The sequence below is a fragment of the Molossus molossus genome, unplaced genomic scaffold, assembly GCF_014108415.1.
Source record: "Molossus molossus isolate mMolMol1 unplaced genomic scaffold, mMolMol1.p scaffold_m16_p_3, whole genome shotgun sequence".
In the NCBI taxonomy this organism is placed as follows: domain Eukaryota; kingdom Metazoa; phylum Chordata; class Mammalia; order Chiroptera; family Molossidae; genus Molossus; species Molossus molossus.
In genome coordinates, this window is record NW_023425366.1 from 1,459,363 (window position 1) to 1,601,492 (window position 142,130).

General features: G+C 55.9%; 1 protein-coding gene across 1 annotated transcript; it reads left to right on the forward strand.

Moving 5' to 3' along the window:
• Positions 1-14,621: 14,621 nt before the first annotated feature.
• ANKRD55 (ankyrin repeat domain 55) lies at positions 14,622-88,902 on the forward strand. Its single transcript, XM_036278794.1, has 12 exons — positions 14,622-14,732; positions 25,203-25,263; positions 34,178-34,300; positions 39,770-39,900; positions 43,199-43,308; positions 52,571-52,631; positions 63,153-63,281; positions 68,746-68,930; positions 74,439-74,606; positions 77,668-78,329; positions 86,398-86,490; positions 88,799-88,902. The coding sequence occupies exons 1-12, from the start codon at positions 14,622-14,624 to the stop codon at positions 88,900-88,902; spliced, it is 1,938 nt and encodes a 645-aa protein (XP_036134687.1).
• Positions 88,903-142,130: the final 53,228 nt, after the last annotated feature.

The following is a 142,130-nucleotide window of genomic DNA, read 5'->3' on the forward strand; positions in this document are numbered from 1 at the left end:
TGGAAATTGACAAGCTATTTGTAAGACTTATATGGAAATGCAAAGGCCTGGAGTAACTCAGGCAACCCTAGAAGACAAACATAAGCAGAGATCAAAGCCAGTGCACTGTGGATAGACTAGAGCTAGACGCAGATACACACCTAAATGACCGATCCCTTGATCCGTGACAAACACCGGAATCGTCCAATGGGAGGACGGTCTTTCCAATAAACGGCGTTGGCTCCAATGGGAGACGAGAACGTGGCCCTGAGCTCACACCACACACAGAAATTAATTCATGATGGACCATATGCCTGACGGTGAAAAATAAACTTCTAGAAGAAAGCACAGGAAATATCTTCAGGGCCTCAGGCTAGGCCACGGTTTCTAAAACAGGACCCAAGGAAATACTGATGAATTGAATTGAACTGAATCGAATCGAATCGAATCGAATCGAATCGAATCAAATTGAATTAAGAAATGCAATTCAACAAATGATACTACTAAGAGAATGGCAAAAACAAACTTTAGACTTGTACACACGAATGTATACACACCCACATACACTCACACACATGCATGCACACACGTACATACACTCACACACGTGCACACATTCACTTTCATGCAAATATGTGCACACATATACATTCACACACATGCACACACTCACATACGCACACTCACATATGCACACACCCACACATAGTTACACACACACACACACTCCTAACAAAGGATTTATACCTAGAATATATATTTTTAGTTCTATAAATTGATAAGAAAAAGACAATAATTGTTTATTTGCGCAGGCATTCCGAGCAGGCACTTTACAAAACAGGATGTCAGACCAGTCAATCAGCAAATAAAAAGCTCTCAGCATCGTTACTCATGAGGGAAACTCCAATTAAACAGCACATCTTGATACCATATGTTGCTTATGGTCCAGAAACACCAATGTTTCTCCTTGGAAAAAGCCATTGCAAAACCCCAGCTCTGAAGAGCAGACGGGTCAGCAATCACAAACAGCCTAGTTTAACTCGGAGAGAGAGGTTTCTGCTGAAGGTGTGCATCCTGCCGCAAAATGACTTTTAATCCCTCAGGGCGGCCGCAGAAGTCCCGGCTGCCGCCCACCACAATGAGTGAGAGGCTCTAACAGGAAACTCTCTCTCAGAATTAAACACGACGTTCACAGCTACTGAGAACTACCGGATCCTCTCTGCCTTTCCACGCAGAAACACCAGAGAAACAATGCTGCAGAAGATCTCACACCACGTCTCGAGATACAGGACATACAGGAAGCGGTCCCAAGCGATGTGGTAACATTGCAAGAATGTATCCATTTAGGGAGCAGCGGCAAACCTAGTGCACGGAAATGCACACACGGTGAAAATGCGAGGTGTGCGCTCTCTGGGGTGGGACGTGTGTCAGATGAGAAGGGCTTTGGGCTACTTCTGTTACCTCATTGAGGAAATCAGGGAGTCCCTTTCCCCACTGACTGCTTGTGGTGGGGTCTTTTCATTGGGGAGGACGAGTGGTTTTTGTTTGTGTGGAATTACATCCCTGGGTTTCCAAAGTCCCATGTCCCTGACTGCAGTCCCGGGAGAAAGTATCAGCGGGTTTCGACAGAGCGAGACGCAGGGCTAGTGTCCAGGGTTTCCGCTCCATGTTGCAGCCGGGTCCCGTCCAGCATCAGGCTAGTTCTGGTCCACTAGTGCCTTGTGTGTGGCGTCCACACGGCCCACAGCCACGCGAGGGAGCAGGAGAGTGAGAGCCCTGCAGGGCAGGAGTCACCCAAGAGGGCAAATCCCTTTGTTTAGGGGGTTAAATATCTCAAATCTTCGCCCCCTTGCAGCGTCCACGCCCATTCTTGCCAATACCATGTTCCCAGGTGTGATTGGCAGGCAAGTTCCTTCCCAACGTCACCCCAACTTTACTGGGCTTGCACCCACCCTCCGCCCTGTCCAGTCCCTTCCCCAGCAATCTGATCTTGGGGACAGACCAGTGGCTCCCTGGGGAGTGTAAAGCTGTTGTTTCCCGCGAAGCTGCTAAATGACGCGCTGCTGCCAGGCCCTCCCGGCTCCTCCCCCGTCATAAAAACCAGCTCATGACGGCGGCGTCACAGCCACTCGCTTTCCTCCAGCTCTTCTCCTCCGTGTCCCCGGCTCTCAGAATGGCCGCCTTTCTGAAGCCTTACGGCCTGATTCTCCACAAGGAGCCTTTCCCATCCCACGTGGTGGAAGGCCGCTCCCTACGCTGTGAGTGTAGATAAGGGAGCGCGTACCAGCTGAGCCCCGGAGCCGGCGGCCGGCGGACCGCTGGGCAGCCCCGCGCTCCGCATGACCACGCGGGGCTCAAGGACGCCTGCCCCCTCCTGCCACAGGCCCCCAAGGGAGCCCTCGGAGGACGCTACGCTACGTGGGATAACCAGCCACAGAGAGGCACGCACTGGCTTCGTCCACTCCCGGGAGGTGGCAGGGTCAGACTGGAACCGGAAAGGAGCTGGGGTCGCGAGGGCCGCGGGGAGGGGACGCGGGAGTGTTCAGGCGGCCAGTTCCTGTCTGTGAGACGGACGTCCACGGGTCTGCTGCACACGGCGTGGACTGTGCACTTACGTGTGGTCAGTTGCGTTTCCCTGCAACTAAAAATCAAAGAAAAATGTGACTAAAAAATAATAATAACATCGACTCTCCGGGGTCTCCAGACCACAAGTGATCGTTCCTTTAAACCACCTGAAATTCTTCACCTGCGGTCCGCAGACCCCTCGGGTGCTTACGGGTAGAATTCGGGGATCCACCAACTTCAATGGGAAAATGTCTTCTCTATTTTCCCTAACCTCTAACGGAATGTAGCATTTCCTCGGTCACAAAGCACAGTGGCATTAGATGTAATGTGACTGTCACCAAGAGAAATCACGGACATTTGCATATCATGTATTTCTCATGGTTGTCTCAAAATACTGTTTATGATCAGCTCTACTTCAAAATTCTGCAGTTACCATAGATACTCTGCTTCTCGCTCAGCAGCAAGTTCATACAGAAGCGTATATGACACTACGTTACAGCACTTTAGAACTTTGTGTTACCATATTGCTAGGTGATCCGTTTCCTTTGCAAGTCCATGCTTCTATTTTATGCATTTATCCTGATAAAGAATTCACAAGTTTTACTAGACTGTCCAAGAAGTCACTGGTGCAAAAAATTAAAAAGAGTAGCCCCCCCCACCCTAACCTATTACTGATTTTCATTTTATGATACTCATCTTGTCATGTAAAGAGTCCAACACCTCCTCCAGGCTGGCCGCCCATTCTTCCCAGAGCCTGGCCGAATGTCCTGCATGTATAGTCCATAATCAAAGAGTTTGGTTGACTGGTGACTCAGTGCCTAAGCCTGCAGTTAGACTTCCTCTGTTCAAAGTCCGGCTGGTAGACCGTGGGCTAGTGACTCATCCTCTCCCAGCTGAATTTCATCTGTAGGTGGCGCTATTGCTGCTGCCATGAATGCACATACAGCGTGTGATCAGCCTGGCATCTGCACTTGGGAGGCTGCGTACAAGTTGCCCGTCACTGCAAACGGCTGATTATCCACGTGCGCGTTCAGTGAAACCCCGACGGCAGGCTGCAGTGGGGTCACGGAAACTGAAAGGAGGTGGAAGGTGGGGAGACAAGGCGTGGGGTTGGCTCCTTCGGAGAATAGTCTTGGTGGCCGAATGGAGTGATGGAGCCTTATAGGCTGAGTCACACCAGCGGCAGACAGACAAGGGTGCTGAAGGGTGTAACACACACTCTGCCTCCTCACGGTGCCCAGCTAGCGGAGTGGCAGGGCCTTGGCTGAGGGTCGTCGCAGGAGACCCCTGTGCCAGTGACCAGCCCTGACTGCCGCTCAGAGCCGTGCCAAGCCGTGGGCAGCACGGGACAGCAGAGAAAGCGGCGGCCTGGGACGCACACCTCGTGGCCCTGGTGTCTCCTGTGTAAAATCGGAGTGTTGGACTGGACGCCCCCCCTGTGCCTTCTCCATGAGCCCTCTGGGTTATCTGCGAGGAGGCTGTGGATATGACCGCCACCACCGACCACAGCCACCACCGACCACAGCCACCACCAACCATGGCCACCACCAAACACAGCCACCACCAACCACAGCTACCACCAACCATGGCCACCTGACCACAGCCACCACCAACCATGGCCACCTGACCACAGCCACCACCAACCATGGCCACCACCAAACACAGCCACCACCAACCATGGCCACCCGACCACAGCCACCACCAACCATGGCCACCACCAAACACAGCCACCCAACCGCAGGCACCACCGACCACAGCCACCACCGACCATGGCCACCTGACCGCAGGCACCACTGACCACAGCCACCACCAACCATAGCTGCCCGACCGCAGGCACCACCGACTACAGCCACCACTGACCACAGCCACCCGACCACAGCCACCCGACCACAGCCACCTGACCGCAGGCACCACTGACCACAGCCACCACCAACCACAGCCACCCGACCGCAGGCTCCAGCCTGGAAGGGTTCAGAGCCCCCAGGACTTGTTCTGAACAGCAGTCTAGGGAGGTCGTAATGTGCTCACATGTCAGCACACAAGGAAAAGGGGACTTCACAGGCCAAAAGATGGACAGGGGGAGCCGGAGACAAACTCATGCAGAGCAAATTGTTTTTTAAAAGAAAATACCTCTCTCTCCTGATTATTGGGGGTTGTAGGTGCAGTAGGTCTGCGGCCCGGCCGCTCGTTCATGGAGCACGTCGGTCATCAGTGTCCTCTTGGGCCAGTCACGGGGCCAGGTCTCAGCGGCGTCCCACACACACTTTGTGATCCGGAGTCCGGGGTGAGCCCAGCACTGTCGGACTTCGCCGTTGGTTCCCGCCAAGAGGAAACGTAAGAATTCCCGTTTGGATCCTACCCGTGCATGGTAAGCATGGAAGTTAACGTAGGAGTCTGTCCCCCGCGGGCAGATGTTCCCACGCCGACACACTCGGGGCACGTGAGCAGGCTGACGCCCTCCCGCGGAGCCGGTGGGGCCACCTCCCGCTCCCATCAAACACCGCGAGTAACCTGACCCTGGAAGTTACTTCTCTCCTCTCAGCGTATCCAGCACATAGCTCAAACGCCTTACAAATGTTCTTTGTGTCTTGAATTACAACAAAGAGAATGTTATAACAAAACGACAACAATGTTCCAATGCAGACAGAATTTCAGTTTGTTTGTTAGTTTAACTGGACCACGGGAAGCTTTTACCCGGTTATCTGATCCAGAGATTAATTCAGAAGGAGCTCTCGGAGAACACAGTTTTGTCTCCCCAAGCCTGGTCCCGCCGCAGATTGAGAGAGATTATTTCCCCGCTTCTCAGGGTGAATTTGGGTAGAGCGTCTCTCCTGAGGGAAGGGGGAAGTGTCAAACACAGGCTGGAAGCTTACATCCCACAAATGGGAAATGTCCCATCGAGCTAAACTTGCCCCCGGGGTGGAGGTGTTGCCACCGCGTGAGTAGCTCCTACAGCAAATCTCTCATAAATGGGACAGATGAGGCCAAAGGAGGAGGGTTCAGGCACATGCGGGCCGGGTCCATATGGTCCCAGAGACAGTCCCTCTAGGACCCACAGCCTGTAGCCTGGTTGTTTGCTATGTAGACCAAATGAAATCCATGACGGTTTGGCTAAAATTTCAATTTTCTGCTTCATAAGCTTAATATAAATCTGTTTGCTCCAACATCATTTTCAGGGGGAAAGAAAATAGATTTTTTAAGATTGTGTCTTACAAAAAAAAAAAAAAATTGCGCAATCAAGAAAGGGTGCTGGTATCGCTCGGCATTTCAAAACAGTATCTGACGCACCCGCACGTGGAAGCTTCCTGTTGGAGGGTGCGTGAGGGAACCCCAGACAGATCCCAGCTGTCTCTGAACTGTATGCACGCGATGGGGGTGTCCCCGCAACCCGCCAGGCCATTACCCCAGACTCCATAGTCTCTGAGGACTGGCGGCTGGGTTATCATCTCTCTGGGTCTATGTGTAAAATGAGCACGGTTAAGAGAGCTTTTGCTCTAATGTGGGTTATGATGCTTTGAATGGTGGGATTTTTCTCGAGACATATAACAGGAGGAATGCAGAGGCTAAGATTCTCCTGAGAGAAAGAGAGATCGGAGACAGAGCGAGAGAGAGGAGAGGGGGCAGCTGAGACTGTGGGGTTACAGGCTGGCTTCCGGCCGACAGGCCCATTCCCAGCTCGCTGTTTCAGGGGTCCGAGTGGGTCCCCCTGCTGACCTCTTAACCCTTCATCTTCCTTCAGAGAGAAAGTCCGTTCAAAGCTCCCGGGTTCCTTCCCCTGGAAGCCAGGTCCAGACATGCTCGCAGCCTCGTCCAGCTCTGTGGGGGCAGAGCCAAGGCACAGCCGTCCCGGGCGCAGAGTAACCAGGCAGGAGGGGTCCTGACTGCTTTGCTGGGGAGACCGTTCATTTCCACTAAACAAGCATTGGCTGAGCATCTTCCGTGGACCCGCAGGAGACCTGAGCCCAGGGCTTGGCCAGCAAGTCCCCCTTGCTCCCCCACACCACTGCCCGGCCAAGCTGCCCAGGCCCCTCCAATACCCCGAACGGTGCTGGACGCCTACGCGGCGGAGCCCTGGGGCTGGTGGAAACGGCATCTAAGCCTGCGTGATTTTCAAAGCAGGGTTTCAGTCAGCTCCCCCAGAGCACACAGAGAGCTTTCTCTCTGAAAGGTGGCAGCACCAGCCTAATACATCTAACTGGATCACAGATGGGGAAAACCCTCCGTATTTTCCGTCTGGCCAAGGTGGGCTAGCAACCCACCTGGCAGAGAGAAAGAGCTCTCTGTGTGCCCGGGTGTGGATTCTGACAGAACTTGGTCACCCTGAGATAGCTCCCCGGGCTTCTGGTGACCATGAATGGCATCCTAGGACTCTGCGGTGCAGAAACCACAGAAGGTAGCCTCCTAAACCATCCCAAACCGCAAGCTCTATGGGTGGGAACCACCTGTCTCCAGCAGCGAGACCATCACCTGATACATAGTTAGTGCTCATTACATTGTCGTCACGTGACTGATGAAGGCGCGGCGTCATCTGTCCAGATTAAACCAAGTGCTGGGGATGTTTGACGCGTGCTCCCCAGTGCCCCTCTGTGACTGCACGAAAATAAACGTTCATGTCTCTGGAGACCAAGAAGGAACTCTCAGGGCCACGTCGGAAATGGGGTGTCCCCGCAGACGAACAGGATTATATAACAAATAAGAGAAAACACAACGTGAATGGCAGGAGGAGCGGTACCCAAGTGTGCTTCACAAATGGGTACAAAACAGGCTAATGAATGTTGAAATGGTCAAAGACATCTTTGTTAAGGAGATATAATTTCATCTCTAGAGTCCCTGGTACATAGTATGTGTCTGTCTGTTTGAATGAATGCTGAAAGGTAGGAGTTGTAGGAACAAAGCAATATAAACATTGTTTTAGGGAAAATATGTATATAAAGGTATATTTTCTCTATATATAGATAGATAGAAGACAGATGGAGAGAGAGAGAGAGAAATAGATATAGACATCTACAAACATACGTACCTCAGTTGTGGTTCAGTCCCTGGCCCTGGTCGGGGTCGTGTGGGAAGCAGTCACAAATATCCTTGGGTGGGGATAAAAAAGAAAAAGTGAGCAGAGAGAAGCAGGTGAAATGATCTTCACGATACACGATATTCAACCCACTGTGTCTAAAATACTACCGGAACATATAATTCATGAAAAGTTATTAAGGAACTATTTTATATTAATTTTTTAATACCGAGTCTTCAAAGGCATGTCTTTTAGGTTGGACAGGCCCCATTTCAAATGCTCTATGTGTCAGCTGGTGGGGACCACACCGCACGGTGCAGCTCTGGGAATCAAGTGGCCAATTAAAGTCTCCCCCAAAAACGCCTCTGTGAGAGCACGAGTCTTATTTATGGGGGTTCCACCCTCATAACCTCATCACCTCCCAAAGACCTCCCCTCCGAAGACCGCCACGTGGGAATTAGGTTGCACGTGGGAATTGGGGGGAGGGGGGCTGCTCCAACATTCTGTGCATAGCTCTGTGGAATAATCACGGAAAACCCTGAATTATTTTGTCCGCATTGATTAAAACTAACTGACATCACACGGCATGAACCTCAGCAAAAAGTTTTGAATAAAGAAGGTATTGCCTGAAACATTTGAGAGTGCTGGTTAGTTACCAGCCTTTACGTGGATTTTAAAATAAGAAGGTTCAAAAAAGCATGTCCTCAGTTCCAGGAGTTTGGCAAGAATGTGACCGTCCCTGCCATGGAGATGCCGAGCATGTCCATCCCTCCAGCCCCGCTGCAGTCCATCCCCGTCCCCAGAAGGAACCCCAGCGACACCGCTGAAACATGACCTAGTTATTAGCTAACGGGAAAGGAGCAGGGGAGGCCAGATGTCACTGCCAGGTGTGCAGCCGGCCAGGAAGCCACAGTGGACAGTCCCCGGGGAGACACTGTCTATTCCCCACAGACACGGGGGACGGGACTGGACCTGGGGAGAGCAGACGCACGCCCAGTAGAGTCTGGGTGGCACGGGAAGGTCCTCGCCTGTCAGTCACACCTGGGAACAGGCCATTGGCCAGACATGTGTGGCCACTGCAAGCACAGGAAGATTTGAGAGATTTAATCTTGCCTCTTGGCATCTTATTCTTGGCTTCTGGGCTCTCATGCTCCTGCTCCCCTGCATGCGCCCCATGGTGCACAGCCATGCGAACCCCACACAACAGACTGCTGGATGGCAGCCACCTGATGCTAAACCGCACCGGCTCCACCATGAAACGGAAACTCTGACACTGGCTCTGCTCCTAGCTCTGCTGAACCCCAGCTGCACCTCCCCCAGGACTGGTTTAGGGGAAACGGAACTTTGCAAACTCAGAGATGTAATTCCATGCACATAAAGCTTTCTCCCATATCTCATCCTCCCATGGCGGCCTCCGGAAATGCTTGTTCTAGCAGCACCCCAAGAACGCCACCCCCACGAGCATCAGAGAAAGACCCTCCACACATTTCTCCAATGACACCGTGATTTCTGTCTGTGTTTTTGCCACAACACCCTACAGATGGAGTCACACAATGTGCAGCCTTTTGTGTCTGGCTCCTTCCACTCAGCATCATACCTTTTTTTTTATCCTCACCTGAGGACATTTTTCCGTTGTTTGTTCAGATAGAGTGGGAGGGAGAGAGAGGAAGAGAGAGAGAGAGAGAGAGAGAGAGAGAGAGAGAGAAACATCAATGTGAAAGGGACACATCGAGTGGCTGCCACCCGCGACCAACCATGGCCAAGGACAAACTACTGAAGTACATGCCCTGAGCGGGAACCGAATCCGGGTCTCTCTGGACCTCAGGCTGACGCTCTAACCGCTGAGCCAAACCAGCCAGGGCAGCATCATACCTTTTCAGATTCATCCATCGGTTGCACCTGTCAGTACTTTGTTCCTTTTCATTGCCGAATAGTATTCCATCACACAGATGTGAGTTTCTTCATTTACTCACCAGTTGATGATCCTTTGGGTTATTTCCAGTTTGGGGATGATAATAAAGCTGCTAGAACCATTCACATATAGGTATTTGTGAAAACAGGTATTTTCATTTGTCTTAAGCAAGTGCCACGGAGTGGGAATGCTGGGCCATATTTATGTCGCATTTTACAAGAAACTGCAAATGGTTTCCCAAGCGGCGGTGCCGTCTTGCACGCCCAGCTCCTCACCAGCACGCAGGTGGCCGGGCTTCCGAAGCCGTCTCAGCAGGGTGCCGCCGAGCCCCCCGTGGCTTCATTCCCACGCTCCTGCGGACCGCCAACGCGGAGCCCCTTTGCACGCGCGCACCTGCTCTCTGTGGTTCTCCCCTGGCGGCATGCCTGTTCTGATCTTTGGTTAAAAAATTGGGTTGTTTACTTTTTCATTACTAAGTTTTGAAAATTCTGTTCTGTTCCGGCTGCGGTTCCTTTACCAGGTACGTTTACAGATACTTCCTCCGTCCGGGGCTTGTCTCTTCACGTTATTACCAACAGCTCAAAGAGCAAATGTTTTTAATTACGGCCGAATACAACCACCGTAGCTACTGTCGTTGAGGAAAGGAATCTTTCATTTTATTTCATTCTAGTTACGTTTAAAGGCCGTAAGTGACTAGCGGCTACCACTGGGCAGCCCAGTGAACCCGTGCTCAGACGGTCTTTCAGTGAGCAGTGTGGACATTTTCGTTCTATTTGTGTTGTGATTACATTAATTGACATTTTACGCCTGCTGAATCTAATCACAAAACTTGGGGCTTGCACTCTGTAAATCCTCTTTCTTTCTATTATCCTATTGTGAATTGCTATCAGGTTTTACTAATGCTTTGGCCCCGGAGTCTCGCAAAGCCTGGTCTCCTTCTTCCCTCCTTCGCCCCCTGCGGGAAGGCCCCTGACCTGGGCAAAGAGAGCCCCAGCGGGGTCGGAGGGCACAGGCTGGGCGGCTGGGAAGGGCGTGGCACGTTCAAGGAACGGAAAGAAGCCCCGTGAGGCCGACGTGAGGAAGGAGGGGGGCCGAGACGAGCTGGAGAGGAACGCCGGGCCAGTCGGGCCCGTCACGCAGGCCTTGCCCAGGGTCCCCACGTGACAGGTGGGCGTCCATGAGCCACGGCACCCACGCGCCAAACAGAGGCCTTGTCCAAGGTGCTCGGGGAGAAACAACCAGTGTCTCCCCCTTGGCCTTGGTTGTACAGAAAAGCGGTCCGGTTCTCAGCCAGGAAGTGGACTGACCACGGGAACTCTCCCAGGGGCCGGGAGTGGTCTGTGCCACCGATTGGGACAGAGGCCCAGAGGGTATGTCACTGCCCCCTCGCAGGGCAGCCGCTCCAGCTCACGTTCTCCTGCTCTACCCGAGGCCCTTCTGCCAAATGGGCCCAGGCCGCCCTTTTACAAACGTGAAATTGTGTTGGAAGCTGGTTTGGCTGATGATGTGAACGGGCCCAGAAATGGTGATTCGGGGGACTTCTCATCTGTTCCGAGAGTTCCTCCTCTGTCGGTTTCTGGAAGCTGCCACCACAAGTGAGCACACACTCGGCGGCTGAACACACAGACGTGTATTCTCCACGCACAGACGTGTATTCTCCACGCACAGAAGTGTACTCTCCACGCACAGAAGTGTACTCTTCACATACAGAAATATATTCTTCACGCACAGACGTGTATTCTCCACGCACAGAAGTGTATTCTCCACGCACAGAAGTGTACACTTCCACTGTCCTGGAGACCAGAAATTCCCGCTCCCGGTGTGCACAGCTCTGTGTACCCCAAAGGCTCCAGGGCACCATCTGCTCCTGCCCCTTCCAGCCTCCAGGGGCTCAAGGTGACCTGGCTGCAGTCACACACCCCTGGTCACATGTGTCTCTTGCAAGGACTCTTGTCATTGGACTTAGGGCCACTCAGATAATCAAGGATGATTTCAAGGATGTCCACCTATGCAAAGGCTCCCAGTGTGGCCAGTCAAGGTTCTGAGGATCCGATGGGGACACATCTTTTCCAGAGCCCCCTGTACGCCCCCTCCCGGCTTCTCCTGAGCCCCCCGCACGCCCCCTCCCGGCTTCTCCTGAGCCCCCCGCACGCCCCCTCCCGGCTTCTCCTGAGCCCCCCGCACGCCCCCTCCCGGCTTCTCCTGAGCCCCCCGCACGTCCCCTCCCGGCTTCTCCTGAGCCCCCCGCACGGCCCCTCCGGCTTCTCCTGAGCCCCCCGCACGCCCCCTCCCGGCTTCTCCTGAGCCCCCCGCACGGCCCCTCCGGCTTCTCCTGAGCCCCCCGCACGCCCCCTCCCGGCTTCTCCTGAGCCCCCCGCACACCCCCTCCCGGCTTCTCCTGGACCCCCGGGCGGCCTCGGCACTCGCCCTGCTGGCAGAGAGACGACAAGATCTCGGTTCCTGTCTCCTTGGAGGAAGGATTTCAGTTGAGAGACAAAGTGTAGCAAAGTAGGAAGGACGCGTTGTCCGCAGCAAACACGCTCAGGACGGTGACTCGAGGAAGGTGTGGGAGAAGCAGCAGGAGCCCTGGGCTGGCCGGGCCGGGCTGCTCCGGCTACTGGGGGTCAGATCACAGGGGACCCTGGGGGTAGGCTGCCGCTGCCCACTGCTCCCCTGGTTGGGACCTTCATGGGGACCCTTGAGGGACGAAGGGGGAGGGAATGGCACGGGCGGGGTGGGGCTCCCCCGGGGAGAGTGCGCTGGGCCCGCAGCCTGAGGGTCTCCCTCTCTCGCAGGTGGGACTCAGGGGGTCCAGGGGAGGGTCGGCTCTCCAGGTGTGCTCTGTCAGGGTCCTGGTCCCCAGGGATGGTCGGCCCAGGGCAGGGGGTCCTTAGTCATCACAGCTGGTCCTCGGGCAGCCCCAGCTCACTCGTCCGGTTTGGCTGCTTTTCTGGGCCTGGGGCTGAAGTACAACTGAGACCTGGATGTTATCTTCAGGGAGGAAAAGTCAGGAGGCCCGAACGCATGACCAGCGATATGCAGGGAGGAAATGGTCACCCTGGGCTCAGGGACCGGGCTCTCTGCCCTGGAGCCCCTGTGCCTGGCCCACCGTCGTCCTCTGCTCGCGTCTAACCGCCCAGAACCACCAGGCTCAGCCCTTCTGCTGCTCTTCTCCCGGGGTCGCGGGCCTGCACTGCCCGCTGCCGCCTCCATGGCTTCGGACACGGCGCCCAGTGTCCCAGCTGCTTCGGCGGGAGGTGGACCCAGCCCCTCCCCCCGTGAGGCGGGGGACAGCCGAGTCTGACCTGTCTCTGCCGGCGCCTGGCGCAGTGGACGGCACAGGGACCCTTCCCTGGCAACGGCGCATGAGTGCAAAGTGAACGAAAAGGAAGTTAGTCTAAATCCTTCGTTGTTCTCTGGTTCAGGACAAAGAGGCCACATCCTTGATGTCCGGCAGGTGGGCTCCTCAGCCGAGCACCTGCTCACGTGTCGGTTCTCCCCAGCCGCCCTGGCCCTCGGTCTGGCGCCCTGCTCACTGCAAACACGCAGCCCTCGGAAACTGAAGAGGTTCGCCCGGGGAGCACGAGTTGGGTAGTAATTTATGGAAGTAGGTTCTGCGAGCGCAGGGCACGGGGCGAGGGGGGCTGAGGCGGGGCGAGTGCTGATGGAAGAAGGGATGAGCGCGGAGAACACGGGAGCGGGAAGCTGGTCCAGCAGACGACACTGGATCGCTGTCAGCTCAAGCCTGGCCACGGTGGGAACCGGCCTCTGCTCTCCCTCCAAGCCCCCTCCAAGCCCCACTCCAACTACGCTGAAAGGAGAAGTTACTGCGTCACGGTCCTCAGCAGCGTTCCTGGGAACTTCTGTTTCGTGGCTTCTGACCTCCCCCAAATCTGATCGTCTTCAGAATAGGGCTTTGTTCATTTGTTCTGAATACATTTTATTGGCCTTGTAATTCTAACTGTAACATAATAGACACTTGTCATAACAAGCCTAAAAATCCAAAGGGAGATAAAGAACAATTTAGAAATCTCCTACTTTAACTGCAATGCCCTGTGGGAACCAGTAACACAGTCCAGTGTGCAGCTCTCTGTACCTTCCTCGCGGTCCTGCAACATATACACACTCACATGCATGGTGGGTGGCCACTGGCTTTGGAACCTGTACACAAGCAAAATGTATAACTTGTTTTTAACGATAGATTAGAGACATTCCACCAGATAAATATATAGAGATTCGCCTTAGATTTTTTTTATCTAGAGTATGAATTAACTGCCATTAATTCAACTGCTCCTCAAATTATGTACACCCCAGGACTTTCAGGTTCACCAGCATGTGTGTGCTGCACTCAACACCCCAGTGACCGAAGGCTGTTTTAACTTTGTCACCTGGGTACCTGAGCCTTGAAACCTGCAAAGGCCACTCCCTCCCCTGCTCCCTGTCATTGAGAGAAGGAGCAAAGGGAGGCTGAAGGTGACCAGGTGCTCGTGGCCAACAGCCTCCTGCTGTGGCCTCCACCTGCTGCCCGCTGAGCCAGTACCTGCTCACGTGGCCCTGATGCAGCTGCCCGGCCACGGAGAACACAGCGTGTGCAGCTGCCTGACCACAGAGAACACAATGTTTATATATGCTCAGCCACAGAGAACACAGTGCCTGCAGCTGCCCAGCCACAGAGAACACAGTGTGTGCAGCTGCCCAGCCATGGAAAACACAGTGCCTGCAGCTGCACCCGCTGCTCCGCACATGCTCCGTTGCCCTTACTCGCCCACTGAGATTCTGTTGCTTTAAGTCAACAGTCCGGCTGCTGCAGCTCCGTGACCTCCAGTGTTTTCCTGGCCCAGATCCAAGGCAGGTGCCCGCCCACTGTGAATACTGTTTCTTTAGGGTTTGAGCTTCTTCGCATATTTGCTCAGGAGCAAGGATGTGTGATACTTCCCCAGCATGAATGAAGCCGGGAGAGGAGTCCCCTCCTCGCAGGAGCTGCAGGGATAACATTTCCCGCTGGACATCATTTGCCATGACACCAGCTGCAGCCGATGCGCGTTTACTTCTCAGCCAGAGGTCTTGGCAGGGATGCCAGCCTGCCAGCCGCCGTGCACTCCCCTCCGGAGACCTGGGAGCTGTGTGCATGCTGATGCGGAGCCATAGCAGGCAGCCATGGACTTCAGCAGCTCGTCTGTGTTTGATCAGCAGAAAGGTAAAGTGCTGTGTCAGCGCAGCCTCCGGGCCAGCCCCTCCACTCCGACCTCCATCCGACTGCAGCCGAGGGTGTGTGCGTGTGTGCGCGTGTGCGTGTGTGTGCGTGTGTGTGTGCGCGCCGTGGAAGGAGGACTCACGTAGGAAACAGTCCGTTTTAAGGGAGCTTTGGGCCTGTTGGTCTGAGAGTGCTCCCTACCTGCAAATTTTAAAAACTGGGTTTCAGGCAGTTTTTACTATCATCTTTATTTCCTTAGTTTTTTCTTTCCAATCTTTACAAAAAAATATATTAGAGCAAGTAATATAAAAAGAACAAACCCTGCGTCTCTTTTTACTCTATTAACCCAGTAGCTCATTGCTACAGATTCATAAACATCCCTTGATTTCCTTCAGGAACGGTGCCCGGATTTACACTGGCTGGCGCTCCCTCATCCGAGGCTGCGTGACGGCTTGTCACTCTGCTGTTATCTGCAGTGGCAGGACGTAGCTTTCTCACTCACAATTCCCAGCGCAGAGGTACTTTTCCGCCTGAAAACATTGCTGTCGAATCGACTCCTATGTCCTAAACACACGTATCAGCTGTGTAGTCTGTGTGTGCACACTGCATACACAGTGTGTGTACACATATGCATGATACCTGTGTAATGATGCGTCTTTTCTACGTATGTGCAGGAAATCTCCTTTCTGTGAGTGGAATAAATATTTCTAGAATGTGTTTTAAATAGCTGATCTCTAAGCCACTTTCTATAATCTGTGGATATTCTTCAGCATCCGAAGGCCCTTCGGTCATCGACTCGTTTGGGGCAGGTGAAAGCCTCATTAAGAGAATGTCTTCTTCTCCCTTTGCCCTCTGGACCACGGCGCTTACTACGTCTGCTTCACGGGTGAAATATTGTAGCTCAGTGTTTTCTCAAACAATAGATTCACATTCAGATTTCCGCGTCATGATATGTGTGTGTATAACTTGATCTCCAGGGCTTAACTCGTGTTGCACTGTGTGTGTGTGTGTGTGTGTGTGTGTGTGTGTGTTCAGAATGTGCTGGTTCACTGCGTCTGGATGTGAGCTCCATGGAGAAAGGGATGGTTCCGGCTGTACCACCCTCCCCCGCTCCCCTTGCTACATTTTGTATCACTGTTGACAATCAGCAACAGTGAAAATATGCCTAGATCCCGGAGACCTCATTCTGGCTACAAAGTAACACCATTGAGCTGTGCAGTCCAAGGGGTCGGAAGGGTTTATCCTTAGCCGGATTAGAGGGGCTGCAGGGATCCAGCCCTTCGTGACCAATGCGTCGGTTCTGGTGTGTCTCCTGCCAAGGCTCAGCCCAACATGGTTAAAATGTTAACGTGTACCATTGATCCTTATAGCACCTTTCACGTGAGCGATTCACAGCGATCCTGGCTCCGGGCTGGATTCTCCCCGGGCCGTCTCTGCTCTGCTTCTCTCCCCTTGCTGTCCACAGGGGCTGAGAGGCGGCAGTAACACGCTGCATAGGTGGCATGGCAGATCAGCCCCTCCCTAGCTGTGTCCCCTCAGCCAGTTACCTCCCTGCCCTCTCTGGGCCCTGGTCTCCACCGCAATGAAGTGAGGAAATGACGCCTACCCGGCAGGCTTGTCGTGAGGATCCAAACCGTGTAAGAGCGCACCCGTCCCGTTGCCCGAGGAGCAGTGCTCCCGGACTGAGGCTGCTTGGTGATTACCGCGCTCATCGTTCCGACCCCTGGACCGACGCCCTCGCCTCTCCGCTTCCCGCCGGAATTCAGCCGCCTCGGTACAAGCGAGGGCCTAGCTAAGGCCGGTCGACTTGACTGCATGCATTTCTTTTTTTCAGAATTCCGGGGCAGCACTGAGAGCGAGCCCTAGAATGCGTAACGAACAGAGACGTGGCTAGCTCTCAGCCCTCTGACCTCATTAACCCTTCCGCCTTCTTGAGAGCGGAGGCCACGACAGTAGACGTCAGGTAGACGTTAGCTCCCGCGTCGCTGGCAAGCCACGGTGCACGACGTTCTCTTGGAAGGCTGAGTGGGGGCTTTCGCAGAGGGTTTTCCATGCATTTTGAAAACCTGGGGAATCAAAGCTGCCACGGCCACTGGCTTTACAGGCAGATATGGACAGAAGGCCTCGCGGCTGGGAGGGTCACAGAAGTCCCGTGAGCATGGGTCTCCAACTGGGCCATCGGAACCTCCTGGACAGTTTCCGAAAATGCTGGTGCCTGGGTCTCAGCCCTGGAGATTCCGTGTCAGTGGAGGGGTCGGGCTGGACAGGCTCCTGGGGAAGTTCTGACTATGGCAGAGATCGAGGACCACTGTGCAGTCCACCCTCACATCCCAGGTGGAGAGGGGTTGAAGGCGGTGGCATCTCGGGGGGGGGGGGATAGAGGGCAGAGAGGTTAGAGGTGGTGGCACATCAGGTGGGAATAGAGGGCAGAGAGGTTAGAGGTGGTGGCACATCAGGTGGGAATAGAGGGCAGAGAGGTTAGAGGTGGTGGCACATCAGGTGGGAATAGAGGGCAGAGAGGTTAGAGGTGGTGGCACATCAGGTGGGAATAGAGGGCAGAGAGGTTAGAGGTGGTGGCATCTCAGGTGGGAATAGAGGGCAGAGAGGTTAGAGGTGGTGGCACATCAGGTGGGAATAGAGGGCAGAGAGGTTAGAGGTGGTGGCACATCAGGTGGGAATAGAGGGCAGAGAGGTTGAAGGTGAGCCCTCTTATACTAATAACAGCTCATCGGGAAGAGGGGCTGAGGCCCAGGTTCTCCAGCGGAAGCAGAACCAGGACCCATTTCGGCAGTCTCTGGCCTGGCCGCTCCTCGGGGGTGGGGGACTTAGGAGGGGGTCTGGCTCCGGTTGCCCTGAGAATGGTTAGCACTGTGCACTTGAAGAATGTGATGGATAACGACCACCACGGCCCAGACAGGGGGACCCGGTAAGTCTGGATCCCTCTGCAAACGCAGCTGTGTTTTCCGTGCACAGCAGAGGTAACCAGCCGACTCTGTGCCGGGGGCTGGGAGTAGATGGGCATTTGCTCCAGGCCTGTCTGCCCGCTCCCAGCTGCGGGCACGTGGGCACACGGATCGATCTCCTCGTCTGTAAAATGTGGAAAATATTAGGTGTTTGCAGGATTGCCGGGAGGTTTGCAGACAGGTTTCCGGCTGCGGGATTAGGGCCTGTCGGGCTTGCTCTGGGAGGCGGGGCGGGAGGAGCCTGGGCCTGGGAGACCGCCCCTTGCCTTCACCATAGCAACCTCCCTGCTGGCCCCAGCCCTGGCTCTCCACCGCCTCACGCCCACGACAGGAAGAGCTGTAGTAACACCGTTTACTACCGAACAGAGGTTCCCGTGGAAGCCGAGGTGTGTGTGACGAGACACTTGCATGTCAGGCTTTGTGGAAAGACACGCTTTATGTGCCTGAAGGAGGACCCCAGCCTCCGAGAGAACTGGGAGCGGTGTGGTCCGCGGGCCTCCTCCACCCGGCCCTGCCCGGTTCCGTGAGAAATGCGTTTGCAGGCACCGTGGGGACAGCCCACCCTCCTGGCTCTGTCACGTGTCAGCGAGATACCCAGAGACGCACAGCCCACTGTAAAGGAGTGCTTCATTACACCGGGGGCTGGGGCTCAGCTTCCCCGGATCCTCAGCACAGATTCTTCTGGCTCATCTGCTTTTGAAGACAGACACCCCCCCCCCCCAGGACTGGTACAATAGTGGGTGTGACCGTGATTACAGAAGTCAAAATTAGCTTATTCACCGGGCTCAAAAGTAACTGCAAATACCAACCCACTCGGAACTGCAAACGCCTCCCAACACGTGGGGCAACTACAATGGTGGCAAAACTCCTTTACTTCTGGGTGTAATTAACCCATTACTGAAAAAATATCGAGGACGGTTCATTGATGCTAAACATGGAATCCAGTCGCCTCAGTCTTGGGGCCCAGGTCACTAGGTCTTTCCCTGCAGGTGTTGTTGAGAGAGGAATGGGGGACCTCCTTCCAGCCCAGGGTGGGACAGAGCATAAGCGTCCCAGCTGGCTGTCTGGCAACCCTGGCGGGGTCCCCTCGGGGTCCCGGGTGAGCGTCAGGGGGTCAGCGGGCTGGCTGCCCTGGCGGGGTCCCCTCGGGGTCCCGGGTGAGCGTCAGGGGGTCAGCGGGCTGGCTGCCCTGGCTGGGTCCCCTTAGGGTCCCGGGTGAGCGTCAGGGGTCAGCGAGCTGGCTGCCCTGGCTGGGTCCCCTCGGGGTCCCGGGTGAGCGTCAGGGGTCAGCGGGCTGGCTGCCCTGGCTGGGTCCCCTCGGGGTCCCGGGTGAGCGTCAGGGGGTCAGCGGGCTGGCTGCCCTGGCTGGGTCCCCTTAGGGTCCCGGGTGAGCGTCAGGGGTCAGCGGGCTGGCTGCCCTGGCTGGGTCCTCTCAGGTCCCGGGTGAGCGTCAGGGGTCAGCGGGCTGGCTGCCCTGGCTGGGTCCCCTTAGGGTCCCGGGTGAGCGTCAGGGGTCAGCGGGCTGGCTGCCCTGGCTGGGTCCTCTCAGGTCCCGGGTGAGCGTCAGGGGTCAGCGGGCTGGCTGCCCTGGCTGGGTCCTCTCGGGGTCCCGGGTGAGCGTCAGGGGTCAGCGGGCTGGCTGCCCTGGCTGGGTCCCCTCGGGGTCCCGGGTGAGCGTCAGGGGTCAGCGGGCTGGCTGCCCCGGCTGCTGCAGGGGAGAACCCGTGTCCACCTGTCTTCGCCTGGCCTTCTGTGTGTCTGTCTGTCCGAGGCCCTCTGCCTCTCTGACATGCGCGTGATTACATGTGGGCCCAGGAGCCAAGGCGAGCTGTGCCCCCAGATCCGGGACAGCCCTGGGAACCGCGCGGATGTGTCTCCGGGGCCTGCCGCATGGCGTGAAAACAGCGAATCGCGTGTCCCGGTTCAGCAAGCGAGGGGCCTCGGGACTTGGTTTCGGGAAAATCCGTCCCCATTGAAGTAGAAGGAACCCAGGCATCGGGGCGTTCGGAGAAAGGCAGGTGGAGGAGACAGGAGGGGGCGATGCGGCCCCTGGGGCTGGTCACAGACCTCCTGGGAAGGAAACCGCCGAGGAGAAACCTGTGACTGGTTCTCGGGCTGCTGAGCCAGACGAGAAGGTCCGCAGGCGAAGGACCAGCTGCAGGGTCAGAAGCAGATTATCTGTCGCCTCTGGGAAAGTGCGAGCAGTGGTCACTGCGGGTAGGACACTATTGTCCTTTTGCATCAGTATCGGTTTTCTAAAATCGGCTCCGCAGTGTCATTGAGAAGGGGTGAGACGTGTCCTCGAGCACTGCGGGGGGTTCCGAGCACTGCGGGGGATTCAGAGCACTGCGGGGGGGGGTTCCGAGCACAGCGGGGGGGGTTCGGAGCACTGCGGGGGGGGGGGTTCCGAACACTGCGGGGGGGTTCCGAGCACTGCGGGGGGTTCAGAGCACTGCGGGGGGGGGGTTCGGAGCACTGCGGGGGGTTCCAAGCACTGCGGGGGGCTCCGAGCACAGCGGGGGGATTTCGGAGCACTGCGGGGGGAGTTCTAAGCACTGCGGGGAGGGGGGGGAGGCGTTCTGAGCACTGCGGGGGGGGTTCCGAGCACTGCGGGGGGGGGTTCGGAGCACTGAGGGGTTTCGGAGCACTGCGGAGGGGGTTCCAAGCACTGCGGGGGGCTCCAAGCACTGCGGCGGGGTTCCGAGCACTGCGGGGGGGTTCGGAGCACTGCGGGGCGCGGGGAGGAGGCATTCCGAGCACTGCGGGGGGTTCCAAGCACTGCAGGGGGAGTTCTGAGCACTGCGGGGGGGCTTTGAGCACTGCGGGGGGCTCCGAGCACTGCGAGGGAGTTCTGAGCACTGCGGGGGTCTTCGAGCACTGGGGGGGGCTCCGAGCACTGCGGGGGGGTTCTGAGCACTGTGGGGGGCTTCGAGCACTGCGGGGGCTCCGAGCACTGCGAGGGGGTTCTGAGCACTGCGGGGGTCTTCGAGCACTGGGGGGGGCTCCGAGCACTGCGGGGGGGTTCTGAGCACTGCGGGGGGCTTCGAGCACTGCGGGGGACTCCGAGCACTGCGAGGGGGTTCACGACCTCTGGAGGCCAGTTTGACCCAGAGGCGGGTCCATGGGCTCCGAGTTCATGTCTACGAGTGTGGCCGGAGGGAATACTCAGAGGCTCAGGAAGACAGGTAGGCAGGATGTCACAGCGTCACTTAGAACAGCCGTGGAATGTGGAGTCCTCCCGAAAGAGGACAATTTGAATGTCCAGTGATATGAGAATTGATCAGACCACTCGTGCTGAGCTCAGTCAAGGGGCGTCAATGCACATTTCAGAAATAACATGTTCAAATCTCACCTTTGACGTGGGAAATACCTCGTTATGATCTGATATCAGGTGAGAAAGAGGAAAAGTCAGCGTTACGAAGGGACAGATAGTCACGCGCAAGGTCCGCACGGGGCTCAGAACTCTGGACACCGCTGTCACGATCTTAAAACCTCTCTGTACCTTCCGATCAGAATTGCCCAGGAACACACCCCACAGTCCAGTGGCGAAACCGCCAGCCCCCTTCTGAGGCTGCGCCACCCCTGTTCTGATGGGGCTCCGCCAGGCCAGTCGCTCCGTCCTGTGCTTACCCCCGATGCTGTGGAGGGGAGTTCGAGACAGGGCGGCGGGCCCTCGCGTCAGCTGGCCTCACCCTGGCCCCCGGGAGCTCTGGTCCTGGTGCTCGGGCGCGATCACTGGGTTCCAGCCCACGGAAAGACCACGGTTGGGAGATCTGGGATTGGCATCGCCAGCTTGGGTGGCGGGTCCTGCCCCCGCAGCAGCCAGGATCCTAATCCCCACGGGTGCCGCCTGCAATCCCAATCCCGCCCCGTGGGTGCAGAGGGCCTTCCAGAATGTTCTCCCTCCCATTGGCTGTCTCCTGGCCTCCCTTTGTCTGCTCCTTGGGAACGTAGCGTTTCCTTTACGTGACCACGGGTGGGGTTACCACTCGCCCTCTGCCATGTCCATTTAAACACAGGATGGGAGCAGGACAGTCAGGTTTTGAGGGGGAGGCTCACAACTGCACCTCTGGAGCCACCAGGCCCCTCGGCCTTCCCCCCACCAGCACCCCCACACCTGCACCTGTTCCGCAGGTGGGGGCGGGACGGGGGAGGTGGGGGCGGGAAGAAACCCCATCTGCCGCACAAGTCACGTCCATGCAACATGCCAGCATCTTAATGGTGATCATCTTCAATACACATCTTCTTATCTGTGCTCTGATCATCTTTATAATCCAAAGGGGTATTACCAATAAAATGACAGAGCAATTAAATAAAAGTAGCTCGGACTAGCACTTGGGCCGTCCGGTTTTTACGTTCTCGAGGTGAGTCTCATGTGTAGCCGGGGCTGGGACCCAGGCTGCCAACCTCTCACTTTACGAAAGTGAGAGCTGAGCCCGGAGCCGTTTGCTGAGCCCTCAGTGTGGTGCTGGGAAGGAGGTTCTGCTCGAGACGCAGGGTTCACGGGGAAGTCGGGTCTCTTAGCCACTGGGAACTCCTTGCTGTTGTCACTCTTTTGGACTCCACACAATGACACGCTCAGAGCTCCGAAGATATGATTCATTATTTAATTAAATGTATTGGGGTCACACTGGTTACTAAGATTATGTAAGTTTCAGCAGACGATTCTAAGACACGTCATTTGTATGTTGCGTTGTCTGCTCACCACCCAGAGTCACATCATCTTCCATCACCATGAATTTGGTCCCTTTACCCTTTACCACCTGCCCACCCCCTCCCTCTGGTAACCACCACACCGTCGTCTGCGTCTATCAGTTTTGTTTGTGTGTCTCATTTGTTCATTTGTTGCTTTCAGTTTTATATTCTACCTGTGAGTGAAAGTAGATGGTTCTGGCTTTTTCTGTCTGACTCATTTTGCTTAGCATGACATGCCCAAGGTCCATCCATGCTGGCGCAAATGGCAGTATTTCGTCTCTTCTGATGGCTGAGTCGTACTCATTGTGTCTGTACCACATCTTCTTTATCCAGCCGTGTATCGAAGGACACGTTGGTTGTTTCCATGTCTTGGCCACTGTGAATAATGCTACAATGAGCATGGGGTGCATATATTTTTACAAATAAATGTTTACACAATTTTCAGATAGACACTCAGAAGAGGGCTTGCTGGGTCATGTGGTAAGTCTATGCTTAATTTTTTGAGGACCCTCCAGACGGCTCTCCACAGAGGCTGCTCAGGTCCCGTCCCCACCAGCAGGGAATGAGGGTTTCTGTGTCTCCACAGCCTCCAGCACTTGTCTTTGCCTGTCTTGTTGATAACAGTGATTCCAACAGGTGCGAGGCGGTATCTCATGAAGTTGGCTTTGCCTTTCCCTAGTAGCTAGTGAGGCTGAGCATCTTTTCATACATCTGTTGGCCATTTATGTGTCTTCCTTGGAGAAATCTCTGTTCGGATTCTCTGCTCATTTTTTAATTGGATTGTCTGTTTGGTGCTGGGCTGTATGAGTTCTTTACATATTTTGGATATTAACCCCTTGTTGGAGCTGTTGTTTGCAAATATCTTCTCCCATTTGGTTGGTTGTCTTTTTGTTTGATAGTTGATGGTTTCCTTTGCTGTGTTGAAGCTTTTTAGTTTGATGTAGCTCCATTCATTTATTTTTACTTCCCTTGCCTTATTAATTTGGGGTCAAATTAATAAAACCCTTTCTAAGACAAGGTCCATAAGTTTAGTACTTATGTTTGTATCTATTAATTTATTGTTTCAGGTATCACATTTAGGTCTTTGATCCATTATGAGGTATCACACTTTCTGACTTCAAACTATACTACAAAGCTACAGTACTCAAAACAGCATGGTACTGGCAGAAAAACAGACATACAGACCAATGGAACAGAACTGAGAGCCCAGAAATAGAGCCACAACAAGTATATGGGCAAATAACTCTCGACAAAGACATACAATGGGGGAAAGAACGCCTCTTCAATACATGGCACTGGGAAAACTGGAAAAGGATGAAGACGTGGTGCAAATCGGCTTCCTGGAACCTACACCTGTCACATGTGGTAGCTGAGGAAAGCTGTTACTTATTCCCCGCTACCTAGAAGGCAGTGACGTGCCTCATGCAGCTGCCCAAGGAGCAGAGGACCCCTCTCCACCACGTCCCCCAGCTCCGATGCCCAGGGTTATGGCCAAAGAGCTTCGTTTCGGAGACCCTCCCTCTCCAGTGTCCCAGCTGGGCAAGAATGTGCTAACTGAACCAGCAAACACATATGTACCAAGTCTCTGCCACATGGCCAACACTACTCTAGCCTCTACTATTAATGTTAAGATTTTATTCTGTAATAAAGGCAGAACCACGCAGCCACTTCTATGACGGTCCCATGAAGGGGTTTTGTTCACCGGGGCGGGGGGGGGGGGGTGGAATCTCTGCCCTCACAAAGCAGCAGTGAAGCCGAGGCAGACAGAGTCCGGCAGCTGCCCCAGCGCATGAGAAGACCCGTTTCAACCACCTGTAAGCACCTTCAGGAACCCAGGGACAGCTCTCCGGGAGCGACCTGCCGTCACGACATGGACAGAAAGCACGTTGGGTCCTCGACAGAGTCAGTGCGATTCCAAAGAAAACTTAGAGAAGGAGGAGACCCTGTCTGGCCTGGCCGCACAGCTGACAGAGGGAGAAGGCAGCGTCGAGCCCCCGAGGACATCGGTGGAAGTCCCGCCGACAGAATGTGACTGTATCTTGGCTTCAGGAGCCGAGAGGCATGTTCAATCTGACACGTGGACCGGGCCCACAGTACACGCTTCCTTAAACTGTGTTCAGGAGGGCATGTCCCTAGGGCAGGGTTGCAAGTGGCCACAGTAGAGGGCCACCAGGAAGATGCTGTCTGACGGACCCAGAGAAGCCCCTTCCCCAAACCCTTCCAGCCCAATAGCCATGTTCATCAGCAACGGGTGATTATCACCTTGGCCCATTTGGCTCAGCAGTTAGAGCATCGACCTGAGGACCAAAGAGTTGGTTTCGATTCCCTGTCAAGAGCATGTACCTTGGTTGCAGGTTCGATCCCCGGTCCAGGTCAGGGTCGTGTGGGAGGCAACAGATGGATGTGCCTCTCTCACATCTATGATTCTCCCTCTCCCTCTCCCTCCCTCTACTCCATCTAAACGTCAGTGGGAACACATCCTCGGGTGAGGATTAATGCGAGCAACAGGTGATTGTTCCTGGAGCTCCACAGGTGTGAGGAAGGTGCAGACTGTCAAGCGTGCAGCCTCGGAGCTCACCGGCCCCTCCAGCGCGTCGCCCAGAGCATCCCGGGGCGCTCGGGTCAGAGCCGGTCTGCACGTGACCGTGACGAGGAGCACACTAGCTCATGGGGGTCCCCTCTGGTCCTGAGCAGCTCTGGTCATTCAGAAGATGGATTTGTCCCCTTTCTACCCATCCCAGCTGGTCCTGCCCTCTGTCTGTGCAGAAAACAAATGTGAACTCTTCCAACTTTTAAAATATTTGCAAACGGCTGTCCTGTTCCACGGAGTCTGCTTGTCTTCAAACTAAACAAATCCTGCCTCTTCACCCATTCCTCACCTCCCAGAGTCCCCACTTACAATGGCAAATACCTGGGCAAACACCTGTGGTTCTTGAACGTGAGAGAGGTAGGTGGAGTCACAATTTGCCCAGAGGGGAGAAAGGGAAATCACAGGCAGGTGATCAAAATAACACTTCTTTACAATTTCCAGAGGCAACCTTCTTAAAGTTTTAGGTTTATACCTGCCCGATTACTGAAGAACCTCTCAACACAATATTTTAACATCAGGGAGACCTCCACCAGACTCCAGTGGGTGCAAAAACCCACCGAGCATTGATCTATGAGCCCTGTGCATCAAAGATTGAGATCTCACTTGGTAAGAATGAGTCTCATTAGTAGGAGAGTGCATTCTATGTAAATGCAGCCTAGTGGGGCCTGTTAGGGAGATTCAACCAGACATCCTTCTTCAAACAGCTCATTCCATCTCCCAGCCCGGGGCCCCTCCTCCGCCCAGCAGAGTCCAAGCAGGAATGGCCCTCACAGGTTGCAGAATGACCCGAGCACAGCAGAGGCTGATTCAACAACTGCAGTGAGGGTTGCATCTCAAGTCTGGGTATGAAAGGAGACCTGACCACGGCCAGATGTTTGTCATGAGACAGTGTCCTTGGGAGACTCATTGCCCCAGGCTGAGATCCCAGGGCACCAAGGCTGCTCTGAGATGTGTTCTCTCAGCTGGGGCGTGCAGAACACTTGGAGCTATTTTGCTCTTTAAAATGTTAGAAACTCTTTTCCCTCCTCCTGTGTGATGCACTTTACAGACCACTCTGAAAGTGTGGGGTTGGGGGGTTGGAAAATGGATGATTTGTAACCTTGTGTTAATGCATCCTCGCTATCTGGCCAGCCCAGGTGCAACTGAGTGCTTCATTTGCATGTGAATAAGATAAGGTTTGCCTGGGTGGACTTTTGGGTCCTAGGGTTCAAGAATGTCTGTGTTTGTTGTTTTTTAGTTTCAAAATCTCTTTCCCCGTAAAAGCGAGAGACAAGCTGGGCTGTGTGGTTTGCAGAGACACCATCTCAAGGAAATAATTTACATAAAGGAAATAATAATTCACATGTAACCTGGGGGAACCAATCTGCAAATAAATGGGGCTGTGTCCAAAGATCTGGAGCATTTGCTCCCTTGCAAAGCTCCCCCTCACTCCAAGCAGCGTGTGCTTGTAGTTCATTGCGTTGCACCGATCCCAGCAGGCTGAGAGACAGCAAGTGGTGACCCCAACGTGACTTTGGTACACAGCAGCGAGACTGCACGAAAGCTTCAGCCAATACACCCTGAGGGCCTGGAGGAGGAAACAGGAGACATAGCACCTGTTTTAGCTCCAAACCCTCCGCAGCCTGCTGAGCTGTCAGAGGGTCTCATTGGGGGAAAGCCAGAGGGGCCCGTCCACGTCACGGGAGTAGTAGTGACAACAATAATTGGCCATTTGAATTGTTGTCTGTGCCAGGCATTGCTCTCAGCCAGGGACTGTCCACTGCAGGCCACGAGAATGTTTAAAACACGCAACACCTGGGCCCCGACCTCTTTCCCACATCAAAACATAAGAACAACCAACACAGCAGTAGCCATCCAGTGTGAATAAATCAAACATATGCCTTTTCTTGTCAGACTGACAAAAAATGTAGTATGCCTTTTGGGGTGCCACGGAATTTCAGTCTTTAGCCGGTGTGCTCCATGAGCTGGAAAGGGTTGAAAATCGCTGCTCTGAGCACTTGGTGTGAATTAACTCACTGAGCTCTCAGAACAGCCCCGTGAGGTACATACTGTTCTTATCCCGTTGGGCAAGTGGGAACAGAGAGGTTAAGCAACTCCCCCAAGGTCACACAGCTGTCAGGTAAGTGCAGTGCCAGGACTTGAACTCTGGAGGTTGGGTCTGCGCCGTTACCATTTCTCTTTATTTTGTTCCCGTGCCTGCCACCTGGGCCAGTGACCTTCCACTTGTTCCTGCGTGTCTTCCCGCTCCACCAGCAGAACAGGTGCCCCGGTTCAAGGGCCTGGTCAAGGACCGCAGGGACTTGTTATCACCACGAGGGGGCGGTGTTGTCACATGGAGCCATCCGCAGCCTCACCACCTCACAGGACATTCCAGACAGCCCCTAGCTGCCCTTTCTCTGGCCCCATCTGGAGGAGAGGGGTGTAAATTACAGAAACGCCCAGAAACTATTTACCTAAGCGCATCTTCGTCTGTCCTGCCCTGATCCTCCTGGTGTATCACAACCTCGCATTACACACTTGTCTTCCCAGCAGGGGGGTCTTTCTTGGGGACAGAGACACTGCCCCTTTATACCAGGAGTCTCCCTCACCTGTGGCAGGTGCTGAGCAAGTGGACAAAGGATGAACCGGTTTTTCAGAGGTCACCTGGCCCCCCAAGGAGCAGTCGAAGGAAGAGCCAGGGGCCCTCTGGAGCTGCCCTGGACGGACCCGGGCTTCGCGGTGCTTAGCCACCCCCGGGTCCCAATAGCACGAACCCAGGGGCCTCTCTGGAACATCCTGGGCTGAGCTCTCAAACTGCAAGACCCAGACTCTGCTGCCACCAACCCAGCCTCCACAGGACGGTCCGGGCTTAAGCAGAACAGAGGCCAAGCTGAGCTCTGGGCGATTTCAAGCAAGTGGGCCCCGACCTGGGCAGTCCTGGGCTCTCCTGCGGACTCCACAGCGACAAAGCCGAGCACCGGGAAGCTCTGAAGGCCGTCCAATCAGAAATGTCCAGCAGCCGGTCACCTTTCTGCGCCCCTGTTCTTAAACACCTGGGCCCCAGGGATAAGGTGGATGATCCCTGATACCCAGAAACCTGTTAAGGTTTTTAACAATGAAAAGGAGAAATAACATCTACCCTTCCAATTGTTAGGTAGAAATTAATAAAAATTTAAAATCTGTACTTGTTTGGTTTTTTTAGAAATCTACTAAGGTATCTATAAAAGTCAGAATTAGAAAAGTACATCCATATTATGTTTTCTCGTTCATAAATTTGCCAACTGGGAATGGTCTGTCTCGGTTACGACCCGCCTGTGTGTTCCCTGCAGCTCGTTAGTGTGAAGGCAGTGAGACCCTCCTTCGCGGCTGAGACACTCGGTTACTTTGACGGCTACGCAGACGTAGGTGAATAACAGAGAACTGTGGCAACGTGAGACTGTTCTGAAGGCCACCCAGGAGGTTACCACGCTGACTTCCGAGGCATCTCCGCCAGTCCTGTACACAGTTCACACACTCAGACGGTTCTTTTTCTTTTCATCCTCACCCGAGGACATTTCTGCATTTATCTTCAGATGAGCCGGAGGGAGAGAGGGAGGAAGAGAGAGAGAGAAACATCCATGTGAGAGAGACACATCGAGTGGTTGCCACCCGCACGACCCCAACCAGGGCTGGGGACAAACCGCAACTGAGTACGTGCCCTTAGCGGGCACCGAACCCGGGTCTCTCTGGTCCGTGGGCCGCCGCTCTAACCACTGAGCCGCACCAGCCAGGGCCACAGACGATTCTTTACACAACGTCACTGTGTCTGTGCACATGCTTCTCTTCCTGTCTCTTGACCTGTCTTTGCCCCTTTCTCTCCTTTCAAGTCTCGCTTCCTCGGTGTGGATCCTGAAATTCCCTTTCTGCGCCTCCATAGTCTATCTGCTTAATTTTCACACAGAGTCACACAGTCCAACGACTTCCTTCTCCCAGCTGAATGGGAAGAAAGACAGATGATAAAAATGGGTGGTAGATAATGTGATACTAGAGAGAGGAGAGATAGATTGATGACCGATGGTAGGTAGATGATAGATGATAGATCAATGATAAATAGATTGATGGTCGATGATAGACAAACAAGGGAAGAAGGAAGGAGCGAAGGAAGAATTCACGTGTTGTTTGTTGACTTAACCCTTCTGTGAATCTTAGGTGGTTCCGAGACCTCCGGCAGAAAGCGGTTCTCCTGCCTCCATCTGGGTCCATAAGGACCATCGGCCTCGCTTCTCCTCGCACCTGCTCCTCCGGCGCCAGCCTTGCTCCTTCCCACACAGACTGGACGTTCCCGGGTGTGGGCTCAAGTATTTGCACTGACTGCGGTTCGCCCTGGCTGAGCCTACACACCCTCCCCGGGCCCTTCACCTCCTTCCCCGAATCTCTCTGTGGTTCGCTGGACAGCGCAGGGCCACAGGCTCTGAAGGACCCTGTGTCCTGCCCCACACACCCCGACCCCCCCGCGCTGCGCTCCGTGTCTGAACCCCGTCCGCAGCGCACTTTGGCGGTGGTCATCTGGCCGAGATTGGCCACCTCAGTGACAGGGAGCTCACTGCCCCTGGAGGTGACCCGGTCATTTCTGCCGTGTCCTCACGGTTAAAACGCGCTTCTGACACCTTCACCTGCCGCGTTTCTAAACGCCGCGGTTTCACAGAGCCAGAAAACGGTCTGCTTGAAAGCTCTTTTAAAAGCAATTGTGTTTAGCATCAAAAAGAATAAAATACTTAGGAATACACTTAACCAAGGAGGTGAAACAGTGTGCCAATGACGGAACCAAGGTGAAAGAAATTAAAGACACGAGTAAGTGGAAATGCTCCCGGTGTTCGGGAATTAGAGGACAGTAACGATACTACCCAAAGGGGTCTAGAGACTCCACGCCATCCCTATCAAAATCCCAATGATGTTTTCAAAAATATAAAAACCCATTGTGAAATTCATATGGAATCTCAAGGGAGCCTTACACAAGAAGAACGCAGTGGGAGGCCTCACACTTCTGGTCTCCGACACACTCCACGGCTACCGTGGTCAGAACAGAACAGTCGTGACACAGATCCACGGACTAGAACCGCGAGTCTGCGGTAATCTCGTACATCTGTGGTGAGCCGACTTTCAGCAAGGGTGCTGAGACCGTGGGGGAGCGTTATCTTTCAACAAGCAGTGCCGGGCCAACTGGACGGCCACACGCACCGCAGTGAAGTCACACCCTCACCTAGAACTGTGTACAGTCGATAACCCAAAACAGATCCAAGCTCTAAGCATGAGACCTACAACCATACAAGTCCTAGGCGAGAACACGGGGACATCCTCACAGTGTTCGCTTCGGGAATGGTTTCTCGGACATGATGACAGAGCACGGAAGGAACACCGACGACCTGACGTCCATCCAAGTCGAGGCATTGCGTGGCCGTCACTGCCGTCCACCCCATCCGCAGGGCGGCGGGGCGGCCAACAGAGCGGGAGAAGATACACGCGAACCTCATACCCGAGAAGCGTCAATATTCAGAATATACAAAACACCAACAAAGACGCCAAGTAACCCAATCAGAAAATGGACACAGGACTTAAATAGACGTTTATCCAAAGAAGATAGACCAGCGGCCGAAAAGCCCATGAAGAGATGCTCAACGTCACTGGTCGCAGGGAGATGCAAACGGAAGCCTGAACCATCACTGCACGCTCGGTGTCTAGCTGTCCTGCGCCCATGGCGGGGACGGGACCTGACAAGTGTGGCCGAGGACCTGGGACGACGAGCACGCGAACGCTGTCGGGGGGAGAGGAAAACGGCAGGGCCACTGTGGGAAACACCGTGGGGACCCTCGACACATCAAGTGGAATGGCCGCGCGATCCCGCAGCTCCACCTCCAAGTGTTTCCAACAGGCCTGGGCGCACAGTCCAGAAGGGACCCTGCACCCTGTGTGCCACAATGTAACTCACGGTAGCCTCAACGTGGAAACGACCGGAAGCCCGGCTGTGGATGAACGGACACACAAATGTGACCCATGCCTACAGTGGGATATGTTCAGCCTTCAAAAGGCAGGGACCCCCCATCGGCTCCCGTGCGGTGACGTCAGGACATGATGCTGAGTGAACGGCCAGCCGCAGAAGCACAAACCCCATTGACTGGCTTGTGTGAGGCCGTAGTCGTCCAGTTCAGAGCCAGAGGGCAAGGTTGGTCTCGGGCGGGGGAGGAAGAAGAGGGAGTTTTTGTCTCATGGGTGCAGAGTCTGGTGTGGGGACTGAGCTCTGGGGGCTGATGGGGGTCCTGATTGCCCAACAGTGTGAATGTACGTTACGCCGCGAACCTGTACAGGTGATGGGAATGAAAATGGTAAACTTGACAATTACTGCAAAAATGTTCCAAAGACAGCATTTCAAATATCTGAAGGTTGCCCTGGAGTACCTCCAGTATAAGTGCGTCTATTTCCTTCCGCTGTTCGCTGTGGGACACGCAGCCCGTCATGCCCATCCTGGCCCCTCGGTTCCTCACGCCCGCGAGCCACCTGCGGCCCCTCTGACGCGCGGCCACGGTCCTCCACATGGCTCTGACCGGTTAAACGGGAAAAGGCCTGTTCCCCCCTCGGTCTGCTTACTGGACTGGTCCCAAAGCCCCCGGGTTCCCACCAGCGCGTCGTCACCTGTTCACTCCTGCAGCTAAACCCGGGCCTCCCTTCTCAGGTGTCACCGCTAAACCTCTGGGTGGTCCGAACTCTTCCGTTATGAAAAAGAAAATCGCATGTGGTCTGTGCCGACGGACTCAAGCGAAAAGGAACTGAGTGGACGCTGGATATTCCAGACGGTGCTTCCGCTGGGGCTGACGCGGGGGTTCCGGGATGTCACCGGATCCCAGTTACTTCCTGTCCCAGCCCCGCTCTGCCTTCCCCAGAGGTTGTCTTGATTTTCGGGCTCATTTCTCCCAGGTCCATGGTGGTGGGACAAAGCGAGCACATTATTCCCAGCAACCCCCAAGTCTCCTTGCCTGGTTAGTGTCCTACTGGGGCGCACCCCCGGTCGATCTCTGCGCCCAGGGTGATAGTTACGCTGCACCTTGGTTCTGGGTCACACCTCTGCCCGAGATGGCCTCCTCTCCTCCGTGCGCTGAAGGTGGGGGGAGGCAGGCCCCAGAAGGTCAGGCAAGGTCGCAGCGAGCAACGAGCACAGTGGCTCCCGCCACCCTCAGTTCACGTGGCCGGGCCTGCAGTGGGCCAGGACGCAGCCCGGCTGGTCGCTGATAAATGCAGTCCTGTCAGAACCTTTAGGGAAGTTATTTGGGACCCAATTCCAACCGGCGCGGGGTTCTTAGCTCAGCGGTGTGTGCTCGGGGTGACTTCCAGGCTTCGCCACACTCGGCAATGAGCACGTCATAAACACGTGTGTACGCGGTACATAAACACACACGATGTAAACAGGCACTAGCACAGCCCTCGGCCCCACCAGCGTCTTCCTCCCAGACGACACTACCAGCCTCCTTGCGTGGGGTCGCGCAGACACCAGCCGTCCGGTCCCAAGTCTGGGTTCTGTTTCCTGGGCCCAAGTACACTGTGAGCAACCTTAACCCGGCACCGAGGCTCCTGGGGAGCTGCCCGTGGGCAGTAACGCCCTGCGACGCGGGGGTTCTTCCGCCATCATCGAGGAGAGAGACCTTTCCTCCGCGTGCCCCAGATTTCTCACCATCTCCGACCCCGGGGGAGAAGGAATGACGGTAACAAAGTGCACGCAGGGTTCGCTGCGTGTCACGTCTGCTCTGAAAGCACATGACAACCTGAGGAGGTGGGTGGTGATCATCACGTCACCGTCTAAGGAAAGGAAGGGAACTGAGACTCGGAGAGGGTACCTGGGGGGGGGTGGCTCTCACCATGGAAGGGGCATTTGGCCTCCACACCACTCACCGCCCAGGTCCAGCCCCCAGGCAAAGGTACAGGTGAGTCAGCTGTAAAAGCACCACAATAGCAACAAACCCACTGGGGATAAATCCTTTACAAAGCAGTTTGTTGTCATACGTGAATCCAATAGCTTGCTCCTCCTGGTGGATCAGCTGGTTAAAGAATCACCAACAAGCCGGGCCGGTGTGGCTCAGTGAATTGAGCACCATCCCATGGACTGAGAGGTCCCGGTTCCATTCCCGGTTGGGGCACATGCCCTAGTTGCAGGCTTGATCCCCAGTAGGGGGCATGCATGAGGCGGCTGATCGATTTTTCTCTCTCACATCAATGCTTCTCTCTCTCTCCCTTCCCTCTAAAAAAAAAAAAAAAAAAAAATCAATGAAAACATATTTTTTTAAAAAGAATCAGTCTTATATCCCCAAAATAGCGGGACAGAGGCCAAGCCAATGCGGCAGGACCATTGCCAGCACAAGGTCAGTTAGAGCCAGGAGGTGCTGGCATCGTGTCCATGAAAGTAGGAAAACTCAATTTAAAAACTCTCCTTACACCTACTTTCCCTGAACAATGGCCATGCGTGGGAGAGGCCGAGGGAGTCCCGGGCTGGGCACAGCGTCGGCCCGGGGCCCTGGAGCGGGACTTACCGCCCAGCCCTCCCAGGGCTGCCCTGCGTCGCCCGACCAGCCTCTGCCGCCCCCCCCCCCAGGCCCGCTGTGCGGAGAGGGGTCCTCTAGTGGCCGCCAGAGTTGAAGGAGCCACACACAGCTCGGTCCTTCTACAGACACCCACCGGGGAAGGGGCGGTGGTGAAGGGACGGCATAGCGGGAGGCGGGGCACACGCTTGTCCCCGAGGGAGCCCGCAAGCTGGTCTGCGCAGGAGGAGCCCTCGGGAGAGCGGCCTGGGGCGGCCACTGCGCGGGGGTGGGGAGGGTGGCCAGGCCTCCGCTCTTCTCCCCAGCTCCTGCGTGTCTCCGCGGGCCCTCGGGGCAGGAAGGGGGCACGTCCGGAGGGCAGGGAACAGGAGGTCCAAGGGTGCTTTCGGAGATGGGTAAACTGAGTCACTGAAAGGAAAAATGGCATGTTCCAATAAAGAAAAAAGCAGCCCAGAAGGAAGACCTCCCTGATTTCCTGTGGCCTGACGCCTGCAGGGAACCAACAATCTCAGGGGACAGCTACCCCCCCAGGCTCCTTCCTTCCCAGTACGTGGGGCCGCCACCCTGTGGCCGCACTGGCCACCTTTGTTCGGAAGTGGTTCGGTGCACGTGTCCATGACTCAGCACCCACCGCAGAAGTTTGCATGAGTCACTGGTGTGGGCGAGGCTGTGGGTGCCATGATCTCAGTAGCTTCTCTGCACACACGTGTGTCTCTGTTTGATTCACGAAGGTGACGCATCGGAGGAGGTGGGCCTGAGCCTGGTGTCCCAGGCAGCATCGACCGGAGACGTGGGGGCCCTGACCGCCCTCATCCGGGAAGACCCCTCGGTGCTGGAGAGCTGTGATGGCGAAGGTGAGCCCGGTGCGGGGACCCGACGGACCTTGTGCTCTGTGCGCTTGGGGAGCCCTGGGAGGTGAGCGGGGTGTCGCATTACCCCCCGCCGGCCGCTTCCACGCTGGAGGACGGGGAGCAGCCTGTGGCTGGCGGTGCAGGCCCCTCGGCGGGTCTGAGTGAGGGACTTGGCCTCACAGTCAGGCTCCCTCACATCCCCTTGGTGAAGCAGTCAGCGGGCGTGAGTTTGTCCCCAGCCCGTCCGGATGACACGCACTGTAGGGCCGAGGCAAGGGTGTGGGAAGAAGGTCACTGTGCAGCGATGGGCATGAGACAGTGTCACTGCTACAGACAGAGGGGGGGCGTCTGCTTCTGGGGAGACAGAGTCGAGGAACCTTTCTCACTATTCTTTCTGCTAAACACAACCAAAAACCCAGGCGTCCATACAAACTAAACATAAGCATGCTCTGGAAGGTGGAGATCACATGACACGCAGGCGGGGACCTCGGCATCCAGGAACGACATGGCAGAGTCGCTGGGGATTTGCCTCCTAGGATGCAGACTTGGAGCCAAGGAAGCCAGGGACCTAGATGGCAGCAAACAAGACCCCGCAAGCCTGCCCCCCGCAGCCAAGGGGCCGGAGAGGAACGGCCTGGCCAAACGCGAACTCCACACAGTGATGAGTCGACTCCCGCCAACACCTCCTCAAACAGCCAAACGGGACCCTATGCACGGCCCCACCCCACCATTCCAGCAAGGACCAAGCGGAGCCTGGACCTCCACCTCAGCTGGTGGTGACGAGGTGTCCCCACCCCGCCGGTGGTGGTGGGGCCCAAGGGGGTGTTCTCGAGAATTAAGACTTTCACCATCGCCGGCAGTCGTGAGACCCCCTCCCTCCAATGCTGATGCAGACTCTGCAGGGAACCCGGCCCTCCGACCCCGCCCCCCACAAGAATGACGTGACACCCCTCCTTTCCCATTGAGTGTGTCAGAGGATGCCAGTAAAATAAGTACGATTAAGCGACTCATAACTCAACACCCTAAATGTCCACATTTCAATAGAAAATCACTTGTCATACCAAGGAAGACCTCAAACTGAACGAAGAGAAAGACGATCTGGCAAAGATTTCCAAGTAGCCAGGAAAAAATAAATACGTGAACTTCAACTACAAACATGCTGGAAACAAATGAAGAAAACAGCCTCAGCAAAGAAATGATACACATAGAAAAACCACATGAAAGTTTTTAGAACTCGAAAATTAATCACAGTTTAAACTCAGTGGATAAGCTCCTCAGCGGACATGAGCCATGTTGATCAAGCAACAGAACGGAGCCTCAGGGACCTCTAGGACTAAGCTCTACAGTTTCTCCTGCCCAGTATTTCTGGGATGTCACTCGTGATTTTTAACCAGCTGGTCTGTCCCGAGAGGAGCTCTGAATTCCCCGATCATGAGGGCAAAGCGTTTGAAGACTGGTGGCTCCCTCATGCTTCTTGGTAATGTTTGCGTATTTGTTTGTTTTCAAAGCAGACTTACTTGTACATCTGCCGTGGGGCTGGACTCGAGTCCAGGGGGAGCCAAAGTTTAGACACCACTAGTGAGATGAGCGCAAGAGCCAGAGGATGGAGTTCAATCCCGACTTGGGCTGACCAGCTACGAATGGGAAAGAAGATACAAGTTATCAACATGGTGGGACTCAGCTAACGCAACACTAAGAGGGAAATTTATAGCACTAAATACATCTATTAGAAAAGAGGAAAAGTATCAGTCAACAACCTAGCAACACTAAGAGGGAAATTTATAGCACTAACTACATCTATTAGAAAAGAGGAAAAGTATCAGTCAACAACCTAGCAACACTAAGAGGGAAATTTATAGCACTAACTACATCTATTAGAAAAGAGGAAAAGTATCAGTCAACAACCTAAGCTCTCACCTCAAAGACCTAAAAGATGAAGAGCAAAATAAACTCAAAGCAAACAGTTAAAAGTAGAAACCAATGAAATTGAAAACAAAAAACAATAGAAAAGTCAATGAAATAAGGAACAGATTCTTTGAAAAGATTGATAAAATTGACAAACTTCTAGCAGTAGTACTGACAGGAAATGAAAGAAGATACAAATTACCACTGTCAGAAAGGAAACCAAAAATCTCACTACGGACACCGAAAGTGAAATGAGGAACTGCAACAAACAACTCTACGTACATAAATCTTATTATTTGGATTAAACAGATTAACTCCATGAAAAAGATAAACTACCACAATTCAGCCAATAAGAAATAGGTCATTTGAATAGACCTATAACGATTAAGGAAATTAAATTCCTAATTTTAAAATTCTCAGACAAAGAAATATTTAGGCCTAGAGAGTTTCACTAAACATTTTTACAAACTTTTATTTATTTACTTAAATTTTTTTTTCTTTATTGATTTTAGAAACAGAAGGGAGAGGGAGAGAGAGATGGAAACGTCGATGAGTGAGAAAACATCAATTGGCCGCCTCCTGCATGCCCCCCACTGGGGACTGGGCTCACAACCTGGGCATGTGTTCTGACCGGGAATCGAACCAGTGACCTCAATGCTCAACCACTGAACCACACCAGCCAGGCTAGAAACTTTTAACTAATAGTTAATGTCAATTCTATATAATCTCTTCCAGAAGAGATAAGAGGGGGAAACTTTTCCATTATGTTTATGAAGCCAGACAAAGTTTGATATAAAAAATAAACCTAGCCCTGCCTATGTGGTTCAGTGGTTGAGCGTCGACCCCTGCACCAAGAAGTTCCGGTTCAATTCCCGGTCAGGGCACATGCCCAGGTTGTGGGCCAAATCCCCAGTGGAGGGCCTGCAGGAGGCTCCAATCGATGTTTTCTTTCATCGACGCTTCTATCTCTCTCTTCCTCTCCCTTCCTCTCTCTCTAAAATCAATAAAGAAAAAATAAATTTAAAAAATATATATAAACCTACAGCTCTGGCCGGTTTGGCTCAACAAATAGAGTGTCAGTCCTTAGACCAAAGGGTCTTGGGTTCGATTCCTGGTCAAGGACAGGTACCTGGGTTGCAGGTTCAATCCCAGGCCCTGGTCTGGGTTGCTCAGGAGGCAACCAATTGGCGTGTCTCTTTCACATCGATGTTTCTCTTTCTCCCTCCCTCCCTTCCACTCTTATCTAAAAAAATCAATGGAAAAATATCCTCAATTGAGGGTTAACAAAAAACCTACAGACCTATACTCCTCGTGAATATACAGATATCCTTGGCAAAATATTAACAAATGGAATTCAGTAATATGTATGTATGTATATGTGTAAAGAATTCTGCACCATAACCACGTGAGATTTGTTCTGGGGATATAAGTCTGGTTCAATATTGAAAATCAATCAGCGTAATCTATCATATTAACCAGCTAAAAAGAAAAGATCGCAGGATCCTATCAATTGATGCAGAAAAAGCATTTGACAAAATTCAACATTCATTAAAAACTCTCAGAAAATAAGACTGGAAGGGGACCTGCTCAGTCCGCACCTACAAACCCCCAGAGACACCGTGTTGCTGAATGGTGGAAGGCGGTGCTCTGCTCCTCAGGTGGGGGACGCGCACCCACACTCGGCACGGCCAGTGCTTATGGCAAGAACCAAACCGGAAGCAGACAGTGTGAAAAGGAAAACATTAAACTACTCTTTACTTTCCTGGTGTGATTGTCTACGTAGAAAATCCTAAGAAACCTACCCAAAAACTACAACTAAGCGAGGTCAGCAAGGTCACAGGCTATAAGAGCAATACACAAAGCAAACTATATTCATATGTGCTGGAAATGAGCACATGGACACCAAAATTAAAACCACAATACCGTTTCAAATCACTCAATAAAAAGTCCTTAGGTATGAATGCAACAAAATTCGCACTTGTACACCGAAAACCACAGAATGCTGACGAGATACAGCAGATCTGAGTAAATGAAGAGACCCCCCGTGTTCATGGATTACAGACTCAATATAATAAACATGCAACGCTCCCCAAATTCATGCACAGGTTTAATGCAATTTATATCAGACCCCAGCAATATCTTTGTTTGCAGATAGAGACAAGATTATCAGAGATATAGACAGAAAGGCAGAGGAGCTAGAATAGCTGAGAACAGTTTTGAAAAAAGAAGAATGAAGTGGGAGGAATCAGTCTACCCAGCTTCACGACTTACTGTGCAGCTACATCATCAATGGTACTGCTGGAGAACAGACCAATGGAGATGAACAGAGAACTCAGAAAGGGACACACACACAACTATGCTCAGAGAGGGAGAGAGGAAAAGGAAGGAGAAGGGAGGGGAGGGGAGGGGAGGGGGGAGGGAGGGAAGAAGGAAGGGAAGAAGGAAGGACAAGGGAGGGCAAGAGAGAGGGAGGAAGGGAGGAAGAAAGGGAGGGAGGAAAGGAGGGAGGGAGGGAGGAAGGAGGGAGGCAGGAAGGAGGGAGGCAGGAGGGAGGGAGGAAGGAGGGAGGCAGGAAGGAGGGAGGCAGGAAGGAGGGAGGGAGGGAGGCGGGAGGGAGGCAGGAGGGAGGGAGGCAGGAGGGAGGAGGCAGGAGGGAGAGAGGGAGGCAGGAAGGAGGCAGGAAGGAGGGAGGGAGGGAGGAGGGAGGCAGGAAGGAGGGAGGCAGGAGGGAGGCAGGAGGGAGGCAGGCGGGAGGCGGGAGGCAGGCAGGCAGGAGCCTCACCGCTGCCTCCCGCAGGACAGGGGCCTGAAGAAGGGTAGGAAGGGGAGGGAGAGGCCCGCCTGGTCTTCCCGAGAGAGGAGCTGCCCAGGAACCGTGGTTCTCAGGGATCGCTGAGGCGCATACGGAGAAGAACCGCTGATCCAAGCCCTGAGCTGGGCAGGGACCCTCTGGGTCTGGTCTCTTCACTGGGGCGGGGCTGGGCAGGGAGCACCGGGAACTGCCCCCCAGTCCGGCCTCCACAGCAGCTGGGCAGTTCATCGACAGGAGTCATTTTGTCCCTAGTCTTATCCGGAGTAAAACACGGAAAACTAAACGCTTGACCTGTACTGATCCCACATACAGAGAAGTATTTCCGTGACGGTGGCCCCTTTTAGCAAAGAATTTGCGCGACCCAAGGCTGGGCCACCATCTCTGCCCGGTGCCAGCCACTGGCTCCAGTGACCGGGCGCTGGGCCGGCCCGGCTGGCTCTCCCAGGGCTGCGCTGTTCGAGCCGCAGGAAAAGCCTGGCACATCCCAGGTGCTGCTGGTGCCCATCCGCGCTCCAGCATCTGCACGGTTCCTGCTAACCAACAGTTCCTGCAGAAGGCGGTGGGCCAGGAGAAGGGCACTGTTCTGTGTGTCGCGATGATTGCTTTTTAGTCCGTGCAGCTCAGCCACTGGGTTTGGTCGAGGGCGGTTTATTGACAGGCGAAGAGTGTAATAATTAATGAGCGGGTCAATGAAGACTGCCCACGCAGTTCACAAGTCCAGCGTTTCGGAGAGGCTGTCGAATGTCTTGCTGCAGGATGCACCCCCTTGATGCATGCGGTGTCGGGGCGCCAGGTGGACACCGTGAAGTTGCTGCTGAAGATGGGCGCCAACGTCAACACCCAGGACGCCTACGGCCGCACAAGCCTGTGCCTGGCCACCTACCTGGTACTGACCCGTCCGCCCCGGGTGCTGAGGGACAGGGCGGGCTAAGTGTGTCCCGAGGTCCCCTTGCAGAGAGTGTCCTTAGATCCATGCAGCTGGCCAGTGGGAGCTGAACTTGGAGCTCCCCTTCAAGCACCCCGACACGTGCACCAGCACTTAGAGCTGGTGTGATGGACTCAGGACATTTTGTATCTTGGAGACAGTGATGAATGGGCATTAGAGAGACAGTCTTTTCCGTTATCCCTGCATCAGAAGGTCCCTTGGGGCCCTTCTGGACACAACGGGCCCTCCTGAGGACACCGTCCCTCCAGACCCTGAGTGGGCGGCACACCTGAGGCCGCAGGTAGCCCCTGTGGGCGGGATTAGTTGAGCGGAAGGTGGAGGATGAGGACCTGGGGAGAGCAGGGGAGGGGAGGGGAGGGGAGAAACCCAGGTTCCTGAGGGGCAGCACCTGCAGAGGACTCGAGCCACAACCAGTGCTGTTTGAAACTTGTGTCCGACCATTCTCATCACGGGAGATTTCAGCTTAGCATCTCCCAACAAAGAGTGAGCTTGGTGAGCGGAGCCGAAACCCCCAGCCCTCCTCTCAGACCCTCCCCAAAGCCCTCTGGGGACCCACTGCAGGTCAGACAGCTCTCCCTCCCCTCCGAGGAAGCCCCTGGAAACTGTCCCCACAGTGACGGGCTGCCCATTGACCGCGGACTGGCCCCGGGCCCCACGCCCACTGCAGCCCCGGGACCAGGGCACCACCCTCCCCAGCCCCAGCTCGGCATGGACGCCGGGCCCGGGGCCGGTCCTCAGAGACCCTCTCTGCACACTGCCGGCTGTCCTGTTCACGCGCCGCCTTTCTCGGGACTCACGTGAATCTGGGGAGAATCTGCAGAGTGTTGGGGCGCTCGTTTCAAATGTAGCTTCTGGGAGTGCACCCTAGACCTCCGCGTCAGCTTCTGGGGCAGGCGGGGTTTGGGGCGGGGGCTGTGTGTTACGCACACTCCCTGGGCATGTGGGCGCCCACTCGAGGTAGAAAAGCAGCGGTCTGTAAGTCCTGGGTGAAGCCGACGTGGCAGACAGACACAGGCCCGCCCTCCCTGTTAGCATTTGCCCGGAGAAGGACGCCGGCTGTGCAGCCTCGGTGTCCGAGCCGGACCCAGGACATTCGGGCCGGGGCTGGAGAAGGCGGTGGAGTGTTTCGGGGGCTGACTGCTGCAGCGTCTCGAGTAGACCGCGCTATGCTTCCCTTGAATTCTAAATGCAGACGGTCCTGGGCAGGAGGCCAGTAAGGGGCTGGGGAGAAGCACACGCCCAGGTCGCAGTGACCGGTGTTCCTGGGGACCTCTGCAGGTGACTTTCTAGGAGGGCATTCTGAGGAGACTCCTGGGGCAAGCATCCGGCCTGTCCGCATGTGGCCCCTTAAGGACGCCCCCACCTGCGTGGGGCCCAAGGCAGCTCCTCCCCACACCCTCCTGAGGCTCTGCGGGGAGGGGTCTTGAGGTTTGCACTGTGCAGCCCACACTCCCTCTGACAACGTGTGAGCTCAAGCCTTGAAGAGAGCTTGGCAGAGGGGCACTTAAGTGAAGTCACAGTCACAGCCCAACGTCAGGGTGCAGACGGACTGGCCCAGGTGGCAGCCTTGGGCCAATCACTGCATCTCTGCGCCTCGGGCCCCATCTGTGAAGTGCAGGGAATGGGGAGCCCGGATGCATCACGACGGACGACAAGCACACGGAGTCGCCTGGCGCGGTCGGCACAGACGGACTTGGTTCTGAGTGCTGACCCAGGGTTTCAGAGGCGCCCCTTAGCTTCCTTAGCTCTTTTCTGAGGAAAGAAAACACACAATTCCAGGAAATGTTGCAAAATGATTAAAATGTTTCCAGCCCTCCCCATCAGATTTGTTTTCCAAAAACTGGAAAACTTTGGTGACTCTAGAATTTGGCATCTCTGGGATCTGTCCAGAATGCTTTCGCTTGGGTCTCCAGGTCACATTTTTCCCTCCTAGTGAGAGACCTTGGTGACTTGGACGTGAGCAACTAAAACCAGATTTAATACCTTAGTCAACTCTGACTCAAGGCTGAAAAATACTTACAACTTAGCTATTATTGGTCAACTCTGCAAAATCATATTTCATGTTCTAGCTAGGAATTTTGCTGTGCTTTTGTCGAAAGATTTTTTTCCCCAGACTTTTCAGAACCAAAAGATTGTTTCCCTTTTATGATCTTCCTGTCCCGCATGCATTTCATAACATTTGGATTTTGCCTCCTTCCCATGTTAAGGGGGGAAATCTCCAGTCATCTTTCTCATCGGACATGGGGGTCTTGAGGCTTAGCTGCAGACAGGAGGGAGGCTGGGAAGAGTTACCGTATTACCCTTCGCTGGAGGAGTTTCAGCCACGTATCAGGATGAGCATAGGGGGCGCTCTGCTCGGTGGCCGGGGCGAACTGGTAATCAGCAGGGATGAGTCAGTTACTGAAAGGCTGGAACAGAGGAGAAGGCACATCTGCAGTGATGTCCGCCCCAGAGTGAGAGCCAGTGTGGGGACGGGCCCCTGTCAGTGCTACGAGGCGGGGAGCGGCGGAGGCGGGGAGCGGGGGAGGCGGCAGCCCGGAGAATTGGGACACAGCCGGAGTTCACACGAAGTTTCTCAAGGAACTCATAAGTGGATAAAAATGCAGCAATGGGGAACCCTGAGAAGGTGATGGTGACACCCCCATGTTCGGCATCAGAAAAATCCATCCACAAGGTGGCAGGGCCCCAGCCACTGGAGTGGGGCTCAGGTGCACATTCTGGGCATCGGAAGGGCCGACTGGAGTGAGCACGACAGTGTCCTTGTGGTTACTCAGAAGGGAACTGGGAGACGAGGACCAGCCTGTTCATCAGACACAGACACACAGGGCCTGAGGCTCAATGATCCAGGAGCCCGGTGTGGGGACTGGACCAGGCACCAGGGTCGGACCACGGACAAGCACGGTCTGGAGCTAAGCCCATAGAACGAGAAGCTGGAGCCAGAATCACCCCATCGCGCGCCCTTGGGACCGAGTGTGGGTGTGGAGTAGCAGGGAGTGTTCCTGGAAGTGGGGAGGGGGCAGAAGAGAGTCTAGGAATCAGCCTCCATCGGACGGGGTACAGTACCCCCGGGAAGCTCGGGGTCCCCCCCAGCCCTCCGCTGAGGTGTGCGCATTGGGGTTGGGCTTTAGCCAACTTCAGCGAAGTAAACCCTGTTCTGCCGAAGCCAAGGAGGGGAGGGGCGGGGCTGGAGGGGGCCGAGCTGCGGCCGTAGGTAACAGCTGTCGCTCTCCCGCGGCAGGGCTGGCTGGAGGGCTGCGTGAGCCTGCTCCGGAACGGTGCCAAGCACAGCATCCCGGACAAGAACGGCCGCCTGCCGCTGCACGCGGCCACCGCCGAGCCCGACGTCAGGTGAGTGTCCGGGGGCGCGGAGCAGGGCGGGGAGGGGCCCACGTGGATCGGGTACCTCCACCAACCCTCTGGGCAAATAAAAAAATCCATCCTTCTTTATTTAAGTTGGAGCCAGCAAGACCACATGTGAGTAAGTCAGAATATCCCGGAATAATCTTAAGCTCGATGTGGTCAGCCCTTCTCTCCTGGTCTGATTTAAGAAGCAATGCTACGGTCCTCATCCGAACGCGTAGGCTCATGCGTTCAGTCAATCCACCGCTTTTCGTTCAGTAACTGCTGAGTTACGGGCCAACTGCTGTTCCCGGTGAGGACGACAGCGCCCCTGACCCCACGGGGCTCGCACTCCTCAGAAAGCAGGGCGTCCGTGCTCCTTGGAAAGCAGGTGCACGGCAGCTCGGGGCGCTGCCCAGGGCAGCGGAGAAGGTCAGACGAGGTGAAGCACACTGACCCAGCCGAAAGGCGACCGTCCGGGCCTAGAATCAGCCAACGCTTCCAGGCCGGGAAAGAGCCGAGGACCGAGCAGGAGACGGAGACGGAGGCGGGAGCCCGCGGGGGAGAGGACACCCCGACCCGTGTGCTGCTGAACGGGTGGGAACAAACACCCGAGAGCACGGACGGCCCCGAAGGTCAGGCCCTCGTGAGACGCTGAGCAGGGCTGGGAAAGGGACAGTCTCTCGCAGACCGGACGTGGCCTCCCGTCCTCCGTGTTCCCGAGGCCGCAGCCTCCGATCTGCTGAAAGCCCCTCGGAGCAGCTGACAGCAGCGCTTCCTGCCGGGGGACTGGGGCGTTTTGGGTGCTTCCCGACCCTGGCCCACAGGAAGGCCCCCACAGGAACTGAGCGTCCTCCGGAGCCAGGCCGCAGGCAGCGGGGGCACATGGCGCCTGGCCCCGCCCTGTCTCAGAGCCCAGCTGAGAGCTGTGGGGGGCGGCCAGGGCCCCCTCCAGGCGGGAGGGAGAGGTTTCTTCATTTCAGCCTCTTTTACCCTGAAATGAAAGGGCTTGGAAATTCCAGGACCGTTCCCAACCAAGCCTGGCTTCTGAAGATCACTGGACTGGATCCAGGAATAACAGAAAACTGGAAATTGCTCAAAGCCCAGCAAAACAAGGAAGTTTTCTGAAGAAATGGGGAGCTCAGAGCTGGTAGCCGTGCAGCCAGGACGGCCTTTCGGTGAATCAGGGGAAATGACTCTTCTGGACGACGCACGAAACATTTAGTCACAAAGTTCACACTGTCCTCCAAGGAGGAATGTCCGGAAATATGTTAAAAATGTACCTTTCAAGACTCTCTGCCTTGAGTACACAGTTACTTCCCCTGCCTGGCTCAGCGGGGCCCTCAAACTCCGCCTAACTGATGCGGGAAGATAAACGCCTGGTTCGCATCGTGATTATTGCTGTCATCATGATCAAAGCCCAGCGTTCAGGGTGAGAACACAGGATGGTTTAGTCCGATGTAGCTGTTCCTGCTGGGGGAGGGGTGGCTCCCTCCACATGGCCATCCAGGGGCCCAAGTTTCTTCCATCTCAATGGCTCTGTCATTCCCTAGGGTCACAGCCGGTGGGCAGGGAAAGGGGCCTGCAGGGGCGTCCCTAATTCTTTAACGTCTCAGCCTGCGAATGACACTATTCACGCCACTTACCTTCCACCAACAAGGTCCAGCCACTGGGCCACACCCGAGTAGGGGTGCTGGGAAGAGAGTCCCCAACCAAGACTCCACCTGCCGGCAAGGACTGCAACCCAAAAATAGAGGGGCACGGTTGCCCCTGAGGGGTGCAGGGGCCTTGTCAGTCAGTCACAGTCAAGGTCAGCCTGTGCTGTCAGTGAGGCCCACCGGCCGCAATCACAGGAGCAGCACGTGGAAATCCAGGCGTACCCCTCTGCCTTAGTCTGCTTCTCGCCGCGCCCAGCAGTGACCCCGACTCTGGGAGCCACCTCGTGGACCCCGAGACCACAGACTCATGACGTTCCCTCCTCTCGAAGTTGCCCTGATGACCCAGCCACCCCGTCCAGGGGGCGGGAGCCAGAAGATGCACACCCTTCCGTGTGCTGCCGGTGTCAGTTCACAGCCCTACCTGGGCCTCCGGCGATTCTGGGGCCAAGACGCTGCCTCCCTTACGATGCTGCGGCCACGACAGACTCGGGGGTTGGCAGTAACTGTTCCAAACCCATACCCCCATTTCTGGGGAGGGCCCCGGAGGAAGACCAGTCAGAAGTGGGTCCTCCCACGGTGTGTGGGAAAGGAGGTTCGGGGACAGTGGCAGGGTCTGGTAGCCCGCCCGACGGCTACCACACTGGCAGGGTCGCCTTCCTGGCACTTAGCCGGTAGAGGGCGTTCACCGGCCCAGGCGCACCAGCCCCGACGTCCACGCACGACCAGGTGGCTCAGCTCCGTGTGCTGGGGGAGAAGTCCAGGTTCCAGGGCAGCAGGCCCAGGAGGGTCCGCAGGGCCCGAGCGGCATCACGGCCCCGAGGCTGACCTTGGGCCCGCTACTTACCTCCCTGAGCCTCCTTCCCATCTGCACGTCCCTCGCCAGGACTCCGCGGTGCCTGGGCCGCAGTGTGCCCGTGGCTGCCACAGCGGGCCTGGCCCACTGCTAGGTGTCCCTCTGTGTCCTGGGGTTGGGCAAGGAATCAGCTTTCTTCCAAGCTATCCGATCTCTTTCCTGGTTTTTCCAAGTCCCTGCTGGGGCCTCCCCACCCCACCCCTTTCCTAGGTTTGTCTCCCCCCTTTATGGTCACACAGTGCGCATGTGCTCACAGGAGCTGCCCCCTCACCGTTCCCCCCCTTAACCTGGGGGGACGCCGGGTCTCCCCAGGAGGCTGGAAAACCAGTCCTTCCTGCCTGTCGGTGCCCAATGACCGTGAGGCTGCCCCTCCCTGGTTAATCGGCTTGCTGTCTGGTTCCCTCGGCTCCCTTTCTTCACTAATAACTAAGTAGCTGACCGAGTAACTACTGTAACAGTAGCTGTTCTCCAAAGACGAACTGGGTGGGACTTGAACAGCCCAGAGCAATCGTCTGGTTTTGTCACCGAGAGAACATTCTGGGCCAGTTTGCCTTCAAGGGTTCCCTGTGGAGCCGCACTGGCTGAAACGGGGCGTTCTAGCCTTTTCTGGCCAAGCGCCAGCCGTGGTGGAGCCGGACGGCCTCGCGCGGGCCCATCCCGGAGGGGGACGCCCTGCCCGGTCGCAGTGAGGCCGCCGCACCCGCCCGGAACCGCTTTCTGAGAACGAGGGGGTCCTGGCGGCTGAGCCCCGCCCACCCCGCACCCCGCTGCGAGGCGGTGAGCTCCCCGAGGCCACGCACCCCTCCACTCCTTCCTTCTCGGTGGACACGAGTTCAGGCCCGCGGCTGATCACCGGAGTGCGTGGCCCCCCGCGGCGGTGCTGGTGGCAGACGGTGACGGCTGTTCACCGTGTTCCGATGCTTCCACGGACGGCCGCGTCGACCCCGACCACCCTCTGTGCGACGGCAGCACCCCCTCCTCATTCCAGAGATGGGGAAACCGAGGCAGGAAGAAGAGAATGAACCGCCTCGTGCGTGTGGGGTGAGTGAGCTGCCCCCAGGACCCCCACTGTGGACGCGAGGAATCTGCTGTGTTGGCCACACTGGTCACGAGTCCTCGGCCCGCACCCGGAAGCCGAGAGAAACAGACTCACAAAAGGCCGTATCGTCCACCAGCAGGTGCTTTGTTCGTCACCACGTCCCCCATTCCTTCCTCCAGCGAGGACACTTACTGACAAGGCGCCGCTGGGCTTGTCCTGAGTCGTGTTCTCCTTCTTACTGCGTGGACGCTGATGGGCAGTCGTGTTCCTCTCCTCGTGGGGAAACTCCGAGTCCACGTGAGGCCCGACCTGAGGCCTGTGGGACCCGATTCCGCCCCCCCGCCCCCGGCCCTGTTCCGTCGCCTGGGGTCCTCGCCGTGGTCTCGTTTCACTACCCGCATCTGAGGGGCCTCGGACTGCAGACTGCGGTGCGGGCCCAGGAGGCCACTCAGGACGCAGATCTGAACCCGCTCCACTCAGGACCACGTCCTTCGGGGCAGTGACCACCCCGGGCTCAGCCCGCGGCCTGTCCTGGAAAGTAGGGATAAGGCGGAACTTACCTCAGGGGGCCGGCGAAGGAGATGGGAAATGGGTGGGAGCCACTGAGCACCCCCATGCTCGTGTGGAGTGAGTGTCAGTGGTGGTGACAGGAGACACCTGGAAATAAAGAAATACCATGAGTCAGCGCTGAGGACGCGTCTCTGCTGCTGCCACCCCAGATCTCCCCTGGCCTCCCCCTTGCACACACAGGGCACGGACTGTGTCCACACAGGTGCACACACAGGGCACGGACTGTGTCCACACACAGGTGCACAGAACCATGTCCACACACACACGCACACACAGGTGCACACACACAGGTGCACAGAACCATGTCCACAGACACAGATGCAGACACAGGTGCACACACACAGGGCATGAACTGTGTCCATACACAGGTGCACACACAGGGCAAGGACTGTGTCCACACACAGGTGTACACACACAGGTGTACACACAGGTGCACAGAACTGTGTCCACACACACACATGCACACACATGTGCACACACGCAGGTGTACAGAACCATGTCCACACACACAGATGCACACACAGGTGCACACACACAGGTGCACAAACTGTCCACACACAGGTGCACAAACTGTGTCCACACACAGGTGCACACACACAGGTGCACAGAACCGTGTCCACACACAGGTGCACACACTCACTGCAAGGCTGTCAAGGTCCAGACAGGGCTCCTGCGTGTTCTGACCCTGGGCACAGAGCTGCGAGACTCAAGAACCGGATGAACATCAAGTGCAGCCACGGGGCCCCCCGGAGCTCCCTTCCCTGCCTTTGCTCCTGTCTGTGCCCCTTTCCCCTGACTGCAAGCACGTGTATGGGCCACGCTGTGGCCATGTGCTCAGGTAGCCACACTCGTCTTCAAATCCACTCGCGTTTTCGAACCGCAGGCCCTGCACGCGCTGTTTGCGGCAGGTTACGTGCAGTGACGCCGTAAACAGAAGCTGCGTGTGAGCGAGCGAGGACTCCTCCGGCAGCCCCTTCCCCGGAGGGCCGGTTCTCTGACACCTGTCAGCTCCCCCGGGCGCCTCGGCGGAGGTCCACTGGGCGGGCTCCAGGCTCTTGGCTGGTGCAGGGATAATGACTGTTTCTAGGAGCCTGCAGGCGAGTGGGGGCTCACCGCGGGGCCAGCCTCCCCGCAGGGCTCCCCATCCTGCTTTGAGCCCTCAGCTTCTGAGCAGGTGCAGGTTTCCCCGTCAGCCCCTGGCTCCCCGGCTCCTGTGGCTGGACATTCAGAGGGAGCCCCTGTGAGAGACGGGACATGACCAGAGGACAGAGCTCCGAAGAGACGGAGTGGAGTGCACAGTGCTGGCCTGGGGAGGCTGCAGCACTGCCTCCCGGTTCTCGAAGGTCTTGTTTCATGGTCTCTACGGTTACCGGCAGATTTTCCCCTGCCCAAGAGCCGCCAGCGACTGGGCCTGTTTGCATGCTCTTGACTACAACCAGCAGGAGGAAGGAAATGAGCTCTCGGGTCCTGTTCTCAAGTGACCAGGTGAGGGTTCCCCTCTGGGGCGGGGAGAGGAGGGTGTCTCACTGCAGCGTGCTCTCATGGCTAGGCCGCTCCGGGGGGCCGGGCGCGCAGGTGGCTGGCTTAGGGACCCTTTTTCCCAGATGGCACTGGGCTGGGCAGATCCAGGGCTGTGAGTTCAAGGGTCAGCTGCTCCCAGGACATGTCTCACTGGCCCACCAATACCTAATGGCAATCAGGGGACCCCAAAATATAAACAGTAGGAGCTTTTTCTTTTGTTTTTTTTAATTGATATTTTGGAGAGAGAGGAAGGAAGAGATAAAAACATCGATGTCGCCCTGGCCGGTTTGGCTCAGCGGTTAGAGCGTCGGCCTGCGGTCCGGAGAGACCCGGGTTCGGTTCCCTCTAAGGGCATGTACCTCGGTTGCAGTTTGTCCCCGGCCCTGGTCAGTCGTGTGGGTGGCAGCCACTCGATGTGTTCCTTTCATATCGATGTTTCTCTCTCTCTCTCTGTTCCTCTCTCTCCCTCCCACTCTACCTGAACAAAAAATAGAAAAATGTCGTCAGGTGAGGATAAAAAAAAAAAAAAAAAACATCGATGTGAGAGAAAAACATCCATCGGCTGCCTCCTGCACGCCCCCACCGGGGATCGAGCCCACAACCCAGGCACGTGCCCTGACTGGGGATCAAACCAGGACCTCTCAGTCTATGGGATGACACTCAGCCAACTAAGCCATACTGGCCGGGCAAAGGTAGGATGAATCATTCTATAGAAGTAGTGACCTTTAAATGTCATTCAAAGGGCTGTAGGCTCACCGGCTCCCTTCAAGGCACAGCCAGACGTCGGGCCGCAGGTGCCACCTGGTCTCTGCCTCACCGACACGGGTCTTCGGCACTGAGGGGCCACGGGCACCGGCAGGGACCCGCACCCTGGTGGTCTGGCCCCAGCACCTATGGTCTTATCACTCTGGCCCGTGGGGGGTGCTCCGGGGCGGGGCTGCACCTGCCTCCTGCGCTGGGCGAGAGGCCTCCCCGCCTGGAGAGCTGAGACCAGGGCAGGTGGAGCTGGGGCTGGGAGCGGGCTGGGCTGAGGCGGGAGCAGCCCCCGGGGCCATCCCTGAGAGGACAGAGCAGAGAGGCCGGCAAGTCACGTGGCAACCAGGACGGTGCGGGCACGTGCCCTGCAGACTCCTCTGCGCCACCGAGCAGCCTGGGAGCGCCGGGCTGGGGGCTGGTGCAGGCGGGGGCCAGGGCGACGCCGTGGCCGAGCATCCTCACAAAAGACCAGAGAGAAGAGAGTCACCGCCACCCCTCCCACAGCAGCTGTAGGGGGAAAGCGATCCCGCAGTGCAACAGTGGCGACTGTGAAGTAGTGTCGCCGACGCAAGTGTCTGTGTGGCTCTTCCCAGCAGGGTGCAGGAAGGCAGAGGCCTGGGGCTCACCGCCCTGGCCACCGTTCCTGGGAGGACTGCGCCGTGGGCGCCTCTCCCTGATCTGTGGCTCAGCCCTCGCCGGCACTGCCGCCGTCAACCGCACCACAGAAGGGGGAAGACAGACGCCTGGGGACCCCGCTGCCAAGATTTAGCCACAGCGTGGTCGGGGCGCAGACAGACAGCAGTAAGACTGTTTCCACTGTGGGCTGCCTGGGCACTCCGCCTCCGGGGCAGTGAGCCAGAAGCACCCAGTCTGGGCCCCCGTCTGGTCTGGACCCCCCGTCTGGGCCCCCAATTGGTCTGGGCCCCACGTCCGGTCTGGGCCCCCCATCTATTCTGGGCCCCCCGTCTGGTCTGGGTCCCCCATCTGGTCTGGGCCCCCCATCTGGTCTGGGCCCCACGTCTGGTCTGGGCCCCCCGTCTGGTCTGGGCCCCACGTCTGGTCTGGGCCCCCATCTGGTCTGGGCCCCCCATCTGGTCTGGGCCCCCCATCTGATCTGGGCCCCCCATCTGGTCTGGGCCCCCCATCTAGTCTGGGCCCCCCATCAACAATTTAATTCTTACGCCCTGGCCGGTTTGGCTCAGCGGTTGGAGCATCGGCCTGCAGCCCAGAGAGACCTGGGTTCAGTTCCCGCTAAGGGCGCGTACCTCGGTTGCAGTTTGTCCCCGGCCCTGGTCGGTCATGCGGGTGGCAGCCACTCGATGTGTCCCTTTCACATCGATGTTTCTCTCTCTCTCTCTGTTCCTCTCTCTCCCTCCCACTCCACCTGAACAAAAAGATGGAAAAATGTCCTCAGGTGAGGATTAAAAAAAAAAAAACAATTTAATTCTTAGGACTTCAGAGGTTGTCTAAGCTGAGAGACACTTAACCCCCGACATTGTAACCTTGGCTCCCTCTCAGAATCCCCTGGGGAGATTTTTTTTAAACCACAGACCCCTGGGGCTCTATATTTGGGGGTCCTGACTCAGCAGGTCTAGAGAGAAGCCCCACTTCCACCTTTTAAAAACACTGTTCAGGAAGTTCTGGTAAACTGTCGGGTTTGGGAGCCACCAAGAAGGGTGCTGAATGGATTAGTCAACAGAGATTCATCGTTATGAACCGAATCAGGTGACCCTGCAATCCACCCACTGAAACTCAACCTCCCGGTGCTTCCAAACAGGACTGGAGACGGCGCCTTCCAGGAGGTCCCTGAGTGACAGCGAGGCCACTGGGCGGCCCTCCCCCGGCAGAGCAGGGGTGCCCAAGCGCGGTGGGCGCCCTCCGGGGAGAGGCCTCGGAGGAAACCAGCCCTGCCACTGAGCGGTGGGCAGGCACCTCTCGGCACCCCACTTCACAGAGGAGCAAGCTGAGGCACAGGGAGGTCGGGCTGCTTGCCGGCCGTCCCAGAGCTGGTCGGTGGCAGGGCCGGGATGTGAACCCAGGAAGTCTGGCTCCGGAGTCTGTGCCCCTGACCACTGCACTCTCCTGCCGCGCCCACAGATGAGTGTTGACCTCCGTCCACCAAGTGAGGGGCCCACGTGGGAGAGGAGTTTGAACTTCAGAATCACTGAGCGTGCCCAGCCGGTTGGCCTGGTGGGTGGAGCCTCGTCCCGTGGACTGAGAGGTCTCAGCTCTGTTCCTGGTCAGGGCACAGGCCCGGTTGCAGGCTCGACCCCCAGCAGAGGGCGTGTGAAACCCATCGATGTTTCTCTCTCTCTCCCTTCCTCTCTCTCTAAAAAATAAATAAAAACATACTTAAAAAAATAAAAACAATAAAACTGTTATAAATAAATAAATAAATAAATAATCAAAGTAGTAAGTTAAAAAAAATAGAGCCATTGGTTCACACTGGTCGTCATTTCGTGCCTTGATTCTGTGTGTTTCACGAGAACAAGCCCAGTGCCGACCACCTCCCGGTCGGTCTGCACGGAGCGAAGTCACGTGTGCCCGGAGGTGGGGCGGCTGGACCCTCTGTGAGATGGGTCTGTGGGAAGTGGGCGCAGCGTGGCCGCTGGAGGGCCTGGTCCCCGGGGCACACATGGCCACAGGCCTGGGGACAGGCAGGGGCCTGCAGATGTCCTTTCTCTTTCCCTCTGGCCCCCAGGACGCCGAGCCCAAAGGAAAGGAAGAGGGGGCGACAGAGGTGCTCTGCCCCGGGGTGACTTCTTAGCCGCCAGTCACGCTGGCCTCTCTGCCTAGACGTTTCCCTGGACACGGAGGGGCCGCTGCCTCCTCTCCGATTCTGTCCCCTTGAGCTCCTCCCGTTTCTCTCCGCAGGCTGCTGACGGTGCTGGTGCAGCAGTGCAGCCCCAGCGAGGTCAACCACCAGGACAGCGAGGTGAGCCTGGTGCGTGGGGGGGCCTCCGGAGTCGCGTGGGGGGCGCGTTCCGTGTCCGACTGAGAGGGAGCCTGTGTGCAGGGCTGACCTGCCGGCAGAAGGCTACCCTCTGGTGTGAGCAGCATCTCACGGGAGGGTGCCCGGCATCGAGTCGTAGCACTGACCTGTGCGAGTGCCCTCGGACACTGAGAGACTGCTGCTCCGTCCTGTGTCCTCGAGCCCGGGACGCGATGGCAGGCCGCAGCTGCCCATGTCCTCGGAGGGACGGGTCGGGCCTCCTTTCCAGAGGCCACACTTCTCGCCAGCGCTCACGGTCACCGTGTCCTTTCTGCCACAAAGAGAATCCTGTGGGGCGCAGGAGCCGACCCCCGCCCATCCCCCGCAGCACCAGGCCCTTGGTGTCGCCCCTCACCCTTCTCAGACGTGGGCAAGAGAATCCTGTGGGGCGCAGGAGCCCCCCCCCCCCCCCCCCCCCCCCCGCAGCGCCAGGCTCTTGGTGTCGCCCCTCACCCTTCTCAGACGGGGGCAAGAGAATCCTGTGGGGCGCAGGAGCCGCCCCCCTCCCCCCCGCAGCGCCAGGCTCTTGGTGTCGCCCCTCACCCTTCTCAGACGGGGGCCTCTCACTCCCAGCCGGGCTTCTCCAGCCAGCTCCTTAGAGCCGAGCGAGACACCTGCTTGGGGAATTGACCGGTCGGCTGGGCCTGGCAGCCGTGACTGCGAATGGATGAGGCCTGGAAGTGAATACAGTGAGAGTGAAGCGGCACCTGCTCGGACGCCCAGGACTCTCCCCAGGAAGCCAGCTGGCCATGCACCGTGGGGGATGAAGCCTCCGAGCCCCCTCCCGGCTGGCATCGGCCACCACGCTGGACAGTCCCCCTTGGAAGCCAGGACCTGAGGTGGTCACGCACCACTTTCACTACCCGCCGACACCAGGAGACCGCACTGTCTCAACTTCTGCCTTGAAAACCAGAACCAGAGAAGAGAGAGCTCGCGCCGTCCCTGGGCCGTGTGAACGCAGGGAGCCCAGCGGGCGCTCGGACCTCAGCTGGTCATGAACGTCCAGACTCCGGCCTTGCCGGCCCTCCCTCCGCCTTCGCCTCTGCCCACCAGCCCCCAAACTGCGGCTTTTTAGAAAGGGGGCAAATTCGGTCACTCATACCCTAGAAGTAAATGCCGCTTCCAGACCTCAAGCCGTCCACACTCAGCCAAACACACACTCCCCAGCAGTGCGAGCTCCCCAGCTCCTCGGGGCCCCCCCAAAGGCACCGGGACAGAAGACACAGACTATTCTAACAGTGGTCCTCGTAACACGGCAGGGAAAGTGTGTGGTAAGCACTGGGAAAGTCTCTGGTTCCTTCTCGTGCAAAGCGACCCCTCGGAGAAGCTTCCCAGGGCTGGTCAGCAGCATCTGCGCCTCGGGGACGCGCAGAAGGCAGGAGCCTCAGGAGGGACCCTCACGCCCAGGGATGCGGCTTCCTGTGCGGGCCGGGCTGTGTCCCAACGTGTCTGAGTGTCCGAAACCCAACCGAACCACCTGCTAATGCTGGCCTGTGTTCTGCATTTCACGCAAGGGTCCTTCAGTGTGAGCCTGCAGGGCTCGGAGCCCTCGGGCACAGGGGTGAGGGCCTGGCCCAGCGCACCTGCAGGGCTCGGAGCCCTTGGGCACAGGAGTGTGAGCCTGGCCCAGCACACCTGCAGGGCTCAGAGCCCTCGGGCACAGGGGTGAGGGCCTGGCCCAGCGCACCTGCAGGGCTCGGAGCCCTCGGGCACAGGGGTGAGGGCCTGGCCCAGCGCACCTGCAGGGCTCAGAGCCCTCGGGCACAGGAGTGTGAGCCCAGCTTCCTTTTCCAGTCAGTGCCGTGGAGAGCCTGCCTCCCGCTTCTCTAAGTCCTGGACCAGCCGTTCCTGCTCCCCTCCCTCGACATGGCTCCAGCGAACCCCAGCACAGCGCAGCCCTAGCTGGATACAAGGGGTGAGTCACAGGCTCGGGCCGCACACCCCACGTCCGCTGCGAACAGGAAGCACAAAGCAGAGAACTCAGGAGAGAGGCGTTCGTGCTGGGGAGCAGCGCGGTTTCCTGAGGGCAGGAGGGCGCAGGCAGGCACACCCTCCCTGGTGTCAACGAATCTGTGTTCCAGGAATAGCTGGAGGCCTCTTGAGCTGTCACCATCTATGCAAAAGAGTCAACGACCCGTTAGCAAAACTCGAACTTCCTCAAGAGATGGGCTGGGTTGTGAGCTAGAACTCAGGAGTAGAGAGGAAGAGGAAGGGAAATCTCTTTCTAAAGCCACTTCGTAGCTGCTCCATAAAATAAAACACGATGTTACTTTGTATCAGGAAGGTGGGTATCCCACTGGAGGCTTGCTGGTCTGAGCTCAGTGACTCAAAGTTCATGTTATTATTTCGTTGTGTTATGTTTCGTTTTTACTTACATGAGTAATACACAAACAATTTGCTTGTTTCGAGTTTAAATCCTACAAATAATAGCAGGGCACGCTTGATCACCTGCCCCGCACCACCTCAGCCCAGGGAAGCCACTGTCGATGTGTGTCTGTCTGTCTGTCCTCTGTGTCCATGGACACGGCGGCTGTGACGTGAATGGCATCCCACTCTGCCACTTGGTCTTTTCACTCAAGTGCGTCTCGCTCTTCTTCACATTGACGCGTGCGACCTGGCTCGTCCCCTTGGACGGCTTCTGGTTTCATTCCGTATCCACGGTTCCAGCAACGCACAGCAACCGAGGTCCGAACAGACTACACGGAAAATTCCAGAAGGAGGCCATTCATCCGCTCCCCATGGCACACTGTCCTGAGCAGCGTGACGAAATGTCACACTGTCCCTCACTGAGACATGACTCAGCCCTCCGCCTGCTACCTGCCTGTCAACACTCAGCAGCCGTCTGTGCCACCAGACTGCCCGTCTTGGGAGCACCCTGCTTGCGTTCAAGTCAGCTTTGTTTTACTGACTGACGCCCCCTTCACAAAAATGGGTTTCAGTATATTGTCACAGTGGTTCTGTTTGATGTTACCAGTGTTCATCTCTTACTGTGCCTGATTTATAAATCAGAGCCGGTCACAGGTGCGTATGGGCAGGAAAGGACAGAGTATATGCAGGGTTCGGAGTCATCGTGGTGCCTGGCATCTGCGGGGGTCAGGGAGAGGAGCCCTCCTACCTCCAAGGAGAGAGTACAACCGGCTTGTACAGACTAGGGATTTTTAAACTCAGGGCGGGGGGTGGGGGGGGTCGTTCAGCAGAGGAGACATGGTCGTCTTTGATTGGTCGGGCCTGAGGCCTCCCAAGTTCTTGATTGGTTGGGAGCTGGGGTCTCCTGAAACTTGTTTTTCTTGTCAAGTGACCTTTTGCAGTTTTGGGTGGTTCCGTCATTCCTTCCTGTTGCCTGGAGTGATGGATTTTGGTTTCCTGGAATGAGAGGTTTAGGGCAGTAATATGAAAGTTAAGAGCTAACACAACCGAGGTCTGTGCCCTTAGCAGGAACTGAACCTGGGACTCTGGTCCGCGGGCCAATGCTCTAACCGCTGAGCCAAACCGGCCAGGACGCTAAGCATTTTAGGCACCTGTTTGTTCCTCTGGAAGATTCTCAGGCAGTAGAGAGCGTGCGTTTTCACTCTCCACACACACGCCTGGCTGGCTGCTCCGTGTGGCTGCGTCGGCTCCTGCTCCAGCCACGGGGGCAGCTGCCGCTGTCCTCTGCTGGGTTTCTCCTCATTTCTGCCTCTCCTGACACACGGCGAGCCTGGGCATCATTTCACAGGCTCAGGGGACACTTCCACATCCGCTTTGTCTACTCTTCTGCTGGGTCACTTGCCATTTTCTCTGTCTTCATTGGCATAGATACATTGTTACTCCTCACCCGAGGATATTTTCCACTGGTTTTTCAGATAGAGAGGCAGGGAGGGAGGGAGGGAGGGAGGGAGGGAGGGAGGGGGGGAGGGAGGGAGGGAGGGAGGGAGGGAGGGAGGAGGGAGGGAGGAACATCAGTGTGAGAGAAACACATTGATTAGTTGCCTCCCGCATGACCCCAACCAGGGCTGGGATCGAACCTGCAACCCAGGCATGTGCCCTGAACCCGGAGTCAAGTCTAAGACCCTTTAGTCTTTGGGCCGACACTCTGACCGCTGAGCCAATCTGGCCAGGGCGGGAGTTTATAATTTGAAAATTAATCCTTTGCTGTTGGGTTGCAACTATTTTTTCAGTCTATTGCTTATTTTAGGACTTGTGTGATGTCTTTTCTTGTGCAGAAATCTTAAAATATGATACAATCGAAATGGCCACTCTCGCCCCTGACGGCTTGTGCTGCGTCTCTGAAGCCTTCCCTGCCCCCAGGGACGTGACTGCTATGCTTTGAGTTGCAAAATTTCTTTCTAAATGCGCTTACAGTCTGTCCGCTTTTTGTTTCATTCACCTCACAGTTCGTTAGGAAGTGACTTGTCCACACCCCAGGGCCGGGCAGCTGGAGTCGCCTGCCCGCCCAGCGTGCCTTTGTTCTCCTGGGCCTCAGAGGGACCGTCAGCCAAGAGAAAGGCCTTCTCATTGCAGCTTCGGGGAGTTAAGAAGTTGCTGACCTCCTGGAATCTGGGCTCTCCCGACTTCATTTTAGCTTTGGCAGGTAGAGCGCCCCACACAGAGGGGCTGTGAGCTGTGGGCGTTGGGTGAGAACTTGACATGTATCCGGAGGAGCTACTGTGCTTGGCATTGACGATCTCTCGCGGATGCTACATTAAATGCATGCTCTGATTTGGGTAGGTTTTCTGTGAGCGGCTGGACCAGCCACACTCCCAGTATAACAGCACTCAGAGAAAACAAATCCAAGTTGTAAACACCAGATGTGCACCTCTGGATGGAGTTCTTGGCGCTCGGCCCCTCAGCACAGCCCTGAGCCGTCAGCGAAGCACAGACCGCACTAGAGGGCAGAGTCAGGGGACAGAGTCCCCGACGCTGAGAACCCTCGAACTTCATAGTCCACGAAAGGTGAAATAATAGAGCAGATTTTGTCAGTGTGCCAGAAATTTTATCCTAAAAATGAACAGCTCGAAGAAATGGAGTCACTACTTCCTGGGGCCCTCGCGCCCCACTCGCCCCGTCCCCCACTCCTCGTGAGCTCACAGAGGCAGGGGTGTCTCATCTTTGCTTCCATCCCTGAGGTCTGGTTCAGTGACCCGCACGTAGCAGAGGGCTGCCCCCAAATATGTACAATTAATAGATGCATAGAAAAAGAATTCAATTATTAAACTCAGGAAAAAGTCATATTCTCTTATTTTATGACCCTTTATCAATCATCCAACTCAATTGCCCACTTTATTTACCAGACAGGACTCTGGGTGACTTTTAATTATTTCCAAAATCTACCCTAAAAAGAGAAAAAGATTTTGCCCTGGAGGGTTTGGCTCAGGGTTCGAGCGCCGGCCCGCGGGCCTGGCTTGTCTCACGCGGGCTAGACCGGCACTGACAGGACTCAGCTCAGTGCTGAGTGGACACGGTCTGTCTCCCCAAAGAGGGGGCTTAAATGTAGCTCCTGCGTGGAAGGCTGTTTCATCCGTGTGTTCCTGTTTGCTCTTGTCCTTCGTGACCTAAGTTCATTCGTATTGTTCCTCTTGCATGAATGTCTCATTTAACTTTAGAAAATCTTCATTCTAAAGGTTTTTCGTTTTTTTGTCAGATGCATTATTTTTGTCATGACTATAGGGAGAAAGGGAGAGTTTTGTTTTGTTTTTTATTTTTTTTCTTTATTGATCTTAGAGAGAGAGGAAGGGAGAGGGAGAGATAGAAACATTGATGAGAGAGAACATCGACTGGCGGCCTCGTGCATGCCCCCCACTGGGGATCGGGCCCACAACCTGGGCATGTGCCCTGACCGGGTATCAAACTGGCGACCTCTTGGTGCAGGGACGATGCTCACCCGCTGAGCCGCACCGGCCGGGCTAAGGTGACAGTGTTTAAAGTGTCCCCTTATTCGTGGCCATCCCTAGTGCCCCAGACTCCATCCTCAGGTTGCTTTCAGTCTTCAGGTCTGATCTTTGGCCACTGGGACACGCACTGTTCATCTAGATTAGAAACCTGCAGAACAAAGACAATGAATGAATCCGCTAATCTTTGTCATTGGTAATTATGAGACTTTTTCCAAATCTATAATGATAAGAAAATGGCATTCATTGCTGCTCTTCTAAATGCTTCTTTTAAAATATTTTAACGTACATCATTCACGCCCATGTTTTGTCTACAGCAAACCCTTCATAGCTTCTGCGAGGGGCAGTCAAATGCGTGGGAGGTGAAAGGTGTGTGGATTCTGCAAGGCCCGCCCACCCAGCTGGACCTGCGGGGACGCTGAACCCCCCGGGTCGCTTGGGGGCCTGCCGGCCACCTGCTCTGAGTCCGCCCCAGGGCCCGACAGCTGCTCGGTACTGGGTCAGATTTCTGGGTCGGAAACCACAAAGCTACGGTGGTTTGGGGGTGGGGCTAAGACGCGCCAGGACTCCTAAGCCGTTAGCTGAAATCCGGTGGCACCGGCCCAGGGCACAGAGGCCTCATCTCCCTGCAGCGTGGCCACGAAGTGGCCCCGCGTGACCAAGAGCACACAGTCCTGGGCACTCTCCGAGCAGGTCGTGAGTCCACTGAAACTCACACGTCCCCCACACCCTGGAGACCTCCTTCCTGACCGAGTGGGGGTGGCTCTTCGTTCCTTGAACCGATACTTTTCGTTTTTCCAAGAGCACACAGTCCTGGGCACTCTCCGAGCAGGTCGTGAGTCCACTGAAACTCACACGTCCCCCACACCCTGGAGACCTCCTTCCTGACCGAGTGGGGGTGGCTCTTCGTTCCTTGAACCGATACTTTTCGTTTTTCCAAAAGCTGGAATTCTCCACCCACCAGCGCTGGATGGGTAGGCCCTGAGCCCACGGCCCCTGAGCCCACAGTGCAAGTCCAGAGAGCCATCGGTAGGAAAGTCCCCGCGGCGTGGACACGGATCCTCCCCACGGGGCCCAGGGAGCCCTGACACCTGCAACTCACTAAGTCGCTCCTCTGGGAGCTTCCCTGGAGCACCCTGCGTGCTGGGGGCCACGCGCGACCGCAGCCTCTGTCCCTGCTCAACGCACCTGCTGTCGCCAAGCCTGGGCCCCGCCGCGGGAATGGCCAGTAGGGTGTCCACGGGCAGAGCAGGGGGAGGCCGCTGGGGGGAGAGTTCCTGAACGGCGCGTGTTGCGCAATCACGCCAAGCGCCAGGCCGGAGCTGGTGTTGCAACCTTTGGTTTTCGTATTGCCAACTCGAAGAGGATTCTTATTTTTATTTCTCGTTAGCCTGATTGAAAAAAATAGCAAGAGGAAGTGTCCCTCGGCCTGACTGAAATAAATGTTTTGCAACCTGCTTATATTGGGATATAAATAGACAGAGTGTTTATGTAGAATACGCATTGTATGTGCTATAATATATATTATCATTGAGAGAACTAATGGAGTGATTCAGCCCTTAATTTGGGGCCATTTACAGGGTCAATGGTTACTTCTAAGAGTGACTCAAATCCCTGGGGGGAGGGGCGGAATATTATATATTTCAACGCCTTACAAAAAAATCAGTATTTGCCGGCTGCCCTTTGAGGAGGGGCCAGAGGTGATGACAAATGAAACAAATAATAGTGTATGGTGATATCCGTTATACTGGTGAGAACCACCTTTCTAGAAAGGGAGAAGACCCCAAATCCAGCTGAGGTCACAAAGAGAAGAACTGTCCAGCATCTGAGCTCTTCTCCAAACGGGGGCTTGAGGGGCGCAATGTGTGGGAGGAGCGGTGGAGGGGCCCGGACGGGGGTCCCGCTGCCACAGGACCAGTGACCTCAGGCCGACCGTCGCCTGTCTGTGTCTCAGCTCCTCACCTGCAACCACCTGGTGGGGGACACCTGGGGCGGGAACACCTGGGGCGGGTTGTGGTCCTCGTAAAGATTTGGAGAAGGAACCTGAAAAGCTCTTGGCACCGAGTAGGGGTTGGGAAGGTGGTCACACTCACCGCACCCCTGTCCTGGAGCACGCGGGAGCTGGTTTGTTTGTTTGTTGTTTGTAGGTGGTGGGATGTGGTTTTAAGGGGATTCACAGATTATACTTAAACTAATCGCAGTTTAACTCACAACCAGGCTTTCGCGCGGAATTCTCCCACCCGGAGCCCGTCTCCGCACGCGGGAGCGCGCTGGCTCGCTGGGAGGGCGCAGCAAAGGCCGGCAGGGTCCTGGATAGCTGGTGACAAAGAGCCCGCCACCCAGGTCCAGTCCTGCAGAGGAGTCGTGCCCCGCCTTGCTCTCCCTCGTGTCCGAGTTTTAAAACAGCCTGATTTCACGAAAGCCAGACATCCCCCAGGACAGTGAGATGGCCGTTTCTTTGCCGGGTATTTATTTACAGGGACAGTGCGCCCAGCCCTGCGCCGGGCTCCGGGGGTGCCGGCAGGAGGCTTACACTCCACCGAAGCCACATCCCCTCGGCGTCTGTAATCCTGGGCCCTGGCGGCATTTCATCACGAGGCCAGTGGCGGAAGCCAATGGGGCCCAGTACGAGAAACAAGAAATCCACGTAGTGAAAAGAACAAGACTCCCCCGAGTCCGGATCTCTGGCTCCGGCCGGGCCAGCGTGACAGTGAAGGGGACCCGCTGAAGTGCCCGGGCTATTCTGCATCGTGGCAGATGCCCAGCGGTGGCAATGAGCACAGGAAGTGCCTCCGCGTTCACACCAGTGTCCTGTCCGTATGGAGCCAGTTTCTGGGAAAATCCTCGAGTCTCTCCGGGGGCTCAGTGTCAGACGGCTGGAACTGGGAACTGGAAGCCGACCGTAAGGAGCCGAGGTGGAATATGGAACTGGCGGAGGGGACTTCACGCTCCCCCAGCACCCCGACCTCAGCACTAGATTCAGTTCCCTGCTCACCCACGAACGCGGGGACTTCTCGGGACCTCCGCTTCCTCTTCCGTGAATCGAGAGGCAGAGGGGCACCTGCCGGCGCTGGGCAGCGGCGGAGCTCACATCCCGCTCGTCCCAGAGCCAACCGAGCTGACCAGACGGCCCCGTCCTACCTGATCGATGGGGCCGCCGGCTCTTCGGTCGCGGGGTCCAGCATGCTCTCAGCCGGTTCTCCCCAGTGTTCAGTAGTCAGATGACAGAGAGCTGCATGTGGGGCCACGTGGGCATTGTGCTCTGGGCAGGCCTGGAGGGCGTCATTGCAGTGGTCACATGGCTGTGGTCAGGTGGCAGGGTCTGGACCCATCTCATGCCACACCTGCGGGGAGGCTGGGGCGTGTGTCTGTGTCCCGGGGAAGGAGAAAATGGATCTGTGAACAGGTGGCAGGCTTCACCACAGTGCTTCATCAGAAGGTCCTCTGGAGAGTAAGATAATACCCAGGAAAACTCAGTCTCAGCTCAACAACATGAGCCTTGGGGTGTCCATCCCACCCTCCCACCGAGGCTGGGCCCCTGTCCCACTCGGCTCCTGTGGGGGAGCGAAGGCGGGGGAGCGATCCTGTCTATGCATCATCTGCAGAGGTGACTGCGGGAGAAGCTTTAGGCCGGCCGTGCCCTTTGCCCCACTTGCTGTCATCCAGTCATTGCAGAAAAATTTCACGTACTCGAGAGGCGTGGGCGAGGAGAGGGCCATCGCGAGTTCACTTTCTTATTAAATGATGCCTCAAGAATATGACCTTAAACTCTGAGAGAAACCAGGATTCACCAGGCTGACTCATCCGCATCAGTTCTCCAAGCTGCCGCGCAGTGCTGGCTCCCCAGCTGCGCCGGTCCGGTCCTGTCAACGTCCGCTTAAGACCCGGCACTGTCCCCACAACCTGGGACTGCAACCCAGACCCCTTACGCAGGGTCGGCATCCCCCAGCCCACAGTCCCAGGACCGGCCTCTGCCTCCTGCTCCAGCCGCACACCCGGCGGCCCTCCCCGCCTCATCCCTGCGTGTATCCGTGTGCTCATTCACGATCCTCTGCTCTTTCCCTGTCTCAGCTGTAGAAACCGGGTCCTACAGGAAAACAGGCAGTGCGCTGCCTACTGGTGGGCACCGCGTCCCAGCCTGCCTCCGGGAACCGCCGCTTGCTGTCCTCGTCCCCACCCGGGGCGCAGAGGCCCTCGTCACGGCCCTGCCCCGGGGTTGCTCCTGTTCGGCAATCTGTCGTTCTCTGTAGTATTCAACAATCTGAAAACGCCCTTGGCTCATGTGCGTGCCTTTGCTGTCTGTGGTCCTCCCCCCACTACCCTTCCCACGAGGGCAGGGATCTTGTTCCTCTGATCCCCTGCCGCGTCCTCCGCAGAGCGGAGCTCAGTGAAGGTGTGCCCAGCGGGTGATCCCCTGCCGCGTCCTCCGCAGAGCGGAGCTCAGTGAAGGTGTGCCCAGCGGGCGATCTGGAGAATGGAGGGACGACAGGCAGCCACCAGCACGTCAGCTGGTGCCTCTGGCCCGGGGAGGAAGGGTGGACTCGGCTTCCTCCCGGGGAGCCCGTGCTCATCTCTGCCCTCTGATTTGGTTTCGTAGGGAATGACACCCCTGCACTGGGCTGCTTTCCACAACCGGCCTCAACACACCCAGATGCTGCTGAAGAAGGGGGCAGACCCCACCCTTGTGGACAAAGACTTCAAGACGGCTCTGCACTGGGCAGTCCAGGTAGGGCTCGTGAACAGCGCCCTGGGGGTACCAGGCCTGGGGGTGGGGTGACCAAAGGTGCAGCCTGAACACTGACGTGGGTTTCCTGTGTGAGGAAGTTCGGGTCACAGTGTCCCCCTTCCACTCAGGGCTGGGGCAGAGCCAACCAGTCACTTCGGGGGATCTGGGGACATCCATTGTTGAGAGGAAACCCTGCCCAGACTCCGAGGGCAGAGCTACAGACCACCGGGCAGAACCTGCCTTGGCTGTCACACTCACACTCACTCACTCACACTCACACACTCACTCGCACACTCACACACTCACAGTTGCTCACACACTCACTCACACACACTCACACTCACTCACACACTCACACTCACCCACACTCATTCACTCACACTCACTCACACACACTCACACACACTCACCCACACTCACTCACCCACACTCACTCACACACTCACACTCACTCACACACTCAACTCACTCACACACTCACTCACTCACATTCACTCACTCACACTCACTCACACACTCACACTCACACACACACACTCACACACACAGTAACACTCACACACAGTCACACACACTCACACAGCCACACACTCACACACTCAGAGTCACGCACCCTAACCCACTCACATTCATGCAGTCACCCACTCACACACACTTACACACTCACACACTTACACTCATACACTCACTCATACATACTAACACACACTCACACTAACACACACATACACACTAACACTCACACTTACACACACTAACACACAGTCACACACTAACACTCACCGTCACACTCACACACCTTCACACACACACTCACTCCCATACACTAACACTCACACACAGTCACACACACTCACTTACACACAAACACTAACACATAATCAAACACATTAACACACACGGTCACACACACACACATATGCACTCACACACAGACACACAGTCACAGACACACACCCCTCGCTCTCTCTCTGCTCACCACGGCTCACTGCACACCAAGACAAACCTTCAAAGATTTACTAAGAATGCCCCTTCAAATCTTTGGACCACGACTCCCTTCTTCTTTTTGAACCCTCCAAAGCAGAGCCCTCCGGTGACCCTGAATTCCATACTGAATGGTCGTGTCCCCGCGTCACCCTCCCAGGGGCTCTGCATCAGAACACAGCCACGAAGTCAGAGCGGCCCCAGAGGCCGTCCCAGAGCAGAAACTGGAAACAAAGAGAAGGAAGAGCAGCGGGTGGCGAGGACTGAACGTCTCTCTTCACAAGGGGATGACCAGGCAGGAGCTACCCCTTCCGTCCCTGGCAGACAGTGGCACTGGGCGCCTTTCGGTAGGCCTGCCAGCCGCCTGTCTCCCGGCGCCGCACATGGACCCCCTGTAACTCCCGTCAGCCGGGAAGGGCACCGTGCTGAGCAGCTGCAGCTGCTTATCAGAGGAGCCTCTGCCCACCCACAGGGGTGGCACTCAGGTGTTTTCATGTACCACACACGGGCACCTGGTACTTTCAGGGCTGAAATATGTGGCTGAGGTCGGGGGAGACCAGTGATTTAGAAACTGCTCTATTTTTGGCCCTCCAACCGTGGCTGCTGTCATTCTGTGCCAACTCTGGGCACACTGTGAGCTGAACCAGGCTGGTTTTAGTCGCCTCCACCGGCCCCAAACACTTTCAGTGCTTCTAACCAACTCCATCGACGTCGGTCCTGTTTGCTCCTTGGAATCAGTGGGCGAGTGTGCAAAGTCCTGAAACCCAGGCCCCGCACCCTCAGAGTTTCGATCTGTGGTTCAGGGTGGAGCCCGGGCACGGAGATTGTTTTAACGCTTCCCCTCCCCCAGGAGAGGTGCTGTGCAGCTGGGGCACCGCTGTGACCCATGGATTCATAGCAGGAGGCACTGAGCCTTTTCTGGACCCACGCGGACCTTGCATGTGGACCGTGATTTTGTGTGGGTGTTGCACTCCGCTCGTCCGTTTACTCAATCACTGAGTGATGCTTCTTGGGCACCTTGCGAGTATTTGCGTCGGAGTAGCAGGTGGCCCGGCCAGACCCCTGTGGGGGCCCTGCGGCAGTGTGGGTCACTGTGTGTGGGCGTGGGCGTGGGCAGCACACATTTCTCTGAGCAAGGAGTCCACAGCTCTGTCTAGTTCCGCACTGCAGACCCGTGACCACCCCAAAGGTGGAGGGGCAAAGGGGCAGAATTCAGAACAGAAGGCATCGTGGAGGGAGGATAGGGGTGAGAGTGTCTGCACTAGTCCAGAGAAGTAGTGATGCGCCGCGACCTGCGCAGCTAGTTGAACCGGATCTGAGGAGGGGCGCCGGGAGACAGACACAGAGACATTGTGTCTCTGGAACGAGAGGCCTTGGGCAGAAAGCTCCTGGGTGAGCCTCGCAAACAGCACAGGAGCAAGAAGAGACCTGCCTCGGCGCCCACCCCAGGGGTGCCCCAGCTCCCGAGGGGTCCTGGGCAGCAGCCCCCCGGGCACTCTGCCTCTTGCAGGGTCAGGGGAGGAGGGAGGGCTTTCGGGGAGCAGGCTCTGTCCTTCAGTCAGGGCTGGGAGCTGCGGCCCCGCGCCTCGGCCACCGGGATTCCTGCGCCCCTCCCCGAAGCAGGGACGCAGACAGGGAAGGCAAGGAGCCGCGCCTCTTTTTGCTTCTGTTTTCCTTCCCCATGGCCAGTCCTCTTTGAAGGATTTGGGAGGGGCATCTCGGTTGTTTTCGGTGTATTTTAGACATCAGGACAATGTGTTTCAGCGACATCCGGCAGAAGAATCTCAGAGAAGTGGGTGAAGCCTCCCTGGACGCTTAGGTGTGTTCAGTGAGCCGTCACCTTGACCCAGTTATGTCAAGGTCACCGCGAGAGGAAGGACGGCTGGAGGGCGGAGGGTGTGAGAGGAGGAGACCCTGGGGCAGGGACCGCTTCGTGGGCATCGGCCAGTGCGGCCCCCACACGCCCCACGCGTACAAGGGAGCCCCGAGCCTGGGCTGTGCTGCTCTGTGGTTGCCGTCTGGACATTTTCGTCAGTATAATGACACCTCGCATGTGTGTTCTGTGAGCAAAGTCGGATCGGACCACGAAGCCTCGGCGCACAGTCCCGCCTCCCTGCCGCCCTGGCACAGACCGGGGGTCCAGATCAACCATGAGCCAAGTCACCAGACAAGATGGGGCGGGCGCCTCTGAGGGTCTGTGCTGTGGTGATGCCCCCCAGCCCGAGGAGCGCGATACCCCACAGCACATAAAAGCCGCTGTGAGACCCTGGCCGGTTTGGCTCAGCAGTGGGAGCATCGGCCTGCGGTCCAGGGAGACCCGGGTTCAGTTCCCGCTAAGGGCATGTACCTCGGTTGCAGTTTGTCCCCGGCCCTGGTTGGTCGTGCGGGTGGCAACCACTCGATGCGTCCCTTTCACATCGATGTTTTTTTCTGTCTCTCTCTCTTTCTGTTCCTCTCTCTCCCTCCCACTCGACCTGAACAAAAAAATGGAAAAATGTCCTCGGGTGAGGATAAAAATAAATAAAAGCCGCTGTGGAAGGCGGGACGAGACCGCGTGAAGTTGGAGGGCGTTTCCTGCCGTGTGAACAGGAGCTCCGCGTTTTCAGTCTGCCCCGGACCCCACAAACTGTGGGCTCAGAATGGACAGCGTCGAGTGCCCGGCCCTTGGCCAGCAAGAGGCTTCCGACTGGGCGTCAGCCACTGTCCCCGAGACCCCGGAAGCACACCGCGGGCGCAGGGTGCCAGGCCCTGTGAGTAACGGGCCTGTGGAGAGCCGGGATCACTCAGACTGCGCTGGACCAGAGGAAGGGCCAGCGGAAGGCCTGTGCTGTTCCACGGAGCTGTGCCAGTGACCAGGTTCTCACCCACGGCCCAGGCCCAGACACACCGACGGCGGGAAGAACGCAGCAGGAAGCCAAGGTTACCCTCCGGCGCCTGCGCAGTGTGACCAGAGCCGCAGCTTTCAACACCAGCTGCCGTCTCTCCCTGCGCCCGGCCCGCCCGGCTCCCCGCCCTGTGGCGGCTCCAGTTCCTGCCAGCTCGTCATGCCTCCTGGGGACCTGCGTTCTCCCACAGGACCCTGTGCACAGTGACAGGGCCTCGCCATGAACTCGTTGAGAAAATGAAAACGCTAGTGAATGATGTGAATTGTCTGTCCACAGATATCAGGAAGCATCTGCAAGCGAAGATGTCCCTGGTGAAACATGAACCTAGGACCTCTCTCACTGGCCAGGGAGGGTTTAGTAGCACCTTAAATACAGGTGCTTTGCTGTGCTTGATTTTTCAGTCTGATGCTTGATATTTGACCCGGCGCCAGGCCTGGCATCTGCTCCTTCAAGCTGCGGAGGAGCCGGTGGGCGGGCCGCTGACCTCAGGGCAGAAGAGCCTCCCTCTGGATGGACGGGAAGAGGCCCGGCCCGGCCCGTGTGGCTCAGGGGTTGGAGCGTCGTCCTGTGCACCGAAGGTGGCAGGTTTGATTCTCCGTGAGGGCACATACCCAGGTTGCAGGTTTGATCCCAGGGCTCTTACAGGAGGCAACCAATCTCTCTCTCTCTCTCTCTCTCTCTCTCTCTCTCTCTCTCTCTCTCAAACCGATTTTTAAAGAAGCAAAACATATACTCCACTGAGGGTTTAAAACAAGGTAGGAGGCCGTCATGGACCCGCACAGAACACGACCCACGGAGACGTGACCAACTCTTTCCTTCTCCCCTTGTTGGCTCTGTTTCTTCACGATTCGCTGCTTGGTTTCGTGGTCCACCTTCTTTCACAGGGGTTTTCCAGTGATTACATTTCATGCCATGTGTAGCAGTGTGACTGCTGAGGACCACTCGGGCCTCAGGAGGCCACCAGTCAGTACTCATCTCCTCGTTTCGTTAACGTTAAAATGCACTCGGCTGGGTTCTCGGCTGCGATTTTCAACCTCTTTTGTCTCACCGCACAGCAGGGAATCACTAAAATCCGCAGCACACAAAAAGATGTCTTTTTTGGCCGATCTGACCAAAAAGAAAATAAAAACAGATATAATTCTGATTCGGTCACACTAGACAGCTGTTGCTGTGTTGGCTGCCGTCATTTTTTATGTGCCCACCTGAGGGGAAAGAGGTCAGTGCCCCCGACTAAACAGTCAGGGGGTGCATGTCTGCAAACTCATGGCAGCAGCTGGAAATCGCGGCTCTGGGGCCAAGTTTGTGCACCACGGTGAGTAAATAGGTTTGATGAGCAAGTCGTCGTCTGGGTGGCCCGACCTTCCCTCCGGCCCTGCTGTCTGTCAGTTAATTAATCTAAGTCCTCCTTGGTCCCTGGTTCTGGGAGACAACTTGGCTGCACAGGACACCCGTCTGCAGAGGTGGCAGATCTGATACAATGTATCTAGTTTTCCTCCTCCGGAGCTGTCCTGCTGTGGCTTCCTCTGGACGGACCGGGAGCCACAGGCTGGGAGCCACGGGCTTGTCCGTCACGTGCTGCCCTTCCTGTTTTCCAGAGCGGAAGCAGGGTCCTGTGCGCCATCATCCTGAGCCACCACCGGGCCCCGTCCATCATCAACTGTGACGACGAGAGCGGGAGGACGTGCGTGCACATGGCCGCGGCTGCCGGCTTCAGTGACATCATCGCCGAGCTGGCCAGAGTCCCCGAGTGCAACCTGCAGGCTCTGGACATGGACGACAGGTGCCCGTGGGCCCCACGTCCAAGGAGGGTCCTCTCGGACCGTGTGCTGCAGCAAGAGCACACGGGCAGCGCAGACCCCTGCTCCGGGCAGAGGACGCAGCTGGGAGAGACCCGGAGCGCGGCTGTCCTCACACTGTCCCCACACTGTCCCCATGCTGTCCCCACACTGTCCTCCCACTGTCCCCACACTGTCCTCACACTGTCCCCACACTGTCCCCACACTGACCCCACGCTGTCCCCACACTGTCCCCACACTGTCCTCACGCTGTCCCCACGCTGTCCCCACGCTATCCCCACGCTGTCCCCATGCTGTCCCCACACTGTCCTCACACTGTCCCCACACTGTCCTCATGCTGTCCTCACACTGTCCCCACGCTGTCCCCACGCTGTCCCCACGCTGTCCTCACGCTGTCCCCATGCTGTCCCCACACTGTCCCCACACTGTCCTCATGCTGTCCCCACACTGTCCTCATGCTGTCCCCACACTGTCCCCACACTGTCCTCACGCTGTCCTCACGCTGTCTCAGAGCTTTCTGTCAGCTTCCTGCTGTGTGAGCTTTCTGTTCTGTTCTGTTCTTTTTTTTAAAATCATCACTACATGCATTTTCCATTGATTTTTAGATAGGGAGGGAGGGAGGGGGGCGGAGGGAAAGAGAAACATCGATATGAAAGGGACACATTGATTGGTTGCCTCCTGCATGCACCCCAACCAGGCCAGGAATCGAACCTGCAACCCAGGTATGTGCCCTTGACTGGAAATCAAACCTGCAACACTTCAGTGTGCAGACTCTAACCACAGAGCCAAACCGGCCGGGGCTGAGCTGTTTGTTCTTAACCATAAGTTTTACTTTCTTCTTCATTCCTGAGTTACATCATAGAGTCAATAAGGTGTGTTATCCAGACAAGAGCATAACAGAGACTCTGTATTCAGAATCAGAGGGGACCCTCCTGGGCTTTTTTTTTTTTTTTAAGTCAATGAAGAGGTATTGGCGTAGGACAGGAAGCTGGGCCCAGAAAGGGAAGAGACTTGACTCAGGAGTGATCAGCTGCTAAGCCAAGGCCTGTCCCCCTGTCCTCCGAGCAGAGGGCTCTCCCCACAGCCCCTCCGCTGAGTCAGCTCTCAGCGCGTCCACACCTGCTTGGCCCACCTTTGTTAGCTGAGCACGGGTCAGTGAAGATAGAGGAACATAACAAAGACTAAGACTGTTGGGAAAAAGTATAAGGTTTATTATATTACAAGTGGTTCCTCGCCCTCTTGAGTTGAAGTGCAAAGTCAGCCACTTACTCGTGCTGATTTCAGAGACTCTGGGACACCTGAAGTCCTTGGGACACAAGGGAACGCATTCTTGAGCTGCACGTAGTGTAGAAGCTGGAGGTGGCCCACAGCCTGGCTTCTGTGAAAACCAAAGTCTGCCGCCCTGAAAGCAGACCTCTCAGGAGAGCAGGTGGGAACAAGGACCTCAGCCCCGGAGAACGGTGCTCCAGAAGGGAGGCAGGACCCCTTCTTGAAGGAGGGCTGCCGAAAGTCGGCCTGCTTCCAAACAGCTCTAGAACCAGCTCTGGAGAGAACACTTCCCGTTTTGTGCTGTCACACACCGAGCAAAGAAAGCCCGGTCCCCGGGCATTGAGGAGGGAGTGAAACTGAGAGAAGAAACCGGTGCAGAAGGTGGGGTGGCCAGGGTCCGGGTGAAGTGAGCTCTCCAGGGAGCCTCCTGTCCGCGCCAGCATGACGCCCCGGCCGGTGCCCTGCGCACCCCGCCCTGTTTGTCCCTGTTTTCGGCATCAGGCAGCTACACCTTCACATCGAAACTGTGAGCTTGCGTTCACAGTATAATTTTTCAAACTATTGTGAGGCCTTAGTGCCATGAGCCACTGCAGGGACTGTGACTTCCCTTTCCTTCTTCTCTCTCCTGGTGGAGAGAGAGTTTTTGCGGGAAGGAAAATGAGGCAGTGATTTTTAAAAAGAGGATGAGGGAAAACGTGGGGGAAACTAGTCTTCCTGGATGTTAAAATACATCATGAACCGGTGACATTTGAAGCGTGGTGGTTTGAGCCTACAATCGATGGCATAGAACCCAGAACCCAGAGGAGCTTAAATGTCCCAAATCTCATCAGCCGGTGAGGTCACGTTTTCCTTTTATACCCAACTCATGTGTCTTCGGGGAGGATAGTCTTTTACCAGGTTCTCCCTACTCATTTCTGGGATTCTGCAGGGAAGTTTACCGGTTCCATGAGTCACTCCCTGGCTACGGGTCCCTCAACCAATACTGCTGCTTGCTCCCATCGTGGCCTGACGTCACAGCTTACTTCATCACCGCAGCTCAACCCTGTGCATCGTGCTCCCCGACCGCCACCCTCACCGTGAGCGCTGAGGCCAGTCTATGTGGCAGGAGAGTCCCTGGGCTGTAGTTCCTCTTGGGCCTGAGGCTGAGAGAGAAGAAAGGAGCTACAGCTCAGGTGACCTGAAATCGGACACAGCAGATTGCCTGCGAAGACTGTATTAGGTAGGCATGACCTCGACGCTCCCGTGTTTCTCTGCAAACCCGGTTCAGTTTCCGGTTCACTGGGCCCTCTTCTTCCAGACGATGGTCAGACGAATGAAAGCAGTCAGCCTCAGAAGTTGTCACAAAGGGGTGTTGCACCGTGCTCCAAGCCTGCTGTCATGTGTCAGCCCATCTGGCTGGACTGTGGTCCAATCCTCCGACTGCATTTATTGGCAATACATTCTCCAAACATGAGGAGGCGATCTGGCCGGGGTCCCATCTAGTTTCATAATAAATATTGTCTGGAGACTTCTCTCATGTGATCAGCAAATAAGCCAAGGCTTGTACCTTGTCTTCTGAACAGAGCGCTTTCGACACGGTACCCTTCAGGGGTAGTCAGCCCTCAGCGCTTCCTCACAGAGCCTCGCCAACCTTGTTCAGGTGAGGCCGGTACATCATACCTGCCACGCATTCAGACTGACAAAACAGATGGTCCTATTCAGGGCTCTCAAGTTGCTGCTCATAGCATCCCATGGCGGAGGGCGTTTGGTGGACGGGGTATACAACCTACACACGGGGACTCTGGACACTGGGGCATAGCTGCACCCGACACTGAGTCCCCAGCCCCTTCACGGAGAGCCCAGCTGGGCCCTGCTCCTCCTGCCCTACTGCCCCGCCCAAGAACACCGAGGGGCCAGGCGAGGCCCCCGCGGGCAGCAAGGAGAGCCTGCCCGTGCTCACCCTTCTCCAGGGTTGATCCTGCTCAGCCACTGACAGGAAGACCAGCCAGTCTCTTCATGGGAAGCCCCATTTACAGGAAGGCCCTCTTCCCCGTGCCCCCCTTCACCTTCTGGGGTCCCACTGGCGGGACAGCCGCACAGACGTCCTTGCCCTGCTTCCCGGAGCTCAGCCAGGGAAGCGAGTTCTGGTCCCTTTGCTCTGGGCCCAGTGGTCCTTGCTGCTCCTCTGCCTGCGCTGGGACAGCCGAGGGCGGTCCTTCTGCCCCTGGGGACACCGCTGCAGACCTGCTGTCAGGTCCGGCTTGGCTCTGGAAGCAGAAGGACGGTGTTCGTCTGATTCTCCTGCTCATCCTGCCCCGAGGCTGAGCGGGCAGCAGCACACACCTTCTGCAGGGGGAGAGAGGAGGCAGAGTCTCGCGTGGGTCAGGACCCAGTGCGAGCCCTCCACACTGATGAGGGGTGTTGAGAAAGCTGGCTCTGTCATCGGAAAAACAGTCAGCTTGGCTCCACACCTCACCCACATACCAACACGTACAAGCCATGTGCAATTTTTTTAAACACGAATAAATACAGAAGAAAACGTTGATTTTTAAAAATTTTACATCAGTCCAGTGTACCTTTTTTGGTATACAGTTATGAGATTTAGCACGTGTATAGACTCACGCCACCACCACAGACAGGTTCGGAGCAGCTCCATCTTCGGCGCAGGCCGTCTGCGTATAACCTTCACCCAAGGCTCTGGCACCGACGGCCCCTCGTGCGGATCGCCTCTTCCAGGACGCCGCGTGCCTGCAAGCGGCCAGCGTGTAACTCTTCGGGGACTAGTGAGGTCAGCAGGCTGCTTCGAGATCCCTCGGTGGGGTCCACGCAGGCTGGTCTCGGTGGCTGAGATTCACTCCGCTGGGCGGATGAACTAGTTTGCTGATGCATTCTCCTGGCAAAGGGTGTTACATTGTTTCCAGTCTGGGGCAATTATGAATAATGTTGCTATAAACATTCACGCCCAGGTGTTCCCGCGCACACTTCTCCTTCCTCTGGCTACCTGGTCTCCAGAGGTGAGGCCGCATGCTCACAGGTGAGCGTGTCTAACTGCCGAGGAACTGGCCGCTGTTCTCCAGAGTGGCCGTTACCGTTTGGCAGCCCGACCAGCAGTGTGTCCGAGTGGGAGCTGCTCCGTGTCCTGACTGGCACTTGGCCGTGCCAGGGGATCCTCGGTTTTCTGGTTTTAATTGTGGCCATTTGAATAGGCATGTACTGGTATTTCCTTGTGGTTTTCATTTGCATTTTCCTGATTTCAAGCGTCATTGAGCACCTGTGTGTCTGTTTACCACTCGCTCATGCATCTTCTTTGGTGATGTGTCTGTTCTGATCTTTTGCTCATTTGTAAAAAGGGCTTGTGTATTTTCTTACTTAGTTATGATAGGTTTTATACAGTCTGAATAGAAGCCCTTCGGTGGAGACGCGTTTGCAAGTATTTTCTCCAAGTCTGGCTTTTATTTTTTTCATTTTACTAAGAAAACACTGGTTTTGCATTTTAATAAAGCCTTAAATACTGATGAATGTTTATTTACCTTCTGCAGCCAGGACTTTCTAAGCATAAATCATGAAAGAAACAAAAAATGAAAAGGTAGTTAAATCTGAGTATATTTTAAAAATTTGTATGGGAAATCACTAAAAACTTAAGTCAAGTAAAAAACTAGAGAAAATATTTGCATAAGCATATCCTATAAAAGAGTGATACATTTCACAGGTACAAAGCCCATAAAAATTGGTAAGAAAAGCCAGCAATCTAAGAGAAAAGGGGCAGAGTTCATTGAGTCACGTCAAGGAAGCAACTCAAATGAAAAATAAACATGTATTTCGAAAGTTCAACCCCACCACTAAGTCAATATAAAAGAAAACAACAGTGAAGTATCATCTTGCCAGTTTGCCTACCAAACTGGCAAAGATTTTAAAGGACTCGGGACCCAGCTGGTCAGAGGGTAAGTTGAGTCAGGCTTCTTGGAAGGCTGTTTGGCATGAAGCATAAAGAGCTTCATCATTGGTCATCCTCTTTGACCCACAACTTCCTCTTCTAGGAAATTCTCCGGAAGGCCAGAGAAAAAAAGGGAGGCTGGGGAACATTTAGACTAGCAGAGAGGCCCACCCACAAGAACACGATCACCCGAGGCCCCTTTAACACACACGGTTTCCGCAGTAAACAGCAACATGTCTTCCCACGCCCGCGAAGCCGCCTGTCCCGCACATGTGCTCAGCGCCTGTGTTGTTCCTCCTCGCGGTTCCAGGACACCTCTGCACTGGGCGGCGGCTGCAGGGAAGGTGGAGTGCGTGCGGTCACTGCTGGACCTGGGTGTGGACAGCAACCTGCGCGACGTCAACGAGAGCGCCCCCCTGGCCTACGCCCTGTACTGCGGCCACGAGGCCTGTGCCCAGCTCCTCTCCCAGGAGAGCAGGTGAGCGCGGCAGGGACACCTGCTTTTCTCTTCCTTTCAAAGATTGATCGAACTGGATAAAATGTGCTAAATTTCCGAGGGGCAAAACCAGCAGTAAGTTGATGACGGTGTTTGCTGTTATTGAAGCAGAGTGACGTGTGCTTGGCTCTGGAGCAACGTGGTCGCGGTGAGGGTGAGCCCATCTAGTCGACATTCACGGGCCTTTCTGTGTGTGTTTTTTTATCCTCACCCGAGGACACTTTTGCATTTATCCTCAGATACAGCAGGTGGGGGGTGGGGAGAGAGAGAAACATCGATGTGAGAGAGACACATTGACTGGTTGCCACTCACACGACCCCAACCGAGGCCGGGGACAAACTGCAACTGAGGTACGTGCCCTTAGTGGGAACCGAACCGGGGACTCTCTGGTCCGTGGGCCAGCGCTCTAACTGCTGAGCCAAACCAGCCAGGGCCTGTCTGTATTTTTTTAAAGATTTTTTAAATTGATTTTTAGAGAGAGAGGAAGAGGGGGAGAGAGAGAGAGAGAAACATCAATGTGAGAGCAAAGCATCCATCGGCTGCCTCCCGCACACCCTTCGCCAGGAATCGAACCAGTGACCTTTAGGTGCACAGGCCAGCGTCCAACCACCTGAGCCACGCTGGCCAGAGCCGTTTACTGGCCGTCAAACTCTCCCTTTCCTCTTCCCTTGACGCCAGGTTGTCTCAACCTATTCTCCTTAAGCAGCAGCTGTCAACCCTTTTATTCTTAGGGCCCTTCACACTCTCAAAAATTATGGGGAGCCCCAGAGAGCTTTTGTTCATGTGAGTTACCGCAATCACTATTTATGGCATTAAAAATGAGAACTGAGACTTTATAGTGAAATATTTATTTAGTTGTTCCTTTAAAAGTAATAATAAACCCTTTATATTTACATGGTAACATAAATGCCATACTATTAGTTGAACTAATCTGTTATTCAAAACAGAAAGTGATGCTATTGTAATGAGAAGAGCATCATGGTTCGATCTAACAGAAGTTTCCGTGAGTCCAGCTAGATCCCTACTGCTTCTGCGTGGGCTCCGTGGGCTCCGTGAGCTCTGTGGGCTCCATGGGCTCTGTGAGCTCTGTGGGCTCCGTGCGCTCCGTGGGCTCTGTGAGCTCTGTGGGCTCCGTGCGCTCCGTGGGCTTCGTGCACTCTGTGAGCTCCGTGGGCTCCATGGGCTCTGTGAGCTCCGTGGGCTCCATGGGCTCTGTGGGCTCCGTGGGCTCCATGGGCTCCGTGGGCTCCGTGGGCTCCGTGGGCTCCGTGGGCTCCATGGGCTCCGTGGGCTCTGTGCGCTCCGTGGGCTCCATGGGCTCTGTGCACTCCATGGGCTCCATGGGCTCTGTGGGCTTCGTGGGCTCTGTGGGCTCCATGGGCTCCGTGGGCTCTGTGCGCTCCATGGGCTCCGTGGGCTCCCTGGGCTCCATGGGCTCCGTGGGCTCCGTGGGCTCCGTGGGCTCCGTGGGCTCCGTGGGCTCCATGGGCTCCGTGGGCTCCGTGGGCTCCGTGGGCTCTGTGCACTCCATGGGCTCCATGGGCTTCTTGGGCCCCGTGGGCTCCATGTGCTTCGTGGGCTCCATGTGCTCTGTGTGCTCCGTGGGCTCCGTGGGCTCCGTGTGGTGGACGAGCGTGTACACAGTCAGTCCACACAGAAGCATCTCGCTAGACGAGGAACTCCCTCAGCAGCCTTTCAGATCACGGTGAATACTTGAGTGTGACACCACTGGGTGTTCCTACAGGTTAGAGGCAGTGTGACTGTCACCAAACCAGTATGCCATCCGACTCTGTTTCAGTCAAGTCCTTTCGTCCCCACGCGTGACTTTGTAATACCTTGCCCTGGTCCTTTGGAAAGTATCTGCTCACTTAGTTTCGAGTATCTTCCAAAGGACACATTTCATCATACGATACTGAAAAACTCTCGTTGGCTCATATCAGCGCGGAAACCGCCCGAAAGGCCTTCTGCGTGGGGGGCCAGCGAGCTCACAGCGTGGCCACCTTTCCCAGAATCCAAATGTTTGCTCGAGCTAGACTTTTGTCGCTGGCAACAATTCCTATGATCGTTTAGCTTGAAACAACGGGCTCACTCTGTTCGTTTTTGAGAAACTCTGTGGCTGTCCCGCTCAGAACAACCACCCAGTGTCTGGAAGTCGTGAGAATGGCGTCCCTTGCACATGTGTCAGGTGCGCCGGCGAGGGCTGTCCCTCAGAACAGCCGTCAGAGCTGAGCATGTAGGCGGACTGCTCATGAGCACTTCCTCTTGTCAGAAAGCGTGTACTTGAGGGTCGATACCTAATAAAAGTGACAGCCTTCGCCGGACGTGATTACGGTTGGGGACAGCCTTGGTGGCACGAGTGTATTGGTGCCGTGTCCGGAGGCCCCACCAGCCCAGCTTCACCCCCTGACAAGAGCAGCCCTGTGACGAAGATCGTCGCATCTTGACATTATCGTGAATAGCGTTTTAACCCCCGGACCAGGCGCTCGGCCTGGTCACCTGGACCGAAAGCTCCCCTCGCAGCCCGTCCCGCGTAGATTTCCCTGGTGAAAACAGACCGTCCAGGGCTACATTTCGAAAGGCCGGCTCTGGGGAACGAGCGACAGTAGCTAAGACATGTCCCCCTGGGAGAGCGCAGGCGGGGTCATGGAAGCCCCTCTGCCTGGACCAGCGAGCTTCCCCCTTTGCCGTCTCACGACACGGATCGCTCAACTTCCAAGGCACACCAAAATGGATTCTATTTCTGCCTCTCTGACCAAACATAGGCCCAATTTTGATCCATTCACACCTACGGCTATTGCTGTGTTGGCCGCTGTCTCTCATGTGCTGTCTAAGGGAGGGGAGGCCAGCTCCCTGCCTTGGATGCTGTGTGTTGTAGAAATTCTGCCACAGGCGGGCTGGGAATCGCTGCTCTGGTTGTGGGTCCGGAGTTTTGACATCTCGCCTTAGACCAGGGAGGGCTCTCGGGTGTCCGGTGGGTCTGGAACGCCTGCCCGAGCAGGTGGCCGGGACTCGCTAACCTCCTGTCCATCCTGTTCTCTTACAGGACAGAGCCTGCTCGACCCCCTCCTTCCCAGAACAGCAGGCCCCGCAAGAAGGAGGGGCGATTCGGCGTGCTCAACCAGATCTTTGGCAAAAACAGGAAGGATGAGCGGCGGGCCTCTCCGAAGGACCCCGGAGGGGACGGGCTCAGGGGGGAGCCCACCTCGGAAGTCGATGACATCATCACCACCTTTGACAGCATCGCGGAGACCGACTGCCAAGAACAGCCTGAGGACCAGGTGGCTATGGTCAACTTCACAAAGAAGACCTCAGGGAATTCAAAATACCTCTTGGCGGAGAGGAGGCCTCTGGCCCGGCAGGGGCTTCCACCAATCAGAACGCACAGCCTCCCGCCCATCACCCTGGGCAACAACTTCCTGAGGGCCTCCCACGGGGCTGCCCCCCGGGCTGGCCTGGGCCCTGGTACCCAGCTCGTGACCCCGAGATCTCAGAAAACCCAGAGTGAGCAGGACTTACTGAACCACGGGACCGGCAGACAGGCCCTGCTGGACCACCCCTGGAGAGGGCATTCCGGCCAGGGCCTCCCCAAGGCGTGGACCGGGCCCTCCCCCGAGAAGCTGCTGGACAGGTTGTTCACCGGCACGTCCAGGCACTGGGCCGCCTCGGGGCCTCCACACCTTCCTCATCTGCACAGCCCACCCTCAGGTAAGGGCCTTGCTTCCGCTTCCTCGTCCGTCCGTCCGTCCGTCCTTCCGGGCAGCTCTCTGGAGGCCTGTCTCCTCGGAGGAGGAAGCAGAGTGTCAGCGCCCAGAGGGCAGGGGCCAGGACAGGCTGGGCATCCCGTCCCCTTTGTCCCTGCGTCCACCGGGGTCAGGAACTGCAGGCTGTGGAACAGGCTGCCTTTCCCCTGAGAGCAATGCTGAGTAAAACTCGTCTTCTCCCCTTCCCAGCCTTGAGGGGTGACCAGCATGTCAGGGCAGGGACATGGCGCCAGCCGCCAGCCGGATTCTCGGCGGTGGGTGGGGATGTGGGTGGGCGATTCTGAGGGCTGGGTTTGTTTGCGTGACTGTTTTCAAGCCAGAGGGGCCGTCCGCATTCCAGTGCCCGATGTTCCCACGCGGAAAGGGGGCGCAGTCCCACTTCCACACTCCAGGCTCCACACGCCCCCGGGGGGCAGTTCTCCCTCCGGCCTCGTCCTCGTCGCCTCGCACCCTTCACCCCCTTCACCCTCAGCGTCATCAGTGTTGCTAACTTCCGTTTCTTTTCCAGAGATATTTTATGCACACACATGTATTTATGTGCACTATGTCTATATCCCCCTTTAAATAAATGTGCCACGCTAAAGAATGCCCATGCATACGAGTAGATGTGTGTGTGTTCCCCCTTGCACGCTGACATTTACCATTATTTAAATCCTCATTTAAGAGGCTGGAGCACCAAGATGGGCTTTCGACCACCGCACCATGTTTATTCCCAAGTGATTGTCACTGATATTTAAAAATCATGAAGTTTTACCCCCAAATCCAAAATTCTAGCATCTCTTGAGAAATTGAAAAATCTGTCAAGACTGAACCCAAATTCTCACTTGGGGATACCTGGCTGATGTGAGGGTCCACGTGCCCGTTGGACACCACGTGGACGGACGATCCACGGTCGGGCCCAGCTGACCGGCTGTTGAGTAGTTGTTCTCATCAGTGTGCTGCTGAGTTGTCTTTCTTTCTTTAAATGTATTTATTTATATTTTTAATCCTCACCCGAAGACATTTTTCCACTTTTGTTCAGATAGAGTGGGAGGGAGAGAGAGCAAGAGAGAGAAACATTGACGTGAAAGGGACACATCGAGTGGCTGCCTCCCGCATGACCCAACCAGGGACAGGGATGAATCACAACCGAGGTACGTGTCCTTGACCGGAATTGAACCCGCGACTCATTGATCCATGGGCCGACGCTCCAGCCACTGAGCCAAACCGGCCAGGGCTGGGTTGTCTTTCTCACAGCAGCGTGAGGGGCACCATTCATTCTTGAACCCATATTTCTGTTCAAAGTAGCGGCACAAAAGACCAAGAGGACGTTGTGTTCCCCCCACAGCAGTGTGAGCCTGGCTTCCGCACTCACTTGCGTGTGCCTGGTGTGTGACGCCTGTGACGTGGCCGTGCTCCCTCACCCACGCGGACAGACGTGGCTGAGCACACGAAAGCTATCGCCTGGTGTCTGGGGAGAAGTCCGCTTACTTCCCGCACCGAGCACTGCGGCGTCTGGCCGGTGGCCTGGGCCATGTCTTTGCTGTTGTGGCAGGAAGGGAAGGGGGGGTCTGTCATCTTTGACACCGGTGGTCCCAGGGCTCGACCCAGCCTGCTTCCTGGAGTCGGTCCTGTCCTGCTAGTACTTTCTCTTTGGAAATCTTTTTAAATTTTTGAAAGTCTTGTTCTTTTTCTGTCGCCAAGACAGCCTTGGGTTGTCTTTTCTACCTTCGAAGTCAGTGGCTTCAGCTACCTGAACAGACACCCAAAGGGACAGTCGCTCAAACAACACAGAAGTTCATTGGTCTGGGGTGAAAGAAGGTGAGGCAGGTTGTTCCTGGGGTGTCAATGCCTCCGTGACCACCGGAGACCCAGGCTCCCTCCCTGCCAGTGGATTTCACAGGAGGAAGTAAGGAGAGGGAACAATGACCTCCCCCAGCTGAATCAGCTCCATCAGGAGTCATCTCCCATCAGGTCCCGCACGCCTGCTTGTGTGGCATTAGTCAGAACTCCAGGCACATGGCCACACCTAGCTGCAAGGGAGGCTGAGAACTGTGGTCTTTAGCCGGGCACATGGCTGTCCATCCAAAACAGAGAACAGAGGGCAGGCGTTGGCTAGAGAATCCGGATTCTGTTACGTGTGCCTTCTAAAACCTCCCACAATATCTGAAGTAGAAGGAACCGCAATCAATGTGGTTTGAGGATTTGCTTCACTTTTCCACGGAAGCAACTTGAAGACTCCTGGGTCGAACAGCAGAAAAGGAGAAATCGAATCCTCCAAGGGAGTCTGAAATTACTAGTGTTCCCGTATGGAAGCATTTATTTTTCTCCACCACTGTTTCTGACGCGGATAACTAGCAGCCATTGGAGGCAACTGAGTCATGATTAAGAGAACCCTCCTAACAGTCTGCAGCCTGTTCACGAGCTTTAAGGGATACAGATTTGCTACAATGTTTGCGTATCTGACTTCAACCTGATTTCCTTCTCCTGTTTCAGTGCAAGATCATAGGGTGTTTTCATGGGAAGAACCTCAGTCATTCTCTCATTCATGAAATAGCTATTAAGTGTCCTAATGTATCAAGAGGCAGCATCTCCAGCGGCTAATGGTTCAAAGCCACACTGTCTGGGTTCAGGTGCTGGCTCTCCACCTACTTCTGTTACTTATTTCTCGAGCCTTTCTTTCCTCCTCAGGAAAGACGGGAGGAACCAGAGTCCTCGAGTGGGTGTCGCTGTGACGATTAAATTCGCTGACGCATGTGAAGGACTTAGAGCAGTGACTTGAACAATACTGGACACACACTTGGTATTTTCTCCTGGGCCAGGCCCGATGCCCTGTGGACTGACTGCAGACCCGATGCCCGGGACCTGGTCGTCCCCTGCTGCTCTGTGCAGAATCTCCAGGAACTGCCCCTCCCAGCCCCCTCGCCAGCTGCTTCCCCGTACTTTGGGCCAAGAACCCAGAGACACAGGTGGGAAGGAGGAGCAGGGGGGAGAGAGGAGCCATGTGGTTCTACAGAGCATCCGTCTGCTTGCTATGGAATCTCCCACGGGGGGCCCTGCCCCCCCCCCCAGCGCCCTCTCGCAGCCCCGCCCTCTGTGGGGCTGGCTCTAACATGTTCCTGGCCTTGGTGAGACCATCTCTTCCCCTGACCCTCCAGCCTAAAGGTGCTGGTGACTTCCTGCTGTGACTCATGTCCGGGTCACCCTTCTACCCTGGGCTGTGCTGGGCTTCTCAGCATTTCTCGCACCAGTATAACCAATTTTTTGTATGAAAAATGACTCCTGTCTCAAAGACTTAGCGAGGGCTCCGTCTTCCTGGACGAGCGCTGATCCATAAAGCAGACGCATCTCCCCGGGCCGCAGTTCTTCACCCTCTGGATCAGCGCTGGGACCGTTTGGTCTCATGGGCCTTCCCAGGGATGATCACGGGGCCTAGAAAAGTGAACACAGTTTGCTCCAAGTGCTGCAACCCCGTCACTGCCCTACTCAGAACTCGAACCCAGATCTCCCAAACAGGAAGCTGTAGCCGTGGCAAGGAAGTCTCTGGAATGTCAAAGTCCGGTTTGTCGGGACGCTCAGCAAGGACCCACAGTGCGATTTTCTCAGAGATTATAGCGTCTCCCCCGAAAGGAAAAGACTTCCCTGCCTGTGGATTGTACTTTCGTGACAGGTCTCACCGTTGTGAAGTGGTGATCTGAGACCCGCCGAGGCTCCCGGACTACGCTGGGGACTTCCGAGGGTGGCTGGCAGCTCCATGGGTCTGGCGGCGGGAGCGCGGGGCGCCGCTCCGAGCTCCCGGGTGGGGGAGAGCACGTGCTAGCGCAGTTGGGCCTACGAGCCTGGCTGGAGCTTGGACAGGGCTTGGGGCCTCTGGCCCCGCGTTCAGTAGCAATAACACCGGCTCGAGTTGCTGCCTCGGGGAGCGGATCCCCGGCCCCGGCTTGCACCAGCAGCCGAGCCTGTAGCTGGAGTGGTGCGTCCTGGCCCTCGCGAGATGTCGTGTGCCAGGCAGGGAGCGCCAGGCAGCCGTGCCCTGGTGAGGGTCAGAGCCGACACCGCGAGCGCGTCCAGAGAAAATGGAACAGAAAGCTCTGTGGCGTGACAGAAGCTCTGTGGCGTTGGCCGCCGGCCTGGTTCTGCACAAGCCTGGTCACAAGGAAAGTGAGAACTTTCTCAAGAGAGAACTTCCTTCTCCAGAGTTTTCTTGGCCACCCCAGCAACAACGCTCTCTCCGCCCACATGGTCTGATCCTGTGCGCCCTCGTTCCCTCCCATCAGGGGCTCTGCACCTGCCCGGGACAGAGGGGAGCCCCCCACGTGGCTGGCCTCCCTCCCGCCCTCGCCCCTGCACCTGCCCAGCTGCCCCTCCGCAGTCCCCGGAACAGTTCCTCCAGCGTCTCTCAGTCCCTCTGTGGCCTGTGCCTTCTCCCTTCGTGACGCCTTTGTTTGAGGGAGAGAAACGTCGATGTGAAGGGGAACATGGATCGACCACCTCCCACATGCACCTCAACTGGGGACCAAACCTACCACCTGGGCATGTGCCCTTACCGGGAATCAAACTGGCGACCCTTTGGTGCACAAGACCAACTGAGCCACACCGACCAGGGCCCTATACTCTTTTAAGAACCAGCTCAAAACTCTCCTGGATGGAAAAGTCCCCGTGACCTCTGACCTCTGTAGGAGTAGTGACCTTTGCTTCCGCTCGTAATGAAAGGACAGGGCCACCTAGCTGAGCCTCCTCTGAGGCCGTGAGTAGCTCTTCCCTTAGCTCCCTGCAGCGGGGAGTTTTGGCCCATTCCAGAGATAAATGGAGGGCGGGTAGAGAGGTCAGCGCCCTGCCCAAGGTCAGAGCTGGAGGAAGTGAGGTCTCTGGACCCTCTTCCTCTGATGCTCTCACCGCACTGAGGGGCCTCAAGGTACCAGGCCCTCGTCCCTCCCGGCATGCACTGTGAGCTCCCCGGGCACCTTGCCTCAGGGACTCGGCCACACGTGACCGAGGAGAGCTGAATTTACAGGTTTTTTTTTTTTTCCTCACCCGAGGATATTTTTCCATTTTTTGTACAGATAGAGTGGGAGGGAGAGAGAGGAAGGGAGAGAGAGAGAGAAACATCGACGTGAAGGGACACATCGAGTGGCTGCCACCCGCACGACCAACCAGGGCCGGGGACAAACTGCAACCGAAGTACATGACCTTAGCGGGAACCGAACCCGGGTCTCTCCGGACCACAGGCCGACGCTCTAACCGCTGAGCCAAACCGGCCAGGGCTGAATTTACAGGTTTTAACGATGAGGAACCTCCGTTCACTTCTGGTTCTTACGCGTAAGTGGGGAAACCTCTCCTGCCTTCTCATTCTGGGACACTGTTCCTTGACCCTGTGCCCAGAGCTGAGCACCCAGCGGCCTGCGGGACAGGAAAGAGGGCCATGGGCTGTGCACAGCTCCACCCCGTCCTTCAGACAGAGCAGACGGCCAGGGTCCGGGACACTACGCTCCCCCTCACCCCGGCCACAGCCCGCCTGCCCCTCCCCCCACACCCCGGCCACAGCCCGCCTGCCCCTCCCCCTCCCCCACAGCACGGCCACAGCCCGCCTGCCCCTCCCCCTCCCCCCACACCACAGCCACAGCCCGCCTGCCCCTCCCCCTCCCCCTCACACCACGGCCACAGCCCGCCTGCCCCTCCCCCTCCCCCACAGCACGGCCACAGCCCGCCTGCCCCTCCCCCTCCCCCCACACCACAGCCACAGCCTGCCTGCCCCTCACCCTCACCCTCACACCACGGCCACAGCCTGCCTGCCCCTCCCCCCACACCACGGCCACAGCCCGCCTGCCCCCCCCCCCACACCACGGCCACAGCCCGCCTGCCCCTCCCCCTCACCCCACAGCACGGCCACAGCCCGCCTGCCCCTCCCCCTCACCCCACAGCACGGCCACAGCCCGCCTGCCCCTCCCCCTCACCCCACAGCACGGCCACAGCCCGCCTGCCCCTCCCCCTCACCCCACAGCACAGCCACAGCCCGCCTGCCCTCCCCCCCGCCTACCAACACTGCGGCAGCTCCTGGGAAGGACGGGCAGCTTGACCTTTAGGGTCAGACAGGCCTGAGTGGGAGCCCAGGCTCGAGGATGTGACCTTGACCACTCTGAGAACTCCAGTGTCGGTGGTGATGATGATGATGACGGTGATGATGATGATGACGACGGTGATGATGTTGACGACGATGACGATGACGATGATGACGATGACAGTGTCTCTCCCAGGGACGGTGACTGCCAAGGTTACATGACAGTACGCCTACAATATTTAGCCGTTTTTATAAAACAGTAAGTGCTTAACAAATACCCATAATTGTCACTCTGTCAGTTCTGGGTTTTGCGAATTTCTGCTCAAATGTTCATGGATCATTAACGGTATGAACTGATATGGGTTTGACTGTAATTCTACTCAGGAAGGATTTTGTTCTGTTTTTTAAATAATGGCTGATGAAGTTATTTGACCTTCAAGGTCTAAAGGAATAAAAATATAATGGCAAATGTCCACCAAGGAGAAGGGAAACTGTTCGATCGTCACCAAATGACGCAACTGGGAGGGCTGGCCTGCAGCTGTCCCAGGGGACTCCCTGCCACGGAGGACAGGTGGATCCGCCCCTCCCCCACTCCTGTTCTAAGGACCACTCTGCCCGGACAAATGACGTGAACCCGCGAGGGCGGCCACAGTGACCTGGCTCCCAGTAGACTTGTAGGCAAAGACCGGTATGTGCACCGCGATGAAACCACGGTCACTGCTGGTGTTCAGGGTGTTGCCCTGGCACCGAATGCTCTTTACTCGTTCCCCTGCTTCATCTCCACGGCAACTGGAAAGGACAGATGTTCGGTCTTGTCACCATTTCACATGGAGGACATCGAGGGTTGGACGGGGACTATCACTGCCCACGCTGGGCATCGGCCTGTTCCTGTCCGACCCCAGAGCCCAAGCTCCTGCTCATCACACCACCTGGCCAACTTTTTCATGGACTTCAGCCCTGGCCAGTGTGGCTCCGCGGTTAGAGCGTCGGCCTGCGGACCAAAGAGTTGCGGGTTCAATTCCGGTCAAGGGCACGGACCTTGGTTGCGCTTCAGTTCCCAGCCCTGGTCGAGGCTGTGCGAGAGGCAACCCGTTGAAGTGTCTCTTTCACATCGATGTCTCTCTCCCTCCCTCCCTCCCTCACACTTTGTCTGAAAATAAATGGAAAACTATCCTCGGGTGAGGATTTAAAACAATAAATAACTAAAATGGACTTCAACAACTTGTGTATCCCCTTCTATTTCCAGGTAACCAGTAGTTTGTCGCCAGATATTTACCAGCTTAGCCTTCAGGAGAAACGTCAGCGCTTGCCCATTTCCAGGGTGTAAATACTTCCACCGTGGCCATGGCAAGCCACCAGCACGATGCCAACCGCTCCCGGGTTCCTGAGAATTGCCCGCAGGCTCCCGAGAGCCAGCGCAGGTGGCTTCAGGCTGAGAGTCCACATTAGCCCAGGCTGTCAGCACCACCATGTGCTCGGGCGGTGGCCGTCCGACCTGGCTGCAGTCCCAGCTGTCCCGGCCCCCAGCACTCACTGAACCCACCTGGGGCTTGGGGAGGGCCCCAGTGTTCCTTGAAGGCCTCAGCCAGGCCTGGAAACACGGCTGGAGAAGAAGGTGCCCTACTCAGCACCCCCTCATCTCACAGACAGGGTAGTAGGTTGCGCCCTATTTTACTTCTCAAACTTTTAAGTTTTATGTATAGGGTGATGGCCGACTGGGCTTGTTCATAAACTTTTATTTAACCGAGCTCATGCCAGAAATGACTTTTGCTACCTTTTTCCTTTCATTTAAGGTGACTGGCATATAATAGAAATGTAATTGAGTGTGGTTATTATTATTGTGTTGTTGTTGTTCTGTTGTTAGCGCCTTAAATGTATGCTCTCTAACAGTTTTTATGATTCTTTTTTTCACTGGATGTTTTGCTTTGCATTTGGTTGAGTCTTAAATGATTGATGCAAATATGTTTCTCCCCAGGACAAAATTTTCAGCATCTCTCCCCAAACAGACCCAAAATCGGGGATCTTCCTTTCACTCGCAACAGCCTGGCTCCCCTGGCAGACCAAAAATGTAAGTATTATCAATAGTATTCCGCTTCCACAGCAAGCGTTGACACGCTGGGACACAACTGAAGGTTGCTTCCACTTACTATCATTTTTCAAGTTGGCATGAGCACCCAAAGGGTCAGTTATGGGAGACTGGAGTACACAAAGCGTCGTCGGCTGGGTAACACTTATTTAAAAAGCAGGTTACTCCTTCCCTTGAGAAATTTTTCTGCCTGGGCTACAAAAACTAAAACAGAGTTTATTTTGCTGTGTACTACTCAACATGTTTAAACGTGTTTAAAAACCCTTCTCTTAGGATGGGTCTCCTTACTGTGATGGACAGAGCAGAGCGGGGTGTCTGCCACCTTTGTGGGCACGGGCTGTGCATTGCTACGCAGGGGAGAATAATTGAGTCGATCTGTCCCTCAGTGTTGCCTTGGCATTGCTGACTTGTTACACTGTATACAAAACTGTCTCACAGTATAAAATAGCAGTAGATTCTATTCAGCCAGTGAACTTCATGTTTGAGTGTTTGAAAGTATTGCCTGGGGTGCTTATTCTAAAGTAGAGTTCGGGCCACACCCCCAGCAATCCTGCAATCTGAGGCAGGCCCTCTCATGTCCCCATCATGCAGATGAGGAAACTGAACTCAGAGAGGCTGTGTGATTCACCCAACACTACTTACAGAGAAATCACAGAGCCAAGAGCAAAGCCCTAGGATGCTGTCAGCTGCCTCATGGAAAAACCAGCACTTCCTGGATCCTGATGTTCTTCCTTTCCTCCCTCTCCCAGCCCAGCCACCCAGTTGTAACATATACCCAGGTACGCACACAGACATGCGCACATACACACGCACACAACACAGACATGCACACGTGCACACACACACACACAGAGACATGCACGCACATGCACATGCACACAGACATACACACACATGCACACACAGACATGTGCACACACAGAGAGACATGCATATACACATGTACATGTACACAGGCATGCACACAGACATGCACACACACGTACATAGACATGCACACACAGAGACATGCACACACAGACATGTGCATGCACACAGACATGTGTGTGCACACGCAGACACGCATGCACACATGTACATAGACATGCACATATGTACATGCACACACGCACACACGCATTGCATGCACACACATGCATACACAGGCACACAGACATGTGCACACACCAGCACACACCCTCCACTCCTCTTTAATCGCAGAGGGTAAGTGGTTTAGGAGCTGCCCTCACATCCGGGCACGTCCCCTAACCTCTCATTCTTGAGTCATCACATGCCCTCTTACAGTAATGCCAACCTGGTGATACTGTTGGGAGAAATAAATGAGAAAAGAATGCAAACACTTGGCAAGTGATTTCTGGAGTAAAATCCAAGATGCCTTTTCTGCCCCGGGCTATGGTGTGGAGGGAACCACTCAAATGTTCTAGAACTCTCCAGGTAAAAACCATGGACCAGGGGGTCTTAGTGCAACCCTATCATTTGGCAGGAAGGGAAGGGAGAGGTGCAGGGATGTGTCCATGTGTCACAAGAGGAGCAGACAGCGAGGTCCCTCCCTTCACAGAGCGTTTCCCCTGCCCTTCCTGATCGGTGCCAAGTGAGGGTTTCTGATGGTGTGAATTCGATCACTGAATGAAATTCAAGCCCGGCCTTGTCACTAAGCAGAAACTAGCCTGAGACGTCGAAACAAAGACTCTATTCACTCAGCCTTTGATGCTGGCAGGGCTCAGGGAAGCCGAGTGGGGGTTTCCTCGGCACGGCTCAGGAACTTGGCTGTGCACAGTCACACTCAGGGACAGGAAGATAAAGATCTCTGGTCCACTTCAGCTCCGTGAGAAAGAAATGGAAAGGCACAGGATGCTTTTCCTAAGAGAAACCCGAGCCTGGCTGAGGTTTGCATAAAAGCACACACAGTGCAAACAAATGCCGGGGCCTGTGAGCGCCCGGTGCGGACTCAGCCGTCCGGGGGGGCTCGCCCAGGGCAGAGCCGTGCCAGGCGTGCCCAGCTGCATCGTGTTCTGATCCCACTTGGCCCTGGCTCGTAGTCGTGCATATTTGACATCCATGACTCCATGACTCTGTGTGGTCAGCCTCCGCGCGCGGGCACACACACACACACACTCACACACACACACACACACACACACACACAGCTTTCTGCCTCAGCCTAGCCCTCACCAAGACAAGCTCCGTAGACATGGCCCCCCTCCTCCTTCAGACACATTTCTCCCACCACCGCTCCTCATGGGACTGAGAGAAGCAAACTGAACGTGTCTCCCTCTGTCCCCCACCCCAGTTCTAGCCGGAGAGCCTCTACGAACAAGCCGAGTGCTCCCCGCCATCCCGAGCCACCGCGGTCCCAGCACAGCCTCGGCCGAGAGGGCAGCCGACGCGGACTGACGGCGGGCACCGAGGGCGGACAGGCTGCCTACGTCCCCGGCCAGGATGAGCGCGCTCCAGTCTGTGAGAACAGAGGCTAAGCTCGTCGGCTGCGTTCTCTACGCCGTTCCGTTTTACAACTCCAGACTCTCTCCCAAATCAGACATTCCTCACGTAAGCGCCGAGAAGCTTAGCCTGTGCCCGTGTCGAAAGCCGTGAGTGTCTGTGACTCCCACCTGCCGAAATAAAATGCCAGACTATGTTGTCAGCAGGGACACTTGGCTGTGTGGCTTGGCTTTGTGATGTGTGTACCGATTTTTATTTCTTTCTGAGTGATTTTATATTTTGTTTTTTAAAGTGTGCTTTGCTGAATAAAAAAGACAAAAAAGCACATTCCGACACTGTTCTTCACATTTATGGTGCCTCTGCCACGTACTGACGAAACTGAGGTAAAAATAAAGCAGTGGATCCTTCATCAGTCAGTTTGGGGCTCAGACGCCCAGTGTCCGGCAAGGTGTTTCTGTCGCTGCCAGCTCCCGCCGCAGCCCGAGTCTCCGGAAGTGTTTCCGGACCTTGTCTGTCCTCTGATTGTTTCCATCAGCATGTCCAGACCTGGCTGATCGTCCCCACAGAGAGAAGAGCGTGAGCGTGGAGAGCGTCGAGGTTTGAGCCGGACAGAAGGAAATGGGCCTTTCTCATCCATTCCCCAAATACTCGGTGCATTGAGTCATTTGTTTTTCTCTTTTCATGGCATGATCTCAGCCTACTCAACACAGTCCCAGAACTATGACCTCACGAAGTCTGGAACTCACTGCGGATCTCCTCGTTAGGATGTTTGTGGGTTTGGATCGAGTCGAAGTTTAGGGCTTAGCCACCTGAGATCAAAGTCGCTCGTGTTATCTGTGATCCTGCAGGTTATTTTGTAAACACCTTAGGCGAACCGCTGACTGTTGTATATTAGTACTATTTGCTCATCGAGGCCAGACTGTGCCACGAACTCGGTGGGAGCCCCCCCGGCCCAGCCACAGCGCTCCGGCTGTGCACGTCTAGAAGTCTGCCCAGTGCCTGGCATGCAGTAGGCACGCGATCATTTCATATGTTTCAGAAAAGAAGGGAGGAAAGGAAGTAGGGAGGTAGAGAGCTGGCAAGGTAGAGACATGTACGAAGTGGTCGTGCAAGAGGTTGTCCGTGCATATTCTCATTTGGACAGGGATAATCATCGGAATCAGGGGTTATGAAGGTAGCACCTGTGGGGTTGTCTCTCCATCCCGACGGCCGCTGAGGGGGCAAGTCCTGGTGCAGCAGGAGACTTCTCGGGACAGACTAGCCTGTTCCGTGTTGTGGGCTGTTTCTATCTGTGCAGAATTGTTCTTTTAAGCATCAGTGAGGCTGTTCCCTGTGTCACCTGGCTGCGTCTGAACGCCTGTCCCTCCACGAGTGGATGCCTGGTCTACACTGCCTAGACTAGTCAGGATGGGCTAGCCCCTGCAGCCGTAATGAACAGCCCCCAAACCTCATCTGCGAACACCTTGTTCTTCTCTCACGATCCCAGTCCCACGCCAGGTGGCAGGGGCCTGACATCGTTTCCACTTCCACACATGCTCCCTTGGTGACCGAAGCACAGGAAGTGCGAGGTGAGTCTCATTCCTGCCTCCCCCATTTCAATGGCCAACTCAAGGCACGAGGTCCACCCAGCGCCACAGGGGTAGGGATTGCAGTCCTGCGGCTCGGAGGGGAGGACTGGAATGTTGATGGCTTAGCCAGAGGGTCACCACGCTGCCCCAAACTCAGCCCGCAGTGATCAGTAAAGGCACTGCATACCCCCACCAAGGGGACAGCTAAGAGGCCAAAGCAATTTAAAAAGAAAGAAAGAGCCTGGCCGGTGTGGTTCAGTGGTTGAGCATCGACCCATGCACGGAGCGGTCGCCGGTTCGATTTCCTGTCAGCACACAGGTCCAGGTTGTGGGCCTGATCCCCAGTGGGGGGCATGCAGGAGGCGGCCCATCGATGTTTCTCTCTCTCTCTCTCCCTCTCCCTTCCTCTCTCTAAAATCAGTAAAGAAAAAAGAAGGAAAAAGATAGAGAGAAAGGGAAGGCCTGTGCAGAACTGTGCACTCACGTGTTCACGTAGAAGGGCCTGGAGCGGGGCCTGTCCCTCCAGGCCCACCTGGAGCCCGTGTCGGCTGTGAAGAAGCGATGCCCTGCCCACCGCCCCGCGGGCACCGCAGCTGGCCTTCCGCTCGCGCTGAGCCTGCTCGTCTGGGGTCGATCGGCTCTCAGTCAACACGTCACTGACCCAGTCAGAGATTCGGTATTCACCAATATGTGCACAACTTGAAACATTCATTTTCTTATAAAATGATGTTTTTCTTGTTCTACCATTTCCTCCGTGGCAAAGGGCAGTTTATTTACACCCATAAAGATGATAACTTCGCCTATATCGTTTCATTTGGATCATTACGTCAACCTGCACCCCAAGTGCCGACGAGGAATGTAAGGCCAAGGGAGAAGCTAAGTCATTTGCTCAGAGTCACGCAGCTGACCGACGGCAGAGCAGGGCTCAGCAGGGAAGTCGGGTGGTCCCATAGTCCGCACACAATTCCCAAGTCATCATGTTCCTGTTCTAGAAGCGTCTTAGGTGCGGCAGGGCTCTGCCAAAGCCTCTCCTCTCACTGTGTTTATCCATGCCGTGCACGGTGCCGGCAAAGGCCCACCGACCCGGTGGGTTGTGCTAAACCAGGTAGTTGTTCAAAGTTAGCATCCCCCCTCCCGTTTTCTTAGTTCCCTTCAGTGAGCACCTGTTTACAGGTGTTCTGTCCCCCAGGGAGCACGCAGCTCCACGGCTCTACCCGTGTTAGAAGTAAGCCAGCGTAAGTGGGTTATTCCCCCAACTGCTAGCGCACAGCATGACGCAGGGCATGAGTTCGGGGAACCCCAGCCAGCGGCCGGTTAGAAGTACGGTTCCTTTCAGAGGGACAAGCACAGCGTTGAGTCCGTCTGTGCGATGCTCTAAGACGTGCCTGTAACTTTGTATCCTGGCATCTTCAAGGTGGGATTTTGCAGATGACCTTCCGGAATCCACCTGAGGCTTAAGAGAGGTATCAAGATGGAACACAGTTGGCCTTAGGATGAAATATAACATCAAGCCCCAAACCGAATTCATGGAGGAACGTGGTAGCAGCTGTCCCATACGGAGCTGCACCCTCCCCGCCTGGGCTGCAGGGGGTGCTGGGTTAAAACCAGGACATGGACCACAAGACCAGCCAGCAATGGTTTCAGCCAGAGGGACCTACCCAAGGAGCTGTCTCAGCGCTACAGGACAAGGCCCAGCAAGCCTTTGGATCTGAGCAAAGCTGAATACCAGCGCAATGCTCGCATGTGTCTACGCATGGGATTTGCCCTGATTTCATCAGGTGCTGAGTCACATGTTGGTGACTTCACGGATGAAGGCCTTTTCTCCCATGAGCTGCGGAGCCTGTTAACAGCTCAAAGCGCAATTTTACACTTTTTCTGTGCAAGGCAGGTGGGCTGGTGTTCACGTAGGGAGCACTCTCTGTTGTTGCTAGAGCCCCCCCCCCAGAACACTCAGGCAACACACAGGTTTCCCCATTACCTGCTCTCAGGGCTGAGAAATAACCTCCAAACAAGAGTAAGGGGTGAGCATCAGGACACGCCTCCCCCAGAATCAAGGGGACCAAGGTTCTGCTTCTGTTCACCAGCCACAGTCTGCTTGCAGTACGTAGGTCTACCAGGCCCAGGACAGCTCTTTCGTGCAGAAGTGGAATATGTGGGATTGAGTGATCCGGTCAAGTACATAACCGATCACCATTTGTGGGCAAGGAGAATGATTAATTTACATCACGGGACCCAAGAACTCGGACATGACTGGGATGAGTCGGAAGGACTCTTAGGTGTTCAGTCTCACGTCAAGGTGTGGAAATTATCTCCTTTTCTTGGATCTGGCTTCTGTCCTGTCCTTGGTTTTTCAGGAACCGCAGCAGGTGACCATTCATTCATTCATTCATTCATTCATTCTTTATTTCATTCCTTCACTGCACTGTAGGAAAGAGAATAGAGAGTATAAAGGAAATTTATATGAGGTTAAGTGGGAAGGGCCTTCTTATATCCATTAGAGGAAAAATGTCATTATTTGAGCTTTGTACTCTTATTTTGGTTCTTTATGTTTTTGGTGATTTAAAGCCAAATAATTATTTTTTAATAAAACCAAATATTAAGTCTCAAAATTGTTTCTCTATTTTTATTTCCACTCTAAGCAATAGTCTGAGTCACAGTCTCAGAGCCTAAAGACAAAACAAAAGTGTGTAAAGACTCCAGGTAAGAGCAAATCAGAATACACATCGACGTGCTGAAGCCAGAGCCCTAACCCTCCGAGACTCTGATGCTCCAAGCTGGTGTCCTGCAGCCGACTCCAGGACAGCTGGCCCGGTCCTGACAAGGCGGTCACCTTCCCCGGGCAGAAAGGATATCACATTTGACAAACCTGGCCCCTTCCACGTCACAGACTCGTTCTTTCTCAGAGTGATACCTCCTGCCAATGCCTCCCTTCCTCATCGGGAGATCTGGTCTGGAAAGGGGAGACCCCTGGGACCGGGGGGGGGGGGGATGTGGAGCGGATCCTTCCCAGCAGATCCTTCCCCAGCCCGGCTCAGGCCATCAGGGCCCTCAGCCCCCAGGATCCAGCCCTCAGAGCCCAGCAGGAAGCTGAGAGACTTTACCCCCAGGCACGGGCTTTTAATGAGTTACTCATCACCTTCTCTGTGTCCACTCAAAACTCTTAATACACCTGCTCACAGGGAGCCAAACCAGCTGAGGGCCATGTCCCATTTCTCCCCCGGCTCACCATCTTGGGGTGTGCTCATGAACTCTGGGGGAGGGAGAAGGAAGGAGGGAGGCCAGGAAGACGTGTGGACGCCGAAGCCACCCCACCACCCCTCACCCCCCCGGTGCCGGAGACTCGCCCGCGGGCGCACAGACAGCCGTGTCACACGAGAGTGAGCACCGGGGACCGGTCTCGCCGGGTCTTCGTGCGGTGCTGCTGCTTATGAGAAAGGAAGCTTCAAACGAAACATAGAGATGCTCCTTGAGCAGTTTTATCTTCATTGGAAAGTTGGTTTTACAAACCACTTTAAAAACAGGATGCATTAATAGAATGAAATGCTTTGCTCTAGTTTTCACTGATGTGAGTAATTGCCCTTTTTCTTTTGTTTTTTTGTTTTAATCTTCACCCAACGATACGTTTTTATTCATTTTAGAGAAACAGAGAGAAGCGTTGATGGGCTGTCTTCCTCACAAGCCCCGGCCAGGGACGGAATCTGCAACCCAGGTACGCTGCCCGGGACGATGTCCCAACCTACCGAGCATCCGGCCAAGGCAGTAATTGCCTTTCTTCTGTTAAAATGACTCTGGTGAATGTGTCTCTTTTGACAGTTTTAAAGAGAAAATGAACAACGTGATGAAAGAAAGAGGCCATGTAGGGCCTCAGACACATGTTTTTATAAAGCAGTCTGCCTTTCTGACTCTCGCCCAGCTGGTGGGGCTCAGTGGTTGAGCATCGACCCATGGACCAAGAGGTCACGGGTTCAATTCCCGGTCAGGGCACATGCCCGGGTTGCAGGCTCCATCCCCAGTGGGTGGCGTGCAGGAGGCGGCAGATCAATGTGTCTCTCTCATCCATGTTTCTATCTCTGTCGCCCTCTCCCTTTCTCTCTCTCTCAAATCGATGAAAATATATTTTTTAAAAATAATGACTCTAATATTTTAATGGAAACGCAATAAAAACCAGTGGAGAATATCAGAAGATGCTCAGTACTATAGTCTTTTTTTAATTTTATTTTTTGGCCCTGGCCGGTTTGGGTCAGCGGTTAGAGCGTCGGCCTGCAGTCCGGAGAGACCCGGGTTCGGTTCCCGCTAGGGGCACGTACCTCGGTTGCAGTTTGTCCCCAGCCCTGGTTGGGTCGTGCGGGTGGCAGCCACTCGATGTGTCCCTTTCACGTCGATGTTTCTCTCTCTCTCTCTCCCTCTCACTCTATCTGAACAAAATATCGAAAAATGTCCTCCGGTGAGGATTAAAAAAATATATATTTTATTTTTTGTCCTCACCCGAGGATATTTTTCCATTTTTTTTTTTTTTTTTGTACAGATAGAGTGGGAGGGAGAGAGAGGAAGGGAGAGAGAGAGAAACATCGACGTGAAGGGACACATCGAGTGGCTGCCACCCGCACGACCAACCAGGGCCGGGGACAAACTGCAACCGAAGTACTATAGTCTTGAGTAAATGTCCCAGTGTCCTCACCAGTCCCCTCTGCTGCTCGTTCCCCCTTCTCCACATAAAGATTGATTTTTTTTTTTAGTTGCAAACCCCCTAATGGGCACTGATCCAGGGGAGGGAGCTGCAGTTGTGACTAAGACCAAGGGCCCCGTCTAGGAGGACCCCCACCGAGTCTCCAGGTCGCACCCTGCACAGCGGCGGGGCGGCAACCTGCGGACTCGAGGGCCTCTCTGCCTTCCCGTCGGTCTCCCAGGGCTCCACGAGTCCGAGTCCCCACCCTGCCCCGCAGCTGCTGGGCTCCGCTGGGCTCTATTCCTGTGGGAATTGCCACGGCCAGCGGGGGAGGAGAAAGCCCGTGGGGACCACGCCACTTAATTTAGAGAGATTCTCCGAACGGGCAGGAACGACCAGGCGCCACTGGGAGGACGGTCCAGGAGCTGAGTGTGGAGGGAGCAGAGCGCAGGGCGGGGCCGGCCCCAGGGACTGCAGCCTGGGTGGCTGGGTGGGGACGGCAGGGGGACGGCAGGGGGACGGCAGGGCGACGAGATTGGTCAGGAAGCAGCCACCTGAGCGGGAGCTGTGGCCTTGGCGGACCGGAGAGAAAAGCAGAAGCAAGGGAGGTCCGCGGGGGACCCCAACATTGGAGAAGAGGCTTGTTCGTTGGGGTCATAGGTAAGAGCAAGGGGAAACCACAGCAGCTGACGTCCCCCATGTCCCCGGTCGGGTCTGGTCTGAGCGCTTCCCGTCCAGTACACAGCGCTGCTGCTCGGGTGTCTGCTCAGGACGCACAGCAGGCCCACCAGTCGGGCCTCATCGTGCCCCTTCACACAGAGGGGCACCCAGTGCCCAGCGGCAGGGCCGGACTCCAGCCAGGCTGATGGAGTCAATGGGAAGGTTAATTCTAACCGGCCTCACTGAATGATTCGTGAGGCGGCAGCACCCCACCCAGCCATGGGAAGGGACCCCAGGGGCTGTGCGACAGGGGAGTTTCCACAGGAAGAAGGTGGGCAACAGAGTCACTAACACAGAAAAGACAGGATTACGGGGGACCTGGACGTCTTTTTTTTCCTTTATTGATTTTAGAGAGAGAGGAAGGGAGAGGGAGAGAGAGAGAGAAACATCGATGAGAGAGAACATCATGGGCTGCCTCCTGCATGCCCCCCACTGGGGATCGGGCCCACAACCTGGGCACGTGCCCTGACCGGGAATGGAACCTGTGACCTCTTGGTAAAGGGTCAATGCTCAACCACTGAGCCACACCAGCCGGGTTCAACAACTTTTTGGGGGGAGCATTTAATCCAGATGGACTCTTCTTTCTTTGGGGGTGGAACTGGGGGGAGAAGGGGGTCCCTGTGACAGGTGGCCTCATGGCGTGGACAGACTGGCGGTTAAGACAGTTTCCGGGAGAGGTTCGGCATCACTGTTAGCATGGGAGGGGCGGGTGCCTAGGCCTTAGTTTCCTTTTAACAAGTCCCCGCGCACCCCGCTTCCCCCAGAGCCACCAGCCTGCTGCGCTCACCGAGGCCGCGGCCAACCACATCTCCAGCCCCTCGCGTGGGGACCGGCACGGGCGGATTTTGCAGGTGAGTGTCTGTGAGGCCCCTGACCCCCTAAAACCAGGCCCTTCACCGGAGTGAGAGGCAGAGGGCCTGAGGGGCTCCAAGGCCCCGGAACACGACGGAACGGTAGGCGGCAGTGTCTGCGTCCAACCACAACCCAGGTGCATTTCGATGCTTCAGGAAAGAACCCGTCTGGTGCGGTATCTGGGAGATTAGGAGTTGTTACAGTAGCAGCTCTGTGCTGCTAGGACCTCCTGTCTCCTCTGGAAGAGCCCCCTGGGCGGGGCGTGTAAGAGATGTGGGCAGAACAGCAGAGGGCGGTGGGCTTCGCTTGCCGGAGTCCGTGGTGACCCGCACCCGGGCTGCGGGCCGCTGTGTCCTCTGGGAGGCCTGCTTGCCCAGAGCCCCTCCCGCAGCCTCCACCCGAGCCTGCGCCAGGGGATCCCCGAGGCTGAAACGGACCTCTGTGTCCAGGCCTCTTCTCGGTCTCCCGGTCATTCAGACGCCGGACGCCCCGGGTTCTGTCCGTGAGCATCGCCCCGGGGTTCCTCTGGGAAAGATGCCCACACTCCTCACCCTTCTCAGCGTTCACCCGCACGTCCCAGGCCTGACACCCTCACGCCCCCGATGGTCGCCCCTGACTCTGATATGTGACCCCTGCTGCTGCCTCTAGACCACGGGGGCCTAAGAAGAGGAGGCGCGGGCTGGGGTCCTCGACGCCCCCCCAGCCACGCAGTGCTTGCCAGGCTGCAGCTGAAGCTGCCCGCTCGGCCCACCCCCACAGCAGGCGTGGCGTGGTGCCCGAGCGGTCAGGGAGAAGCAGTTTGGTGACGAACAGTGGATACTCGGAAGGACATGAGGTCAGTGGAGGGCGCCATTGCCTGCCCCTCTGCTTCCCCGTCTAAAGGTCTTGGGAAGGCCCTTCGGACTGGCCTGTGCCTTGGGGTGGAAGGCACACTCGGGGTGCACACCCAAGGCTCTGCCGGCCCTGCCCCTGCACAGGACACGCCCCAGGGTGCTCTGAGGGAGGCTGGGGATGATCCGTCCACACCGAGGCCGTCTCGGGACTTTCTCTGACTCCCAGGCTTGGCTCCTGGTCAAACGCTGCAGTTATTTATGCGGGCCGGTCCCCAGTCTGATTTATTTGGCAGAGCTGTCATCCTGCGTCCTGCAGCGGCGATGGGCCAGCCAGCATCCTGAGCGCTTGCCCAGCACCAGCGGCGTTTCTGTCCGCGCTCCGTCTCATGCGTGGCCCTAGAGGAAAGTGTGATTTACTTCGTGTCCTGTCAACAGCTGCCAATGCCATCAAATCAGAGGACGTGGGAGCCGAAAAAGATCTTAATGAAAGTCCCCCGTCCTGGGAAATGAGTCCGTCCGCTAGAGCATCTCCGAATCTCCCTCCAGCGGTGAATGACCGTGTATAGATGACGTGTACGTGCCCGCAAACACGAAAAAGAAACCATAAAGTATCGAGATGAACTGTTTTTAGCAAACATTCCAAAATCTGTATGTGACCCACTTTTTGGAAGAGGTACGTCCCCCCGAGCGCAGACACGGAGGCGGTTCCGGTCTGGCCCGCCACGTCACGGTCAACGTGGATGGTTTCCGGGCCCTGGAAACAAATCTCAGGCAAGTTCCCACAGCCTTTCCAGGCCCAGAAACAGTCTGTCACTTTCAAAGCTCAGGACAGTTAAATACCAACACTGCAAGCTGGTTCCGATGTAATTGTCTAGCTGTTTCAGCTTCAGGCGTGGACACGGGCAGAGAGCTGGGCATGACGGGCATCTCACCTCCTTTCCCCAGTTCTCAGCCTCCTTGATCCAGTCTCAAACTCCCTAAGGTTTTAGACCCCTTGGGTCCTGGAGAGAGGGAGGAGGGGCCGGCTGCAGTCTTGCGACGCTGTGGCCCAGCGGCCTCTTTCTCCGGTAGGACTTCTAACGTGACTCTCACCCCAGCAGCTTGCTAGGAACAGCTCCCTCCGGCCCATCAGCCCCGAGGTTTGACTGTCCGCCTTGCTACTGGGGTCCCTTGTCCGCTCCAGGAAGTTTTCTTGGGCAAGATCTAGTTGTCGAGGTCCATTCAGGCTTCTGTGACAAACACCACAGACGAGGCAGCGGGTGGACAACACATCCGTTTACCGCAGCGTGGAGGCCGAAGTCTGAGAGCGGGGGCCAGCGTGGGTGGGCGGGGCTCTCCCATGTCCTCGTGTGGTGGGAGGAGCCAGGCCTCCGCGTGGGGTCTTTTACAGACCACTAATCCCAGTCACGAGGGCTCCAGTCTCCTGACCCAGTCATCACTCACCTCCCACCTACTGGTATTGTCAGCGTTGATCAGGTCACAGGGTGGGGCCCTCGCGAGTGGGATTAGTGCCCTTCTGAAAGAAGCCCCAGAGAGCTCCCTTGCTCCATCCCCCAGCTGGGACAGAGGGAGAAGACCGCCGTCCATGATCCAGGGAGCAGGTGCCCACCAGGCACCAAAGGATCTGGAACTCCCAGCCTCAGAGCCGTGAGAAATAATCTTCTGCTGCTGTCAGCCCCCGACCCTGTGGCATTGGTTACAGCTCTAAGGGACAGAGGTGACCCCTTTCCTCCCAGTCTGAACGGTGCTAAGGACGCCTTCCCTACGAGGACGACGTGGAGTCACTTAGCCCAGGGACGCACGGCCGTTCTGTTAGGTCTCTGCAGACTGTCCCACACATGTGGGTGAAGACTGCACGTGGCCAGTCAGGCACAAGACACATCATTATTCCCAGGCTCCGCCGGATGCGCTCGAAATGTCAGGCGTGCAGACATCCGTTTGCTCCAGGAAACCATCAGAATTCTACTCACTCCTAGACTGACCTCATGGTGCCCATGGGGACTCCTTTTCCCAGTACAGATCAGCAACTGCGTTCCTGCCAGCAAACCAAAGTGTGGCTTATTGGTCTATTACTCCCTTCGTTATCAGAGACGGGAGGCACTTGACAACCAATCCGCTAACAAGTACCTCTGTGTGGCGATGGCTGGCCTATCAGGCACCCCGCAAACGGCTGAGGCTGTGGTCAAAAGGGGGCCATCCAGGAAGTCCCGTGCCCTGAGGTCAGTGTGGTGCGTGGTCAGGCTGATGCTTGGGACTTTTTATGCACTGGTCCCTGCAAGGATGATCTCAGTTTTAATCACTGCTAAAATTAAAAAAAAATGAAAGTGACTATTTCATTATCATTTCAGGGGAATAAATGAGGAAGTGGTTTGGCTTCTGTCTCTGTCCCTGGAAAACAGTGACACACAGTGAGTACTCAGTGGACATTCTTTTCTCATTAGGCTTACTGGGGTGCCATTATAAAATGATACAGGTTTTAGGGGTACAGTTCTACAAGGCATCATCTGTATATTGTGTTGTGTGTTCCCCACCCCGTTACATCCCCTTATCACCATGGACTCCCATGCCCCCCGTCCTCCAATGCTGCTGTCAGTGAAAGTCACCCGGAGACGTCAGGAGCACAAGCACGGTGACTGTGGGGTCCTCAGGACGGGCCGTGTCCGGGGCACGAGCACAGTTACTGCGGGGTCCTCAGGACGGGCCGTGTCCGGGGCACGAGCACAGTGACTGCGGGGTCCTCAGGACGGGCCGTGTCTGGGGCACGAGCACAGTGGCTGCGGGGTCCTCAGGACGGGCCGTGTCTGGGGCACGAGCACAGTGACTGCGGGGTCCTCAGGACGGGCCGTGTCTGAGCACGAGCACAGTAGCTGCGGGGTCCTCAGGATGGGCCGTGTCCGGGGCACGAGTACAGTGACTGCGTGGTCCTCAGGACGGGCCGTGTCCGGGGCACGAGCACAGTGACTGCGGGGTCCTCAGGACGGGCCGTGTCCGGGGCACGAGCACAGTGACTGCGGGGTCCTCAGGACGGGCCGTGTCTGGGGCACGAGCAGTGACTGCGGGGTCCTCAGGACGGGCCGTGTCCGTGCACGAGCAGGACTGCGGGGTCCGCAGGACGGGCCGTGTCCGGGGCACGAGCACAGTGACTGCGGGGGCCTCAGGACGGGCCGTGTCCGGGGCACGAGCACAGTGACTGCGGGGTCCTCAGGACGGGCCGTGTCCGGGGCACGAGCACAGTGGCTGCGGGGTCCTCAGGACGGGCCGTGTCCGGGGCACGAGCACAGTGGCTGCGGGGTCCTCAGGACGGGCCGTGTCCGGGGCACGAGCACAGTGACTGCGGGGTCCTCAGGACAGGCTGTGTCCGGGGCCACTCCTGCCCACAAACACCGGTTGGAGTCACGGGCATTCATTCAGCAGCTGAGTGTACCAGCACTGGGCGAGGTGCGGGGACAGCCCGGTCACCCAGACGTGGTCCCGACCTCCAGGTGCGTGTGCATCTCCGGGAGCGAGGACACGGCACTGAAAGCTGAGACTTCTGGTGAAGGTTTCAGGAAAGGCGTCCCGAGGGGATCCAACCTCTGCCTGCGAAATGAGCCTGAGCTGTCCGGAGGGAGGGAGGGAGTCCCAGGAACAGAGCAGACCGGCGAGCAGATGAGATGGGGCGTCCAGGGCACTGCGGACACTCGGTGTGGTGGGGTGGGGAGAGCGGGGGTGAGAAAGGAGACCAGGAAGACACGCAGAGCGTAGCAGGTGAGGGTCCTTGAAGGCCTGGAGACATCGGGACTTGGTCCTGAGGGTCCAGAGGCACCGTCACAGGGTGTGGTGGGAAGGGGGCCGGGTGCTTGGCTGTGCAGAGAGGGCCCTGGATGCAGAGGTGGGGTGCAGGACAAACACGGGGCCCGGGGACCGTGAGGGAACACTGCACTGACCAGGGGAGGGCTGCTGTGGCACAGCTGTGGGCACGGGGAGACGCGGAGGGAGGGGCACATGAGAGGGATAGCATGGATGGGTGCTGGTGGGTGCTGAGGGTGCTGGTGGGTGCTGGTGGGTGCTGGTGGGTGCTGAGAGTGTTGGTGGGTGCTGGTGGGTGCTGGTGGGTGCTGAGGGTGTTGGTGGGTGCTGGTGGGTGCTGAGGGTGTTGGTGGGTGCTGAGGGTGTTGGTGGGTGCTGGTGGGTGCTGAAGGTGCTGAGGGTGCTGGTGGGTGCTGAGGGTGCTGGTGGGTTCAGAGGGTGCTGGGGGTGCTGGTGGGTGCTGAGGGTGCTGGTGGGTGCTGAGGGTGCTGGTGGGTGCTGAGGGTGCTGGTGGGGCACATGGCTGAGGGACACAGGGTGACATCAGGATTCTGACCAGGACAATGAGAGGTGATGGCACCTTCACCGAGAGGGGACAGTGCTGCGTGGTGCTGTTTCGGTCAATGGCAGACACACGTGGTCCCATAACCCCAGTGGGGCGGAACTTCCTGGGGAAACGGAAGGACGTGTGTTCAGGAGAACGTGTTTCTTTGATGAGCGCAGTCCCGGTGGGGCTGGGCAGCAGACTGGTCACTCACAGCGCCTGCGTTTTGAGTGCACAGCTCACGTCCCGGCGGTCTCCAGGGGCCAGTGTGCCCAGAGGAGCCTGTCCCCCCTGCACTGCAGCTTCGAGGGCGCGGCAGCCCCAGATGCAGTGATGTTCGCACCGTGATGATGCGTTTCTGAAACCTGCCCCAGTGGGACGCCGTGTGCGCTGTCCAGGGGGCAGGGGCCGCGGTGGGGGTGACGCGCTGGGCGAGGCGCCCACTCTGAGAGGCCGGCGGGCTGTCACGTGGAGACGACAGGGCTCTGCATCCATGCGGGTGCCGCAGTGACCTGGAACCCGCAGCGGAGTCTAAGGCGCTGGTGGGAAGGACGGATCTCGCGGAAGCCGGGGAAGGCGGTCGGGGGAGACGGTGGTCGCCGGCACAGATGCCGCTGGGAACTCAGACGCGGCAGTGCCGGGAAAGCCACCTTCAAGTTCAGCAGCCCGGCTGCAGGTGACCTCGGCAGGAGCCGTCAGAGGCGCCGGAGGGCGGCCGGCTGCAGGCAGAGCCCGGAGCGCAGGGAGGAGGCGGCAGCCTGGCCCAGCGCACCTGCGCAGTGCGCGCGACTGAAGCCGGAGGAACCGGATGAGCAAGTGGGCGGACGCGCAGTGCAGGTTTCGTTATTACTCCAGGAACCTGAGGCCAGCGCGTCAGAGACCCCTGCCCTGGACAGAGTGCCTTGTCCCGGCTCCCAAGGGGAGGGCTCACCAGCCCAGGCCCGGGGGGAGCACCAGGGTCCGTCAGGGGACCGAGGAAGGGGGCTCGGTAGGGCCCTTGTGCTGTTCCCACAGGAAGGCAGGGCAGGGCCAGCGGCTTGGGCTACAGCGGTGGGTACTGTCAGCAGGTTCTGGAGCCCAGGGGTTGTTCCTAATCGTCTGGTATCTGGCCCTGGGGAGTCAGGGCAGGGGGGTAGGGCCCTGTGCCAGCCCTCAAGGAGGTGGGTGGAGTATGGTTTCTGAATTGTTAGTTTGCAAATCAAAGACAGTCCCAGGTGAGTTGTTTTGTATCCTAACCCTGATCGGCAAGGCCTCATCTGCAGAGCCTTAAGAATACAGAATTATGGCCCTGGCCGATTTGGCTCAGCAGTTAGAGTGTTGGCCTGCGGTCCAGAGAGACCTGGGTTCAATTCCTGCTAAGGGCACGTACCTCGGTTGCATTTGTCCCCGGCCCTGGTTGGGTTGTGTGGGTGGCAGCCACTCAATGTGTCCCTTTCACATCGATGTTTCTTTCCCTCTCTCTCTCTCCCCCTCCCTCCCTCCCTCCTTCCCTCCCACTCTATCTGAACAAAAAATGGAAAAATGTCCTCAGGTGAAGGTAAAAAAAAAAAAGAATACAGAATTATGAAACTGTAGGTAATACATCGGGAAGGAATAGATGATAGATAGATAGATAGATAGATAGATAGATAGATAGATAGATAGATAGATAATTAGATAGATGCCAACTTAAACGGTCACAACTATTTCTCTGGCTGTGGTTTATTTCTGAGCAGGAAACAAGACCAAACAAAACTTGCCATCCGATCGCTGTCTCCCGCCCCTCCCACAGCCGTAACTCCCAGCTCCCAGCCCTGACCGCGGGCCCAGGAGACACCTGAGCCCAGGTGAGCAGTGCAGGGACCGCAGGGCTACTGATGACCCCTGGGAGCCTCCCACCCCTGGAAGCTGTGGAAGGACAGAGGAGGGAGGGTTTCCTGAGGCCCAGGAGGGTCTGGTGGCCCTAGGGAAGGACTGTGCAACCAGTGGGGGCTGACCTCAGAGAGGAGCAAAGGGGGAGCTGGCAGCCCAGAGGGGCGCGTGCAGCCCACACTCAGACCAGGGCAGCCAGCTCCGGGCCGTGCAGAGCCGATGCTCAGCCGCTGAGCCACACCGGCCGGGCTCTTCACAACCCTTCAGCTCGGCTCTGCAGTCACTGGCTTCCACACAGCGTGGATCCGCTTCGGTGCCCGAGCGACTACTTCCTGTTCCTTAGCTGCTTCGTAACCTTCTGGAAGAAAGCTGGGCTGTTTCCGACTCCCCACCCCCTCCCTGGGGCTTCACAGAGAAAGGGGTGCACCCCACAGGGCTGCGGCTTCCTCCAGGGACACGGCCTGCCCGTCCCGGTCCTGCCGCAGGAAGGCCCTCGCTCAGAAGCGTCCAGGGTCCGGGCTCTCTCGCACTCTCCGCGACCTGCTTTCCAGATCGACCACCCAGCCGGGCCCTGGCCAGGCCTCCCCCCGGATCTCAGGAGGGAACAAGCCTGGCCCTGTGCCCGCCTCCGCCCCCACCCTGGGAATCACTGTGTGTGTGTACCACGAAGAGGGGGGTCCTTGAGAGGTCACCCCATCTGCCAGCAGCTCCCCCTCCCAGCACACTCAACTCTCCCAGAGATGTTGCAAAACGAGGCTTGGACAGGCTCCGAGAACCTCTGGAGAACAGGATTTCGTAAACTTCCGCAGTGACCATTTCAACACCGAGTGTGTTCTGATTTTGCCTGCTGCTGAAATGGGGGGAGGGCAGGGTGGGGTGGGGGTGCATTGCAGCAAAAAGGAAAACAGAAAACAGGGTCATGAAGAGGGAGAGCCGGAACGCGGGAAGGTGTAGCTGACCCGACTTGAGAGCTCGGGTCTCGGGCCTTCACTGCCTACCAAGTGTTCTACGTGCTCGGAGAGAGGAGAACGGACCTGCTCCACCACCAGAAACGCAGCCAGCGGAGAGGTTTTCTTCATGAAGACAAACACAGTTAGAAATCGTGAGCCACGTGGACAGGTTTCCATCGGAGGCTGGAGGAGTGTGTCCCCGGGGGCCCAGCCGCCCACACCCCTGCCCTGACCTCACTCCTCCTGGGCTCTCTGTGCCCAGCCAGGGAACCTCTGTGTGCCCGGGACTGCCATGCCCTGGACCGTCCTCGCCAGGGCCTCTGAGCTCACCCGCAGCTGCCCGCACCTGGCCCGGCGCCCACCCTCCCCTGCTCTTCCTGGGAGCATCCCAGCTGGGCGAGGCCCTGACATCCCCTGGTGACATCATGGCACCGACGGACGACACCCACATCCCGGGCATTTCTCAGCCAAATCAGTGAAACGTCCTTTTTTCTGTCTGTCTTTCTTTGCCAGCGGCAGCGGCGGCCCATGTGACTGATTTCCTGCCTGGAGCTGCAGCACCGGCCGCCCTTGGGAAACAGGCTGTTTTCCTGAGCGGACTGAGGTTTGCTGGGTTCATGGAGCTGGGAGGACAGGGCGTTAACCTCACCGTGAGGTGGTGCCCGCGGGCAGCATGCCCACAGCGCCGGCTCAGCCCCCTTCCCCCCCCCCCCCCACGGACTCTCCCAGCCTGCAACAGGCCCTGGGCTGGGGGTCTCCCTGAGGTCGGCGCCCCTCGGAAGTCTGGCGAGGTAATAACCCCTGAAAGGGGGACTTTGCACAGAATTGGCCAGATCTCCCCAGTCGATGACACGGAAAAGGGGGAGGCCCCACCCACGTGGGGTCCCTTTGAATAACGGGATGTAAAAAGCCCTTGGGAACAATGGTGGTTTGGAAACCACTGCTTATTCATCAGCTGTCATCACAGTGCTGTGTGGTGACGGTGTCGGGCGTGTGAGTGTTTCAGGTGAGACGCCCCGTGTCGACACCCCGGGAAAGAACAGGTGTGGGAAGGAGGCAGGTGCGCGGTCAGCGACCGGCCGTGTCTGTGGCCTCCTGCTCGCGGGCAGACAGCAGCCTGGTCTGCGTTTCACAGGCCCCCGGCGCCCTGTGTCACACCCGAACCTCCCTCCAGCTGCACCGGGAAGCGCTCACGTCCTCGTCAGGTGGTCTGGGCCCCTCGCGCAGCAACCCCGGTTGGCCAGGCTGAGAGACCTCGGATTTTAAAAGTTGAGCCCTGGACGGTTTGGCTCAACGGTTGGAGCGTCGGCCTGCGGTCCAGAGAGACCCGGGTTCGGTTCCCGCTAAGGGCACGTACCTCGGTTGCAGTTTGTCCCCGGCCCTGGTTGGGGTTGTGTGGGTGGCAGCTACTCAATGTGTCTCTTTCATGTCGATGTTTCTCTGTCTCTCTTCCTCCCTCTCCCCTTCCCACTCTTTCTGAAGCGCAAAAATGTCCTCGGGTGAGGATTAAAAATAAAAAGAAATAACCCAGCTGTGCCTTGAACACTCCCTGTTCTCCAGAACTTGCTAAGCATCGTGACGGACCCTCCTCTGCAGGAGCGACGGCAGGCCTGACGGAGAAGGCTCTGGGGCGCCAAGTCGCCGAGAACAGCGGCCACTTGCAGGCGGGCATCCTTGGGTCGTGACGGGAGGGTCAGGCTGTCCTGGGGGGGGGGTCCCTGTGAGCCGGGGACGTTGGGGGGGTGGGGTCTGCACTGGGAGGCGAGGGCCTCGGCTCTGACCATCCTGGCCAAGCAGCCTCTGCCACTTACTGACCGTGGACTTTCTGAGTCTCAGTTTCCCTTCCATGTGATGAGGGTAATAATAGCACATCCTCCGCGGGGCTGTTGTGAAGATTAAATAGATCGTGGATGGGAGTCCCGGCACGGAGTAAACACTCAGAAGTGCTCTTGTTACTATTCCAGGCAGGCCCTGCAGGGTGTGGGGTTTGGAGGAGCACTGGGGGAAGAGTGGGTGATTGAGCCCAGCTGGAGCGAAGGGAACAGGAAGTGGGCCAGTGTGAAATGATGTGGTTCTGGTCCTGGTTCTCCGGTTTTCTCGTGATTTGGGACAAGAACGCTTGGTGCTGCGGTTTCCTCATCTATTAACAAAGATGATAGTAGTAGTTACCGCACAGGGTTGCAGTGAGTGTCATGAAAGGGCTCAGAACAGGTCTCCCCGAGAGGAGCCGCTTCGGCGTGTGAATTATTTTGAGCGGAATGCAGTCGAGACCCTGTAGGTTCATGAGAAACGTTTACCTTTCCCTTAAAGAATGCAGGGTATTGCCCTGGCCATTGTAGCTAGGTGGCTAGAGCATCGGCCTGTGCACTGAAGGGCCTGGGGTTCAATTCCTGGTCAAGGGCACGTCTCTGGGTTGCAGGTTCAATCCCTGGCCCAGGTCGGGGTTGGGCGGGAGGCAACCAGTCAATGTCTCTCTCACTGTCTCTCTCTCCCTCTCCCCTTCCCTTCTACTCTCTCTAAAAATCAATGGAAAAAATATATTCGGGTGAGGATTAACCAAAAGTAAAACAAGAATGCAAATTAGAGCCTTGTTCATAATAAGAGTGATGACCAGAGGTAAGTTTTTGTGACCTATGTACAGCATGGGGTGAACACCCCATGATGGCCAGAGGTAAGTTCTGACCATCTGCTCCTCTTATCATCCTGTGCCTGGCCTTCCGACCCTCTGAAGCCGCAAGGTGTCTTACCTCGTTTCCAGCTCAGAGTGTCCCATAGGCCTGGGGGTTCCCGTACATACATATGTAATTAAATGCGGTCACTTTCTCTTCTTAACCTGTCTCATGTCAATTTGATGATTAGACCAGCTGGTAGAACCTAGGAGGGTAGAGGAAAGTTTCTCTCTCTCCTACCCCACGGGGGGTTGAAGTGGGGATTAAACGAGATAATATAGTTTAAATGCTCAGCGCAGTATCTCCGAAGGCAAGCACAGGAGACTGTGGTGAACTCGGGAAATACCAGGCACGAGAATGGAAGGAAGACTTACTTCACACGCATCTCCTTCTATGCCTTTCCACTTTGTATTTATCTTTTCTTTCGTTGGTAAAGGTGACCAAGTCAGAAAAACGTAATCTCAAGAAGCATGTGCGAAGGAGGTCAGTACGGAGCCAGGTGCACAGTCAACACAAAATACATGGGAACCGTCTTCCCGTTTCAGCTACGACGGATGAGCGTCCTCACCTGGCGTGAGACCGCCTCTGCCTCACCCCGCAGCAGGAAAACCACCAGAGAGCTTCCAACAGCAGTCACAGCCTGTCAAACAATGTTCTGAACAGTAGGACTTGCAAACCAAGGCCAAAAGCATGTCAGCCTTCTGAAGGGAGCCAGGTGCCTTCCAGTCTTCGGGGTAACGCTAGCAGCATCTGTTTGGATACCCACCGTGAACTGGCCCAATTACAGTGTTTTTCCCTTTAGCATCTAAACCATCCCAGGAGGAATTCTAGGAATTCTACTGGCTTCTTCGGCTACTTAGCTGGTAAGGACCATGCCTTCAAATAAGGAATGTATATTTACTTTAAAAATTAACGTAAAGTTTACGTTTTTATCCAGTCAGACCTCTTCCACCAGCTCCGGGTGGCTGAGAGCTCACTGGAGCTCACCTTCCCTCCCACGCGTTGGACTCGAGCTTATATTCGCTTTCCGTTCCTTCCTGTTCTTTCCACAAAACACTGTGTGGATCTGTTTGATCTGCTCCCATTGGCAGCCCTAAGCGAAGATGTCAGTTCTAAAAGGCGTCCCCAGCCCTGGCCATATTGGCCCAGTGGTTAGAGCGTCGGCCCTCGGACCAAATAGTCTCAGGTTCGGTTCCGGTCAAGGGCACGTACCTCGGTTGCGGTTTGTCCCTTGCCCTTGTGGAGTCCTGTGGGGGGCAGCCAGTCCATGTGTCTCTCTCACATCAATGTCTTTCTCTCTCTCTCCCTCACTCCCACTCTATCTGAACATAAACAGAAAAATGTCCTTTGGTGAGGATTAAAAAATAATAATAATAGAATAAAATAAATAAAAGGCGCCCTCAATTTCTTCAGAGGCCCAGGGGCCAGGAGGTTGAACCACCGGCGCTGAGAATCGCAGACTTTGCTTTCTAGTCTCGGCTCAGGCCCCGCTTCCCCCGGGGGTGCTCACCTCACCACCCAGCCTCCCAGGAACCCGGCACCCTGAGGCGCCGTGGCCGGTGGGGGGTCTGCTGTGTCCGACCAGCTGCTGACTGTGAAACGTCTGACCACGCACATTTTGTGTTATCAGTGGGGGCCTCGCCTTCCCTCCGAGCTGGGCCTCTGACTCATCCCCTCGCTACAGGAAGCCCATTGTGCAGCAAATCTGCTAACGCCGCTCAAGCCGAGGGAAATGACAAGAGGCAAAGAGGAAACACTCAGCAAAACCAGTGTGCCCCGGGGCCCCTTTCCAAAGAGTCTCGTTGTTCGGGGTCGCACGCAGCGTGTTCCTGAAAGCACCTTCTCCTGTTCAGATGGGGCTGTTCCTCCAGCTGGCTTGTCCTCTCTCGAAATGATTCCTTGCCCAGTTGAAGTCGAAATTCTCACAGCTCCTAGGTGGCCACTTGCTTCTAGTTCTTCATCTGAGAAATAAGAGTAAAAGTGGTCTGGCGCCTGGCCGGGCGGCCCAGTGGGTTGGAGCATCACCATGTACACCACAAGGTCGAAGGTTCGATTCCCGGTCAGGGCACGTACCCAGGTTGTAGGTTCTCCCCCCCGTTGGGGCACGTGTGGGAGGCAACGGATTGATGTTTCTCTCTCACATTAATGTTTCTCTCTCTGACTCTCTCTCCTCTCCTCTCTCTCAAATCAATTTTTTAAAAAAGGCATATCCTCAGGTAAGGGTCAAAAATAAATACATAAATAATGGACAAAATGTCCAGAAACTACATTCGGAGCTGCCTGCGTTTCCCAGCTGCCTGGCGCGGCCTCGTGGACCTCGTTCTTCCTCTTCGACCCCGGAGCTGTTCTCTGGAAACGCCTGTGCAGCAGCCAAGCACACCCGTGCTTAGAGCTCGGGACGTTAGTGAGGGCAAATCATCGTTTAAAAAGAGCAACACTGGGAGCTGCAGTTTCTTCCGTTTTTTCCAAAGAAGCAAAGGCCTAGATTCCTGTGGGCGTGTTTGGAACAGCTCCAGAGCGGCAGCATCAGAGGGAGGGAGATCTGCACCCCGGGGAGATGCCAGGCTCTGCTGGGCACTGAGGTTTGCTGCAGAGCCCTGAACTGATGCAGACGGCACTGCAGGCCCTGGCCGCCCGCCCGCCTGGGCGCTGGGGAGAGGGGCCGGGCTGCAACCAGGACGCACTCTAACTTCAGGACAGAGGGACTCCGACCTCCACGGCTCCAACAGTTTGTTGTGATTTATTTTCTCTTTTTGCATATTTATTTTGATGCAATTTTTATATTCATAATTTTGTATTATTTTCCTTAAAAAGAGTAACTATGGGGGAGGAAGAAACTCTGTCTCCAAGTTTCTTCCAGCTGGTCCAATAGTTAATTCTACACGAGATAAATGAACAGGGGAACACAGCCAAGCTGAACTGCACACACACATGAGAACCCACACGCATGCGAGTCAGACCCCACATCCAGGACAGGTCGGCGGCAGGAAGCTCCAATGAGGCGAGGTGACATTCTGAGCCCAGGATGAGGTTCAGGCCCCGGGCTTCGAGGGGAGACCATTCACAAGAAGACAGGCGTCCAGTAATCAGATGTTTGCTCTGCCATCAATGTTGTCTCTGGGACTAACTTAGCGTGACAAGGCCCCACATTCAAATTCCTCTAGGTCCTTAGGGGGGCTGGGGGCAGACGGTTCTCTGGGCCCCTCGGGGTCTTGATTGCCTGGTGCTCAAAATAATCCATACACCACAGAGGCACATCTTGGGGTGACTCTTCTGAACCTCTCCAGCCCCAAATTGTATAACTTTGGGACCCACACAACCTGTCTCCACTACTGTATAAGAATGACTCATTTTTCATTATAATTTATTGCCTAGTTTCCTTAATTGTTTGTTCCTTTTTAATTTTAAAAACAGGCATCACAGGCCAGTGGTTAGAGCACCGGCCTGTAGACCAGAGAGTTGCGGGTTTGATTTCAGTCAAGGGCACGTGCTTCAGTTGTGATTTGATCCCCGGTCCTGGTTGGGGTCGTGCAGGAGACAACCAGTCAATGTGTCTCTCTCACACTGATGTTTCTCTCTCTCTCTCTCTTCCTCCCACTCTATCTGAAAATCAATGGGAAAATATCCTCAGATGAGAATTAAAAAAAACAACAGGCATTATAGCATAACCTTTCCTTCATTCAGCAAGTCATGGACTGAGAATTCAGAGAAGTGTGTGGGGGGTGTCTGTGTGTGGTCTGTGTGATGTGTGTTGGTGTGTCTGTGTATGGTCTGTGTGGTGTGTGTTGATGTGTCTGTGGTATGTGTGTGTTGGTGTGTCTGCGTGATGTGTGTGTTGGTGTGTGTGGTATGTGTGTGTTAGTGTGTCTCTGTGTGGTCTGTGTGGTGTGTGTGGTATGTGTGTGTTGGTATGTCTGTGTGTGGTCTGTGCGGTGTGTGTGTTGGTGTATCTGTGTGTGGTCTGTGTGGTTTGTGTGTTGGTATGTCTGTGTGTGGTCTGTGTGGTGTGTGTATTGGTGTGTCTGTGTGTGGTCTGTGTGGTTTGTGTGGTGTGTGTCTGTGTGTGGTCTGTGTATTGGTGTGTCTGTGTGTGGTGTGTGTGGTGTGTGTGTGTGTGTGTTGGTGTATCTGTGAGTGGTGTGTGTTGGTGTATCTGTGTGTGGTCTGTGTGGTCTGTGTTGGTGTATCTGTGTGCGGTCTGTGTGGTCTGCGTGGTGTGTGTGTGTGGTGTGTGTGTGTGTGTGTGTTGGTAGGAGGGGAGCAGTATATCAGGGCCCTGATGGCAGGACTGTCCCCTCCTTCTAGAAAATGGACTGCTATGCTTTTTCCTCACTGAGACATTGAACTGTCCTCAACTGGCAATATGTTTGTGGTTCTTCAAAGTTGCAAACACACACTGATATGTAAAGAGCCCCCACCACCGGCCCTTCCCTAAGCGGAATTCGCTGTGCTGAGGGCACCAGCAGAACCAGCCGGGCCCTGGAGCCCCCAGGCCGTGGGCGTCCCCGCTGCCCCATTCCGGAGACTCCTGCGAGCTCGTCTGCTCTCGCACTAGGAGCGGCGCACTGACGGGCCACGGCGTCATCTCGCCAACAGGTGAGCTGTACGCGCAGCCACGTGCCCTGTTCGAGGTGGTTGTTAAACGGGCACCTGGGCACGCCCAGTAACCATGGTGTGCTCACGCAGCGCCCTTCTGGCTGTTTTACATTGTATCACTTCCTCTATTTCAAATTATGGTTGATGCTACACTGTTGCATTCACACACACAGGTGACAGAGTAGGGATATGAATTAACATTCTGTCCTGAGCACTCGGTCACAGTTCTGTCGCAGGCTTGTGGATTCGGGAAGAGTATTGCGACATGAAGCATCCCTCTCCTCTTCGCGCTTCCCCCTCCAAACCCCTGCTCCCGCTGGCTCACCTGGCGTCCACTGTATCTGTCACATGGCCCATGTTTGTCACTTAACCCCAGCGCACACTGAGGGGGCACCTACAATCACTCTGGCCCTGGGACGTTCATCACAAACAGTCCAGACAGAAAGGGATCTGACCGTGATGGGGAGGCCCAACCCCCCGGGGTCCTCTTCAAGACGTAGCTGTCATTGTGGGGACACAAGGCCTCCCGGGAGGCGCCGGCAAGGGCGGACGTGCCAGGGTGGCCCTGCGGTGAGGAGGCTGCTGCTCCGCAGGGACAGGGCTCACTCTGGGCAGGACTTCGTCCTCCGAACTCGTCTGAATTGAGTAGCACCATCTCAAACTTCTAATCCCTCGGCATTTCGGATTCTGGTCCGAACAGAATGGAAAGAAGAGGCGCTCACCATCGCCCCCATTTCTAGTTCGAATATCCTTCTGCTCCGAATGCCCCTCTTCGATGCGTGGTCGGCCCCCAGCTAAACCTCAGTCTCCTTGGTACCGCTGAGCTCTCCTCTGTCGCCATGAGAGACACCTTTCTCTGCCTTCCTCTCTCCTCCTATTCCCAGAAAGGGGTGGGTTGGCTATGGGTAAATTTGAGATTCTACATGAATCAGATCGATCGAAGCGTTTTATTGCCACCCGCCACGTGAGGTGACATCTACTGAGTTCCATCCCCGAAGGAAGGAAAGCCAACATTCAGAACTCCCTTAAGACCAGCGGAAGGAGAGGCTACATGATGTCTTGGTCTGTTCGGGCCATAACCACAGACTGGGTGGCTGGTAAATCTCGGGAACCTCACGTTCCGGAGCCTGGGGTGTCCGAGATCAAGGTGCCAGCAGACCTGGTGTCTGGCGGGAGCCTACTGCCTGGTGCACAGACGCCATGGCTGGGGTCAGACATCCAGACACTCTCTGTGGCCTCCAACATCATCCCCACCCCACCCCCATTTTTCTGTGATAAGAAAAGTCCAGTGTTGCTCAAGTGTTAGAGGATCATGTGTGTCAGAAACATGGGCTCTTCCTTATTCTGGGATGAGGACTGATCAGTCCAGGCCGATTCTGATAGCATTTTCTTTCTTTCTTTCTTTTTTTTTTTTTTTTTTAATATTTTTTCTTCATTGATTTTTTTTTTCTTTAGAGAGAGAGAGAGAGATAGAAATACCCATGAGAGAGAACATCAATTGGCTGCCTCCTGCACACCCCCCACTGGGGATCGGGCCCACAACCTGGGCATGTGCCCTGACCAGGAATTGAACCCAGGACCTCTTGGTGCAGGGTCGACGCTCACCCACTGAGCCACACCGGCCGGGCCGCATTCTCTCTCCTTTGCAAGGCTAGCACTGGGTTATGAGCGACTCAGGAAGGGCGTCTGCTAGGGGACTCCCGGAAGAGTCCTCATCATCCTCACAATGAACCAGGAGGGAGGGCTACACCTCTTCCCCCCCTCCAACCTCAGACCAGGACGAACCGTGGCAGCCATGTGAGGACGGGGGGGTGAAGCTGGGAAGGAGCGGGATGGCGGAGCGGAAATGTGGAAAGAACCCGGGTTCTTGACTGTGTCCAGCCACGGCCCTTGTCAGCCCTGTATCTCCCTTGCTTCTCAAACCTTGGTAACGTCATTTCCTTATTATTTAAACTATATTCTGTGTGTTTTCTGTTACTCGCATCACAAGCATATCCATTGGTTCAATGACCCCCCCAAAGAATCACCCCCCCCCAAAAAAACCAGCAACCTCATATTTACACTCACCCTGGTGAAAGAGCTAAGAGCTTGCAGCTGGGAATTTTTTAGGATCCCAGAAAGGCCAAGAAGCACCAACTTAGATTTTAAGTTCTGTAAACACTACCCTTGACAATTGACCGTTTTCATTATGAGTCATTAGCCTAAAGTTACATGTATGGTACAGTAGCCGCCCCCCCATGTTATTTCATGCTCACTGTCTTCTTGGGGGGAGGGGCAGCTGACTGTACCCTGGAGCAGGGCCCATAACCTTTTCTGTAGAGGACCGGGTCGTAAACATTGTATGCTTTGCAGGCCACGTGTCCCTGTCACAACCTCCAGCTCTGCCGCTCCAGCGCGGATGTGGACATCGGTGCTCCATCGGTGAATGAGTGCGACTGTCTTCTAATCACATTTTATTTGTGGATGCTAAAGTTTGAATTTTAAATCATTTCCATGTGTCACACAATGTTATCCTTTTGGCTGTTTTCAATCATTTAAAAATGTAAAAACCACACAAGTGAGTACATGTAAAATGGAATATCTGAAAGAGATCAGTGGAGGAGATCCATGTCGATTTCCTGCCTGGTATTGATCTGTAAGATGCACCATTGGGAGAAACTGGGGGGATTTTTTTTTGGTTGTTTTGTTTTTTTTAAAATGTGGTTTTGTTGATTTTTTTTTTTTTTTTTTAGACAGAGAGAAAAGGAGTGGGAGCCATAGAAACATCAATGTGAGAAACATCGATCAGCTGCCTCCTGCACGCCCCCTACTGGGGATCGAGCCCACACCCGGGCATGTGCCCTGACAGGGAATCGAACCGGGACCTCTCAGTCCATGGGACTATGCTCCTTCCACTGAGCCACACGGCTGGGTGGGAGAAACTGGGGAGTACGTGGGAACTCTCTACATTCCTTTTGTTTTTATTGTGATGAAACATACATACCATAAAATGTATCATTTTAACCATGTTTAAGTTTACAATTTAGTGGCACTAAGTACGTCACAGTGTTGCACAACCATCACCACCATCCCCTCCAGGACTTCATCATTCCAAAGTGACACTCTGTCCCCATTAAAAAATAACTCCTCATGCTCCTCCTCCAGCCCCTCTTCAGTCTCTGTAAACTGGACTGTTCTAAGTTCCCCGTGTGGGTGGAATCATACAGCATTTGTTCTTTTGTGTCCGGTTTATTTTACTCAGCACACTCTTTTGGAGGTCCCTCCGCGATGTAGCATGTATCAGCGTAACATCCGTCATGAAAGGGGAGTGATGCTTTGTTCACGTGTAGAGAACAGTTTGTTTCTCTCCACATCCACGGTGCCATGTGGCTTGTTCTGGCGACGGGACGTAATGCCGCAATGAACGTCATTGTATGAACACATGTTCCAGTCCCTATTCTCAATTCTTCTGGACAGATACGCAGGAGTGAAACTGCTGCTCATGTGGTCATTGTATTTTTGGTTTCTTGAAGAACCTCCACCATGTTTTCTGTAGCAGCTACACGATTCTACGTTCCCAGCAGTAGTGCACAGGGGTCCCAGTTTCTCCACATCCTGTCGATGCTTACTGCTTTCTGATATTTTTTAATTTTCCTTATTTTTAATAGCCACCCTAATGGGCGTGAAATGGTAGCTCACTGTGGTTTGGATGTGCATTTCTCTAATGATTACTGATGTTAAGCATCTTTGTAAATGTTTATTGGCCATTTTTTATATCTTCTTTGGAGAAATGTCTATTCAAGTCCTTTGCCTAGTTTCAAAGTTTCTTTGTGTTGAGTTGTAAGAATTTTTTTGTATGTTCTGGATAGTAATTCCTTCTCAGGTATGTGACGTACAGATGTTTTCTGCAGGTCTGTGGGTTGTCTTTTCATTCTCTTGACAGAGTCCTTTCATAAACACATTTTTAAATGTTAATGAATTCTGTTTATGCATCTTTTTTTGGGTATTACTTATTTTAACCACATGTGAGTCTACAATTATCTAAAATTTAAATCTTCAGTCGGTCTGACAAAACGTAAAAACCGTCTTAGCTGTGGGTCATACAAACCAGCAGCCGGGGACCACAGGCAGCGGTACGCCCACCTGGCTGCCGAAGAGAAAAGGCTTGTCGCCATGGTCTGTCTCCCTGTTCTCAGACTCTGCCTGCCACCCGCCCCTCCCCCACCGCCCTGGGGCGCAAGGACTCACAGACTCCAGCCACGTGGATTTCTGCACTCATGGAAGTATAGGCATGCACCCGGTTCCATCTTACCTGTCCCCCAAATCGAAGGACTTATCCAAACAGTTCATTTCAGGTCACATCGCTTCTGAAAGGCTTCGTGGGGACTGCTTTCAGCCCGCGAGGACCTGTGTTCATTCTGTCTGCGGCACTGTGGCAGGGCGCCCAGCCGTCACCCCCAGCCTCCCTCCTGGGGCACCCCCGTCCTCTCCGTGGACTTGGCCCCCACGGCCGCCTGGGGAAGGTGACTTACAGCTTTTAATTGTATTCTCTCATTTATCTTCACGTACCACATGTTCTTCTTACGTAGCAAGGATTTTACAGTAAATTGTAAAAGAAGCAACTGGCCGTTCTTGTTTCTGTTGGAAACAGTATTATGTCAAAGGCCTCAGGACATCCACCTCAGGGATCTGGGGGAGTGAAGGAGACATCTGCAGGGCCGCCACCCCAACCCCAGGCCCGCTGTGAGCTCCCGCAGACACCGCAACAGCCCCCGCAGGCAGACTGGCCTGCCTCCAGCTGACCACCTTTTAAAGAGACATCTGGCTGTGTCGCCTTCCGCTCAACACGTCGTGACGTCTCCCATCAGTCTCGGCAAAGCCCACGGTGGGCCCGCTTGTCCGCCTCCCCCTCAGCCACCCCCCTCCCCCTCGGCCTTCCCCCTCCCCCTCAGCCACCCCCTCCCCCTCGGCCTTCCCCCTCCCCCATTCCCCTCCGCCCCCTCCCCCGCCCCCTTGGCCTTCCCCCTCCCCCATTCCCCTCTGCCCCCCTCCCCCTCAGCCACCCCCCTCCCCCTTGGCCTTCCCCCTCCCCCTCGGCCTGCCCCCTCCCCCCATTCCCCTCCGCCCCCTCCCCCGCCTCCTTGGCCTTCCCCCTCCCCCCCATTCCCCTCTGCCCCCTCCCCCTCCCCCTCGGCCTTCCCCCTCCCCCTCAGCCACCCCCCTCCCCCTCAGCCACCCCTCCCCCTCGGCCATCCCCCTCCCCCTCCCCCTCAGCCACCCCCCTCCCCCTCGGCCATCCCCCTCCCCCTCAGCCTTCCCCCCCTCAGCCACCCCCCTCCCCCTTGGCCACCCCCCTCCCCCTCGGCCTTCCCCCTCCCCCATTCCCCTCCACCCCCTCCCTCTCCACCCTCCGCCGCCCCTTCCCCTCCGCCCCCCATAACGCCCGGGGAGGCAGCGGGGCTGGCATGCGTAACCACAGACACTGTTTTTCCGACGGAGCTGATAAGAGCGCAGCAGCTGCAGTCTCACCATAGCATCTCCCAGGCACAGACCCAGCCCTGACCACGGCTTTCTGCTGGAATCAAAGCGGCGACTGCGGTCACGTGAGTGGAAATGTCACCCAGGGCACAGTCACAGAGGGCGCAAAGACTTCCGGCAACGGAAATACTTCTGAAGGTGGTTAACGTACTTTCCAGATCCCTTCAGACGATTACCAGAGGATTCTCGTGTGTTTTTCCCTTTTCCTAACACAGCCCCTGCGTGTTGGTGAGCACTGGGCAGGCTGGTGCCCCTGACGGTCCCGTGTGTCGTGCTGGGGGCACGCGTGTTTCCTGACACACCGCGAAAAGGTCGGCGTGTGCGTGGCTAGGAGTGTTCACAGACAATCTGCGTTTTATTTCATCAGAATTCTCCAGTGAGAATGTTTTTGACTAAAAGGGATTAGAAGCCTGGCCCCGGAGCTGGCCTTCGCCAAGGTAACTCGTTGATGAGTCATCAGAGCTATAAATAGAGCTGAACATGAACTTCTGTCCACAACACCACTCCTCCCATCGCAGGAGCCTGCCCGCCACTTTCCAGCCAAGGGGGTGCGGACCAGGGAACCTCAGCCTCGTGGGCGATGCGCCCCGAGGGAGAACTCACCAAGATGCTGTATGGGCTTCCTGGTCCCCCCGAGAGCCTGTGGCGTAGTGATGTCGTTTTCCTTAAGGGGCATCAGTTCTCTCTGCGATGATAAATCCCAGACAGTAGGCAGTTATTTATCTTCTTTATGGCTGTGTCTGCCCCTCTCCTTCTCAGCCCATCACCTAGCAAGGAGCATGTACGTGGGAGGTTCCATAGTTAAGGATGGATGTGTGGATTGGATGGATGGGTAGATGGGTAGGGTAACTTGAAGCTTCCATATGATACTCTGGAACTTTGCTGCGGGGCTCTGGTGGGATGCCCGCCACCCAGAAGGGCCCCAGAGCCCACCACGGCGGCTCCGGAGAACCCAGAGATGCCCAGCTCCACTCTGACTCCGCTCCCAACTCTCCTGTTCCCTGGCCAGCCCTTGTCCTCAGGCACAGCAATCCCAGAAGCAGCAGCTGTTCACAGAGGAACAGCTTGGGAGAGACTCGAAGTCCCAGTGGCCACGAGGCGGAGCGATGTGGGTGTGCCCAAGGAGGGTCTGGATGGGGAGCGACTGGAGAGGCCCAGGGCGTGGCTGTCCCCTCCCGCTCTTCTCCCTTCGCCTCTGCTGCATTCTTCGGCGATAAAGGTTCGTCCAGGGCTGCAGCCTCGCAGCTGCCCATCTCCTTGTCCCTCACAGCCCCGCCTGGCTAGTCTCCTGTCTGCAGGCCTGGCTGTCCTCCGGCACCGTCGGGGTAATGGGCTGGAGATCTTCCGCGTCGTAGCTTGTGCCCCTCTAGGTCTGGCCTCTTCTGACATTGCAATAGGCGATTGGCCCCTCGGAGCTCCGGGGACCAGAGCAGCGTTCTGATGACCTCAGATTTCTGGGTCCCTCTAGACCAGAAGCAATCTCCAAGGGGCAAAAGCTACGGGCTTATCTTCTCACCACCCCAAATTGTTAAGGCTCCCTAAACTTTCTAAAGCAAACTCCGTCTGTTACAGATTTAGAAGAAGTTGGAGGTCACGACCCAGTCCATTGTCCTGGGACCAGCCTCTGAGAGTGGCAGGTGTCTGGAACATGAGACCCACCTAGAAACAGCCACCTCAAATCAGGACAGCCACCTGGGGAGCATTTCTTCAAAGTTTTTTTTTAAAAAATTGAGCTAAAATTCATATAACATAAAATTAAGCATTTTCTTTTCTTTTTTTATTAATTAATTTATTTTTGTTACAGATGTTTCTCCTTTCTCCCCCCAGACACTCTCTTCCCGATCCCACCCCCGCCCCCCAGCATTGCTGTCTATGTCCATTGGTTACACAGACGTACGTGCACATAAGTTCTGTGGTTTACCTCCCCCCTCCCCGCTGCGGTAGTGTACGATTCGATTCAGTATCTTCACTATGCCACGCAAACCCCCTGTATCTGCCCAGGAGACGTGTCATCACCCCATCAGGACCCTCCCAGCCCACTTAGAAGTCATATCTGCTGAGCACTCTAGAAGTACAGATCCCAAGCCCCAACCCATGAGGCTGAAATCCAGTGCACACGGAATATTTTCAAACCTTTCCAGGTATCTCACTCCTAGGTATTTACCCAAGAAAATAAAAAGTGTATGTCCATGCAAAGAGTGACACATGGATGGTTATGGCAGCTTCACGCATGACCATCCAAACTTGAGTATGACCTAAGTGATTCTCTGCTGGGGACACAGACAAACGGTGCACCCATGTAGTGGACTTGGACACAGACCAAGGACGGCTCTGCGGTGCATTACATGGGGGCCCTGCCCCCGCCTGGGACATCTGTGCAGCTCCAGTGCCGGAGAACAGATGAGTGGCTTCCAGAGTTTAAGGGTGGGGCCCGGCGTGGGGCACAGACTCAGCATGGGGGGATGTGGGAGGGGTCGTGAGTGGTTTTCCCTCTGGGCTGTGGTGGTGATAGCAAGCGTGTGTCAACACACTACCTGACACCAAATACGTAGATGTTACCGTATTTAAATGTGCACTGTATTTAGAAATACATTGGGAAACATGTTAAACCTCCCTGGACGTTGATGACGTGCAGCCTGTAGGGGAACCAGGGCGTAGAGAAAGCTGGACAGACTAATTGACAGAACCTAGTCAAGTCATACGTCGGACGCCTGGGACCTGCAGACTTACCGTGGTGCTGTCTCTGGCTGTCGTCACTGCATCGGACATTCCACGGTGAGCCTCCCGACTCCCGACCTGCAGACTGCGATGGCCACACTGGACATGCCCACGGACTAGGAGCACGTGAGAAGCTGTCACGCCCTGGAACAGGGGTGTACCTGAGTGAGTGGGGGTCACAGGACGCGAGCTAGGCCCCGGCTTTGTTCTGGCATTTGTCACGCCGAGGTCACTGCGCCCAAGGTGGTGACTTTGGAGCCTTCTTTAAGAATGAGTTACACTTTATCTCCTCATCAGGTGACTTCTAATCTTATTAACATGGAAATCACTTATATCGATGGAGATGAGAATGTGACCTGTGAACTTACCACAAAACATCCTGTTTGGCAACTGAAACATCAAGTTGAACCATTTCTTTTCAATCAACCCTGAATCAGAAACCAAAAACTGGCAGTTGTGTGTGATGACTCCGGTGATGACGGCCAACTCTGTTGTAGGCCACTGGGTTATCTTCACGGAATCCCACGCCTGTTCCACAGAAAGGAGCTCCCCCGCCCCGTCTGCTACGTGGCCTGAGGCCAGAGCGCGGCCCTGGGGGTCGGCAGCCTTTCGTCTGGAAACATCCACAGCTGAGGAAAACAACTGGAGACCGTGGGCAGATGTGCCGGCGGCAACCAGCTCATCACCGCGAAGCTCACTTTGTGCTCACCCTCGTTAGAAAGAGGCCGTATCCGGCTGGGGCTCAACCCAAACCCCCACTCACGGGGAGAAAAGGAGCAGGCAGGGCTGAGGCCCGAGACAGGGCTCGGTTCCTCTGGGACCATGGGACAGGGCGAAACCAAGCCAGTGTCTGCACAGTGAGGTGGGCCTGCCCGGTGTCTGTCCCGCTGGGGCCGGGGTCAGACCTGCAGACTCCAGTCACCGGGTCTGAGGGCCCTGTGGCCGCGGCCCGGTGTCTGTCCCACTGGGGTCAGACCTGCAGACCCCAGTCACCGGGTCTGAGGGCCCTGTGGACGCGGCCGCTCTGCTCTCTCACTGTGCAGGTGCAGCTTCGACTCAGGCACTCTGCTCACATTGCTTCTGTTTTTAGAGCTGCTGGTGCCTGAGAGGAAGTGGAGCTAGGGGTGCTTCCTGCCCTTCAAAGCTGGCACTTTTGTAGGGGGGGCGGGGAGCTGAGGACACACGGCTCGCTCCCAGCAGCCTGAGACAGCTCTGGTCTCCTAGAGGCCTCTCGAAGCCCCGCTGTTCCACGTGATTTAGTACAGACCTGTCCCAGCCTCCAGGGAGCAAGCTGGCCACATGCTCCCGAGGCCAGAGGCTCAGCAGCCTCCTCAGAGGCCGTGCCCTGATTGCCCCGCACCCCGAAATACACCCAGCTGAACGGTGCGCTTTAGAAAGTGTACGAAAGAGCTGATTATTTCTCAGGTCCCCAGGCTGGATCCTGCCTCTTACCAAGAACAGAAAGGGTCCCTCCACCTTCCCTACTTGAGCACCTCCAGGCGGGAGGGACAGGTACCGCCCAGGACCTGCGGGACAGCCAGGCATTCCGTGCTATGCTGTACGTGCGCAGTTTAAGATAAAATAATGTCGAGGAGTTGCACACATTTAGTAGGAAAAAGTGACTTCAGAAACATTGCCGCGTTTCTGATAGAAACTGGAATTCTTTTGGTGGTAGGTGACAGGCCATCCTTGGAACCGCTTGAAAGAGAGAAGGGTACCTATTGTTTCATTTAAGCACAAAGGACAAAGAGGCCCTGGCCGGGGAGCTCAGCTGGTTAGAGCATCATCCCAATAAGCCAAGGTCGTGGGCTTGATCCCTGGTCAGGGCACGTGCAAGAATCAACTAGCAAAGGCATGAATACGTGGGAAAACAAGTTGATATTCGTCTCCCTCTCAAATCAGGAGGGAGGAAGGGAGGGAGAGGGGAAGAAGGGAGGGGGGGAAGGGAGGGAGGGAGGGAGGGAGGAAGGAAGGAAGGAAGGGAGAGAGGGAGGGGCACCATACACGGCCCCTCGGCCCCTGCTTCTTCCTACCTTTCTCTCCAGTGGAGGACGTGGCGGCCCTTGGGGAGCCGTATTTCGGCTACACCTTAAAAGAGGGAGGAAGGATAGAAACCCACGCACACTAGCACCCAGCCCTGTTCCGAAGGCTTAGACTTCACACGAGAGTGATGGGGTGCCAAGGAACGCTCCCCCGGAGGACGCACGAGCGAGACATGGCGCTGGGGGAATTGTTCTGAGCCACAAACAGACTATTTTTATCTCATGTGTTTCCAGGCATAAAGCCTCGTATTCCCAAGAATCTACTGATGTCAGTCTGAGCAGCGCAGACGTGTGTCGTGTGGTCTCTCGGACGGCCTCGGGCTCAATGGCGTGGGGAGAGCTATGGTTCTTCCCTGATGGGACATCAGGCAGCTGGTGAGAGCCCAGGAACCTGGGGACACAAGTCACTTAGAGAGCGTTACAAAGCCTTTTTGGGGGAATGGACAGGAATATCGAGTGATGGAGAGGAGGAGGGAACAAGGAAGCGAGAGAGAAGGAAGAGTCTGCAGGAACAGGCTTCACTTAAAAATACCGTTAGGGCCGGGCCGGCGTGGCTCAGCGGTCGACCCTGCACTAAGAGGTCGCCAGTTCGATTCCCGGTCAGGACACATGCCCAGGTTGTGGGCCCATCCCCAGTGGGGGCATGCAGGAGGCGGCCAATCGATGTTCTCTCTCATTGATGTTTCTATCTCTCTCTCCCTCTCCCTTCCTCTCTCTCTAAAATCAATAAAGAAAGCCCCGGCCGGTTTGGCTCAGCGGTTAGAGCGTCGGCCTGCGGTCTGGAGAGACCCGGGTTCGGTTCCCGCTAAGGGCATGTACCTGGGTTGCAGTTTGTCCCCAGCCCTGATTGGGTCATGTGGGTGGCAGCCACTCGATGTGTCCCTTTCACATCGATGTTTCTCTCTCTCTCCCTCCCACTCTATCTGAACAAAATATCAAAAAAAAAAAAAAAATGTCCTCGGGTGAGGATAAAAAATAAAATAAAATAAAATAAAATCAATAAAGAAAAAAACATTTTAAAAAACCTGTTAGGGAGAAGGCCAAGGCACCCTGGACTCAGAAGGGGTGACCTGAGATGTGAAGCCCTCTGTTTTGTGACGGTATCAGCTCTATGACAGAGAACTGGGTGTTCTGAAAACCCATTTGCTGTTCTTCCTGGGATCAAATCTACATTCCATTCTCTGTCACCCTGCAGGTGACCTGCAGATGACCAGGTCCTGCCAGGGGGGATGAGTGCCCCCCAGGCCTGGCCAACCTGCTCCCGCCGTCTGCTCTCCTCCCCAGCCCCAGGGCTGGCTGCCAACCCCCGGAGGTGCTGGAGCCGCTGGCCCGTGAGGGACACGTGGGTCAGGCCACCTTCCGCCTCCACGGGACTGTGATGCGCGGAAGAAAGTACCATCTTTTCATTGTTGAACTGGGGCAGTAGAGGCCCCTAGGGTGGCCGACTAGCCCTGACTCACAGACGTGTCCACTCCATCCCTCTCGGGTCTTCACACCGTCTACGTCCCGACGGCCCGGGTGCGGTTCTGTGTGGTCCTGCAGGAGGCGCGTTTCCCACGGGCTGAGGTGGCCGGGAACCACCTTGCACAGAAGGCGCCCTGTTCCACCATCGCGCCTTCCTGCTGGGGGCGGGGCGGGGCGGGACACTCCCACGGACCCCCAGGCCGTGGGCGGAACACGGCTTGGAGAAACAGGTCTGCATCCCAAGGGAAGGATATTTCCATCACATCGTCACCGCCTGTGGTTCACGGTGCTGCGACCGAAAACAATGTTGGTTCCCACGTCAGGGGTGGAAATTTAATAACCTTTACAACCGAAGCATTCACAGTTACACCTGAACCACTCAGTGCTCACAGAATTGTTTGCTCTGAGAAATCCCGGAGGCCAGCTGGGAGGGGCACCTTGTCGTGCGGGGGCTGCTGGAGCCACAGTCCGGCGGCCCAGCCCAAGGCAGGGTCTCCCATTCGGCCTCAGGGCTGTCGTTTGCCTCCGGGCCTCGAGGGGTCTTTATTGTGGCATTTAGGTGTGGGGTGTGTTGTCCCCATTAGACCGTAGGTTCCGTGAGGACAGGGTGCGTGTTCATCCTCCGATACACGGCTGGCGCCTGGCGCGCACCCCGCGAATACTCGCCGGACTGAAAGGCAAGCTGTAGGTGTGGGGGCTTGCGGGGGCCCCGTTGGCCTCAAGAATTCACCTCCCCGTTTTGTTTCGACAGATCAAATATTTGCTTACGATCTGATCGTCCGGAAACGCATCCCTGCCTTTCTTTATGTACAGAACACGTGGCCTTGGTCACGTACAGATACGACTTCCCATCCGTGACTTTTCCCACGGAGCCCCGTGTGGGTCAGGGTGACTGACAACCGCGGCTCCTTCCCAGAGGACACACATCCCCCCGCCGCGCCAGTCCCGGCTGAGTTCGGAACTCTCCCTCCCTCAGTCCGGCAGCGGCCGTTGAGGTAAACAGCCTTCCTGGCTGAACCTCAGCTGACCTGCCTACTGGAACCTTTCTTATCAGAGTTCCAGGAACGACCGTTCTTGTTTTTCTAGAACAAGGCATGGTCGGATCCTTTTGTTCTGAGCGCCGTGTCCGAGGCCAGAGGCTCTTTCTCAAAGGGCACAGCCGAGACCGGTGCCTGTTTTCCTAACCCTGTCCCCCCGCTCCCGGCCAGGGGACCCAGAATCCAGGCTGCCACCTCGATGCCTCTTAGCAGGTGTCGGTCTTTCTGGGTGCATTTCTGCCCGGTGCATACTCCCCTCTTTCCCCTCGTTTGCCTGTGAGCTTATTGGGGCGGATTCAGTAAATACCGACTGCTTTTCCTTTTCCCTCCATTCTGAGCATGAGTTCTTAGGGTCATGAGTGTTTCTTAGAATAGTAGAAGAAACAAAGAATAAATTCTACACCCAGCTCCCCATGTTGTAGGAGAGGTCGCTACACCTAACGTGACCGCGATTACGTGCTGGGTCAGGCGGCCCGTGGGTAGCGCCGCGCCGCCTTGTAATCTGCTGCTATTTCACCTGATGTGTCCGTAGGCACCACAGCCTCACTTACGCACCAAATGACCACTTTGGGTTCTTCGTGAAATTGAAAGTGTCCGAGAGCCTGGGAACTGGCACCAGGCAAACTGCTCAGCCGTTACCTCGCTTACCCAACCTAAACTCCCTCCCTGTTTCAGGAACTGTTTGCCCCAAACTCATAGATCAACTCCTGTCCCATTCTCCTGTCCTAGTCCAGGAACTGTTCGCTCCGGGACAATAGACTCACATTCCAGGGGCCCCCATGCGTAGCCCCTCAGGACCTAACCTAACAACAAGTTCCCTCTGCCACAGGCGCAGATATAAAAATCACAAACCCCAGCAACGGGCGCGGCTTCTCGGACTCAACCCCCCGAGTCTGTGAACCCGCCCGGAGTGTACCCAATAAAGCCTGATTTCTGCTTATTCGGCTGTTTGGCTCTCTGGTTTCTTCCCACCTCCCACCGGCGGCACCTGGCTACCTTACAGAAAGGAATTCTCGACCCACGTGGCCAGCAGATCAGTCACTCCTGGAACCTCGGTCTGCCTCAGTCTGCCGGCCTGGGGAGGCCTCTGGGCCCTAGCAGCCGTCCCTCCCGCTCGCCCCTGGTCTCCGGGTAACCACACTCTTCGTCCTCAGGGCCTCCATGCCTCTCCGGCACCCAGCACGGGACGTTGTACTTAATAGATACTTAATTAACGTAACTGAAGGAGTGGGTGAATGAATTATCAGTAAACGAGTGAATTAAACATCCTCTGTTGGAAGGACAACAGAGAAGGGTGAAAATTAAAGGTGCTTTATTTACACTCTCGTGTGGTCCTTCCCGCCGCCAAGGAGCCTCTTGCGGGGGCCGACCAGACCCTCCCTGAACCCTGTCTGGCCTTTCTTCCCCGTGTCCAGCCTCCCTCACGGACAGTGATCGTGGAGGAACGAAGATCAACATGAAGCTTTGTCAAGTAGGCTGAGGACAGAAAAGGGCTCCTTTGTCCGATGTTGGTGGCGGAGCAGGTTGGTGTCCGGTCGCGGTGGCAGACAAAGAGGGGCATGCGACTCTGGCTGGAATGGCGGGGTTCGCTCTGGGGTGACCCCGATACAATGCTCAGCACACACCGAGTCCCCAGTGAGCATCAGCTCCTTGCGGTGACGGCTGGCTCCCGGGGCCTCGCTGTGGGAAAGGCCATCGAGCTACTTGAAGCTCAGAGGGAAACAGTGGCATGGTCGCTAGCCACGCCACGTTGGGGACAGGCAGGGGCACGGGCCGTCTCGCCCTAGGTCTCCCTGTCGCCCCAAACTGAGGCGGCGTAGACTGCGTTAGAGTAGCCACGGGCAGACTGGACGGAGGTGCACTGGCGATGAATTCTGACGCTGGCAGCGTGCCCGCATGGCGCCCGCTGTTGGTAGCTGCACAGCACAGAGGGGACCCACTCGCCACGCGGGCGGTTTAAACTCGAACGAAAATGGAATGAAGTCTAAATGACAGTTTCTCACATTTCGGGTGCCCAGTAGCCCAGGCGTGCTGAGCACGGACCTGGGACCTTCTCACCACGCAGGGGTCCCCTTGGACGGAGCGCGCTCCAGGCGCACTAGGCAGTTGTGCTGACGCTTCAGGCACGGGGACTTCTGTGCCCGGGTTTCACACCACGACGTGCCGCTCAGCGCGCGCTCCAGCCCTGGGGACGACGGCCCTCTGCGCAGGCCGGGTGCTGGTGAGAGCCGCTCCGTGGTTGACCGTGTCTGGTCTCACTTCCTGGGGGACAGAGATGAGAGGCGAAAAGCGAGAGAGGCAAGCGCTTATCTCCTTGCGAGTGATAAGAAGTGGTTCCTTCCGTTAGGGTGTTGGGGGCTGAGGAAGTGTCTGAGGTTTGAGGGCTCGTCCTAGGCACGGCCACGGGGCCAACCTGACCTAAACAATTAAAGACACCCCTTGAAATAAATCACCCGAAACGTGTCCCAGTCAGATAATCTCGCGGTAGAGGGGTTTCCCTAGAGACTGAGCAGCCCGGTGCCCTCCAAGTGCGTAACTGGAACCATTAACCACGCTTTCTCCCTATAATATGTACATAAACGAATGAGGCCATTAAACAAACAGTAGTTTGCTCCAGTGCCTTGCTATATGAAAACACTAAAGATTTTTAAAACCGTAGCTGCATGTCTCACATGACTAGACCTTCAGGTTGTCCATGGCTCCCCAGAGGACGCGGTCCTACGTGGTTGTCGCGGTGACTGCGGAGAGGGGACCTGCAGCCCCCCCTCCTCCACGTGGTCACTCCCACAGGCGGACAGGCCCGGGGTGCAGGCTGCGTCCCGAAAGCTCAGGGTGGAGCCGTGTCTCCGGTGCCTCTGCCACGGTCGAGGCGCCAGGGGTCGGGGTGAACACGGCCGAAGCTCCTGCTGTCGCAGGTCACACCCCAGGTGGCAAGCACGTGAGTGAACAAAAAGCAGGGCATCACCCGGCCGGTGTGGCTCAGTGGCTGAGCGTCAACCAGGCACCCAGAGGTCGCCGGTTCGATTCCCGGTCAGGGCACATGCCCAGGTGGTGGGCCGGATCCCCAGTGGGGGGCGTGCAGGAGGCGGCCAGTCGATGTTCTCTCTCATTGATGTTTCTGTCTCTCTCTCCCTTCCTCTCTCTCTAAAATCAATAAAGACAGTAATGTTCAAACGACAGGGCATTGCAGGCTGCGGCCCGTGCCGTGAGGCCCACACAGGCGCTGAGCGCCGGAGGGGAGCTGAGCACGGAGGACGTGGGCCGGAAGCGGAGGCTGAGGTGCGCCCGCGGCTGGAAAGAGTCCCAGGCAGGTGCCGAGCTCAGAGCCCCCCAGGAGAACGGCCCCCGAGGCGTCCCAGGGGCAGAGGGTGCTGTGGGGGAGCCAGAGAACAGGGAGAGGGAGCCGGTCCAGGATGCTACTGGGACCAGGAAGGGGCCAGTCTCGCAGGGCAACACGAACGAACACAACCACAGAAACAGCAGACATGCAACGCTTTAAAAATAAAATTGCAGTAAAAGAAGGAATCCTTCAGGTGCGCCAACCAGAATTAGCTTGGAGCTTTGAGCTGAATCTAAGTGAGATTTTTCCAGCCCTGGCCAGTTTGGCTCAGCGGTGACAGCATCAGCTCCTGGACTAAAGGGTTTGATTCCTGGTCAAGGGCACGTACCTGGGCTGTAGGTTCGATCCCCAGCCCCGGTCAGGGTTGTGCAGGAGGCAACCAATCGATGCGTCTCTCTCACATCAATGGTTCTCTCTCCCTGTCCCTCCCTCTCTTCCACTCTATCTAAAAACCAATGGAAAAATATCCTCGGGTGAGAATTAAAAAGAAAGATTTTTCCCGTGTGGGAACCTGACAACATGATGTTAAAATGAAGTGAAAAAAACAAAGCATTCAAGGATTTCTAAGACATTTTTGAAAGAGGGAAGTATCAGGTATTGAATCATCCTCAAGCTGGAACAGTGAAAATGCTGCTGTATTCTGCAAAATGGAGTCTTTTAGTGACTCTCAAAGGAGACCTCAGAACATGTAAGTACTCCATTTATAAATGACGAAGTCTGTATCGCAAACTCGGGTGGGAGGGGAGCTGGATTATTAAGTTAAAAGCAATTTAAAAAGCTGTCAAAGAAAAACATCACATTTGACCACATCAAAATGTCAGCATTTATATAACAGAACAAAAAACAAAAACAAAAAAGTCATAAACCAAGATTAAACACAAATTACAAACCGTGAAAAATATTTGCAGTAAAGGTGCTAGGCACAAGGTTCATACCCTTAGTATATAAAGCTCTCCATCAAATCCACACCGCGGAACACCAGTCAACGCCACGGACAGGCAATTTACAAACACTCGCAAAGTGGCCCATAGCGTAAAGAGTGTGTATCGTTCTCAAGAGAGAATGTGATCAAATGCAACAATGAGAGTGTTTCACGTCAAGTTGGAAAACCATTGTACTAATGATAATAGGTCGGAACTGACTGAGTTCTCGTATGTGCTGGGCAGTCCTCCGAGTATTTACTTGTAACACGTCGTTTAAACTGCACAATGGCTCTGACGTGGGCAGCGCTGCGTCCACTGACGGGAGAAGCCACGGCTCTGCGCAGCCGAGCAGCTGGCCCGCCCACCCGGCGAGGAAGCGGTGGGACCGGGATTCCATCACAGTCCCGGTTCCCGACAATGAGGCCGTGGGCGGGTGTAGGGAAGCGGACACGCCTGGCCGGGGCTGGTGCAATAAGTGGACAATTCTTCTTTGAAAAGCCACTTGACTCTAAGCATCAGGAACCTTAAAAGGTGTAGTCCCTGATCCAGTAACTCCGCTCCCAAGACTCAGTCCTAAGGCCCTTGAAGATAGGACTAGATAACCCTGTTAAGAATACTTATGGGATTGTTTATAAAACTGAAAAATAAGATGTAAGCAAGTGTTCAACAAAAAGAACGGCATTTAAGTAAGTGGTAGTGCACCCACAAAAAATAAATATACACATTTTAAAAAATATTTAAAGGCATGGAAAAATGCAATAATATACAGTACTACATAAATATATATATATATATATATATATATATGTATATATAAAACACTGCGCATGTGGTCTGGCGCTCGGCTCAGACAGGCTGGAGGAAGCCCCGATGTCCCTACCGATGTTCTTGGGGAGGTGGTCAGGCGTGTTTCACTTCTACTTCCTACTTCTCTGTAACTTCTAAATTGTTCAAAAAGAAATCAATAAGATCTCTTTTCACAATCAGGAAAAAGTCAACAAACATCCAACTATGCTTTAACAGAATCATTTGGAACATTGTTTTGAGTGATTTTACTCCTTCCAGGAGATGAACCAGACATGGTGACAGTGACCCCCACCCCCGGTCTTAATCAACCCCGAGAGAGGGGCGGTGGCCCCTGACCGTCCGTCAGGCACAGCTGTGAAGGGAAGGGGGCCCCCTGGACAGCCCAGGCTCTGCACCAAGGATGCCCACAAACGGTGGCCCTGCTGGGAGAAAACAGACGCCTCCACTCCCCCGTTCAGGTAACTTCGTCTGGCGGGCGGCCAAGGTCCGGACAGGGCTGGTGCTCTGGCCGAGCCATTTCCACAGAGTCCGCAGAGGACCTGAGCCGAGGGCTGAGCCAGCTCTTGATTTATGGCCCAATCCTTGAACTAATCTGTCTGAATCTCAAGTGTCCCCTTCCAGGCAGAGGCCGCAAGTGCACGCCGTCGGCTCCATGTGCTAGGGTCACTGGAAAATGGAAACACCCCGTCAGTGCAGAGCGTTACTACCCTTAGAGTGGTCTCCTTGCCTGCAAGGGCTGTCACTTTCTGAAGCCCTGATGGCCTCCTCCCAACGCCCTGGGCCCTCAGGGATGTGAGCCCTCACTGAGCTGGATGACCCTCGGGGTGATTTCCAGCGAAACCAGCTGTGACCATAACTGCTCAGGTCCTTCATTCTTGGCCTGAAGTCCCGCGTGGAGTCTCTGCCTAGACCAAGTACACACGGAATTCAGTCTCTCCACTTCTCCCTGAGCCTTTGGGTGCAGCGGTCTCTGCCCTGAGGCCCACCCGTCAGAGGGACTCTTAAACCCAGGTCAGGGAGTGCAGGGTGGAGGGGTGTGCCCACCAGGAGCCCAACCCCTGCTCCCCGTATTAACCACCTGGGGCTTAAATGGCAGAAATGTATTTTCTCGTGATTCCTGAGGCCAGAAGTCTGAGATCCGGCGCCAGTACGGATGGCTTCTGGAGGAATCTTTCTCTGCCTAGCAGATGGCGCCTTCCGTCTGTCTTCATGTGCACGGCCTTTCCTTGGTGCACGCACACACACACACATACATGCACACACATGCACAGGCGCACGCACACATGCACACACGCATGCATGCATGCGCACACAGAAAGAGAGAGCACACTCTGGTGTCCCTTCTCCTGAGGACATGGGATCAGGACCCCACCCTTAGGACCTCATTTAACCTTCGTATTTCCTTAGAGGCTCTGTCGCCGTCCTGGGATTAGGACTTCAGTATGTGGATCTGTGGGGGGCACAGACATTCAGTGTGTGCCTCCAGAATAAATTCCTGGTACCCAAGACTCTGGAATTTTCTGTCCCGAGAGCCCAGGCCAACACACAAAACCTCTACCCGGGGCTTCCCTGGGGGTCGCCAGGTGTACATCGCCACACCAGGATGCCCATGGGCGGGGCGGGGCACACCTTGGACACTGACGTTGGGTACAGGAGAATACTGGGCCAAGGAAGAGGCTGGAGGCCAGGGCTGGACATTTGCTGCCTGTACCTCTGACCTCTGGATGTCTGAGAATTCTGCCTCCTCACCTGGACACTTGGTTGTTGTGAAGGTAGATTTGCCAGGACAGGAGGAGAGAGATTGATTCAGCGGGTTTTCAGGGTGCTCTGTAACTTCTAGGTCTGTAGTCTGTGGTAGGTGGGCCTCATGTCTGCTCTCCGCTGGTCCCCCACCACGGCGAGGAGCCAAACCGCAGCGCGTGGTCCAGCTCCCTCTGGACCCCTCTGCACCCCACCTCCCAAGGGTCGACTGTGCCGATCAGGCAGTGGCATTAGAGGCCACAGTGGTCTGACCGCCCGAGGTCAGGTGACCCCCCTGCTGTATCCTGACAGGTGTTCTAGGTCACGGGTCCCGCCTCATCGCACCAGCTGGTGTTCAGTCCAGGCTTGCTAGGTGCCCAGCACTATCCTAGCACCTGACAGGTATTAGCGCATGTGATCCTTCCCAAAGCACAGGGAACAACCTCATCACTATCCTCACTTCACAGTCGAGGAAACAGCAACACTGAGAGGTAGGAAACCTCTCCAAGGCCACCCAGCTAGCAAGTGGCAGACTCGGATTTGAACCAGCCAGTTTGGCCTCCGGATCCTGCTCTGACCATTGTAAGGTGACCCGTCCAGTAAGAGCAGCTCTCCCTGTGCACTGTGGGTGCACAGGATCCCGGGCTCCCGCATGCTCGGTGGCCAGCGCCGGTACTTCCCCCTTTACGGGTCGGAGACGACTTTGGCTTCTCAGAACCTCTGCTTCACTGGACCCGTGCCGCTGCCCGCCGACCCGGCCCTGGAGCGCAGCCCCGATGGCCAGGACACGTGGCGGAGAGGGACTGTGACGGCCACCACAGAGGAACCTCATCCGTGCCCGGTGAAGAAACAGGCTGCTCTGCGAAACTCAACAATTTGAGGAAGTTGAACGGATTCGGAGTATAGGTCATGCTTCGCAGCGGGACACTCGCTGCACTCTGAGTGCCTGCGGCTGGTGTGAAATCTCGGGCTGAATCACTGCCGCTCAGTCTGACTCGGGCGTGTCCCGCGCACGCCCAGCGCCCCTCGGGAATGCGGAGCGCAGACAGGTGAGCCTGAGGCAGCCCGACCTGGGGCTGTCCCTGTCCAATCCACGTGGCCGGAGGTGTCTGATGGGGGTCGATTCCTCCAGGAGAGAGAAGCCTGGCACCGCATGAGTCTTCTCCGGGACACCACTCGCACCCCGACCACGCGACTGAAACTATAAACAGGACCACGGGAGGGGGCTCAGGGAGCACCGCACCTCCAAAGACGCCGTCCGAAGGCCCTCTCGGACCAGAGGGGTCGCCGAGGGACGAAATGGATCGGAAAATGTCCTTCTCCCGCCCCGACTCCGGTGACCACAGCAGTTTGGCCTGACCTCGATTTTCAGAGCGTCCGGCCGGGCTGGCCACCAGTGTTTTTCATTCCCTTTGTCTAGTGCAGGCCGCTGTTTGCTGATCTTCACCGGTTGTGAAAGTCCTGTTTGGACAGGGGGAGAGCTGCCCAGAGCAGGTTAAAATGTAAACTCTCCGTCACCGCAACAGCTTCAGCTCAAGGAGAGAGCGGCTGATCCATGTGGTTTCCGGGGAAGGAGCTTGTATCTGGAGCCTTTTCCTGGCCCCCAGGTCCTCCAGTCACCCTGGGACAGCTGCCCTGGCCCCCCAGGTCCTCCCAGTCACCCTGGGACAGCTGCCCCGGCCCCCAGGTCCTCCAGTCACCCTGGGACAGCTGCCCGGCCCCCCAGGTCCTCCCAGTCACCCTGGGACAGCTGCCCTGGCCCCCCAGGTCCTCCCAGTCACCCTGGGACAGCTGCCCCGGCCCCCAGGTCCTCCAGTCACCCTGGGACAGCTGCCCCGGCTCCCAGGTCCTCCAGTCACCCTGGGACAGCTGCCCCGGCCCCCAGGTCCTCCAGTCACCCTGGGACAGCTGCCCCGGCCCCCCAGGTCCTCCAGTCACCCTGGGACAGCTGCCCCGGCCCCCAGGTCCTCCAGTCACCCTGGGACAGCTGCCCCGGCCCCCAGGTCCTCCAGTCACCCTGGGACAGCTGCCCCGGCTCCCAGGTCCTCCAGTCACCCTGGGACAGCTGCCCCGGCCCCCAGGTCCTCCAGTCACCCTGGGACAGCTGCCCCGGCCCCCAGGTCCTCCAGTCACCCTGGGACAGCTGCCCCGGCCCCCAGGTCCTCCAGTCACCCTGGGACAGCTGCCCCGGCCCCCAGGTCCTCCAGTCACCCTGGGACAGCTGCCCTGGCCCCCCAGGTCCTCCAGTCACCCTGGGACAGCTGCCCCGGCCCCCAGGTCCTCCAGTCACCCTGGGACAGCTGCCCCGGCCCCCAGGTCCTCCAGTCACCCTGGGACAGCTGCCCTGGCCCCCCAGGTCCTCCAGTCACCCTGGGACAGCTGCCCTGGCCCCCCAGGTCCTCCAGTCACCCTGGGACAGCTGCCCCGGCCCCCAGGTCCTCCCAGTCACCCTGGGACAGCTGCCCCGGCCCCCCAGGTCCTCTCAGTAACGTGGGACAGCTGTCCCGGCCCCCAGGTCCTCCAGTCACCCTGGGACAGCTGCCCCGGCCCCCAGGTCCTCCCAGTAACCTGGTCAGTTCCACATCCCTCTTCACTGTCTCGTCTCATCAAAGCCCTATCTGTGCTCTTCTGTGTAACTAGAATATTGCCTTTATCAAAAAGGACAAGTATCTAACTCAATTGTATTCAAATTACAAGTTCAGAATACTATCGGTTAGGTTGGGACAGTGGGTCTCAAATTTTATTAAGCGTCAAAACCCGCCAAAAGGCCGTTTAAAACACTAGCTCCTGGCCCACACTCAGACTGTCTCATTTAGCAGCTCTCATGGGAGGCCTGAGAATCTGCATTTCCAGGACATTTTTCAGGTGATACTGAAGCTGCTGGCGTGTGAGGCAGACTTTGAGAATCACTGAATGGATGGTTCTCGAGCTTACCCACGTACCTGGGGGAGGGGTACTGGGGGCAGGACACTTTCCTGCCAGTCCGGGGTCCCCGGGACAGCGACCCCGCAAGTCGTCTAAAACACCTGGACTTTAAACATATCAGTCAGAATTGTGCCTCAGACCAAAGAGCTCACAACACCCGGAGGTGGGCCCCAGGCCTCGGTGTGTTTTTGAGTTTCCCAGTGAGGTGTGTGCAGCCAGTGCGGGGTTCCGCCTTCCCCAGCATGGGGTCCTCTTGAGGACGGGGTGGGGACGGGCCAAGAGGCAGAGGTCTGCATCTTAACACCCTTCCCCCAGGAACTTGAATACATCTCCTTGGGGTGAGACTCCCTGACCGTTGCGTAACCAGGTTGAAAGTCGCCAGACAATGTCCAAAGTAAGGACTCACATGACGTCCCCAAAGCTGAAGGGTCAGGGTCACATACCTAGAATTCTTCCATGGTGACCACTACCCTGCTCCTGTGAGTGGGCAGGAGAAGGAGCAAGCTGGGCAGGCTCGGCTGGTGCCTTCCTCATGGCCTCTCTCCCGCCGCCCCCATGCCCACGCCCTCCTGCGTATGGCTGGTTCCTGGGCCAGAGAAACGTTCCTACCTGCACCCTTTTGACACCAATGATCTGAACCCCAGAAATAGGAGAGGTCTGGGGGCGCAGAACAGTGACTGTCCCCTGGCTCCCAGAGAGACCTGCCGCTGAAACTGGGTGACCTCATATACTCGGGAACCTAAGTGTCAGGATGGGTATGACGGCTGACAGCTCTGGTATGGAGAAGGTAGTACACATAGTTTGTCTTAGTCAGCTCCTGCTGCTATAACAAAACATCGCAGCCGGCTGGTGTGGCTCAGCGGCTGAACCGTCGTCCCCTGCACCAAGAAGTCACCAGTTTGATTCCCGATCAGGCACATGCCCGGGGTTGCAGACTCGATTCCCAATAGGGGGCGTGCAGGAGGCAGCTGATGGGTGTTTCTCTCTTATCCATGTTTCTGTGTCTCTCTCTCTCTCCCTTCCTTTCTCTTTAAAATCAATAAAAAACATTTAAAACAACAACCGCAACATTGTAGACTGGGTAGCTTAAGTAACAGGAATGGACTTCTGCCAGTTCTGGAGGCTGGAAGTCCCAGATCAAGGGGCAGCCTCCCCAGCCCCTGGTGAGAGCCCTGTCCCGGCTTGCGGGCGACCACACTGCCATGTGTCCTCACCTGGGATTTAGAAAGGAAGACTTCTTTACTCTTCTCCTAAGGCCACCAGTTTACCAGATTAGAACGCCACCCTTGTAACCCCATTCCATCTGGATGGCCCCCTACAGCCCTGTCCGAACAGGGGCACAGGCGGTCCAGCTCGAACGCGGGAGTCTGGGTGGAAGACCCACCATCGGTCCGCAGCACAGCGTCCGTCCTCGGGTCCACGCGCTGGAAGACGTAACTCGGGGCGAGGAGACTCTCCGGCTGAAGCTGTTCGACAGAGAAACCACGGCCCCTCTCCCGGCTGTGGCCTCCTCCCCCTGGAGGCAGTGACTCAGTGTACCCCCTCTCTCTTGATCCCGGGGAGGAGACTCCTGCCGGGAATGGCGGTTCAGAGCAGAAGACTGCTAGCACCTCTTAATTCAAAGATTCTACCACATCGAAGCCGTTTTCTTCAACTTTACGGTTGAGAGTATTACAGATGGTCCCTCCCTCGGTTCCCTCGCACCCCAGGCCTGCACCACCCCATCGTCCGAGTCCGTGGGCTCCGACGCGCGTGGAGCTGTTTGGTTCATCTCTTCTCCCGCTGCCCCTCCGCCCGGAGATACGGAACAGGTGGACATAGTTCAGCTTTTGCAAGGTTGCTGTCCCACTAGATCCACCCCCAGCTTGTCCTCTGGAAGGACTGGAAGCATGTGTGGTTGTTTGGGCATAAGAAGAAAAGTCTAGTGAGCCGCTTACAACAACAGTCGAACGATGTTGGTTGAAGTGACATTTCACAACTCTTGGTTTCTCACAGCGCAGGAGGTGTCTGGGACGCTCCTTGGGACTCTGGGATCGGGGGGAAGTGACTTTAATTGAACTCGGAGGCTGCAGCCCGAGAGCCGCTTGTGATCCGTTTTCCAAGAAGCTGAAAGAGGTTAACGCTGATTCCGTGGGCAAGATTGAAGGTGTCCAGTGTGTAAGGCCGTTTCAAACCTAGGCTTTGTAACCTTTGGGTGAAAAGGCCAAGAAAAAGAAACTACGTTAGAGGGAAAAAACAGGACTATTCTTTCTTCCAGAAATTACACGGCCTCCTACCAGCTGTAATAAATTCCCATCAAATCTTCTGAGTGAGCCAGAAGTACTTGGCCCCCGGCACTGGTTATTAATGCTGAACTCTGCTTCATTGTCAAAGTTTCTGAAATGTGATACTTCAGCTTTTATACAAAATGTTTCGTACTTGTACAAACATTGCACGTCAATGAACGTAAGACATAAAATGAGTTAGCTGCGATTGATGCCTTAGTATTTAGTGAAATGAATTATTCTGTTAAGTGAGAAAGTTAAATGAAAAAGATATCAAAACTCTGTTTATGGCCCTGGCCGGTTTGGCTCAGCAGTTAGAACGTCAGTCCATGGACCAAAGAGTCACAGGTTCAACTCCCGCGTACCTCTGTCCGTCATGGGCTGGATCCCTGGCCCCAGTCGGGGTCACGCAGAAGGTAGCCAATCGATGTTTCTCTTTCTCCCTCCCTCCATGCCTCCCTCCCCGTCTATCTTAAAAATAAGTAAATAAATAAATAAATAAGTAAGTCATGGGAAAGATATCCTTCGGTGAGGATTTTAAAAACAAACAAACAAAACTATATCTATGATGAGAAGAGTTTGCATATAAATTGAGAGCAATGCCCCTAACAACCCTCAGTCAGGACGCAGCAGTGTGAACTAGGGTTGATGCTGATGGCTTCTCTCTCTCTCTCGGGTCCTTGGACCCGGGGCTCAGATTAGGGAACCCCGGCACGAGCCTGCGCTCACGTGCAGAAAGGAGACCCGACTCACAGTGAGGTGATCGTGTCGTGTATGTGAAAATAACGGGGCGCCCTGGGGCGAAGGGGGCACAATTACCCTGGCTTACCAGGCACGCACCAGAGCTGTGGCGAGGCATCTGGAGGCCGTGTCCGTGGGGGACACGGAGGGTGATGCCCCATCCTCCGTCCCACTGCAAGCAATCATGCTAAGACACTGTCCTCAAAGTGGGGCTCCCCGCCAGAAGTACCAGCATCGTGAGGCCACCTGCTTGACCTCCGACCTCCTGAGTCAGGAGCTCAGAGACACGGCAGGACAGCCAAGTGTTCCCATGCCCCCAGGTCATGCCGATCAGGCTCCAGGCCGAGACCCACTGGTGCAAGCCGATCATCGCATCCCGTCGCCTCCGCCAGAGATGCCTTAGGAGCATGCAGGGTAATGCCAGTTTGAGCCGGAGAAATGCAAAGACAGGCTGTGTGGAATTCTGGAAGGGATCACTCAAGCTGCCTCTTGTGGGATGTGAACCCAGGGGCAGGGTGCCCGAGCACCGGGGATGACTTGGGGAACTGCAGAGCAGACCCGAATGCACCGGGTACAGGGCTGCTGGGCCCCACAGCCCGGCAGCCCGCACACCCTCTGGGCAGTGCCAGAGTCCGTGCGTGGAAGCCTCTTCTGCCTGCACCAGCTGGAGGCACCCACACACCCACCGCTCACTCCCACCTGCCTCGAGCTGTCCTTTGCACGACCCTGACCCCCAGTGCCATCCTCCTCACATCTCCCCTTCAGGCCCACAGCTCCACACACTCACAGCCCACCGGGGTCCCATCCCCTTTCCCTCAGGAAGCTCCCCCAACTGCTGCACCCCAGGTGGTCTCCTCCTCTTCACAAGTCAGTTTCCCTTCCTTTCTGAGCCGCTGGTCTGTCCTAATCACATACCACCCTCCATGGCTGTCTCCTGTCCCGGGGCCTCGTCATGTCCAAGTACTGGCACCTGGTACGCAGTGTGGCACCCCAGGGACACTCAGGAAATATTGCTGGAGGTGGTGATTCCACTGGTCTATGGAGATGAGGTATTGGGTGTGCTATGCCTGGAGCAAATGCCCCCTAAGCCCAGGTCACAGATGTCCCTTGGCTAGGACCACCACACCGAACCCCGACTCAATTACAGCTCTACCCCTACTGTGGCCTCAAACTAGACTTAGACAACTTTGTGACATCTATTAGTCAGAACCTCCAGGAGCAAAATGACACCGGTCACCAGGTAAATGCTTGGCCACCTGCACAGGACGGGGGGCCACTGCGCTGAGCCGTGCCACCCCGGGACAGGCGCTGCCAGACTGCCATCCGCACGAGCCCCTTCCCCCCATTTGCATCTTCAGAAACGGGCTGCCCAATGGGGTGTGTTTGGCGGCAGGAAGTGGAGCGTGTTCATGAGCCAGGGGTGACTCTGCCTTCTAAGAAGACAGGATGGCTTGGTGTCTGAGGATGTGGCTTTCAAAATCGGACCACCGAGACTGGGTTCTTGGTGCTGTCTACTTCTAATCGTGGGCGTTCTTTGACTTCTCTGACTCTGTTTCCTCACCTGTAAAATGGGGGGAAACAGCATACCTACGTCCTTTTCTTACGTGAGAAATACCAAGGTCTTGTACGGAAACACCTAGCATCGTGCTTGCCCATGAGAAGCGCTCGATACATAGTAGCTATTGGGACCGGTCTCTCTGGGCCTCAGCGCGGGCTTCCCTCCTGCCGCGGCCGTGGGAGGTGGGCCTTGGGCCGCCCTGTGGACAGGCAGGGCAGGGAGGGACCAGTGGACAGTAAGCTGGGTCTCAAGCGCATTATCAAGAGCAGGCTTCCCCCGGCTTCCTGCCTGCCTGGCGGCTGTGGTTCAGCCTCTGAATGTAAACGATGTCCGAACCCACCCACCAGCCTATCACAGACGGTCACACACTCGGCTGGATAGCCCTGTGGTTGACACTGACGGACTGCACAGCACGTGCTTGACAGCGTAGAGGCCCTTTCACTCTGTCTCGCGTGTGGCCCTCGGACCATCCTTGTGCGGCGGCCAGGGGCGCCTGGCTCACCCCGCCGAAGCCGTTAGGAGAGTGAGGGTCAGAGTATGCGACCTGCTGAAGGCGGCAGGGCCAGGAAGTTACGGAGCCGGGACTCAGAGATGTTCTGACTCCCACTCGGCCATCCGAATGAGCACACAGAATGAGGATCGCCAGAGGAAAGTATAAAGTGTAGGTTGTGCGTGTAAGACCGTTTCAGCCAAATGTAAGATCATGAAAAACTCCTCACCTCCCTCTCGGGGATCCTTTGTTCCGCGTTCAAGTATGGACATGCTTCCCAAGAAAAAGAGGGACAGGTCCCTCTTTCAGCTCATTACCCAAAAAGTGTGTTGTCTGAGCCAAAAACAAGTCCTATTTAATGCTATTGTTTGCAGAAGTCTCTGCTTCTTGGGGGTGTTCAAACCAAAGGTCCCATATTTGACTTGTTGAACACATTCAAAAGGGGTGGAGGCTTCAGCTAGAAACAAATTCTCCAGGCAAGAACCTTGGAGTTCGCGGACTGAGAACACAGCTGGGCAAAACCCCGGAGGTGTTCCAGACAGAGCGGAGCTCACGGCTGTCCCAGTGGGTTGCCAGGCGGCCTTCTTAGCCCCGAGGCCGCCGCTGCCTCTGCCCTGGGCCCCGAGCAGACACAGGGGCCTAAGCCCTTCTTTAGCAGCATTGCTTGTTTATCAAGATCCCAGGCCAGGGGCCGGGCATTCCGGTGCTACAAGCCCACGATATTCGGGTGGGGACTGTCTCACCTATCTGCATAGAACTGTCAGACCTGGAGCCCAGGAACCTGCTCTGGAACGGAAGCATGTTCTTTCAGATGAGGGTCAGCCAAGGAAAGGCCCTGGCGGGGCCCTGGCTGTGCCCGGGGTCACAGAAGCCAGCGTGCCTGCTCCCGGAGAGGGTGTTAGGAGCCATCGGGCTTGCAAGGCTGCAGGCCCGGGCCGGAGTGTGCCTGGGCCCAGGGCGGGCACGTCTGCGCTGGCCTCTCTTCTCTGCAGACAAGCTCCCTGTGGAAGGGGGCACGGCAAGGTCACCTGGCCGGGCCCAGGGACAGGGCTCCCAGGGGTCGGAGCAACGAAGGCTGGACTCCCCTGCCTGTTTGCATCTGAGTTGGTGGTTCTCAACCTCCCTGATGCCGCGACCCTTTCCTACAGGTCCTCATGTCGTGGGGACCCCCAACCATAAAATTATTTTCGTTGCCACTTCATAACTGTAATTTTGCTACTGTTCTGTCTTAGGCAACTCCTGTGAAAGGGTCGTTCGACCCCCAAAGGGGTCACGACCCCCAGGTTGAGAACCACTGCCTTACCCAGAGCAGCGCAGCGCCCTGAGCTCTGGCTCTACTGGTCATTCAGTAACACGGAATGAAGTCAGCAAATCCTAACAACATGAAGAGGTGTCTGCTAAAGCCTCGACCTGAAAATGACAGCCGTAAAACTATGGTGGCAGCCGTCAGAAAGGTGGTCACAGTGGCCTTCCAGTAATGAGGGGCCTTCGGGGCTGGTCACTCACTGTCTCTCGGTCGGGGTGCAAGCTACATGGCTGGGTTCAGTTTGAGAACAATCTTCAAGTTGTGCTCTTACCAACTGCTCCTCTTTCGGAATGTGTATGATGCTTCAGTAACATGTTTGAAATGGAGCCATAAGGTGGCTTAGTTTCATTGCTACGAAGTGAACTTTTCCTGTTTTCCAGGTTGGAAATCCGGTTACAACTTGCCTTAAGTTTGTAGGTTGCCTCAAACTTATTCTACTAAGTGGATTACAATGTGGTTTAAACTGCTTTGTTTTGAGATGCATATTGAACTAATTACATACTTTTAATTCTGTTTGGTGAATTAGAGGCTATTAGCTCACAAAGGTTTTAACATATACAGAAAGGCTGTCTCCAACTCACCACTGAGTTAATAATTTAACCTTTTTTCTAAGAGATTTATGCTAATAATGAACAAGATAAAACTAGGGGGCTGACCTTGAGCTGTAGAACCAAGGACATGGGAGGAGGAGCCCTTCTGAATAAAAGTCATTGTTCCTCTCTGTCAGTGGGAAAAGATAACTCTGGAGTTGCCTCCTAATATGGAAAGAAGTTAGGGATGCTCACAAATGATGGTTTTGATTTTTTCCAGGGAATAACGAGACAAGGGTGTGTACTAAGAATAAGTGTTGGGGTGGGGCTGGCAGTGCAAGGAAAAGGGAAATAGGAAATGATATTGACTCAGTAAATATGGCTGAAGGTCAAGGAAACTGAAGGCACCAGTGGCCAAAGTGCTCCGTTTAGGAAGATAAGAGAAGGTAGGAAGGAGCCGATAACCAATGAAAACAGACTGGAGGTCACAGGGGACAAGTAGCAGACTCTGTGGCAGTAGGAAAGGCAGAAGGGGGGGGCTGTGGAGCAGGTGGAGTAAATTCATCGGATGACTGGATTCAAGGTGTGGCTACATGTGTGGGTTTCGGACACAGAGTGAAGTCAAAGATCACTGTTGAAAGAAGGATGAGAACATGTGAGATCAGGTTGCTACTGGAGTCATTATTGGGGTTGCTGAAATCATTAGGTTGGTGAACACAAGGACAGTTCCAAGGTCGACACCG

Bases quoted from the DNA above. Each gene is read 5' to 3' on its own strand.
- ANKRD55 (XM_036278794.1), top strand. From the start codon at position 14,622: ATGGACTTCAGCAGCTCGTCTGTGTTTGATCAGCAGAAAGGTAAAGTG. The intron at 34,301-39,769 runs GTGAGCCCGGTG...GTCTTGCTGCAG, and splicing joins GGAGAGCTGTGATGGCGAAG to GATGCACCCCCTTGATGCAT. The intron at 63,282-68,745 runs GTAGGGCTCGTG...CCTGTTTTCCAG, and splicing joins CTCTGCACTGGGCAGTCCAG to AGCGGAAGCAGGGTCCTGTG.